The following is a 124,999-nucleotide window of genomic DNA, read 5'->3' on the forward strand; positions in this document are numbered from 1 at the left end:
GGAAAGAGCCCTAGAAGTTAGTTGGGAGCCCCAGCTGCTGGTTATTAGGGCAGCCACAATGAGTTAGTTGGCCCACACCTGCCAGCGGTCAGCTGACCAGAAGGGGCAGGGTCTGGCTCATATATAAACCCCAGGACTGAGGACAGGAAGGCAGTTCCCCTCTAGCAGCCAGAGGGGAAGGAGCCTCCAGGGGGGGAAGTGCCAGTGATGCTGCAACTGCCTGGTATGCTGCACCTAGGGCTAAGGTGGCTCCAGGAGCTACACAGGTACCCTTGCCTGCTAGATACTTACTGCTAGGGATGAAATCTGATTTTCTTAAAGGGTCAGAGCACACCCTGATCTTTTGTATTATGTTATAGCCCAGGGGCTTATGTTTTGTTTGCTTTTGTGTACTACCAGTGGTTTGGATGAGGCTATTTGGGAAAGGAGAAGGTTTCATTGGGGCCCACTGCAGTGTGGGGACCCCGGTGCCAGAGAGGGCATGGCGTTTGGGGCTCATAGCCCCCAGCACCGCAGAGGGTTTGGCAGCAGGGCTGCGGAGAGCCCAGGTGCCAGTGAGACGCAGAGACAGGGCTACGGAGAGCCCAGAGAGAGGACAAGGGGGCCAATTACAGCAAGGCCTAGACAGGACAAGATTGATGCCATCTGCAAGGCTTGGGGTGTGGTAAAGGGGCGGTTGAAGCCATGCACATAGCCCATAAGGCTGGGGTGTCCTGTGACATCTATTCTGGAACGGGGCCCACAAGGGGTCTGGGAACCCACGAGGTTCAAGGAAATCTATCAGGACCATGTCCAATGGAACATGAAGGCAGCTTCCCTATATCATAAATCCACCAAGACATGGAGGGTGAGAATAGCGGGTGCCCGTCGGGCCGAACTGGCACGGTCAAGGGGCCTTAGGGGTAACACAGCTATCCTTAGGGACCCCATCCCATGACAGCCTCGTATTGTGTTGGGATGGATTTTGGAGCTCCATTTTTGGAGATCTAAGCAGGTATTGGATGCAGGCTCTGAGACGCCTCAGGAAAGTAGCCTTTGCGGAAGCATTCCTCTTTATGTATTCAGGCTTAAGTCGCCATTTTAGCCGAAACCCGAAATCAGACCTGATGATATAGTACAAGTATTTGGATCTTGGTTCAAGAATGAGTTTCTCCTGTTGTGTGGTAATGAATATCACAAACAAGGAGGAGAGATGACTCAAACATATGGAAAGTAGAGCCCTAAATACAGGCAACACTTTAAAATGGAAGATAAACGGGGGCAGACCTGACTGGAGGAAAACAAGTCAAAACTTTACTCCAGAAGATTTCATAGACATTAGGGCTGGAAGGGACCTTGGAAGATCATCAAGTCCAGCCCCCTGCCTGAGGGGCAGGAAGTCAGCTGGGGTCAGAGGATCCCAGCAAGATAAGCATCCAATTTTTTCTTGAAGGTGTTTAATGTAGATGCTAGAAATAGTCTTCAACTATATGCATTTTTTTTTCTTGAAACTCGCATTACATACATCCTTTCCGGTATAGAAATATACCAAAAAGAAAGAACATAAATTGCATATTCTGTGCTTCTTCCAAAAAAGGTATGGTTCTGACAGGGAAGTCAAAGAGAAAATAGTAGCTAGATTTTCGAAACTGTCGCGCCCCGAAGACCGGTGTACCCCTGACCCGCGAGCCTGGGTCCGCACGACCGGCTTGGCACGAAAGGGATCAGTGATCGGACAGGTGGGTGTTAACGGCGAGTAGGAGTCAGGTGACTTAAAGCATATTGGTTACACAGAAGGGTTTATTTTACTTACGCTACAGATGGCTGGAGCGTAGGAAGAGAGCTTGCTTTATTCAGTTACAGCATGTAGACTTTCTGTTACTTAGCAATTACAGTGTGAGTTACAGACTTGCTTGATACAAGTTCCAAGCGATGCAGATAAGCTGCTCTGGTCCGTAGACCTCCGAGCGCTCTTGACAAGAAAGACAAACGAGCCGGCAAAGACGAGTATGCCAAAAAAAACAGTCGGGGCGGGGAGATGTTTGTGAATGGCCTATTCATAAACTGCACCTCCTGGGTGTGTACGGAGTTCTCTGCTTTGGGAGGAAGTTCTTTCAAAGTTATACTCAGCAGAGTGGCCTATTACTACACCCCAGGCATGAATAATTAATGGACTGGCACTTGTGTTTTCTTTGTCTGCTCGGGTTTCATGCTGGCACAGGCATTTCTTTTTGCTTGGGTGGTACTGAGCCTGTTTCATCACAGGAGGGCGAGCACAGCACATTATTTTAATTGTACAATTTCATTAAAGTCGGCCAATTTGGAGTTTCATTTTTATCGGTACAATATCTTCTTTGATGTATTCAAGGTTAGTTTCTCTTGTGTAGGGAGCTTGAGTGATTTGGATGAGGCACACACAAGGGTGTGAGCATGTAACACTGTTATTACTGAAGGATAATGGTGCGAGACTTTAACTACTAGGCCTGCTGTACTGTCACGGCCTTTGATCATTTGCCATTGGCATCTGAGATCAAGGACTTTGATCCTTGACAGAAACAAAGGATTCTAGTCAGTATTAAATATCATTCATGGACAAAATGTTGAAATTTTTCATTTCTAAAACATGTTTAATCATAACAACAATGAAAATAAGGAAATAGAGTCAAAATATGATTATACTGCCTGTTATAAACTTTCACATTGATACAGAGAGAGGATCCACTGGATAAACATTTTGCATCAGGAGCTGCTTTTTTGGGAAGCTTCTGCACAGGAAATGGAGACCATTAGGTTTAAAATAATTCCTAACATTGAAATTTAAAACATGTTTTGGAGTTTAATTTTGAGTTAATTCTTCCAGTTTTCTCATTAACACTTCATAATATACCCCACATATTCATGACATAATGGTGAAATAAAATAATCCTGTAGCTTCCATCTATTTCTTGTTCAGGCATACATAACAAGGTAGGGACAAACGCATAATTTGGTTTAGGTCGCTGTGACCATGATGCTTTGAAACAGACTCTTTAAAACACTTTAAAAAAAACAAAACACCAACCACTATAACGTCCTGTCGCTTGGTGGCGCTGTTGACTAATACGAGGAAAGCAGCAGTATCTGACGTCCTGAGGAACAGTCAGGCCCTCAGTCTTTTCCTTCAGAGGGTCCCAGACCGAGAGTGAGGGACGGGTGATAACTACCAGTCCAATGGATGATCCAGGTCCCGATCCAATAACGCTTTTACAGGTAAGTATCCAATTATAATCCAATCCAATAGGTGACCCCTCTTGTTGCTACGTAGATTCACTGCTCATATGCCTCAGACACCCGGGTATGATCACCAGCCAAGTAAACTCACACACCGTTCAAACCTCAAGTACTCTCAAGCTTCCATATTGCATTCGCCGCCCAAGTCACGCCTCGGGATTCATTAAATACTCACCAAAATCACACCGTGTGTCAGTTATTCGTCTCACCAAACGTACTCGTGCACACTACACCCTACTATGGTGCTCTCAGCGCTCAGATGTAGCACACCGCACTCTAGCGGACCACACGAGCTACTGCACATGCGCCGCAGGTGAAAGTGGGTCACTGAAATCGTCAGGGTGGACAGATCAGCTCTTCCAGAACCTTCCCACCTCTAACCACTGTGCACATGCTCAGGAGGGATCTCATGCTATGGATCACGTCCAACACTCACTTGTAGGGAAAATGGAGCATTACGTAAAGGTAAGAGTTTTAACCAGGAGGCAGAAGGGGGTAACCCTGGCCTGAGTAAAAGTAGTCGAAAACTTACCTCAGGAAGCCGTCTTCTACTATATGCATTTTTTTTCCTTGAAACTCGCCTGGTATACGTTCTCCTTTGTATGAAAATATACCAATAAGTAATAACATAGCTTGGGTAATCTGTGCCTCCTCCAAAACTGGCACGGTTCTGGCAGGTATGTCAAAGAGAAAAAAGTAGCCATATTTTCTAACTAGAGGGTTCTAGTCAGTCTTAATAATTAACCATTTATGGAGAAAGCATTTAAATGATCAAACTCCCACACACCTAGGCAGAAAACATAACAAAAACCAACTTAAAGACATCTAAACAAACAGAATTTTTTTTTGTACCCGTTGTAAGTCCTCAAATCGGTGAAACTGGAGAAACCATCGGATATTTTCAATGGGTGCTTTCTCAAGGAAGTTTATGATCCAAAATGTATTTGAAGAATTCAAGCTCTTATATCTCGGGATATACCACGTTTATTTCATAAGCATCTCCTAGAAAGGTGTTAGTAACTATAAGAATTAAAATGATTTCCAAAATCTTTTTTTTAATCGGATCCCAGTTTCTCTCTTCCATTTTTTTTCATTCACTCTTCCTATATTTCACAGAATATAATAATGATGTCAAATTGAAATAGCAATAATCCCGCCTTTTGGGGTTTTTTTTATACATGTAAGTATAGAAATAGATTAAAACATATAATGTTGCTTTGGTAGCATCTGTGTGACTAGGATGCTTTCCAGCACACTGGTCTACTCACTCTTAAAACTCGAACAGTAAAGGAGCAGAACGTCCTGCCGCTTGGTGGCGCCGTTGACTAAGACGAGGACAGCGCGACCAGCCGCAGCCAAAGTCCCGGCTCTCCGGCAGGAAAACACTGTGTCTAGGAACCGGGAGCAGCAGCTGAAGCGGCTCTCTCGTCTCTTGCCCCTGAGAATATCACAGAAGATATCGGCACAACTCGCCCTCTGGCCTCTCAAGCGAAGCCTTAGCAGATCGGGCTGGTGGGATGAACCTGGGCTAGCGATATTTCTCGCGGATCGCCCCGAGCCGCCTCCGGCACAGACATGGCGGACACGGAGAGCAGAGCAAAGCGGAGCAGGCAAGCCGCGTCTGTCCTTGTGCTCCTGTGCGTGGGGGCGATCGGGTCGGACACGGTGCGGTACTCGGTGCCCGAGGAAATGGAGAGCGGGTCCTTCGTGGCGAATGTGGCAAAGGACGTGGGGCTGGAGCCGAGGAGCCTGTCTGCTCGCAGGGCCCGCCTGGTGTCGGACGCCGCGAGCCGGCATTTCCAGCTGAATGGCAAGACGGGGGACTTGCTCGTCAAAGAGAAACTGGACCGAGAGGAACTGTGCGGGCAGACGGAGCCCTGCCTTGTCCGCTTTGAGATAGTGCTGGAGAATCCCTTGCAGTCGTACCGGGCCGAGGTGCGGGTTACTGACATCAACGACCATTCCCCAGTGTTTTTAGAATATGAATTTACCTTACAAATCCTGGAAACAACGGCCCCGGGGGCGCGGTTTCCCTTGGAAAACGCCCAGGATTTCGATGTGGGGAACAATAGCCTCCAGAACTACAGCCTTAATACTAACAGTTATTTCTCTGTCTATACTGGTGATCGAAGGAACGGCATTAAGTACGCAGAACTGATCCTGGATAAAGCTTTAGACAGGGAAGAGCAGCCAGAAATGAACTTGTTACTCACGGCCCTGGACGGCGGCTCCCCGCCGAGGTCCGGCACTGCGCAAATCCGCGTCGTCGTCCTCGATGCCAACGACAACCCTCCCGTTTTCTCCCGAGCCACTTACAAAGCCCAGGTTCTGGAAAACAGCCCCAGACATTACCTGGTTGTCACTGTTTCAGCCACCGACTTGGACGTCGGAACCAACGGGGACATCTCTTACTCCTTCAGAGGGAAATCGATCGAAAATATCAACGTGTTTTGTATCAACGCCGAGTCAGGGGACATTCGATTGACTGAGGAACTGGATTTCGAAACGAGGAACACATACGACCTGGATGTTCGAGCCACAGACGGCGGTGGGCTGTTTTCATATACCAAAGTCGTGGTGGAGGTGGTGGATGTGAACGACAACGCGCCCGAGGTGACCCTGACCTCCCTCGTCAGCCCCATCCCCGAGGACGCGCCCCCCGAGACGGTGGTGGCCCTGCTCAGCGTCACGGACCGCGACTCGGGCGAGAACGGGAGGGCAGCCTGCTCCGTGGAGGACGCGCTGCCCTTCTCCCTGAAGGCGACGTTCCGGGACTCGTACGCGCTGGTCACGGAGCGGGCGCTGGACCGCGAGAGCGTGTCGGAGTACAACATCACGATCGTGGCGCGGGACCAGGGCGCCCCCAGCCTGTCCGCCGAGCAGAGGATCACGGTGAGAGTGTCGGACGTCAACGACAACGCGCCGGTGTTCAGCCAGGCGGCCTACACCATGCACGTGCGGGAGAACACGGCGCCCGGCACGGCGATCGGCTCAGTGCGCGCCGCCGACGCGGACGCGGAGCACAACGCCCGGGTGACCTACTCGCTCCTGCCCGCCGGCGGCGGCGCCCTGCCCGCGCTCGCCTACGTGGCGGTGAACTCGGCGGACGGCAGCGTGTACGCGCTGCGCTCGCTGGACTACGAGCAGACGAGGCAGCTGGAGGTGGGCGTGAGAGCGGCGGACAGCGGGGCCCCCGCGCTCAGCTCCGAGGCCGTGGTGCGCGTCGTGGTGGTGGACGAGAACGACAACGCGCCCTTCGTGCTGCACCCGCTGCAGAACAGCACGGCGGCCTGGAGCGAGCTGGTGCCGCGCTCGGCCGAGCCGGGCTACCTGGTGACCAAGGTGGTGGCGGTGGACGCGGACGCGGGGCAGAACGCCTGGCTGTCCTACCAGCTGCTGCGCGCCACCGAGCCGGGGCTCTTCGCCGTGGCGCCGCACAGCGGCGAAGTCAGGACCAGCCGGCCGCTCACGGAGCGCGACACGGTGAAGCACAGGCTTCTGGTGCTCGTCAGGGACAGCGGAGACTCGCCCCTGTCGTCCTCCGCAACCCTCAACATCCTGCTCGTGGACGGCTTTTCCGACGCCTACCTGCAGTCTGCCGATGCCGCCGCCGCCGCCGAAGGGGCCGAGAACGGCGCTTTAACCATGTACCTAACCGTCTCCCTGTGCCTCGTGTCCTTCCTCTTCCTGCTCTCCGTCGCGACGTTTGTCCTGGTCAAGGTGTGCCGGAGGAGAGGGGGCGGGGAGCAGTACAGCACTGCGCCCGGCACGGTGTATGGCGACGGCAACTTGCCGAGAGACTGGGTGGATGTGACGGGCACCGGCACCCTGTCCAGGAGTTACCGCTACGAAGTGTGCTTGAGCACGGGCTCGGGGAGCAGCGAATTCCGGTTTCTGAGGCCCCTCGTGCCCTGCCCTCCGCAGCAGGGGGGCGGCGCTGTGACAGGCCCCGGCAAGGACGGCGATCTTCTCACCGGAGGGGCCGATCAGGTAAGGGTTGAGTGGGCTCTTCCGCCCTTTATTTTCTATGAATAGGTCCTCAGTTGTTTCCACTGGCGAATCTTCATGTGTTTTCCTTTTTCCAAGTCTACTTCTTTTTTCCAAGTCTACTTTGTTTCCTTTATGGTGTAGTAGGTACTGATTCTTGCAACCAGGACTGTATCGATTACATTAACCATGTGCAACCAACAGATGAGCGTTAACATCTCATATAAGCAAATGAGAGATGATAGGAGCAATATCCAGAGTCAGTTATGACTTCCTGAGTTGTAGCATTCCTTCAAAATAGCAGTCAACTGAAAGTGTGTGCTTTGGGAGAAGAGTGTAATAGTAGAGGAGATTTTCTTCAAGGGGATATTTTAAGCACCGGATGTATTTTTACTATTAAATCCCATTTGTTCACACTTCTCAGTGGGGACGATTCTGCTTTTCCCTGTGCCTTTCTCTTTCTCTTGGATCACTGCTATTTTTGCATCCCCCGGGTTCATAACCATGTTTCCAGGGGGATTCCTCAGCACTTCCTTCCAAGGCCATTATTCTGCATTCCTTTATGCTCTGGGCGCTCATTCCAAGTCTGTTGCCTGGGTCCCCTACTTTGCCATCAGATCCTATCAGACCGAGCATCCTCTTTCTCTTTTCATCGCCCTGCTCTGGCGAGACAGTACCATCGTTTCACTGGACGTCAGGAGAGGGACATTGAAGCCGGTCGCGTCCATTTGATCCCCGCCTTGATTTTTTTTTATGAACTACTCTTTCCTGGAAAGATACCTCTACTTGGATTCTCTCTACTTCTGCTAGCTTTTGCTAACCAGGTAATGCAGTTGAACTCGCAGCGATTAATTAAAGGATACCGGAGAGGACAGCGGTACAGGGATGGAGAGATCCCGCGAGAAGAGAGCTGTTCGAATTTAGTTCCGCAGTTATCTATATTCTCCTTAAAAGATACTTTCTAAGTTGGAGACTTGGATTGCATGGCTTGGAATACAAAGTCCTCCTTACCAACAAAGCTCCCCCACATAGTTAACTGAATGTGTTAGATTCACTGCAGAGGGAAGGGATGTGATATTTCTATGAAAAAGGATTGTTGTTTTGTTGGTTGTCCCGGGGGCCGTGGTAACGCGGGACACTTGCAGCCCGGGATGAAAGTCGTGCAGCAGAAAGAGGAAGCCGCGCGGCTTGTTAGCCACCTCTTTGTTCAGCGGCGCCCGGGCGGTGACGTCAGCGTCAGACGCCGGCCGGCAGAGTTAAAAATGGCGGTCGCGGCTCCGGAGGAGGGGGTGGTAGTCCGCAGAACAGGCTGCAGCCCGCGCCAGCAGCAGAGCGGGCTCCGCGGGCAGGCCTCCGAGGATCCAGCAATCCGGAGAGGCTGGTGGCCGGAGGAGGCGCCGCAACCAAGATCTCGGCCGATCTCCAGAGGAGCAACGGGCCAACCAAGTGAGGGAAGGCAGGAGCAACCCCGGGAGCGCCGCGGAGTCCTGAAGTGAGTGTTGGGACGGCGGGCGTGGAGGACGCCGAGGAAAGGGGCGAAGAGCCGAGGACAGCCCGGCAGGAGGGTGATGGGGGCAGGATCGCCACCGGGACATTTGGACATTGACTGAGGGGTCTGAGCCGGTGGGGAATCAGCAGTTAGAGGGGGGTGCCCTCCCCACCCGTGAGGGTCCAGGGACAGCGAGTTGGTGTTGGGTCGGTGATAGGAGCAGTAAGGACTCCAGAGTCCCTGAGTTAGTGGAACGGAGACCAGGGCGTGCCCCATGGTGGGGGCTCGTGGGGAGACTTCGATAGAGGCGACAGCGAAGGTCCCTCACAGGGTAGGGTTAGGGCATAGGGCACTACCAGGGTTAGCAGCGTTCCCCGCTATTGGCCCTGAGACATAGAGCGGTGGCAGAGGCTGGCGGGGAAAACCACGGACAACGATAAGGCAGTGCCTTATCGTAAGTGGTGTGAGGCCGGGGTGTAGGGGTGGCGGAGCCCTGTGAGCAACCGTCGGGCGTAGCCCAGGCCACCCAGGGACCCGCGAACTAGCCCCGCCCACTGAGGAACATCAAGTCATGGCAGATGAGAATCGGGTTGGTGGTGCGGGAGGAAGAACTACCCCGGCGACGAACAGGCCCAGAAGGGGCAGAGACAACTGCAAGGAGATCTAAGCCACCCCAGGGCAGCTGGGGGAAGCCTGGCAGTTGTATTATTTGGATGTTGTAGAAATACCAATGCAACTTTCCAGGTAAGTATAGTAGACTAACATAACTGAAGATTTTAATATGCGGTCATCTAAAAGGTCAGCTGCAGGATGCAAATATGGAAGTAGTGAAAGCGGACCACGACATCTCTGAAGTAAGAGTACATATTTCTCACCAATCCCCGAAGCTGCCTCGCAGAACTCCGTGAGATGACCATGTTCGTTGTCAGAGGCAGAGAAAAAGGGTTTCTACCTACCAGGACACCTTGCTTTTGTCCTAAAACCAAACTTTAGCATTATCATGCCTTAGTGATGTGGGGTCCATTGCATAGACTGAAAACATCTTCCCATTATTCATTACCTGATGCTGTAGATTTCCGTCTCGCAGTATTACAAAGGGGACAATAACCTCGGAACAGCCAGTATCCTTCATGTTTTTATCTCGGGGGAAACGAAAACCTGGTTGTAATGATGCACAAGGCCACTATCTTAATGTTACAGCACAGTGCCAAATTGCCAAAGCCATAGTACCCGATGAGCTCATACTGAGTAGGATATATGTGCTGCAGTCCCTTGGACTAGAAGTAGATGAGGGCAGCATGGTTGCCAACCCAAGAATTTTTTTTATGATAATCTCAATCTTTTTACCAAAAACATTTTTTTACTGGTACTTATTCTTAGTGATATGTTTTACATAAGCTAGACTGAAAAACTGCCAAGTCATGCTCTGCTGCTGGGATCCAGGTAATAGGGCACTAAAAATCAACCATCGTAAGAAAAAAAAAAACCCACTGGTGTAAAAGGTTGTTTGCCACTAAAAGATGGTACACAAACTCTAACTAAAGCAGTATTCTTGTCTTTTTAATTTATTTTATTTTTCTGACTTACAGATTACAATTATTAGTTGTAAGGACTGAATGGGCCTGAATTTAAGAATAGAAGGATAACAACAGACTGGAAAGCTGGTTGGGAGCCAACAGGGTGAAGTTGAATGCTGAGAAATTCAAGGTGCTGCACTTTGGGAAGAATAATCAAAAATACAAATACAAAATGAATGACACCTTGCTGGAGGGCAGCACAATGGAAGGGGACCCGGGAATCTTGGTAGATTTCATTCTCTTTATGCATCTTCGGTATGATGCAGATGTACAAAAGGCAAATGCAGTTTTGGGATCCATCAATAAAAGAATTGGGTGCAAGACATGGGAAAGTTAGTGCCTCTGTACTCAACCCTGGTTAGGTGTCACCTTGCATGTTATATGAAGATTTGGGGTCCATATTGGAGAGAGGATATGGAGAAATTAGAGAGGGTCCAGAGGGCAGGCATCAAAGATGATAAAATACTTAGAGAACAAGTCATACAAGAACAGGCTGAAAGAGATAGGCATGTTCTGCTTGTGGGAAAGGCACTTCACAGAGAACAAATACTTGAAGGCTGGCCATAAACAAGAGGGGAAAAAAAACTTTTCTTTCTTGCTGCTGAGACTGGGATGGTGGACAAAAGTCTTCAAGTTGCAGCAGTCTATGTTTAAATTAGATATCAGGAAAAATTTCTTCACTGTTAGAATAGTGAGGTGCTGGAGTAGACGTCCCAGGCAAGTTGTAGTCTCTGTCACTGGGAGTGTTCAAGAAGAGGTTAGACAGCTACTGCTTGGGGGTGATCTAGGTGTAGCTATGATGATGCCCTACTCTAAGTATTTCTCATGCTTCTGAGCTCTGTTGATTCCTCCATGAGCTGTGGAGGAATCCTGCTCCTCACCACCACTTTTTCTGCTACAGATGTCTTGGGGTAGAAGCCTTGCTTAGAGACATTGGTTGTTGATTGAATGAAAAGCTGAGGATTTTGATCCTAATGTTCCCCTGTGGGGACTTAAAGCAAGGATCCTGGCTAAACAGTCTTGCCCCTATACACAGGATCAGACTGATTGCAAAGTTTGAGGTCAGGGAGACATTTACCCCTTGGTTAGATTGGTTTGGACTGTGGTGGATTTTTGCCTCTGTAGCCCAGGGAATGGCCTTCTATCTGTGATCAGTGTGTGTGTGTGTGATCAGTGTGTGTGTGTGTGTGTGTGTGTATTAATAACCTTTCACAGAAACAGCAGTTGGCTGCCATGGTCTCCCTGTTCTACACATGACAGGTTAGGGGGTTATGTCTTGTATTGTGTTAGCCTTGATCATATTTTTACTAAGAAGTGAGAAAATGGATTTATCTAGGAAGGTTTCCATAGGGATGATCTTGCCTTAGTTCACACGTCATCTAGTCCAACCTGCTAACATCCCTTCCAGCCCTACTTTTCTGTGATTTGTAATGGAGGTACACTGAACTTTTAACCTCATTGCTGGACTGTTTTCTGTATTCATATGTTTGTATACTGAAAGGAGAATATGTAAGAGGGAAGAATGACTATAGATTGAAAAGTTATTGCCCAACAAACATATAAGAGTTGGTAGGGAACAACAGTAAAGCAGCTCACTCAGAAATAAGGCTAAACTGCCTCTGGACCTTGATGAAATATTTATTTATTTTTAATCAAGTTTGAAAGTTCAAGAAGTGGAAGGAAAAAAAGGAAGGAAGGAAAGGACTTTGAATTTTTAACTACTTTATTAAGGAGTTCCAGGTACAAAAAGTTGGCCCCTCTGGAGTCCAGGTCCAATATACAAAGCATATACAAACCAATTACCATCAAATGAAGAGTACCATGTCACTACATTCATAACACAGCACACTGTGACAGACACTTTTGCTGTACTACACATCGTGCCTAACATGCTGTTATGTGGATGGGACATCTGGCCACACGGTTGTGCAGACCAAAGCCCTCTATAAACAAATGATTCCTACCCTGCTCTATCCAATCATACACGTGACAATACTTTCAATGTCCCACACACAGGAAAAAGCAGGAAGCAGCTTGGTGAGGCCCCAGGGCATGGCACAAGTTGGGAGTCCAGTCTGCCACAGAGCCTGCCTGGTTGCCCAGACTGGTCATGACATCAGAGTGCATATTGAAGATGGCTGTCCTCCACCTGGCACAGCACTCCCTCAATTCCCAGCATGCCTTAAATGTGAGCACCACCCACTGGAGCACATTGTACTCAAACTCCAGGGAGAAACACACCTGCACCAGGAGGCTTAAAAGCCGCAGGGCTTTGTCTGAGCCGGTCCTGGGAAGCTGGTTGCAGCGGGTCTTGAGGACAGCCATCTTGGCCTGACCCAGTAGAAAGTTGGTCAGGCAGGCAGCGCCCCGCCAGGTGCCCAGTACAGATAGGAGTACACTCAGGTGGTCTCCGAGAGGCTCCTGCCCAGTGCCCGCAGTGGTGGCTAAAGGGTGACAGAGAGCAACTGCAGGCAGGGACAGTCAAGGAAGGTGTGAAAGAGGTTCTCCTCAATGCCCCTGGAGCAAAAGGGGCCAGGCCGCTGAGGCAGCTGGGTCAAAGTGAGATGCAAACATGCCAGTGGCTAGGATGCCATGCAGCAACCGCCATTGCAGGTCACCAGTTTTCTTGGCAGTTGGTGGCTTTTACAATGTACGCAATGCCAGGTGGGCTGGTGGGGAATCTGGCGGCCCCAGGCACCGTCGCCACAGTGTATCGGGGCGGCCCGCCAGCACTTGGGCATGGCGGACATGAACCACGCAGGCATATAAACTTCTACGCAACAGAAAAGCAAAAGGGCAACCCGTGTAACTGTCAGGAGGCACAGAGAGCATCAGCAAAGTGCCAGGGCCACTGGCCAGATCATCAGCCACAGCTGGGGTGCCTGGTACAGCAGGAAAAGCCTCACTCGGGGCATTCTCAGTGTAGGGGACCTGGCCCGCCCGGAGATGGTCCTCCAGGGTGGCTGCTGCCTCCAATGGGAGGGCAGCCCAGATGTCACACAGGAGACGGCCCGCACTGCAAACAAAGTGCATGGCTAGCCGGGTGGTCAAGGCCTCGGGCGAGAGCCAGGTTGATCGAGTGAGGTCAAGGAGATGGCTCAGGCAGAGAACACACGCCTGAATGAGAACGGCCGTGAGACTGGCAGACGCCAGGCTGGGCACGGGATGCCTCAGTGCTGGGTTGTGCACCGGGGGTTCCCTCAGCAACTGTGGGAACTGCAAGTGACGGGCCTGGGACTGGAGGTGAAAAGTGGTTTGCCAGGCTCGCACCACACCACGGTAAAACCCCAAAAGCACCGCCCAGTTCAAAAGCGTAAGGTCCAACAGGAAGAGCTCCCGGTCGAAGCCAAGGGCCTCCACCCTCTGCAGAAACCGGCATGCCAGGTGTTGCCTAGGTAGGCGTTCCTTGCTGTACAGGAGTCTCTGAAGGGCCTGCAGGTGGAAGGCAACCACCCTGCTCGCAAGGTCAACCAAACTCTGGCCCCCCTCGGTTACAGGTAGATAAAGGACAGGTTGTGGGAGCCAGTGGCACCTATCCCAGAAAAAATCAACCAGGAGTTGCTGGAGTCTCTTGAGTAGGCCCTCTGCCGGATTGAGTACGGTGCACCGGTGCCACAAGTTCGCCGCCACTACATTGTTCATGATGAGGATGCGTCCACGGTAGGAGAGGCTGGGTAGGCGCCAGTGCCACCTTTGTAGGCAGGCCTCCACTCCTTCCTCGAGGCTGTCCCAGTTGCGCTCCATGAAGGTCAATGGCCCCAGGAACACACCCAGGATCTTAAGGCCCTCACAGCGCCAGGTGAGGCCCCCGGGCAAGTCCGGGTGAGTCATGGTGATCCACTCACCAGGCAACAGGGTATCGCTCTTGGCCCTGTTGATACGGGCCAAACAGGCACATTTGTAGGCTCGCTGGCAGGCTGTCAGGGCCTCCACGTCTTCCTGGGTGTTAAGGAAGATGGTCACATCATCTGCATATGCTGATAGCTGGATCGGCGGGACAACGGACAGGCCCACGGCTGGTGGCAAGGCCACACCGCTCAGGTGGTGCTGCAGTGCATGCAGCAGTGGCTCAATGGCCAGGGCATAGAGCATGCCCGACAGGGGGCAGCCCTGACGGATGCCTCTGTGTGCGGGGAACGGGGCACAGAGCACCCCGTTCACCTTGAGCAGGCTGGAAGTGTCTCAATACAAGACCCGGAGGGCGCTGGTGATAAGGGACCCAAAGCCAAAGGCATCCAGGGTCTGAAAGAGGTAGGCATGGTCCACCCAGTCAAAGGCTTTCTCCTGGTCCAGAGAGATAAGGCCAACGTCTAGTCCAAAGAATTCACTGGCTGTAAGTAGGTCGCGCAGCAGAAACAGGTTGTCTTGGATGGTTCTGCCCAGCACGCAGTAGCTCTGCTCAGGCCCAGTGACGGAGGCCATGACAGTGCGGAGGCGGGTGGCCAATGCTTTGGCCAGGATCTTGTAATCCGCGCATAGCAGGGAGACCGGCCGCCAGTTCTTAATGCAGCCAAGGTCTCCTTTCTTGGGCAGCAGCGTGAGCACTGCACGGTGGCAACTGATCATCAAGACCTTGTCGGCAAGACTCTCCTGGAAAACACGCAGGAAGCAGGGGCCGAGAAGAGGCCAGAAAGTCTTGTAGAACTCAGCAGGTAACCCTTCGAGGCCTGGGGTTTGCTGGAGGCGAGGCCAGCTGTGGCCGCTGTCAGCTTCTCCAGAGACAATTCCTTCTCAAGCTCACCGGCCTCCAGGGCACCAAGGTGTGGCAGGCCCACATGGAGTTCCCACGTGGCCTCAGGGCAGGACGGCTCAGCTGCAAACAGGTCACGGTAGAAAGCAACAGCATGCTTATGTTCTTCACCTGGGTCAGTGATGTCCTGGCCCTCAGAGGTCTTGAGGTTATCTAAGACTTTACTTGCTGCCCACTGTCACTCCAGGTTGAAAAAGAAGCAGGTTGGGGCATCTGTTTCGGCCAGTTCTTGGTAGCGGGCGTGGATCCTCGCTCCACGGGTCGCACTCTCCACCAAGTCACGCAGGCACTTCCTACGGAACCAGAGGCTCTCGCGCCGCACCGCATCACTGCCGGCTGCCAGGAGGGCAGCCTCAAGCTTTACCACATCCTCCTCCAGTTCTCTGATACGGCAGCGCCGTTCATTTGTGGCCAGCTGAGTGTACTGCTGGCAAAAGGCCTGGATCTGTACGTTGCCCACATCCCACCATAGCTTCCAGGACGAGTAATTCGGTCTTGTGGCCTCCCAGCCCCGCCAAAAGTTGGCAAAGCAGTCCCGGAAGTGAGAGTCTTGAAGCAGGCTGACGTTGAAGCACCAATAAGGCGCTCGTGCACAGGTTCTCCCTAGCAGGCTCAGTTCATAAAAAGCCAGGCCGTGGTCTGACAGGCCTGAGGGAATGATGCGGCCACTGTGTAGGAGTGGCAGGTGGTGCCTGGTGACATAAATGCGGTCGAGGCAGGCCATAGTGAGACCCCTGGCACTCATCCTTGCCCAGGTGTACTGGCGCGCGTCAGGGTGCATGGCTCGCCAGACGTTGACAAGGCCTGCAGTCTCCAAGACGGACTGCAGCTTGCAGGCTGAGGGCAGGTGAGGCTCGGGCCCCGTACGGTCAAGCAGGGTATCAGTGGTACAATTAAAGTCCCCACCTACAAGAAGCAGGTCGTCATCCTCGCTGACGTCGCGCAAAATGCCGGCCAAGGTCTCAAAGAAAGTGACCCTCTCCTGGCCATCAGAAGGTGCATAGATGTTGATGAGCAGCAGATGGTGTTGTGCTAGGGTGACGCAGACCATCAACAGGCGGCCGGGGACAACCTCTCGTGCCACTGCTGCGTCATGCTGTTGTTGTGACGATAGGAGAGTCGCAACCCCGGCGCTAAGGTTGGTGCCGTGACTCAACACCTAGCCTTGCCAGGCAGCGTGCCAAGCCAACTGGTTGTGCCTGTCGGAGTGCGTCTCCTGGAGGAAGGCGACAGCCAGCCGCTTCTGGCGCAAGAGCTCCAGGACGGCCTCTCGCTTCACTAGATCTCAACAGACATTGATGTTGAAAGTGCCAATAGTTGTGGCTGCCATGGGTGTGAGTATGGGAGAGGAAGAGCGAGGTAAGGCCTAGATAAAAAAGCAAGCCCCCAAGAGCCGAGCAAAGGCAGAGACAGGTCGAAAAGAAAAGGCCTATCGTGCAGGGACCCTGCCAGGCCCCACTCATCTCTTACCCACTGGGCGAGCTTCTCCAGACGATAGGCCATCTGCCTAGTGCCCAGATCTTGCTGCATGTGCTTGGCCGCAGCCCTGGCAGCTTTGATGAACACTTTAGGGTCTGCGCACCATTGGGTGATGTGCACCGCTATGTTCTTTTGTCCTTTCGTTTGCTTTAGAAAGGTCAAGAGCCCCCCATAGTCAGGACCGACCCGGGGGGGTCTGCCAACATGGGCTGCACATTTCCCACAGAGGAGCGGCGAGGCCGCATGCTGGCTGGAAGTGCTGCATCCACACCCTCAATATCCAAGCCCATCAACCTCCTCTGATCGTCTAGGTCGAGGTCTGGCTCTTGAAGAGCAAGCCCCACCTTCTTGGAGGGGGAGAGGTCATCCTGCTCTCGAGGTTGCTTGCGACACTCAGAAAGCTGGATTTTCATCTCACAAGCCTCCTCATCTAATTCAGTGGCCTGAGACGTGACCAAGAGGTCAGCAGACTCCTCTGCTGCTCCCTGGGTCAGACCTCCAGAAGCGACACATTGTGCATACGTCTTCTTGCCCACCATCTCCGAGAACTGGGAGATGGGCGAGGCATTAATGACCCCTGGCTCCGCCTCCCCCACCTCCAAACTGCCCTCATCCCCGGTCAGCAGGGTCGCTGACATGACAGCCGGAGCAGGGCTGGGCTCCCCGGCAGGGGCCTCCCCAGCACCAGCTGAGGAAGGCCTCAGTGGGGATGGGGAGTCCTGAGGGGTCCCTTTCACTTTCTTCTTCTTGTTGCTGCTGTTCTTCTTCTGCTTTGTGGCAGATGACCCACCCTTTACAGAGGATGGGCCAGACTGTGTCTGGCCTGTCTCCCCAGAGCCAGCCACCTCAGCCAAAGCCGTGGTGGAGGACAACTGGCAGGAGGCCTGAGCCCCGTCATCCGATGGGGCCTCAGTGCCACAATCGCTGGCCACCCCAGCCTCAATTGGGGAGGTCAGGGCAGGCAGGGCAGAAGCGGAAGCATCCGCCTCTCCCCCGTGGCATCTCTGCACTGGTGGGGGTGGGCACCTAGGTGGGATGAGTGGGGGGGAGGGTTGGGGCCTGGCCCCAGCCCCTCCCCCAGACGACACTCCCGCCAGAGACTTCAGCCCTCTCAGATGGAACATGGGCAGGAGGAGGTCGGGAAAGGCTCCCAGCCTCACAGGGTGGGGCCTGTGTCCTGGAAATGGATGAGCCGGCCGTCGGTGTCACTGTAGTTGCCGACGTTTTGGCCGATCCCCACCCGTGGGCACTGAGCTGCTAGGTGGGAAGAGCTCCCACACTGAAAACACGTGGTCTCCCCACAAGAAAAATTAATCCCATACCTCCGCCCGTTGGACAAGAGGCTCAAGGACTGAGGCAGAGACCGTGAGCCCTCCCTAAAGAGCATGAAAACCTGCCTTTGAAAAGACAGGACATGCCTCAGTTTGGGATTTTTACTCCCTATGGTCAACCGGCCAATGGGACTCGTAAGCACCCCGTAGGGCTCGAGTACCCTGGCCAGGTCTCGATCGGTCACGTGCGGGGGCACATTAGAAATCACCACCCTCATCGCTAGGGTGTCTAGGGGGGTGACAAAATAATGTGCGCCCGCAATGTCCAGGCCCTCTACGCACACCGTATGGACTAGGGTGGGGTCGCTCAGGTAGATCATCAGGACCGTGTTGACACGACCTGCGTAACGGATGGTCTGCTGTCCCAAGAGACTAGCCAGAGCATCCACACACACCTCCGCCCCAACAAAGGGAGGGGTGTGCACCCTCAACCCATAGGTAATGGGGAGGTTCTGGGAGGCATCCTCATGCCAGCTCCTGGGTGTAGGAGCAGCCATTCCTGATAGGACAGGGTTAATTCCCAACTCTAGCTAAGCAAAGCAACAACAAAAAAAGTTTATAGTAATTAAAAAAGATAAGTGTCCGGGAAAGCGGCCACAAAACTCTAGATGGGAGGGGGGAAGGGGGTGGAGGAAAAAAGCGGCTGGGGTTTGAAAAAGCGAAAAACAAAAGTGAGGGGGGAAAAGGGGTAATTTAGAGCACCTCGCGGAAGGCAAGCTAATGGAAGGTGACTCCCCGCTACAAGCAAGCAGAAAAGAAAAGAAAAGAGAGAAAGAGACAGTAAGAAAGAAGGCTGCGAAGACAGAGACCGGAAGTACGGGAGGATGGGACAAAGAGGAGAGAAGCGGGGGGGGAAGCTGCAAAACAGCAAGGAAAGAAAGAGAAAGCGAGATAAACAGAGGCTAGAGACCTTTAGTCAGGTGGGAGTGAGAAAAGGAAAGAGATAGGAAGCCGGAGAGTCTTACGCTCGGGATCGCCAAAGCGGAAGAAAGGAAGCATAGTAATGGTAAGGAATGGCAACTAGAAAAGAAAATTTGTTTTCCTGGAGATGGTACTGGTTCTGGATCCATTCTGGGGAAACTACCTGAAACTTCCACCTCCTTTGGAAGGAAGAGGGCTGTCTGGGATAATATGGGCACACCTTATTAAAAGGGCACATCATCATAAAAACAACTTAAATGCTTTTGTTCCTGCTGTGGAAATGAAACAGCATTTCCGTTTCAGAAGGTCTGTAGATTCACCGTGGTTACAGATAAAAGGGAAGAATGGCAAGTAACTTATGCTGCAACCTGGTTGCTTGGGCAGAGTTCTGCCCCAAAGGCTTGGTCCAAGAATGGTAGAATCACCCGCTTCATGACCAGGAAAAGAGAAGGCAGGAGCCTGCCATTTCAAGCTTTGTTTTTGGCAGTCGGTGTATCTACATCTTATCCTGCAAGATCGAGTAGATTCTGTAGCTTTAGTATCACCGACTAGTATTGTGTTGGGATGGATTTTGGAGCTCTATTTCTGGAGATCTAAGAGGGTATTGCATTCAGGCTCTGAAACTCCTCAGGAAACTGCAGCCTTGGGGGAAGCGTCCTTATGTACTCAGGATTACGTTGTCATTTTTGCTGAAGCCTAAAATCAGACCCGATCATGTGATACACGTACTTGGATTTTGGTTAAAGAATGAGTTTCTCCAGGTGTGCGGTAATGGGTGTCACAAACAGGGAGGAGATTGTTCAAGTGTAGGGGAAATGGAGCATTACATATAGGTAACACTTTTAACCAGAAAACAAAAGCGGATAGCTGTGACCCGAGGAAAACAAGTCGACAATTTACTCCAGGAAATAGTTTTCTACTATATGCACTTTTTCCTTGAAACTCACATGTTCCCTTTTGTATGGAAATATACCAAGTAATAACATTACTGGAAAATATGTGCCTCCTTATGCTATGGCTATTAAAGCACAAAAATTAGCTATATTTTAGAAACAGAGGACTTCTGTCAGTATTAAATATCATTTATGTGTTACATGTTGAGCTTATTAATCACAACACACCTAGGCACTAAAGATACCAAAAACCAATTTAAGAAACGGACAAATAGAAATAGTTATAGTACCGGTTATGGACCTTCACATCAATGAAGCCAGAGAAGCCATCAAAGAAGGATTTTCCAGACCTGCTATTGTATGGAAATTTATGATCCCAAATGTATTTTAAGAATTCAAGTTTTGATATCTTGCGGCATATGAAGTTGCTTTCATACGCACCTTCAGGAAAGGACATATGAACAAACTCAAAAAAAAAAATAGGCACCGGATTGAATCCCTCCATTTCTTTTATATTCACTCTCAAAATATAGGTTTTACAAGATATATTCATAATGTAAAAATAAAAAATAAGCAATTCTGCCATCTTGGTTTTATTTATAACGCATATAAGAATTGAAATGGATTGAAACACACTTACTTTGCTTTAGGTAGCTGCTCTGTGACTATAATGCTTTTCAAGACACTATTTTCGTTTTTTAAAAATAAAGCATTAATAAACATAACGTCCTGCCGCTTGGTGGCGCCGTTGACTAAGACGAGGACAGCGCGACCAGCCGCAGCCGAAGTCCCGGCTCTCCGGCAGGAAAACACTGTGTCTAGGAACCGGGAGCAGCAGCTGAAGCGGCTCTCTCGTCTCTTGCCCCTGAGAATATCACAGAAGATATCGGCACAACTCGCCCTCTGGCCTCTCAAGCGAAGCCTTAGCAGATCGGGCTGGTGGGATGAACCTGGGCTAGCGATATTTCTCGCGGATCGCCCCGAGCCGCCTCCGGCACAGACATGGCGGACACGGAGAGCAGAGCAAAGCGGAGCAGGCAAGCCGCGTCTGTCCTTGTGCTCCTGTGCGTGGGGGCGATCGGGTCGGACACGGTGCGGTACTCGGTGCCCGAGGAAATGGAGAGCGGGTCCTTCGTGGCGAATGTGGCAAAGGACGTGGGGCTGGAGCCGAGGAGCCTGTCTGCTCGCAGGGCCCGCCTGGTGTCGGACGCCGCGAGCCGGCATTTCCAGCTGAATGGCAAGACGGGGGACTTGCTCGTCAAAGAGAAACTGGACCGAGAGGAACTGTGCGGGCAGACGGAGCCCTGCCTTGTCCGCTTTGAGATAGTGCTGGAGAATCCCTTGCAGTCGTACCGGGCCGAGGTGCGGGTTACTGACATCAACGACCATTCCCCGGTCTTTTACGCGAGCAAGAATTCTTCTTCAAAATTCCTAGAAACGACCTCTGCTGGGTCGCGATTTCCCCTGGACAGGGCTCAGGATTTGGATGTGGGAAACAACAGCCTTCAAAGCTACAGCCTTGGCTCCAACGGGCATTTCCATGTACATACGGAGGAACAGAGCGACGGCACGAGACATGCCGAGCTAGTGCTGGACCAAGCCCTGGACCGAGAGCAACAGCCGGAGCTTAGTTTGCTCCTCACGGCCCTGGACGGCGGCTCCCCGCCGAGGTCCGGCACTGCGCAAATCCGCGTCGTCGTCCTCGATATCAACGACAACCCTCCCGTTTTCTCCCGAGCCACTTACAAAGCCCAGGTTCTGGAAAACAGCCCCAGACATTACCTGGTTGTCACTGTTTCAGCCACCGACTTGGACGAGGGAACCAACGGAGAAATCTCCTTCAGCTTCAGACAACACAGCCATGGAAAGCAGTAAAACGTTCCATATCGACGCCATGTCGGGGGAAATTCGGCTTCTCGAAGAACTGGATTTCGAAACGAGAGCGACCTACGAGCTGTACATCCAGGCGACGGACGGCGGGGGGCTGTCGGCGCACTGCAGAGTCGTGGTGGAGGTGGTGGATGTGAACGACAACGCGCCCGAGGTGACCCTGACCTCCCTCGTCAGCCCCATCCCCGAGGACGCGCCCCCCGAGACGGTGGTGGCCCTGCTCAGCGTCACGGACCGCGACTCGGGCGAGAACGGGAGGGCAGCCTGCTCCGTGGAGGACGCGCTGCCCTTCTCCCTGAAGGCGACGTTCCGGGACTCGTACGCGCTGGTCACGGAGCGGGCGCTGGACCGCGAGAGCGTGTCGGAGTACAACATCACGATCGTGGCGCGGGACCAGGGCGCCCCCAGCCTGTCCGCCGAGCAGAGGATCACGGTGAGAGTGTCGGACGTCAACGACAACGCGCCGGTGTTCAGCCAGGCGGCCTACACCATGCACGTGCGGGAGAACACGGCGCCCGGCACGGCGATCGGCTCAGTGCGCGCCGCCGACGCGGACGCGGAGCACAACGCCCGGGTGACCTACTCGCTCCTGCCCGCCGGCGGCGGCGCCCTGCCCGCGCTCGCCTACGTGGCGGTGAACTCGGCGGACGGCGGCGTGTACGCGCTGCGCTCGCTGGACTACGAGCAGACGAGGCAGCTGGAGGTGGGCGTGAGAGCGGCGGACAGCGGGGCCCCCGCGCTCAGCTCCGAGGCCGTGGTGCGCGTCGTGGTGGTGGACGAGAACGACAACGCGCCCTTCGTGCTGCACCCGCTGCAGAACAGCACGGCGGCCTGGAGCGAGCTGGTGCCGCGCTCGGCCGAGCCGGGCTACCTGGTGACCAAGGTGGTGGCGGTGGACGCGGACGCGGGGCAGAACGCCTGGCTGTCCTACCAGCTGCTGCGCGCCACCGAGCCGGGGCTCTTCGCCGTGGCGCCGCACAGCGGCGAAGTCAGGACCAGCCGGCCGCTCACGGAGCGCGACACGGTGAAGCACAGGCTTCTGGTGCTCGTCAGGGACAGCGGAGACTCGCCCCTGTCGTCCTCCGCAACCCTCAACATCCTGCTCGTGGACGGCTTTTCCGACGCCTACCTGCAGTCCGCCGATGCCGCCGCCGCCGCCGAAGGGGCCGAGAACGGCGCTTTAACCATGTACCTAACCGTCTCCCTGTGCCTCGTGTCCTTCCTCTTCCTGCTCTCCGTCGCGACGTTTGTCCTGGTCAAGGTGTGCCGGAGGAGAGGGGGCGGGGAGCAGTACAGCACTGCGCCCGGCACGGTGTATGGCGACGGCAACTTGCCGAGAGACTGGGTGGATGTGACGGGCACCGGCACCCTGTCCAGGAGTTACCGCTACGAAGTGTGCTTGAGCACGGGCTCGGGGAGCAGCGAATTCCGGTTTCTGAGGCCCCTCGTGCCCTGCCCTCCGCAGCAGGGGGGCGGCGCTGTGACAGGCCCCGGCAAGGACGGCGATCTTCTCACCGGCTCTCATCCGCCCACCGACTTGGGAGGGGCCGATCAGGTAAGGGTTGAGTGGGCTCTTCCGCCGTTCATTCTGGATGTCCAGGTCGTCTGTTTCGACTGGCGAATGTTGTTCATGTGTTTTCAGTTATCCACTTTCGTTGCTTTATGGTGAACTCAGTTGGATTCTTGCAAACTGGACAATAACAGAATACGTTTTTCAAGGGGACATTTTAAGAACCTAATGTATTTATTATTAGGAAATCCTTTTTTTCTAGGCATTTGCTATACACTTCCTCCAGTGTCTTTCCAAAGCCATTGTTCTGCATTCCTTTATGTTCCATGTGCTCATTTGAAGTCTGTTGCCCAGGGCCCTTACAATGCTATAGCCTACCAGATCACAGAATTATAAAACCATAGAAAAGGGAGCTCAGTAGTTGATCTAGTCCAATCCTGTGATCAAAGCAGGACCATCCCCAACTAGATCATCCCAACCAAGGCTTTGTCTAGCCAGGTCTTAAAAATCTCCAAAGATGGAGGTTCCACATTAGGTGTTCCAGTGTTTTACTACTCTCCTACTGAGAAAGTTCTACCTGATATCTAACCTAAAGTCCTCTTGCTGCAACTTGAGACTCCTTGTTCTGTCATCTGCCATGACTGAGAACAGTGTGGGTACATCGTCTCAGGAGCCACTCTTCAAGTAGTTGACAGTGGCTAATAAATCCTGTGTCAGTCTTCTCTTCTGTAGACTAATTAAGCCCAGTTACCTCAGCCTCTCCTCATAAATCATGTGCCCCAGGCCCCTAACCATTTCTGTTGCCCTCTGCTGCATTCTATCCAACTGTTTCATCCTTTGTGTAATTGGGGCCCCAATACTGAACACTGTACTCCAGCTATGGCCTCACCAGTTGCTCAATAGAGGGAAATAATCACTTTCCCTGATCTGCTGGCAACACACCTACCAATGCAGCCCAGTATGCTGTTACCCTTCTTGGCAACATGGGCACACCTTTGGCTCATATTCAGCTTATTGTCCACTGTAACTCCAAGGTCTTTTTCAACAATAGCAGAGTAGAATTTTTTCAACGGGATGTTTTAAGAACCTAATATATTTATTATTAAGATTTTTTTTGTTTACAGTTTTCAGCATGGGGAAGGTTTTCCTTGTGCCTTTCTCTTTCTCGTCATTCACTGCTATGTTTGCATCCATCCAGTGCATAACAATGTTTTCTGGGCAATTTCTATGCACTTTCTCCAGTATCTTTCCAAGGCCATTATTCTGCATTTCTTTATGTTCCATGTGCTCATTCGGTCTGCTGCCCAGGGCCCCTACAAGGCTATAGCCTACCAGATCACAGAATTATAGAATCATAGGAAAGGGATGGTAGGGACTAGAGTTCAGCTATTCCAACCTCCTGCTCAAATCAGGACCATCCTCAACTAGGTCATCGCAGCCAGGACTTTGTCTAGCTGGGTTTTAAAAACCTCTAATGATGGAGATTCCACAACCTCTCCAGGTAACTTGTTCCAGTGTTTTATAGTTCTCCTACTGAGATTTTTTTTTTTTGCTAATATCTATGCTGAACTTCCCTTGCTGCTAGTTGAAGCCATTGCTCTTTGTGTTTTCATCTGTCACCACTGAAAACAGCCTTGCTCCATCTGTTTTGGAACCACCCATTCAGCTAGTTATAGGTTGCTATTAAATCCCCAATGATCGGTGTTGCTTTCTGTAGACTAGATAAACTGAGTTCCTCCAGCTTCTCCTGAAAATTCTTGTGTCCCAGACCCCTCATCATCTTTGTTGCTCTCCCCTGGACTCCTTCTGACTTGTCCACATCCTTTCTGTAGTGGGGCCCCAAAACTGGACAAAGTACTCCAGATGCAGCCTCACCAGTGCTGAATACAGGGGAACAATTACTTCCCTCGATCTGCTGGCAGCACTCCTATCAATGCAGCCCAGGATGTTATTAGTCATCCTGGCAACAAAGGCACACTGTTTGCTCATATTCAGCTTATTCTCCACTGTAACCCCCAGGTCCTTTTCTGCAGAGATGCTACCTAGCCAGTTGGTCCCCCTCCCATACTGGTGCATGGGCATATTTTGTTCTAAGTCCAGAACTTTGTACTTATCCTTATTGAACCTCATGAGATCTCTTTTGGTCCAATCCTCCATTTTTTCTAGGTCAGGGGTTCTTAATCCCCAGGCCACAGCCTGGTGCTGAGCTGCTGTGGGTCAGCTGCCAGTCCTCAGCATGGTCAGCCACCAAACCAGAAGTGGCCACGGACTGGCAAACCATGGCCCCCAGAACCAAGCAAAGAGGCCGTGGCTCCTTCTGCAGGGCCCGTGGCAGTACGGGGTTTGGCCCACCCCCCTGCCTGGGGGGTTGGGGTATCCTTACCTACCTTCTGGCCTCAGTCGCCTGTGACTGCTGGGCTGTGTTTTGCCAGGGCGTGGCCTCTTCTGGGATATGGTTTGCTGGGCTGCAGCCTAAAAGCTTTGGGAACACCTAGTCTAGGTCTCTCTGAATCCTAACCCTACCCTCCAGCATAACTAATACTCCCTGCAGCTCAGTGCCATTTGCACACTTGGTGAGGGTGCACTCCATGTCTTCTTCCAGGTCATTGATGAAGATATTGAACAAAACTGTCCCAAGGACTAACCCCACAGGCACTACACTTGATACAGGCTGCATGGGTGACTGGTGCCACCTTAGTCAGGGGGCCATGTGCCCCCACAGCAACCAGTCAGAAACCGGGGGGGGGGGGGCCTCTGTGGCCAATCTTGCTGACCGGGGGGGGGAGGGGGTGTCCCCTGCAGCCAATCATGAGGTGGCCAATTGTTGCGGCCAATTGCTGCGGCCACTTCTAGGAGTGGCTGCAGCCACTTCTGGGAGCGCCAGGGTGCTCCACTCCCCAGCTGGCATTTGCAGGGGGGTACCAGCACTCCCACCTGCCCCCTCCTGCCCATCGCCCAAGTGGCGAGTGCAGCCGGTCAGACATTGAAACATTAACTACTACCCTCTCAGCCTGATGGTCCATCCAGTTTTCTATGCACCTTACAGCCCACTCATCCAACTTGTACTTTCTTAGCTTGGCTATGATGTTATGGGAGACCATATCAAAAGCCTTGGTAAAATCAAGGTATGTACATCCACTTGCTTCCCCATATTGACAGAGCCAGTCATCTCATAAAAGAAGACAAAGCTTTCTGTCATGCGTGGATGAGCTCTATCTGACACAGGAAGTCTACAGGCCGATGAGTGGTAAAACACTGCTCGACCTGGTACTGGCAACCAGGGATGACCTAATCAGCAACCTAATGATCGAAGAAAAGCTGGGTGACAGGAACCATGAGTTGATTACCTTCACCATCCGCCAAAAAGCTGGCAAGTCAGTCAGCAATACAGAAGTTGTAGACTTCAGGAAAGCTGACTTCAACAGGCTATGGAGGCTTGTCATTGAGGCCCTGAAGGGCCACAACCCAAGGGGGAGGGGAGTTCTGGATGAGTGTTTGCTCCTCAAAGGAGCAATCCTGGATGCACAAGCAAAGTCTATCCCATCTCAGAGGAAAGGCAGCAAAAGGACACAGCAGCCCCCTTTGCTCTCCAGGGAACTAGCAGACCTCCTGCATCTTAAAAGGATGACCTGCAGAGAATGGAGCACTGGATCCATCACCAAGAAGGAATACTCTGCACTGGTCCAGACCTGCAGGGAGCAAATCAGGAAAGCCAAGGCTGTGACAGAACTCAAACTGCCTACAAATATCAAGGACAATAAAATGTCCTTTTTCAGACATGTGGGGAGCCAGAGGCAAAGCAAGGGCAACACTGGACCCCTTTTAAACCAGATGGGACAACTGACAACCGACTCCCAGGAAAAAGCAAACTTTCTAAATGTGTACTTTGTGTCAGTTTTTCACCAGTCCCATGGGATGCCCATGCCCACTATGAGACAGGGAGGCCCCGGGTGAGGGAGATTCCATCAATGCTGACCTTGTGAAGGAACACCTTGAGAGGCTGGATACCTTCAAGTGGATACCTTCAAGTCAGCCAGCCCTGACAGTTTACATCCCAGGGTACTCAAGGAGCTGGCGATCATCATAGTTCAGCCCCTGGCACGGATCTTCGAGAACTCCTGGCACTCTGGTGAAGAGCTTGAAGATTGGAAGAAGGCCAATGTGGTGCCTATCTTCAAGAAAGGGAGAAAAGTGGATCTGGCGAACTATAGGCCCGTCAGCCTGACCTCTCTCCCGGGGAAAGTCTTAGAAAAGATTATCAAAGAGGCTGTTCTTAAGAGACTGGCTGAAAGCAACATCCTGAGAAATAGCCAACACGGGTTTGTTGCAAGTAGGTCTTACTTGACCAGTCTCATTTCCTTTTATGACCAGGCGACCTGGACAAGGGAGAAGAGCTTGATGTCATATATCTTGACTTCAGAAAAGCCTTTGATCTGGTATCCCATGATCACCTCTTGGCAAAGCTGACTAACTGCGGCCTTGGCCCCACCACGGCCTGGCTGGGGAATTGGCTCCGTGGTAGGACCCAGAGGGTGATGATTAATGGAAGTCAATCATTGTGGTGCCCTGTGACCAGTGGGGTCCCTCAAAACTCTGTCCTAGGGCCTGTACTATTTAACATTTTCATTAATGATGTAGACATTGGTGTCAGAAGCAGACTGGCCATATTTGCCGGCGACACCAAACTCTGGAGTAAAGTATCCACACCCGAGGACAGGAGGGTGATCCAGACAGACCTTGATAGGCTCAGGAAATGGGTGGATGAGAACCTGATGGTGTTAAACACTGAAAAATGCAAGGTTCTCCACCTTGGAAGGAAAAACCTGCAGCGTGCTTATAGGCTTGCCAGTGCTACTCTGGCTAGCACTACAGATGAAAGTGACCTGGGAGTTGTGATTGACCACAAGATGAACATGAGCCTTCAATGAGATGCTGCTGCTAGTAAAGTGAGCAAAATGCTGGCTTGCATCCATAGATACTTCTCAAGAAAATCCTGGGACGTCATTCTTCCATTGTACTTGGCCTTTGTGGGGCTGCAGCTGGAATACTGTGTCTGGTTTTGGGCTCCACAATTCATAAAAGATGTGGAGAAGCTTGAGAGGGTGCAGAGGAGAACCACGTACATTATCAGAGGTCAGGAAAACAGACCTTATGACCAGAGGCTGAGAGCCATGGGACTCTTCAGCCTGGAAAAGCACAGGCTCAGGGGTGATCTGATGGCCACCTATAAGTTTATCAGGGGTGTTCACCAGGATCTGGGAGAAAGTCTGTTCACCAGAGTGCCCCAAGGGATGACAAGGTCAAATGGTCACAAACTCCTCCATGACCAGTTCAGGCTGGACATAAGGAAGAACTTCTTTACTGTCCGAGCCCCCAAGGTTTGGAATAGACTGCTGCCAGAGGTGGTTCAAGCACGCACTTTGAACACCTTCAAGAGACAATTGGATCTTTATCTTGCTGGGATCCTATGACTTCCTGCCCCTGGGGCAGGGGGCTGGACTCGATGGTCTTCCGAGGTCCCTTCCAGCCCTAATGTCTATGAATCTATGAATCTATGAAAAGCCATTCCACATTCAAAATAAATCTTCAGAATGGTGAAATTCAAATTGCAGCACCCTTAGATTTTAAATTTGCTGAGAAATACAAGATTGCCATGAGAACCACAAGTGGCAGAGGGGTTGTCATCACTCTCTAAAGACATTGTGGAACATTGTAGTCCAGTTCTGGGCGCCACACTTCAAGAGGGACGTGGACAATATGGAAAGAGTTCAGAGGAGGGCCACTCGTATGATCAGGGGTCAGCAGGGCAGGCCTTATGAGGAGAGGCTACGGGACCTGAACCTGTTTAGCCTCCACAAGAGAAGGTTAAGGGGGGACCTTGTGGCCTGCTACAAACTGGTCAGGGGGGATCAGCAGGTATTGGGGGAGTCCCTGTTCCCCCGTGCGCTGCCAGGAGTGACCAGGAATAACGGTCACAAACTGGCGGAGGGTAAGTTTAGATTAGATATTAGGAGGCGCTACTTCACAGTCAGGGCGGCTAGGGCCTGGAACCAGCTTCCAGGGGAAGTGGTGCAGGCTCCTAGCCTGGGGATTTTTAAAAGGAAGTTAGATGAGCACCTTGCCGGGGTCATCTGACCCCGGTGCTCTTTCCTGCTAAGGCAGGGGGTCGGACTAGATGATCTACCTAGGTCCCTTCCGACTCTAGCTACTATGAAACTATGAAACTATGAAACTTATGTATGTGAATGACAATCCCCCTGAGGTGTTTGTGAACTCATTGACCAGTTCAATAACAGAGAACTCATTGCCTGAGATTGTGGTCATACTAATCAGCATGAAAGATTGTGACTCTGGCAACAACAGAAAGACATCCTGCTTCATTCAAGAAGAGCCTTTTGCTCTGAAATTGGCTTATAAGAATTATTAAGAACTGATAACACAAAAAGGTCTGGACAGAGAGAGAGATATGCAATATTACTACAACCACCCTTGCTACAGACTGAGGATCCCCTTCCCTCACTACCACTGAAACCATCAGAGTGTAAATAGAAGATGTCAATGAAAATGCCCCTAGTTTTAACCAGACATCATACACCAGGTATGTGCATGAAAACAATAACTCAGTTGTATTAACAGGTGCTGTAATGGCTGCAGATCAGGGTTTAGGAAAGAATGCCAGAGTGACATATTATCCATTGCCTACCCAAAAAGCTGTGTGGTCCTTATATTCCTACATATCTATTAATTCCAAAAATGGGAATAATTATGTTCTACAGCCATTGGATTATGAGCTGCTCACACATATCAAATTTGTAGTAAAAGGTTCAGATTCTTGTTCTCCTTCATTTAGCACAAACACCACAATCTATGTTTCCATCATTACAAAAAGGACAATTCTACAGTTATTTTATTTTCCTTGCACAACAGATCCTCTCCCAGAAATAACCCAGACTGCAACACTGGTGAGGTGTATTACTTGGTCAGTAAGATGGTGGCTGTAGATGAAAGTTCTGGTAAAAATGCTTGGCTGTCCTATCAGCTGCTTATGGCAACTGACCCCTGCCTATTCACCATGGGTGTCCATAAGGAGAAATAAGAGTCACTAGGTCAATAACAGTGGGACTCCAATCAAGCAGAAACTTAATTCCAGAAAGTTAACTCCACCAAGCAGGAAGAATAGGAAATGTGGCAAGCAACACATTTGGCTTAGCAGAGAACTCCTAGGTGAGCTTACACACAAAAGAAAGCTCACAAGAAGTAGAAGCTCGGACTAACAACTTGGGTGGAGTATAAAAATATTGCTCAGGCATTCAGGGATGAAGTCAGGAAGGCCAAAGTGCAACTGGAATTGCAGCTAGCAAGGGACATGAAGAGTGACAAGAAGGGTTTCTACAAGTATGTTGGCAATAAGAGGAAGGTCATGAAATCAGTGGGTCCCTCACTGAATGGGCAGAGGCAACCTAGTGAGAGACACTGAGGAAAAAACTGAAGTACACAATACCTTTTTTAATTCCGTCTTCACAGGCAAGATCAGCTCCCAGACTACTGCACTGAGATACACAGTTTGGGGAGTAGGTCAGCAGCCCTCAGCTGTGAAATAACAGGTTAGGGACTATTTAGAAAATCTGGATGTGTACAAGCCCATGGGGCCAGATGAAAAATATCTGAAGGTGCTGAGAGAGTTGGCTGATGTGATTGCAGAGCCACTGGTCATTATCTTTAAAAACTCATGGCCCTGGAGAGGTCCTGGACAATTGGAAAAGGGCAAATATAGTGTTCATCCTTAAGAAAGGGAAGAAAGAGGATCCAGGGAAGCACAAACAACCTCAGTCTCACCTCAGTCCCTGGAAAAATCATGGATCAGGTCATCAAGGATTCCATTTCTAAGCACTTAGAGAAGAAGAAGGTGATTAGGAACAGTCAGCATGGATTTACTGAGGGTAAGTCATGCTGAACCAACTTGATTGCCTTCTATGATGAGATAACTGGCTTTGTAGATAGGGGAAAGCCGTGGACATTATATACCTTTACTTCGACAGTGCTTTTGATACTGTCTCCCACAGCATTCTTGCAAGCAAGCTGAGGGTTGGATGAATGTACTGTAAAGTGGATGGAAGATTTATTGGCTTTAGTTTCATTAATTTTTGTGGGTTTTTTATTCATAGTCATAGTTTGTAATATACTATAACAAATCAAGTTAAAAAGAATGTGGTGTCACAAGCTAGTATGTTTATGGTGACTGTAATTCTCAGAACAACTTGATTGATACAGCTGGTAGGGGAAATGTGTTACACTCCTACCTTTATGAAATCCGTGTAACAGTGAATAAAGGTAGGAGTGAACTGAAGAATTCAGGGTAACAGTGAATTCAGGTTGGTGAAACCAATCATCCCTAGTCTCCCAAGCAAGCATTGCAGTGTGAACAGGAGCACTGACAGAGAAGCAGAATTTTACAATAGCTTTAAGCCCATTTTGGAGATGGAATCAGGAAAATAGGTGAATGTTTAGATCATATTTAAATGTGGGGGGTTTTTCTAAACGTTTGTTACTTGAATGTATGAATCAGTTTGGTGCTTTTCATGTGATAGGAATTGGGCTTGAAGTTGAATAAACTACAAGCCTGATAGAAAAACAAACAAATGAAGTCCTTGAAGGTGAACATACCTTTTGTGTAAATGAACAGCCCTTTGTGTATATCTCTTTTACTCAGCTGATGGACTACTAGAAAATATACCCATATAAGCTATTTCCTCTTGTATTTAGGAAATGCAGGGGTTAATTACAAAACAAAGTGTATGGAAGTGCTAATTCAGATTTTAAAAATAACATTTATCTCATCCCTTTAAATTTCTGAATGTCTTTGTAGAATTAAAGCATCTCTGAAGTTAATTTTATTTGTAAACATAGCTTAAGTTTTCTGGTTAAATTAAATTTATTAAAATATATTTGTTCTTGGATCCATCTTCCTTGAATATCTGGAAAGCGGCAGCAGAACCCTGACCACCCTCCTTCCTCTGCTTTACCTGCGGCAGGGGGCACCTATGGGTGCTATGACTTCTCTGACAGGGTTCATCGTGTAGTTTTAGTAATAAGTTAGATAAGAACTTGTATGGGATGGTTTGGAAAAGGGATGATCCTGCCTCAAGCCAGGGATAGAACTAGATGACCCCTGGAGATCTTTTCCACCCCTACTTTTCTATGATTCTATGATTGTATACAGTGTTGCAATTTTACACATTAAAATGGAGATGATAAAAAGGTAAAACACATTTTTCAGAATGTTACCAAATTCTGAAGGAAAGTGTTTAATAAAAAGTGTTTCAAATGATTATAGAAAGTTTTATGAATGTTTGTCTAAAAATCCTGAGTGCATTTTTTGGGTGACATCACCAATATACTTTAAGAAATATAATTTTAATCTACCCAAAGTAGCACTGTAGGGGGGATTCTATCACAAATGTGTTTGTATAAACAGTACAATGGATACCTTTTACACTAGGTTATGAAGATACTGCAGCTGCTTGCCTTTGCTATTAGCAATTTATTCAAAGTAACTGAATTATGTATGTGTGGGTTACTTACCAGTTTGCAAGAAAATAACTTTACTGGAGGGGAAATCCATCAGAGCCATTACCTCAGGTGCATTGTCTCAGCTCATTAATATAAAGTCTATAATAGTCTTTGAGCAACACAGTAACTAGAATAAAAGTATACACTGGAAACATGTTGGGATGACATTCATTTGCTGAAGAGACTAAGTGGAAGAACAATTATGAGGCTTATCTGTTACCTGTAGAATGTCATCTTGAGCAATAAAATAAATCGTCATGCCAACCATTTCATTTAGCCCTGATCTTGTTTTCTAGAAACCGTTTCCATGACTCTACCCACGCTTAGACAAATGACCATAGGTATTCGCTAAAAGTGAAGCAATACTATCGCACAGGGATGAATGGGAATATTCGCTGTTCGGAAATTCTGTTGAAGTGGGATAGTGGTTAAAGGGCAGATCCTCCTCTCCATCTGTTTCTTTTGTGGTTAATCAAGAACAGAGGTGACAGCAACGGCTTGTGGAGGCTGAAGCCCACCTTAGAAAATGAGATCCACTCTTAGGGCCCTGGAGTTTTGGTTGAATTCAAAACTCAGCCGGCAAATTCAGAACTGATGATCCGATTTTCAATGTCCCTGCGTTTCAAAGACTGCCCGTGGACTCCTTTCCATAACATTCAATTTAATTTGTTTTGACTTTTTTCATATGCCGACCTCACTAGATGGAATAAAAATATGAAACCTCACAGGTTCCATAATTTTTTCTGCTATCCTCTCAGGGTAACAAAGTAAGTTAACTTACATTTTGAAAAAGTGTGGTGCGGGAGAAAAAAGAAGCTGCTAGAAAGTAATATAAAGGGCTAAATCTTGGAGTCTTTACACACAACGCAAGTTTTCATTCTCTGGCTCTGCTTATTGCGGAGCTCTGTTCTCAGTCCAAATACCTCGAGCTTGACTGCCTTTGAATCCTTTGAATACCATATCTGTAGAAAATGTGTCTGTACAGAGGGATCCTTAAAATAGAAATACAATTATATTTTGGTAGTTCTACATACATTCTTTGAAAGGTAAAACAATATCAACTGATTATAATGAACGATCTGCAATAGGCAAGAGTTTTTCATGCCCTTATTTTAGACACAGGGTGGGAAGGTGGTGGGATGTCTAGGAATATGAAGTCTATTATACCTGGGAACTTGCGAGAGGCCCTTGGTGTAGATGAGAGAAGGCGTACGTCAAAGGAAAGGCTGCTGGTAGATCAAGAGGACTCCCTGAATAGTTTGCCCTGCTGCCTCCTACCTACTGAATGGCTAAAAGGAGAGAGATCGTATCTAAGTCTTTTTTCAACATTTTAAATTATATGCCTATGTTTTTATCCCCCTACCTTACTGTAAGAATTTATTCTCATCTTACTGTAACAGTTGTGCATTGCTTAAATGGTATAATTGATTTACTGATATTTGGACAAATGCTAAAAGTACAAAACATAAGCATTTATTCCATTTTAATTGGTCCTTTTTCAGGGAAACGACCACTACCTTCAAAGGATGCTGTCTGAGGCTGGATCTGAACACGAAGGAAGAAAAAACTGAGGAAGAACCCCTCGATTTGAGTCTATTATTATATTTGATTAATCTTGTGACTTTACTGTAAAGCTGGCACTTCGAGAATACATACTTCTCCACATTTGTGTGGAAATGTTCACTTTTTTCCCTTTATAGTTTTATCTCTTCTTGCAATATAAATATTATTTTATGTTACTTTTTATGTCTCTGCATGTTTTGTTTGTATGTTACAAAATGCCCAAAGGCATACCTCCTCCTTCTTGGCTATGTAATATTTTTGTATACAATCTTCACACTTTTTCAATCCCTCGAAGGCTGGTGGGAAATGTCATGCTCTACTACCACTTACATAATTTTATAGCAGAAACATACAAAGAGACCACAACATTTTGTCGTACTAGTAAGACATTAATATAAATAGAAGAAGGAAATTAATATCATTATCAATCCTTTAGGGTATTGTGACTTGTATATAATATAATTGTTATATTAAAATTTGGGTTTATGTTTGCATTGCGTTCATTTTATTCCCTGTACTTGAACTGGATTTTTATCGTGAGATAGGTTACAAAGTTTACTATGTTCCTATAGTAGTATGGGGTTCACAGATAAGAGCTACATGTGTAATTATAAATGTTCCAATTTGTGCTTATGAACTCCCATTAATACATATATTACCATCTATCACTAATAGATATTTGCTATAATACTATTAAAGCACTGTCAATATGCTAAAATGCATGTATTATTTCATATAAAAATAAAGGCAATGGGAATGCGAATACAAAAGACCCTCTGAAAATGGAATATTTCACTATTCCTTATTTACACTCTGAGTGTCGCTGTTTGCTAACTATGGGTAGACCCTTAAAAGATCGAGCAAAACCGTGAAACTGCAAACAAAGCGGAGCAGCAAGACAACAGGATCAGGATAGAAAGGGGACGTTACTGATTGAGGCGAGTCCTTGATATATTTCCTGTAGGCTTTGGTCTGAAGCAGAGGCAGAAACAGCCTAGGTTCCTAATCACGACACACGGAGGTGAAAGAACCGGGAAATTGTTGTGTATCTACTCAGCAATGGCTGAAACACAAAGCCAACAGGATTACAAGAGGCTCGCCGCGCTGTGCTGCGTGGTGCTGGGCGTGTGCGGGGCCGCTGCGGCCGGGCAGATTCGCTACTCGATCCCCGAGGAAACGCAGAAAGGCTCTTTCGTGGGCAACATCGCGCAGGACCTGGGGCTGGAGCCCAAGGCGTTGTCGGAGCGCGGTGCCCGCGTGGTTTCCAGAGGTAGGACGCAGTATTTTGCTTTGGATTTGAAAAACGGCCATTTATGCATGAATGAACGGGTGGACAGAGAGGAGACCTGTGGTCATATTGCAAAATGCGTATTAAATGTTGAGATTCTTGTAGAAAACCCGGTGAAACTTTATAGAAGTGAAGTGGAAATACAGGACATAAATGATAACGCACCCACATTTCCAGAAAATGAAAGTGTGTTAGAAATCATGGAGTATACAGCACCGGGTACCCGCTTCCCGTTGGAAAAAGCTCACGACTCAGACGTGGGACTGAATTCTTTACAAAAATACGTGTGTAGCGAAAGCGGCTATTTTATCTTGAATGTGAAAACTGGAGATGATGGCGTAAAATACCCGGAATTAATATTGCAAAAATATTTGGATCGGGAACAGCTAGCAGTTCATAATTTGATTCTCACAGCTACTGATGGTGGGAATCCTATCAAATCTGGATCAACAGTAATCCGAATTCAAGTGTTAGACGGAAATGACAACGTCCCAGAATTTACTCAATCTGTGTATAAAGTGAATGTGCAGGAAAACGTGCCTGTGGGCTCCGTGGTACTTCGGGTAAAAGCCACCGACAAGGACGAAGGGACAAATGCGCAGATCAAGTACTCCTTCCTCAAGATTTTGGAGAAATTTAACAAAAAATTTAAGGTGGACCCTGAAACTGGAGATATTACAGTAATGGAGAAGCTGGACTTTGAAGAAATGGCTTTTTATGAACTCGACATACAAGCGAGGGACGAAGGTGGACTGTCGGCCCACAGCAAAGTTCTGATCGAGGTCGTTGACATCAACAACCATGTACCCGAGATCACGGTCAATTCTGTTTTCACTCCAGTTGCCGAAGATTCCCAGATAGGTGCAGTCATTGCTATTTTTAACGTGCACGACAGCGATTCCGGGGACAATGGTGAGATCATGTGCTCCATCCCACATAACCTCCCGTTCAAATTGCAGCGGTCATTTGACGATTATTACACGTTGGTGACGGCCAGAGAGCTGGACCGGGAGGAGGCGGCGCACTACAACGTGACGGTGACGGCCCGGGACGGCGGGGCGCCGCCGCTGTGGGCCGCCACGACGCTGGCGGTGCAGGTGTCGGACGTGAACGACAACGCGCCGGCCTTCAGCCAGGCGTCGTACAGCGTGTGGGTGAGCGAGAACAACGCCCGCGGCGCCTCGGTGTTCTGCGCGCGCGCGGCCGACGCGGACTGGGGCGACAACGCGCGGGTGACGTACTGGCTGGCGGAGGGCGAGCTGCAGGGCGCGCCGCTGTCGTCGTGGCTGTCGGTGCAGGCGGAGAGCGGCGCGGTGCATGCGCTGCGCGCCCTGGACTACGAGCAGGTGCGCGAGATCCGCTTCGCCGTGGAGGCGCGGGACGGCGGGTCGCCGCCGCTGCGCAGCAGCGCCTCGGTCACGCTGCTGGTGCTGGACCAGAACGACAACCGGCCCGAGATCCTGTACCCGGCGGCGCCCCGCGACGGCTCGACGGGCGTGGAGCTGGCGCCGCGCGCGGCCGAGCCGGGCTACCTGGTGACCAAGGTGGTGGCGGTGGACGCGGACGCGGGGCAGAACGCCTGGCTGTCGTACGAGCTGCTCCGCGCCAGCGAGCCGGGGCTCTTCGCGCTGGGCGCGCACACGGGCGAGCTCCGCACGGCGCGCGCCCTGGGCGACAGGGACGCGCTGCAGCACCGCCTGGTGGTGGGCGTGCGCGACAACGGGCAGCCGCCGCTGTCGGCCAGCGTCACGCTCACGGTGGCCGTGGCCGACAGCATCCCCGAGCTGCTGGCCGAGCTGGGCAGCCTGGCGGCGCCGGCGGCCGAGGCGCAGGCCAGCCTCACCTTGTACCTGGTGGTGGCCGTGGCCGCCGTGTCGTGCCTCTTCCTCGCCTTCCTCATCGCGCTGCTGGGCCTGCGCCTGCGCCGCTGGCGGCGGGCGCAGCTGCTGGGCTCGGCCGGCGGCGCCCTGGCCGGGGTGCCCGTCTCGCACTTCGCGGGCATCGACGGCGTCCGCGCTTTCCTGCACTCCTACTCCCAGGACGTGTGTCTCACGGCGGGCTCCAGGAAGAGTCAGCTGAGGTTTTCCACGGCAAGTTGTCCCAGCACTCTCACGGGCCAGCAAGAATCGAATAAATCCGGACCTTTGTTAATTGCGGAAGTGTCAAATGTCTCTCCTGGAGATCGGAGCTTCAGACAGGTAAGTTTGTCATCTGGAAATTTTATTTCCCTGTAATATGTTGCTGAATGCCTATATTCAACTTTACTCCTCCAAGAGCCAGCTGAGGTTTTCCGCTGCAAGTTGTTTCAATACCCTCATGAGGTAGCACCCTGCTGAGAAATCGTTGCCACTTCTCATTATAGAAAAGTCCAATACTGAGAAGGAAGAACCAGTGGCTCTTCATGGGAGTTTCCGAAACCCAGATTTTCATATTGATTTAATAACTGTTTGTCTCTGCATTTTATTCCCCATTTCCCAGTATTGCTATGTGGTGTTACTGTCCCAGAAAATGCAATGTGCTAAGTTTAACTTAATTAAGTGCAGAGTTCAGAAAAAAACAATTTCCGACAGCTCCTTTCCCAGTTAAAGGTTATCCCCCGCTTCTCCCCGCCTTTTTGAAAATGTAGTAATACTTTTTTAAAATTAGTTCAAGGACAGCTTGCCTTCAGTCAGTACTTCTATGGACGCATCAGTATGTCCACGTGTAATTGAATTACTGCTTAAAATACATGCTCATAATAGTGTAAAACTGCCAATTTGAAGGTTACATCTTGTTGATACATTTGAATTTTGAAGCACAACTCAAAGAATATATAGCTCACAGTACACATAAATCTGAACATGCTGAAGTCGTGGGCAGCTGCTTTCTCTCACGGTCAAGAATAATCGGGTGAAGCGACTATTATGCCACTGCCGCCTGCATGTTGATCCCCGACTAGGGACTCCCGGCTATCACTTTGTCTGTCCCCATCACCACTGTCAGTCACTGCTGGACTTTGTAGAAGTGATGGGTATTGGTATTGTATTGGTTACTGTAGTGGATGTTGCAGGAATGGGAGAAGTTTGCACCTGACTTGTTTTACATGAAGAGGCTGTTGCACGTCTGCAATCAAGTGGATCTCAGAGAAGGAGAACCCTGTGTCCAGTGACATGAGGATCCAAGACAACTGGGGTTACTCTTCCACTATGGCCTTCACCCACCTTTGCAGCCATTAAGAAGTATGGCCTCTGCATCTGCCTACTCCACCACAGTTCTTTCGGTTGTGTTGGACTCCTCTTCATCTGATACCTCACCTTTGACCTTACCACCATGGGTAACTCTATCAGGAGTACAAGACTTCTGACGGTGTTGGTCTTAGGGTATACACAAGCCTCTTCACCCCATCAACGTGGCAGACCATGGAGAGGACATACTAAAGTATCTTCTGAAAACAAGAGTGTGATTCAAATCATAGCATTCACAACCTGCTTAGCTAGGCAGAGTTCTTTTAGAGCAGGGATTTTTAGTCTTTTTAGATTCAAGACACCCCTTGGAAAATAACATCTATTGTTTTTCACTCATTTTTACTACCTAAAAATCATAGAGCAATGTTACTGTTGCAAAGGACTCAGAAAGAGCATAGCAGGTCAGAATGTTTTTGACACTATGGATTCGGATTTGAAATTTGTGGCTTTGCCTTGTGAATCATGTTTGTACACCTAATAATGCTAACATTGTGTGGCACCCCGTGGCACCTTTGAAAGGATCTGTGTGCACCCCATGGTTCTTTGACATCCTGGCCCAAAGCGCAAAAAATCATGGTCATAAGCAGTTCACTCTTTCAGCATCCACTCTGATAGAGACAGGGTACTGGGCAAGATGGACCTATGGTCTAACTCTAAAACACTAAATAACAATTTTTGTGTGTTTATGTTCACTGTTTTAGAGCAAAGGCAGGTGTGTACCTTACAATCAATTCCCCTACCCCCAAAATACGTATTCTTGTGCATCATTAATCTTGAATTCTGGTGACTTACAAGCATTTTCCCTAATCAGAACAACAAAGGAATTAGAACATTTTATGACTTTGGCTATACTTTTGCCTCTGGGTTTAACTTTCTACTGTTTAAAAAAAATAAAGCTTCATACAGGAGCATTGTTGAGGGTTACAATAATTAGCACTTGAAAAAAAAGGATCCTAGGTGTATTTCTGAGCCTGGAGTAAATTTCTAAACAGGTGGCCTGTTCTTCAAACCTATTTAAAATGTAACAGCTCTTCTTTATTTATGTCATTTAAGTCATTTATGCAAGCTGTTAAATTACCTAAATTATATTTTAAAAATCCATATCTGGCACTATTTAAAAAAAATCTTGCCCAAGACATACTAAACAACGTCGGATGATAGCTTTACTCATAGATTCTTCTCAGATTTGAATCCTTAATATATAGTTGATAAGCAATTTCTAATTAAATTAAACTATAAAGAGTTTAATTAGCTCTCTTAAACTGCACCTAGCTAACAAGCATAGCAATAACCAGTGACTGGTACAAGAGACACCTGAATTTCAAAGGAGAAAAGCACGTGAATTGTATGAGGGCAGCCACTGAGACAAGTGACTTTTAAGGTTATACTCTACAAAGAAAATGATTTTTTTAATTTTCATAAATTTAACATAAAAAATCTTTTGTCGGTATTTTCAAACATAAGCTGTTATTAATTGTGTTCTCTCATAAAATAAGCTCTCCCTCCACTATGTCATTTCAAGTCCCACTTTGTAAATAGACTGGCCTATAAATGTAATGTAATTAGTTCCTATTTTACTTTGTGTCTGCTTCTAGAATTAATATCTTATTTGAATTTACAAGTTTGGTTGGTAAGACAATTGTATTAACCAACTACATAGATTTCTGTAGGTCATTTAATTTTGAGCAGAAATCATCAACTGATGGTGTCCCTCTTGAAACTAGGCAAGATTCAGGTCTCAGAACAACCTCATTCAAAATAATCTGTGATCCATTGATAAGGTTCGCAGATGGCATGAGATCTAATAACCTGGCAAAAAAGTAGAGAATGGGCTACTAGTATAGACAGATCTGTATTCCTTGGCAGGATGAAAGTAATAAAGCACACATTTTAGCCATTTCTAAGGTCTTCAGGGGTAGGAACAATATAATAGACAGAACATGCATCCGTACGCTTAATCTTTGAAACATCTACAATTTAGGTACCTTGCCACGGAAAGTGATCCAGTTTGACAGGATTAATGTGTCTAACAGCTCTATGGGTGCAGACAGAAGCGCGTCCCCACCCCACCCCTTCCCCGCTGTAACTAGGAACACTCTACAGGAAGCTTTCTAAGTTACAAAGATCTCTGGACCAAACGTAAGTTCACTGTTCGTTCCAGGAAGGAAGGGAATCTAGCTGCTGGCTGCCAGTTTGTGGCTGTTTTCCCCTAGCAACATCCCCTTCTCTCTCCTATCCTATTCCTGTTTTCAGTATGGGAGAGGGGAAAGCAGAGGGAGCAGAGGGAGCTCCCACCTGGCACTGGAGGGTGGGATGGATGAACTGGAGTCCAGGGCTCCAAAGGGAGTGGGGGGCGCTTCAATACACCTGCCCCACATTCCAATGGGGGCTGAAAAAACCCAGGCCAAACTCCATCCACTCCCTTTCCCCCATCCCATTCCAAAAACAGTGACAGGCTGGGAATCAGCACAGACAAAAGTTGTAGAAGACACTGTGTTTTGAAATGTTTTCACCTGAACCCTCATGCAATGGATGTGCAGATTTTCACCTGCTTGGTCATTTTTAAGCTGTTTTCAGCTGTGCAGTTGTGTTTGCTCGTAGCTATAGACCTCTTTCTCTGGCCAGATTGGGGGAAAATTGTCGCTTCTGTCTGCGCTTATGTGGAATGGGGAGCAGCTGAAGTCTCCAGAGGTTGATTTAGTTAGAGGTGCTCAACCCCCTTTCCCACCTTGGGGCTGGGCTGAAGTCAGGCTGTCCCTGCCTTCATTCTCTTGGCCAGATGGTGGCCACTGCACCAAGCCCTGGCACTGTATTGGAACCACCATACAGCCGAATTGGAGCAGGTACTCCCCTCCAGCCTGTTACAGTTAAGAATGGGGTTTGAACCTAGTTAAAACTGACACAGCACCTCCTTCCATGAATGGCAGAAAGACTTACATAACTACATCACTAAACCAGCTTTAAAAGAAAATGACAGAAAATACTCCCTTCCAAAATGCAAATAAATGAGCTATCACTAAAGTCTAATATATTTTACCTGCAATAGTGTCTTTCACCAATACAGGTAAGAAACTATTTCAATCTTTACAGCCTTCATCAGACCTGCTACCAAGGGTGATGATTAGCCAGGCTCAGGTAACAATGTCGCAGTGATCTCTTCGCCCCCCCCCACCCCACCCCTCTTCCGCACTTTGCCAGCAACTCTGTTTTTTTAATATACTTCTATACTTTAGTTGCGTGTATTCAAAGCATTCTTGCTTGATAGCCTGATGATTAAAATCTGAACAAAAGCAGGTAGGAAGATATCATCATACTACAATTGTTAGATGCTTGAGTCCTGTTTTGGGTTATCTGGTTGTAAGACTTGCTTGTACAAGCTCTTGATCAGTCCAGAGGTTACAATTTAATTAACTGGGATGTGGCTTGAATGACTGAATGGCACACTTCTTGACATTTATCAGAAGACACTGTTTTAGAGAGTTGTATTAACAGTGGGGCAGAACCCAAACTATTCTGCATGGTTGATGGTCTATGGTAAAACCCCAAACAGCCATTGAATGCTCGGTCTGGGAAATAGGACGTAATCAGGGAAGGGTGTGTCAGTAAGGCAGATGCAATCATATAGGGAAGTGCAATTATTTATGGGTGACTTAGCATAGTAAAACACTGGGTGTTTGCCACTAGCACAGAAGATTAAATCAGCTGGGATAGCTTAATTTTACATGGCCCCAGTCAGAATCTTGCATTCTTGTGCCAAATGCACTGTTATTGCAATTTGGTCATTTAAATGTCATGTATGTGTAGATCCAGTTTAGCTTCAGCGACAGCAAAGCCCACCGAGCAAAAAGGTTGAGCACCGCTGATCTAGAGAGCCTGTGGGAACTAGAGGTAGCCAATAGTAAATTGGAAGTCTAGGAAGATTTCTGAACGTACATAAGCTTAACTCAGGCTACACATTAGGCGCCTGGGTTCAGTTGCCATTCAGATGGCCCTGTCCCACTTCTAATGGTAGGCAGGTGGCACCTAATTGATAAGTGGTTGTGCCCAATAACCAAGTGCCTAGAGTAGCAGCTGAGGAAGCGGGACACTTGACTCTAGGTTCTTCTCAGACTCAGGAGTTTCAAGAGTATAATCTGCACTTCTCAAAAAAGTCTCTTCCTCTGGGGGGTGGGGGGTGGAGGGGAGTGGCTGTGGGCTCCTTCTATCAGTCTTGGGGAAGGCGGGCTTCTGTGCAGCCAAAGTCAAATGTAATAGGGAAAGGAAGAGAAGAAGCAATAGAAAAGAAACACTGTAGCCTAGTGTTTAGAGTAGGGGTGTCCCGAACTCTGGCCCTTGCTGCCAAGATTTCCTTTATTTTACATTAGATCATCAAGAATTTAAATACGGAAACAGCCCTAAGTGAGCAGTATGAATGACTTCTGAGCATGCTCAGTTCAAGTGTACCATGGGAACTTTTCAGTCCAAACTTGAGGTACTGCCTAAACCTACCTGCATAGTGTGTTTTGTTCCTTGCAGAGAAGGACCAATATGGATTTATCTTTTGAACCAAGGTGAGTAAATTCTGTCTCAAAGTCCCATGTTAATAACTGTGGAACCAGTCTGTATCTGGCCATTAGGAATTTTAGCAGTTAACCAATTGAGCTCAGTGCATTCCTTCGGCTTGAAACTCTAAATATGTTTCTATCACGTATTTAACAGGACCATGTTAATTATGCGTAATAAGGCGGTACTCATCTGTACATAGCACCATGAGAAGGACAATGCCACATAGTTTTGTTTTGGCATGCACGCACTAAGAGGGGTATTGCAAAACCAGAACTCCTGAAGAAAACTGCTACCAGGCTGGTTCCAAATCTGCAAAACATAATAGACTAAAGGATATCAATCAATCCAGCTAATGAAAGAGAAGGCAAGAGAGAGAGCAAATATTGTTAATGCTATCATAAAATCTACTGTCTGCAAACAGTAGCTATATCAGTCCAAACTGGAAACCAACCCGCATTTTACTACAATGAGAGCAATTAGAAGAGTTTACCCTGAAAAACTGGTAGATACTCTATGGTTTGCCATCTTTAAAAAGAAAATGGATGTTTATATTTCCTGTGGTTCATCAAGAGATAATTGGGCACTGTGCCGGGCCAGTAGGGGGCGCTCCTGCGTTGAGCCGCCCACCCCCCTGCACCCGACCACCTTCCAGACTCTGAATGCCTCCCTAGGGGCACCTTATGCTTGGCCGACCCCTCTCCCGGAGCACACTCGCTAGTCTGGGGATAACGTTGCCGCCACCACCCTGAGAAGGGACTGTCTCGGCCCTGTGTCCTCAGGGAAACACAGGCCTAATAGTCCGATGGGTACTTGACCCAGTACAGGCACTTGGGGCACTTCCCCAAGTCAGGGGGCAAAAAGTACAGTCTCCCTTAGTCAGCAGACCTAAGGGGTCTCTTAGGCATAATTTAGACCCACCCCTCAATAAGTCTCCCACACCAGTCAAAAAAGAGAACTTTATTGATTACAAAGGGTAGGGGAAACTAGGGTACAGGATTGAGCAATATCCTAGAAATCCTAATGAGCAAACAGTGTGGCTGAGGTAGCCTTTTGATTACGCACCTGTGTTACTGCCAGCTAGATATCTAACCAGATCTCAAGTAGCTTACTCACAAGCATCTTCCAGAGTTCTCCAGTTTCCCCTCTGGAGTCTTGGGGTGAGAGAGAGAGCTAGGTCCAGATGGTAAGGCTTCTCTGTCTCCCCTGCTTTGCTGCTGCTTCACCTCATGGCTGAAGAGAGAGAGCCTCCTCCCTGCCCCAACCTATATACCCCCTGTGACCTCATTCACCTGGGCCAGTGGAGGTCAGCCCCAGTTGGCTATCAGCCAACCAATTTGAAATACATCACCTGTTACCGGGCAGATTCCAGCTCCCCAGGTAGATGCCCCTCACCCAGGTAACAGATGCCAGTCACGTAGGCAGAGGGAGCAGGTTTCCCCCCTCCCTCAGGACTGCAGCCAGCTCAGGTTACCTAAAGAGACAGGCTGAGGTGTGAATCCTCTGTGCTGGCCCATCTAATCACATAGTCACAGGGCAGAGATTTTGGGGAGAAACCAAGGTGGCTTTCTGCCACAGGCACTATGCAGGAATTAATAGGTGATAGTCCTGTACAGGAGATCAACCTGGGTGACATTCTTGGTTCAAAGTCTATGGATCTGTGATAATACATAACTAAGGAGAATTTATGTATTGGAATGTGCGATCACAGCAAACCTGGATGAATAACAGAGTTAGAGTATGAGGGCATGTTTCTTCATTATATGTGCTATCAAATACTTTTGGCTCTTCGAGAAAGATAAAGAAAATACAAGGGTAACAGAGCTGCTCTGTGCCCTGGCCAGTGCGGCACAGGGTGGGGAGGTGCAGAGGGGGAGTTAGAGGCTGCAAGCAACTGGCAGCAGTTGCAGTGCCTCCTATTTTTGTGTCCCCCAGATAAAGAAAGGTGCTGGTGCCCTAGCCCTGCCCCTTAGTTACACTACTGCTGGGAAGCGTATATTTTTAAAAGCCTTGAGGGTAGTTTGTTAGAGAAGTGGACGGATCTGAACAGGATGTGGTTCAACAAGGACAAGTGCAGGGTGCTGCACCTGGGGAGAGGGAACTAGCACTATGGTTATAGGTTAGGGGCTGACCCTCTTGGCAGCACAGAGGCAGAGAGGGATATTGGAGTCAGGATTGACTCCAGGATGAATATGAGTCGCCAATGCCAAGAAGCAATAGGCAGAGCCAACTACACCCTGTCATGCATCAACAGGGGCATCACTAACAGGTCCAGACAGGTCTTGGTCCCTCTCTATGTGGCGCTGGTCAGGCCACAGCTGGAGTACTGTGTCCAGTTCTGGGCCCCGCACTTCAAGAGGGACGTGGAGAACCTGGAGAGGGTCCAGAGGAGGCCACTCGTATGGTTGGGGGCCTCCGTGGCCAGCCCTATGAGAAGAGACTGAGGGACCTGAATCTCTTCAGTCTCCGCAAGAGGAGACTGAGGGGGGATCTTGAGGCTGCCTACAACCTTATCGGGGGCCAGCAGCAGGGACTCTGGGAAAGTCTGTTCACCAGGGCCCCCCTTGGAGTCACCAGGAACAATGGCCACAAGCTGAGGGAGGATAGGTTTAGGTTAGATATTAGGAAGAACTACTTCACGGTAAGGGTGGCCAGAGGCTGGAATAGGCTCCCCAGAGAGGTGGTGCTCTCACCTTCCCTGGAAATCTTCAAGAGGAGACTGGATGGGCACCTGGCTGGGTCTTATGACCCCTGCTACCCCCAGTACTCCTTCCTGCCCATGGCAGGGGGTCGGACTAGATGATCTGTCTACCAATATTTAATTAGTCACTAGACAGATAAAATATAATAGAAAATGACTCAGGAAGGTCGGTGATCCTGGCAGTTACAGCTCATACATCCTAATGCGAGTGTAAATTCAGAAGTGACATATTATATCCATTCTGTAAAATCTCAAATAGAGTCAGAGATTCCCTGTTTTAACTTGACATTCTGGTCCAGAGAACAGAGCAAGAACCGGCAGTGTACTGTACGCTGATCCAATGAGCTGCACGTGGCAGAAAAAAGCTGAAGAAAAAGAGATGGGTGCAAGCCAGGGCAGGATATAGAGACAGTAACAAAAGTTATGGGGTTCTGCCTATGCCAATTTGCCTAAATCCATTAAAAAAAATCTTTAGCAGCTTGGGGAGCATGCAGAAATACTATATTTCTCAGTTACACCTGCAGCTGCTAACCACCGCCATTTGGCAGAAGGAATTTAGCCGTGGCTATGGGGAAAAGCAAACCGGTACTTATAATTCACTCTCGGTGGTGCTTGCATTCACCTTACTTCCTGGGATGATGCTGTCAGAGAGAAGAACATTCACTTGAATTGCCTTGTTTTGTTTTTTTACTTTGAATGTATTTTTTTTGTAAGATGTGGCAAGAACAAAACGATTCCAGGTTAGTAAGAAAGTCTGTTCCCAGTGTTAGATTAAGATTTATTAGGGCCTTGGGCAAACAGAACATTGGAGGCGCCCCCGGCCCCCCCCCCATTATAAACTTGAAAGTATCATGCCGCTTCTCCTCCATGGCTAGGCCCCAGGTCCCTGGAGCTGGACTCCAAGCGGGGGCGCTTCTCCTCCTGGGGCTGCCACTGCCAAGGGGGTGGGGGTGGGCCTCCATGCTCCATGGGGGAGGTTGAATGGAGCCGGCTGGGCTGGGGGTGGGGTGGCACATGCCTGCATTGCCTCCCCGCTCCCCCTCCCCTTGCCATAACGGGAGCAGAGCAAGGGCGGATGCAGGCTGCCTGCTGTGGGCTCAGGGCTCTCTGCCCTAGTGCCTTTGCCCCAGGAGCCCTTTACCAGCTGCACATCCCCTGCCTGCCTGGCAGCGGGGGGCACAACTCGCCACCCTCACTGCTGCTGGGTGGGCAGGAGGTGCAGGGCTGGCACAGGACTCCCGAGGGCAAGGCAGCAGAATGGGGAGTCCTGACCCCACAGCGAGCAGCCCCCACCTGCCCTGCACATAAATACGGGGGCCATATGTCTCCCGCGCCTCCCACGGCTGCACACGGGCAGGGGGAGGGGGTGCATGCAGCAACGGGAAGCTGTCCCATCTTCCCCCACAGCCCCTGGATGAGCCACCCATGGCTCCATTTCACTCCCAGCACTGAATCTCATGCACCGCCTTGGCTGGGCGGTGCCCCCAGCCCCTGCCCCATTCCCTCCCTAGGCATGGGGGCCTCCATCTGCTCCCTCCTGTCGCACACATACACACAGCCCTTCGCCTCTGTAGACTTACATGGAGGGAGCTGCTCTCCATTCTGCCGGGCTGTTTTCCTGGCTATGTGCATGCATGTGGCACCCTGTCTCTCCCAGCAGTGCCAAGCAAGATGCCTCACAGGCTGGAATGCTGCCCGCCAGCAAGGGGAAACCCTCGGTTTGCTGAGAAAACCCAGACACCCAGGGCCCCCTGCCAGCCTGTGCATTAATCCACCTCTGTCTGTTCTGGAGTTAATGCTTTTTCATCTTGTTATTACTTCTACAAGATTGGAGACAGACAGAAAAACAATTCTCAAAACAATGTTACAAAACATTTCAATTTTTTTTTTAAGTTGAGATGAATTTCCTGTTTCTTCTAAAGCAGTTTAAGGATGCTATCTGGAGAACTTACATGCCAACGAATGTTTATAAAATTCTCATAAATCTTTAGATTTGTGAGGGTGAAAAGAATCTCACTGAAATAGAGGGGAGGTTACATTTGCTTGTGTCTTGTTTACTGGCTTTGTGATACCTCCCAGAATGCAAAAGGATAAAGATTCCCATGAGCCTCCGGGTCTGTTGCGCTGCAAAAAGAATAAAGGCATCAGACCTAGCACTCACCATTCAGGATCCAAAAATGGAAACTGTACAGAAGTATTTCTATCTTACAGCAATGTATTTGAACGAAGGCTTTATTAGAACAATTATTAAGATAGCCTTTTGAGTTAAAGTAGTACATTAAACTATCTACAAAGGATCATGGGCAATCTATTTAGAAATACTGGATGCTTTATTTTAGGATTTTCTGAAGGAGGTAGTTTTACATAATAACTGCTTGAGAAACAGCTTCTGGGAAGATTCAGTTTTTGATGCTTAAAGGAATGCAAAAAGCATATTTTTCTGATACATAAGATTGAGTATTGCAAAATATATATCCTTTTTAAGTAAACGTTAGCAAAAGGTGCAAGAACTATAGATACAATCCCTGCTGATCACCATCAGAAATGTAGATATTCCTCCTTGTCCATCAACAAACACTCACATACCTTCCTTTGAAGGATCCATTAGCAGAGAAGCTGGTTCAGTCATGGTGTCCATTTTACATTGTGTATCTAATACCTATAAAGTATCAATTCTCAGCTGTTTTAGGCTTGAGATACCCCTCATTGGATTCGAGGCACCCTACAGAAAATGTCAGTTCTTAGTTTTCACTTATTCTTGACTACAGAAAAATAATTGAGAAGATTTTCTATTGCAAAGAACTCAGAAGGACATTTCAGAATGTTTTTAACACTGGAGTCCTACTTGAAATGTATAGGTTTGTCTAGTGAATTGTTTCCACACCAAACAGTGTTAATATTCTGCGACACCCTTTCAAGAGTGCCACAGACTATCTCAGAGGACTGCAGTACTCTGGCTGAGAATCCTTGCTATAAAGGGACATATTGTGACAGTTCTCATATACTAAGCTTTAATTAATAGCCTCAGTAGACAACAGGAGGCACTAATTGTCCTAACCTCATACTATACTGAACACCAATTACATCTCAACCCAGCGAAAACATAAGTGTATATCTTCCACTTGAAAAACGATGAGGCCAACCGCCAGCTCAATATATATTACATGGTCTGGGACCCCACTATCCCACTGTCCAAACGCAGTTTACCTTGGAGTCACTCTCCACCAAACCCTCTCTATACACAGAACACATCGTGAAGGCAAAAACAAAGGTGAGAACTCGTAACAATATGCTGTATAAACTCACCAACTTGAAATGAGGAGCTAGGCCCTCAACCATCTGAACCACTGATCTGGCTCTCAGCTTCTCCTCTACCAAATATGTATGTCCTCTATGGGAGGGATTTGTGCATGCTAAAAGCCTGGACCCCATCCTGAAGGATAGCTCCTGATGCATCACAGGATGTCGGGAGCCTACCACCCTACATAGTGCGTACTTACTGGTTGGCAGCATTCTGCCTGACATCAGAAGATCAGAAGAGCAGCAGCATAAAATAATTGAGACAAACTGAAGGTGTGAGACACCCACTATATAATCATCCCACAGCACACAAATGTCTGAAATCACATAGGAACTTCCCCACCAGCACCAAATCTCTCGATGCTACATCCAAAGAGAGGAGGTACAAATGTGGAACAAAAGTCTAAAGAAAATACCCAACAATGAAAAAAATGGACATTCCAGTGGCTAAGTCTTTATCACAAGGGGCTTAGGAACCATGGCAAGGTTGGTGAAGTCTCAACCACTTGCACACTTGTATAGCTATATGCTATAGCATTGGTTCAGCCATTTGTGACCGTGGCACAGACCCTCAGACTATGCAACATCTCCTGCAATGCTCACAGCTTAAAAGCACATGTACAATGAAAGAACTCATCAAGTACAGTAAACAAGCACAGGCATGTAGAGCAAAATGGTCAAATGTGGTGTTGAGACTTGAGAAGTAAACAACTCACAGACAACCCTTTAAACATAAAACCCTCCGCAACGTTAGAATTTGCAAAAGTAAGTATTCAGCTGATATCAGAGTTTGAAATTGCTCATATTAGCTAATGAGTGTCACCAAAGGTAAAAAATTCTGATGTACTGAACGGCTATAGAAGGAAGAAAGAGATAATAAAAAGACATCGATGAGTTTTCCAGCCTCTGTATCTGACTCTGGGAGTCTTTGATGCTGTGATATTTCTCAGAATTTCTCAAGAGTAGTGGGGAGTCTTCTTGGTGTCATCACTCTATTAAGGTCTAGTATTGATATACACTTGTACCCACACACACATCAGTGAGAAATGAAACCACGTTGCTCTGCATATACTTTAAGATTAAAAGTTTGATCCGACTACTTAAGAGCTTATCTACAGTGACAAATTCTAATTAAAAGCTGTGCCTACAAAACTCCCAATCTGGAGACATTTAGCCCAGAATAACAGTGTTCATAGAGCTTGACTGTGTGATCATCTAGATAGAGCTGAAGGTTGTAAGAGAGAGAGTGACTCTGAAGAACTAAAGGGTTGGGTAGGAGGGGGCGGAGGACGGAGGCGTGGAGTCTAGCGTCGGTTAAAAGTATTGAACTAACAGTAGTAGGAGGTCATCAACAACAAATGAAATAGTTACAGAGAATCCAACAAGCACGCACATATTATATGTGTTTTCTAAAATTCGGTATTGATTCTACATGAAATTAAAAAATCTGTACTTTCCGGAGAAAGAACATATAGAATAGAGTTTGTTTTTCATGTTTGCTGTAATTCTGTATTTTCCATTGTAATTGTTGGCATTGCAATGCGGTTTTTTAATGTTTGGCAAGGCCTGGCACTCAACTTAGAGGGCTTTTTTGATTGGACGTTTAGATATGAAAGAATAACTTTCAAATGCAGGATCCGATCGATTCTAAAGTGTCAGGAAACATTCTGAGCATCAATGGGCAGAACGGTATTAATGATGTAAAAGCTGGGAAAATCTAGAAGGAGAAATGGAAGACAAGCAGAGCCGCTGACATTTGATTCAGCAGCACTAGCTCTTCAGGGTATTCATAGACGTCAGATGAAAGAGAAGGTTTCATGTATTTCACCATTATAAGTGACTACCATTTTAGTTCTTTTCGTCTTCTTGGTGCAATTTAAAGATGCCAAGATTCTGAAAAAGAAATAAAACAGAAACAAAAAAGAGGAAAGAAGGAAAATAACGGTGAGGGAAAGATAGAATGGGAAGGTATCAGATGGAAGACGGAGCAGATGTCCTGCCTCAGGGACGTAGGTATCGCAGAGCCCCTGAGTAAAGAACATGAGGAATAAAGGCGGGATAAAGTTGGGACTCGGGAAAAGGAAGAAATGGAGGCAAAGTGAAGAATGGGGAAGACACAGAAACCTGGATATGGAGCTTGGAAGGATGCGAGGGATGGAAAGTGGAGATCGGAGGGGGAATTGGACTGGATGAAGGGAGCCCCCCATTTGTGTAATGTGTCGTGCCTACAAGCAGCCACAAAATGTACGACCCTCTAGTTGTACCTCCATAAATATGAGATTTTCGAAAACCTTATGTAGTGTTTAAATAAGACTTTGCACATTCATTCCCAAAACGTAATATGTCCAGCCACATTGCACGCTCCCAAACAGGTGTTCAGCTGTGCTAATCTTTACGGATAAGGGGTTATTTAAATAGCAAAATCCAAATTATCCAACATGTAATGTGCGTTTCTGTAATTATTCCCTGAGACTCTAAGTGTCGCTCTTCACCAGTCAGGGAGAAAAGTACTCGAGCAATCCAGCCACCCCTGCCCTGCTGTTATGTAATGTGCAGAGGGGAAGGGATAACAGCAAACATCAGTGGCTGGGGACCAAGGACACCGAAGCCTGTAGTTATCTACTGCATTTAATGAAATGAATGAAGGTCTAAAGGCACTCTTTCTTCAGTAGTTATAGGGTTTTATTTCTAAATAAAAAAGCTATGCGTGACAATGATCGGAGTGCTCGCCTTGGAGCACAGTGTTATCCTTTTTCAAGTTTCTAAAGGAGCGTTGTGAAGGTAAAAATACATTCATGTTTCCGTTTGCCAGATGAATGGCTTGTTCCCGAGTTACAACCCGTCTTTACGGTGTTGTCTTTTATTAAAACAGCTGTTTGTCTCTTAAGTCTGGCACACAAAATCAGTCAGGAGTAGTAGGTTCATTTAAAACATGGTACATAAAAACGTAATATATTCAAAGTATATAATTGAAAATATAAAAAACAACCTTTCCCTCTCAGAAAGAAGGGCTATAGAAGTTCTAAGATCCAGCCACCAATTAGCTTTAAAACCAGCAGATAAAAGATGAGCTATAGTTATCTTTAACCGTGAAGACTATATAAAAGAAAGAAGCCAACTCTCTGACTACCTACTATGAAAACAACTACAGAAAGTTCCAACTCCCCTTTTCTCCTCAAATCTCAAAATCACCATCACATCATTTCCATCAGAGCTACAAGAAAAATGTTAGACCCTGATCCCTCCACTCCCCAGTCTAGGGACTTTTTATCTGCTCCCTAAAATCCATAAAGAAGGAAACCCGGCAGACCGATCACGTCAAACCAGGGAACCCTGATGGATTCGATGAAACCTGATATTTCTTCCATCTTAAAACCGCTCGTCACCCAAAGACTGAGTTTCATCCAAGACACAACAGACTTCCTGCGAAACCTCAAAAACATAGACCACCTTCTCAGCCGTACCCTCCTATCTAGTAGCCACCATGTCACTAGCTTATACGCCAACATCCCACACCAGGATAGCATCCAAACCTGCCTCACATAGCTATAAGAACAAGATTACAATTTAAGAATAAAGACCTCAGGATATCACTGTACTCATATACTTCATCTTCACACACAACAACTTCAGTTTCAACAACCAACACTTCCTTCAGACCCGGGGCACTGCTATGAGCACCAAAATGGCCCCACAATATGCCAGGCAGAGAGTTGTGCACCTAGAAGAAGACTTCCTCAAGAATTATACCATCAAACCCTTACTATACTTGAGATACATAGATGACATCTTCGTCGCTGGGACCAAACCCTGGAGTCTGTGATCGATTTCCACCAAAAAATCAACAAATCATCACCCCTCCATTAGATTATCTTTTGAATACTCTAACACTAGCATTTCCCTTTTACACACTATGATCAATGTCCACAGCGGTAAAATTCAAACCGCCATATATAAGAAACCCACGGACCAACATACATGTCTACACAGAACCAGCAATCACCCTAAACACACCGAGAAAGCTGTAGTTTACAGCCAAGCTCTCTGATACCACCAAACTTGCTCTCAGGAGAATACTGATGATCGCCACAAAACCTTCCGTAGGGGAGCCTACCAACTTCACTTCATAAATCTACTAGATACAAAAAATCGTGGACTCAGTATAGACATTGGCTTTATGACACACTACAACCTGCCTGACATTTGATTCACTAGGTACCTGCCACACGTGACTTGTTACACGTTTCTTTTCCTCCCCTCCTCTCCCCTCCTTTTCTGCCCTTTGTCGTCCTAATTTCCAGCCATTTCCATTTTCACGGACTGCCTCTTTTCTACCTTGAATTACCACCACCCTAGAGTCTCCCTTACTCACCTTTGGCTTTTTTTCCCCCTGCTCCCCCACCCCCCTGCTTTACCCTTTGTTTTCCTAATTTCTACCTATTTACATTCTCAAGGGCATCCTGTCACACTTTTTAGCTTTTCTCGTTCCTTGGAGTCTCCGAACAGCAGAGCCTTCCTATGCCTGAAGAACGGTGACTGCAACGGGAAGCTTGCTAGGACCTTTCCCCCAACTACATAGTTGGTCTAATAATACTACATCTACTGAAAGAACCTTGCCTAATATATTCAAAGATTTTATTTGCAAAATTCAACTCAACACATGGTCCTTGGCATAATAAGTGTTCAGTTTTTTAAATAAGTATTTTAACTGGTGATTTCTTACGTTGTGTTATGTTTCTTACCCCTCCCATTAAGAAACATATGGCAATTATAATCAGACTGACTAGTCTTGCAAGCTACGAAGTTGATGTATTATAAAGAGAGAAAAAACAAAACACCAGACTCGAAGCAATTCGAGTTCTTGTCAGCTAAGTCTTTTTTTTTTTTTTAATTAGTGTTTGCTGGTAAACTATTTATTTGGTTTGTAGCGGTTCTCACTGCTTCGGCGGTTTGAGCAGCCTTACTCCTCGGTACAGATGCACACTCTAACAAATCCTAGAAACACAAGCCTGAAGGTTAGAGCATGTATTTGCCTGTATTTGAAGGCAAATTGAGAGGAGTACACCTGGTAAGTACTTTGGCAGTGTTTGCTGCGCCGCCCTAAATAAAGATAAGCAGGGCATTAAATGGGATTTGCATTCTGTGTTAAGTAAGGTTTACTGCTACATTAATGTGATTAATGTTATTTTAAACACGAGACATGCTAAATCTTAAAACAACACCTACACGGTCCGAAAGTAACGAACAAAAGAAAAAGCAGATAAGGAAAATTCACAACTTTCTGGGCTAATTTTTTTTTCTCGCGGCCCTATCTGGGTCTTAGCAGGTGTTCAGTATGGGGAAGTTGTGCAGTCATAGTCAGCACATTACTTTCCAACTATTAAACACGTTTCTGACAATTCTGGAAAATCATATAGTTAAGAGAGTATTAATGGTGAAGGACAATTGAGTTGATTTTTTTTAATTTCCACGTGTACACAGGAATATTAACTGAAGTGTATTGTATATATTACTAACGTCAAAGGTACATCGTATCCTTGCATTTGAATTCTTGGTATTTTGTAATACTCCTTGAAGAAGGAGCTTTTGCCATGAGTGTCATAATGAATGCTGTTTCCCATTTGTAACACCTACGTTAAGTTTTTTACATTTTATTCTGTATTGATATTTCTGTGGTGAACTGATCGACTTATAATCAATCTCAAAAGGAAACAAAATATCCTGTATACCTATATATGCGAATTTATTAATTCACATACATTGTAAGAGTTTCAGTTTCGGTACGGGAGTTGGGAGGAAGGTGGCGGCCAATGCCAGGGTCAGAAGGGAAGAGTGCTTACCTCTCTGTTAAACAGTGCCTGCCTCGAGGTGGTGGGAACGAGAAACTGAATGAGAGAGCTAACAGCGTCTGCCACGAGGAGAGAGGGAGACACCGGGGAGGGCTAGGAAGGATATTAGCACTTGGTGCAGGGCAGGGAGGTGACTTGCAAACCATGTTGCTTGCAGTTAATCCCCGTGCTGTGGGCCAGATCAAGTAAATAAGGGACCGGATCCAGCCCCCGGGGCAGATGTTGAGCACCGCTGATATACTCTAATCACGCACACACTATTTATCATATGTAAATGCCTTTGCACGATTTCTCTAGAACATTTTTGGAGAATAGTGTCGGCATATCAATGAAGAATGTTTTTGTATTTAATCATTCAAGAAGATGTGTAAGCTCAGCACTTCCAGCTCCTCAAATCAGTGATGAGAACCAAGTGCCTATATTCTCAACCCTCCAGCACAACTAAAAGAGACCTTGGCTGACATTTCGGATTGTACTGAAATAGAAAGCACGGTGGGGGGCAAGTGCTTCTGAACAGGCTTCAGACATTCTTTACCCATCACCACGAACAAAGAGAAGGCCCTCTCTTGGATTTTATCGGCGACTTTGCAATAGCATGGCCTGGTAATATTCTTGGACTGAAAATATGCAGAACTGTTACTGCTATGAAGTCGGAGGAACTTGCTTCTGTGAGCGTCTTCTAGTGAGTAAACTGACTGCCAGATAGAAAAGCTTAAATCAAAGCCTTGGTCGCTGCTGTAGAGCTCTTTGGTCCTTAGTGTCGGAGACCTTAACAGTGAAAATCCACTTCCGAAGTAGAGACAGCTTTCTCCTTTTGGTTAAGAATCTAGTCTTAATTTCAGGCACTTCCCTACTACTTTCGTTGAGTTCCTGTTCTTCATGACTTCGTAATTTTAATAGAGAGAGAGAGTCTTCTTCCGGATATTTGGCATTCAAGAGGGGAAAATACACAGCAAATGCCAAAGTCTGTGGAGAGTAGCCAAGGGGCAGGAGAAACACACGTCCCACTGGAACTTTCTTTCACTTTCTGATTGATTAAGTCTACTGTTTAAAAAGCCCCGAAAGGACGAGGAAGAGAGGAAGAGTCTAAAGGAAGAGAGATTGCAACCACAGCAGAGAGAAATCCAGAGGCGAAATAATCAGAGTATTATAAAACAAGCTTCTGAAGTTGTAATTTTATTTCGAGATAAATTCACTTTAAAGACAATTTCCATTAGATTTAATAATGGAAGGTAAATGCTCAGTTCATCTGGATGGATCTAGTCAGGCCTCTTATTACCTCTGAGCAGTATCCCACTCTGTTCGTTTACCTTCCATATCAAACATTTTCTTTTTGCCAGTCCATTCAGAGCAGCTGAAAAAATAGGTTTCTGCTTACAAAAACTCATGCTTCTCTGAACTAGTTATTCTCTGGTGCCACTCTCACCTGCCCTACCTTCTGCCCTGCAGCTATAAGACATAAAGAAGTAGTTATTTGGGAAGAAAATTTTCTTCTACTTCCTTTCCACTCCGAGTTTTCCTTAAGAAATTTGGATCGAAAAAATACCTTAAGGAATAATAACTTACAGTACAGTAAAACGGAGGGAAAAGCTTTACGGAGAGAAAATTAAGAATTTAATTTGTCCGTGTGTGAATGTATATTTTTGAAGCCAATAGGTAAATCAGGTGACTTTTTTCAGTGGGATTAACAGTGCTAATCCAAGATATATCGATAATGATTATATTGCATAATGAAAAAAACTGACACCGAACTCAGAGTTCATCTCAATATCTACAAAATACATTAGAAGTGTTTTTCTTTTCTTCACTGAAGTAACCACCATCCGTTAGGTAATGTTCGCAGGCGCCATACGCATACCGCCCGTGCTTTAAGGTTGCACGCTTCCATCGAGTACTAGGGCTGGAAGAAACCTCAACATGTTATCTCTTCCACTCCAACCAAGAATGGAGACTGAGACCCCAAATTATTAATATCACCCTTCAAATAACTAAGCGAAACTGTCCAAATGAAGCTACATTGCTACACACACTAATTTAGGAAATGATAGTATATGTGACGGCTAAAAACTGGATAAATCCGAACCCACACAAAACAGGTTCCGATTTATCTGAGCAGTTGCAGTTATTGGTTAAGACTCTGAGCGCCGCTGTTCACCAATCAGGGAGAGAAAAAATGCAATACGAGATCCAGCCTACAGATACGCCTGGCAGTCGCACAGCAGAAAGCAGCTGAAATCCTCTCTGCAATCCGCTTAGTTTTGGACAATAACAAAATAAAAACGGGACAGCAGTGGCAAGAAAAAACGAAACCCAACGAGATTCTCAGCTGGAAATGGCAAAGGCGCAAAGACTGTGGGATTTCTCAGGGCCAGCCGCGCTGTGCTGCGTGGTGCTGGGCGTGTGCGGGGCCGCTGCGGCCGCGCAGATTCGCTACTCGATCCCCGAGGAAACGCAGAAAGGCTCTTTCGTGGGCAACATCGCGCAGGACCTGGGGCTGGAGCCCAAGGCGCTGCCGGAGCGCGGCGTGCGCGTGATTTCCACAGGTAGGACGCAGTATTTCGCTTTGAATGTAAAGAGCGGCCATTTAATCACGGCGGAGCGGCTAGACAGGGAGCAGCTGTGCGGCCGGGCAGAGCAGTGTGTCATCAATTTTGAGCTTCTTGTTGAAGATGAGGTAAAGCTTTTTGCAGTGGAAGTGGAACTCACAGATGTGAATGACCATGCCCCGAGCTTCCAGCAGGAGAAGTTAGAGATCAGGGTAAGTGAGACAGCTGCCGTGGGAACACGATATAGTTTGGAAGAGGCGCAGGATCCGGATGTGGGAATTAACTCTATCCGGGACTACGAGCTGAGCAGCAACGAGCAGTTCTCTCTGGATGTGCAAGAGGGAGCTGCTGGGGACAAATACCCCGTGCTAGTGCTGGACAAGCCCCTGGACCGGGAAGAGCAGGCTGCTCACGACCTCGTCCTCACCGCCACTGACGGCGGAGATCCGGTCCGCTCGGGCGCGGCGCGGATCCACGTGGTGGTGCTCGATGCCAATGACAACGCGCCCGTGTTCAGCCAGCCGCTCTACCGCGTGAGCGTGCGGGAGAACGTGCCCGTGGGCTCCGTGCTGCTCACAGTAAACGCCACGGACGCGGACGAGGGGCTCAACGCTGCAGTCGCCTACTCGTTGCGGAAGACGAAGGACAAAGCGTCTGGGCCCTTCCAGGTGGACTCTCGAACGGGAGATATCGTGACGGTGGGGGCTCTGGACTACGAGGAAAAGGCCGCCTATGATTTGGAGGTGCAGGCAAGGGACAATGGTGATCTCTGGGCCCGGGCAAAAGTACTGGTGACTGTCCTCGACGTGAATGATAACGCGCCCCAGATCACAGTCACCTCTCTCTCTACGTCAGTCAGTGAGGACAGTCCCCCGGGGACCCTGATTGCACTCCTAAACATTAGAGACAAAGATTCCGGCGGACACGGGGAGATCACGTGCTCCATCCTGAACCAGCTCCCCTTTCGACTCCAGAAATCAATGGATACGTATTACAAACTGGTGACGAACACAGTCCTGGACCGGGAACAGGTCCCGGATTACAACATCACTGTCACTGCCAAAGATAGAGGGACGCCACCTCTCTCCACCACGACGTTTGTGTCCATAAATATCTTAGATATAAACGACAACGCGCCGGCCTTCAGCCAGGCGTCGTACAGCGTGTGGGTGAGCGAGAACAACGCCCGCGGCGCCTCGGTGTTCTGCGCGCGCGCGGCCGACGCGGACTGGGGCGACAACGCGCGGGTGACGTACTGGCTGGCGGAGGGCGAGCTGCAGGGCGCGCCGCTGTCGTCGTGGCTGTCGGTGCAGGCGGAGAGCGGCGCGGTGCATGCGCTGCGCGCCCTGGACTACGAGCAGGTGCGCGAGATCCGCTTCGCCGTGGAGGCGCGGGACGGCGGGTCGCCGCCGCTGCGCAGCAGCGCCTCGGTCACGCTGCTGGTGCTGGACCAGAACGACAACCGGCCCGAGATCCTGTACCCGGCGGCGCCCCGCGACGGCTCGACGGGCGTGGAGCTGGCGCCGCGCGCGGCCGAGCCGGGCTACCTGGTGACCAAGGTGGTGGCGGTGGACGCGGACGCGGGGCAGAACGCCTGGCTGTCGTACGAGCTGCTCCGCGCCAGCGAGCCGGGGCTCTTCGCGCTGGGCGCGCACACGGGCGAGCTCCGCACGGCGCGCGCCCTGGGCGACAGGGACGCGCTGCAGCACCGCCTGGTGGTGGGCGTGCGCGACAACGGGCAGCCGCCGCTGTCGGCCAGCGTCACGCTCACGGTGGCCGTGGCCGACAGCATCCCCGAGCTGCTGGCCGAGCTGGGCAGCCTGGCGGCGCCGGCGGCCGAGGCGCAGGCCAGCCTCACCTTGTACCTGGTGGTGGCCGTGGCCGCCGTGTCGTGCCTCTTCCTCGCCTTCCTCATCGCGCTGCTGGGCCTGCGCCTGCGCCGCTGGCGGCGGGCGCAGCTGCTGGGCTCGGCCGGCGGCGCCCTGGCCGGGGTGCCCGTCTCGCACTTCGCGGGCATCGACGGCGTCCGCGCTTTCCTGCACTCCTACTCCCAGGACGTGTGTCTCACGGCGGGCTCCAGGAAGAGCCAGCTGAGGTTTTCCACGGCAAGTTGTCCCAGCACTCTCACGGGCCAGGAACTTTCTGAGAAATCGGTGTCACTTTTAATTAAGGATAACTCCAATAATGAGAAGGAAGGACCAGTGACTCTTCAGGTGAGTTTTCGAAATCCAGATATTCATACTGATTTGATAACTGTGTATGTCAGTGTTTTATTTCCAGTATTCCTTGTGTGGTGTTACTGTGTTTCAGAAAATGAAATATGCTAATTATGTTTAGCACAGTTGAGAAACATTTTTTAGGACATTTCTTTCCCCGGCTAAAAGAGCTTTTCTTTTTTTTTTCCTTGCTGAAAACATCCTTTTTTAAAAGTAGTTGACGAAAAGCTTACATGCAGTCTGTACATCAATACAGTACTAGTATTTTCGCCTGTATTTGAATTACTGTTTATAGTATATGTTCATAACGATGCACAACCGTCAATCTGAAGGTTACATTTTTCAATATATTTTAATTTTAAAGCACAGGAGTTAATATCCCACAGTAGACATAAAATCTGCTGAAGTATGTCCTTAAGACTTTGTAAGACAGTGTTTTTAGAGCAGTGATTCTCAGCCTTTTTAGGCCCGAGGTACCACTCATTTTTTACTACAGAGAAATCATAAAGCAACTTTTATGCTGCAAAGAACTGAGAAAGATCAGAGCAGGCAGAATCTTGGAAGAGGTCTTCTGGCATGGTATTGGGTCCCAAAACCTAAAGCAGAGAACTTTTGGCTAGGGCTTCAATAGGAAGGCAGGGTAAGAAATATAGCATTTTATATATATAAGAAAGAATAGCCTTTGGTTGGTACTACAGTAGAAAGGTACTAGAATAGAAAGTAGTGTATACTATTGTACAGTATACAATAAATACTCTCTCTCTCTCTATCTATATACATATATATGAGAGAGACAGCATAAAGCAGAGTGTAAAGTGGAGTGAGTGATTAGAATATAATAGGAAAGAAGAAGGAGGAGGGAATGAAGAAGGAGAAGGAGGAATGCTGTGAGACGCATACAAGCAAAGAATCCATAGAAACAAAGGGGGTCACAAAAACGAATGCAGTTAGTGAGATAAGAATCTGTAGTCCCTATTTAATCCATACTTAACTACAGATTGTAAATGATTTCTTGTTCCACGGATCCCTGTTAAAACTGGTTTTAATTTTTTTTCTGCCCAACAGCAACAACCCTGAGGTCAGGGACGGAATGTCCAGGGGTATTAAAGCATTTTGGGAGAGACTTTGTGTCTTTCTGAGCTGAAGTCAAATTGCTGTTCATCCATTCTTACATATGGATATTGCCCTGTCTATCCAATGTAGAGACAGGCTTTGTAAGCAGGTGATGGCATATACAACATTAGTAGAGTTGCATCTGAATGAACATTGGATATCATACTCCACTATTAGGTCCAGTGATGATGTGGTTGGTCTGTACTGCTATCAGGATACAGCAGCCATATCAGTCCACTGCAAGGCCTCCTTCTTCAGTGAGGGTGGGTTTGCTATTGTTTGAAAGACCCCATTAGAAGTTAGGGAGTTTTCTGCAAGTCAGTTTGTCCCAAAGACTACATTGAGAGAGTCATCCTTTTCCAGGAGAGGTTGGAGATCATTAATGATGAGTTTTAGGTGTTCAAGTTGTGGGCTGTAGGGTTTCTGTGTTGGGGTTCAAGTCCAAGTATGGCGTGAGTCTGCTTTATTGTTATGAGTTGTTGTTATGAGTGGCCACTGTTTTGGGACTGTATTGTATTGTAATTTTAGGAATCTCTGCTGTAAAGTGTTAAGTCTGGTCAGCGAGGTGAGCAGCTCCAGTTGTAATGTACAACTTTACTGTAAACAATGGATCTAGTGGTGCATTTAGGGGGAAAGCTGTTGGTATGAAGGTCATTTTGACAGTCAGTCGTTTTCCTGTACAATGTTGTGGTGATGTGGACAGTGCAAACCTTTACTGTAGTGTCTCAGAAATGTATCTGCTGCATGGAATATTCCACTTAGTCTGGTGGAGGGATGGAAGTTGTTAAAATCTTAGCGACATTTCTCTAGATTCCTTCCCATATGTGCATATTATGAAGATGTCATCAATGTACCTGAAGTATACCTGGGAATAAAAAGGCATCTGGTCTGTCATCATAAATATGTTGGCACACTGGGGCCCATGCATGTGCCATCCATGGTAGCAAATATGGCATTTGCTGGAAGCTGGTCAATAGAGCCCAGATTTTTTAAGAAATCCGTGGTCTCTTTCAAATAACTGGTAACTCCAGTGTCTTATGCAAATAGGGGAGAGCCAGTGTAGCCAGAAGCTCCATCCATGATGTTGCCAATGCCAGGGACAATGCAGCTTCCTAAGTTGCCAGACTTATTAGGTAATACATAAAAGTTGCCTGGCCTAGGTTCCCAGGAGGAGGAAGCAGTAATCCTCTCCTGTGTTTCCAAAGCTAAGGTCCTTAGAAGCTTGGTTATTTACTTCCTTCCGATATTGTGTCATGTGGTTCTTTGTCTGGACTTGGTATAACTCTGTGTTGTAAATTTGTCTCTTGGCTTCCTGTATGTATGCTGCATTGTCCATGACAACAGTGGTAGCCCCCATAGCCTGTTGCATGATAATGTCTGGGCTGTTTTTAAGGCCAAGCATGGTCTCTCCATTCTGAAAGACCACACTTGCTTTTTGTCAATCTTGGAGTGGGCAGGAAGGCCGAAAGAGTCTAAACACACATCCAGATTGGGGCTGCAGCTCTCAGGTAGAGTCTAGGAGCTGTCCTTGTTGTGCTGTGTATGGATCCAGACTGAAGCAGGTTTATCATTATATGGTTCTTCATCATGGAAATATTCCCTCAGTCTTAGGCAGCAGAAGAAAGTCTTGTAAGATCCATACAGCTGCACCATATTGGGTTGTGCAGTACTTTTTCACTACAGTTTGAGTCACAATGAAGACAACTTTTTCTCCCTGAAAACTGTTTGCTTGATCCAAGATAACGTGGGATTTTATTCTCTAAAGGTCCCTTCCTGCTTACTTCACCCATTTTTCCTGAAAGTTCCATAAAGATGAAACAGAAGAAGAAAATGTTGAGTTCAGGCGTGAATCTTAAATCTTAATACATGATTCTGGTAAAAAGAACAAGAAACTTGTTGTATACATTTAGTAATGCTGCAGTGACATTTTCTCAGTGTCTTTTATACTCTTGTTTTGAACCAGAGTTATTTAATATTGTATCCCAATTTATGTTATTGTTGATGTTAATATCCTTTACTAAAAATCATTGGATAGTTTTAAATGGAATTATGCTTTGGTCAAATATTAGAGCATATATTCAGTTCACATTTAAATACATACATTTTTCAAGTAGGCATATTAAATTTATTTTGCAACCACTGATGCCCTGTGTACAAATGTTAATTAACCATATTTTCTTAAGCATCTGTGTATTTCCAACATCTATTGCTTTCCTGAGCACCTGTCACCTCTTCTTCAGCAAAGACTGAGTTTTTCTTGAAGGTATCGCTTATTAGCATAAAACATCTAGAATCAAATAATCAGAGAAAATAAGGGTTGGAAGGGACCTTAAGAAGCCATCTAGTCCAAGCCCACTCCTTAAAGCAGGACCACCCCCCACTATCTCTTTCCAGCCAAGGCTTTCTCTAGCCAGGCTTTAAAAACCTCCAAGGATGGAGATTCCACCACCTCTCCGGGTGTAACCTGTTCCAGTGCTTCCCTACCCTCATAGTGAGAAAGTTGTTGCTAATATCTAACTTAAAATTCCCTTGCTGCAACTTGAGCCCCTTGCTGTTTTTTCTCGCATCTGCCATCATTGGAAACAGTATGCCTCCTTCTTTGTAACCTGCCCTTCAGGTACTTGAAGGCTGCTATTAAATACTGCCTCAGCAACAAGAGGAAGATCAGGGAAAAGTCTGGGTCACTTACTGAATGGTGGGGGGGACAACCTAGTGACAGAGGATGCGGAAAAGGCTAAAGTACTTAATGCGTGTTTTACCTCAGTCTTCACAGCCAACATCGGCTACCAGGCTACTGTACTTGGCATCACAGTTTGAGGAGGAGGTGGGTAGCTGACAGTGGCAAAAGAACAGGTTTGGCAAAAGAACAGACAAATATTTGTTGCTTTCTTCCTAATATTGAAAAGGAACAGACTTGGATTACTAGGTAGAGGGAGTAAATGGCAGAGAAGCTTACCTAGTGTCTAAATGATCCCTTATGAATCTGGTTAAGACCAGAACATGCAGACTGACACTGGCTTTATAAAGTTGTAATGGAATATGTATTTTAATATATTAAGGAACATGGTTTAGTTTCTAGAGTTTTGCATGTTCCTTTATTAATTCAATACGCCTGCAGTTGTCTCTCTCTGAGACTGCGAGTGCCGCTGTTGGCCAGTGAGGAGAGACGCTGTGGATCCGGATCTATTTTCGTGTCCTGCAGCGCAATTGCTCAGACAGTATCTGCGGATCAAAAAGAAAACCCGGAGAAGCGCTGGCCAAGTTCGCTGTTCCGAATAACTCTCTCTTGGGATTCAGTGGGAGTGTGAAAGTGGTTTTATTTTCTCTTGTTATCAAGGATATTTTATGTATACAGGGATTTCTAAGAAAGAAACAAAAACAGACTATGTAAGAATGAAAGCGACGCAAAGTAAACACCGGGGGCCGGCAAGAACAGCCAGAAGGCAAGTACTGCTCTGCCCTTTCTTCCTGTCCCTGCTCTGCGGGGCGGTCTCGGCGCGGATTCGCTACTCGACCCCCGAGGAAATGCCCAAAGGGTCCCTCGTGGGCAATTTCGCCACGGATCTGGGGCCGAGTGTGCGAGAACTGCCCCATCGCAGGCTCCGGGTTGTCTCTGCCGCCAGAAGACAATACTTCTCGGTGAAGGGCGAAAACGGGAACCTGCATGTGAGTGACCGGATAGACCGGGAGGAAATGTGCGGGAAGGCCCCGCTCTGCGCTCTCGCTTTCGAAGCCGTGGTGGAAAATCCCCTGAACGTTTTCCACATCACCGTCGACATCCAGGACATCAACGACAACGCGCCGCGCTTCCTACGAGACAGCAACACACTGGAGATCAATGAATTGACGCTCCCAGGAGCCCGCTTCTCGCTGGGAAATGCCCTGGACCCGGACGTGGGCTCGAACTCCCTGCAGAGTTACCAGCTCAGCTCCAACGCCAACTTCGTGCTGGAGGTCAGGGAGAGCCAGGACGGCAGCAAGTACGCGGAGCTGGTGCTGCAGCAGGCGCTGGATCGGGAAAGGCAGCCCGGGCTGCACTTGGTGGTCACGGCGGCGGACGGGGGGCAGCCCGCCAGAACCGGCACGGCTCGGGTCTGGGTCATGGTCACCGACGCCAACGACAACGCGCCCGTTTTCTCCCGGGACGTCTACAAGGCGCGCGTGCGGGAGGGCGCCCCCGCGGGCTCCCTCGTGCTCCAGCTCAACGCCTCGGACAGCGACGAGGGCGCCAATGCGCACGTCACCTACGCGTTCAGCAACACCCTGGAAACGGCGGGCCAGAAATTCAGCCTGGAGGCGGAAACGGGGAGGATCACGGTGAGGGAGCCGCTGGACTTCGAGGAGACAGCAGCCTACACTTTGGAAGTGGAGGCAAAGGACGGCGGCGGCCTGGTGAGCCACTGCAAAGTGGAGATCGAGGTTGTGGACGAGAACGACAACGCGCCCGAGGTGAGCTTCACCTCCGTGTCCAGCCCCGTGCCCGAGGACTCCCAGCCCGGCACCGTGATCGCGCTGATCCATGTCAGCGATCCGGATTCCGGACCAAACGGAGAGGTGGCCTGCCGCCTCCCGGGGAATTTGCCCTTCAAGCTGGTGTCGTCGTCCAAGAACTACTACAAGCTGGTGACCGCCGGCGCCCTGGACAGAGAGCGCAGCCCCGACTACAACGTCACGGTGACGGCCACGGACAAGGGCGCGCCGCCGCTCGCCACGACGCAGACCGTCCGGCTGCAGGTCTCGGACGTCAACGACAACGCGCCGCTCTTCGAGGAAGCGTCGTACAGCGCCTACGTGGCGGAGAACAACCCGGCGGGGGCGTCGCTTCTCCGCGTGCGAGCCTCGGACCCCGACCTGGGCCGCAACGGCCGAGTCACCTACTCGCTGGTGAGCCCCGGCGGCGGCGGGGACAGGAGCGCGGCGGGGGCGCCGGCCTGGGCCCACGTGTCGGTGCAGGCGCAGAGCGGGGCCGTGGTGGCGCAGCGCTCCTTCGACTACGAGCAGCTGCGCGAGCTGCAGGTGGAGGTGGAGGCGCGAGACGGCGGGGCGCCGGCGCTGAGCAGCAGGGTGACGGTGCGCCTCTTCGTCCTGGACCGCAACGACAACGCGCCCGAGATCCTGTACCCCGCGCCGGGCGCCCTGGAGGTGGTGTCGCGCTCGGGCGCGGCGGGCTGCCTGGTGAGCAAGGTGGTGGCGGTGGACGCGGACTCGGGCCACAACGCCTGGCTGTCGTACGAGCTGGTGGCGGCGGCCGAGCCGGCGCTCTTCACGGTGGGGCTGCGCAGCGGCGAGGTGCGGACGGCGCGCGCCCCGGCGGACGGCGACGGCGCCCGGCACCGCCTGCTCGCCGTGGTGAAGGACAACGGGCAGCCGCCGCTGTCGGCCACGGCCACGCTGCAGGTGGTGCTGGCCGAGAGCGCGCGCGAGGCGCTGCCCGAGCTGGCCGAGGCCGAGGCGGCCGGGGCCGAGGCCGAGGCGGCCGCCCTGCAGTTCTACTTGGTGCTGGCGCTGGCTCTCGTGTCCTTCCTGCTCCTCCTGGCCGTCGCCCTGGCCGTCCTGGACAGGCTGCGGGAGGTAACGATTAACGCCTTTGGTACTGTTTTTCAGCTCCAGAATGGAAGGCAGGTCCCAAACAGAAACCCAAGTACAGAGAGGGGTCTGTACCTTACAGCTACAACCTGGATTGGGACTCAACTTTTTCAACAGGGAGTAAGGATTCTGAAAATAACTGAAAGGCAACGTATAGCTAGGATTTTCTGTTCCTGTAAGACTTGTGAAAATCTAATGTCCAGCTGTAATTCAGCTCCGGGAGACTCACAGCTTGCAATCCATTTAGGTCAGGAGGAAAGAATGTGCAGCTTGCAGTAGTTATTGGCCTCACTTTTACAGGTCAGGGTTAGATATTTTAACATTGAACATTGATGTTAGAGAAAACTCTTGCTTTACAATGTTTATATGCAGAGTTTTTAACTGCCATCATGTCTGGTGTGGCAGTCACTCAGGTTAAAGGATTATCCTTCCCCATGTGACACATAAGGGTTGTAAATGTGTGCTGGTGGCTAAGAAGGCCAGTCCTAGAGCTGAAGACTCTCTGGCAAATGCTACAGGTGATGGTTAAAAGGAGAGTTGGAGCACAGCTTTCTCTGTCGTTTTTTCTTTCCTTCCATTTCTTTTTCTGCCTCCAGGGCAAGATGGTTTTCCTCAAAGATATACCTTCTCCCAAACGACATTGCCATGTAGCCCTTTCCCAGGCTAGTTTTTTCCCAATCTGTGGTGTCAATACCACACTTGTAAATGTTAACCTTGAGAGTGTCTTTAAAGCATTTCCCCTGGTTCCCACATATCCTTTGTCCTTCCTTCACTCTCACCTTGGAGGTGGGAGTATAATTGTTTTGTGTATAGATGTGTATCTGCTATGCCCACACAGTGCCATGTCCACTGCAGTTGGTGCTGAATAATCAATGCTTCCATATTGGTTGTGTTAAGGCCTGGGCAGACAATTATTTGGGTGCCTGGGCTACACAGCCAATTCTGAGGAGCTACAGCAGCCGGTCACCACCCCTCCACAACAGTCCCGAGCCCATGCACCCTGCAGCCCCTCTCCACCATCGCCAATAGCACACAGCCACAGCCCCAACTCACTTTGCACCTGTTCTGGACTCTACCTTGTGGGAGCAGACCAGCAGAAACCCTTGCACACAGTCTCAACCCAACCCATCCCACACCACACCAGCTCCTGACTGCCTGCCCACAGTGAGCCAGGCAGAAGCTGCTGCTCAGGGGCAGGGGGGAAGAAGCCCCTCCCACTCACCACTACTCTCCTTCTTGCTGAAGTTGCCCAGAGCCCATGCCTGGGCTGGCCTGTGGCTCCTTCCTGCCTAGCACCACTGCTACTGCTGCTTCTCAGCATGTGCAGGTGACTTCAGAGCAGTTGCAGGGTGGGCCATGATCAGGGATGTGTGTGGGGTTCCAGCTGGTCTGGAGCTGGTCTGCTCTGACAGACCAAGTCCAGAGCACACTTGGGGTGGGCTGGGGTTGAAGCTGTGCATGTGACTCCCAACCAGTATCATAGGGCTAGGGCCAGCAACAGCTGCAGCTAGAAGGCAGCCCAACCATGGAGCTGACCCAGCCCCACTGCATGCCCAGTAGGGCTGTGTGAAGCTTCAGGTGGTGATTCAATTTGAAGGAGATTCAGCCCAATTCAGTGGCCAAATCTCTGAATCTTAGTCGAATCAGGGGACCAATTAAAAGTTCTTTGGAAAAGATTCAGAGAGCTTTGATGATTTGGACAGCCCCAGTGGCTGCAGCAGAGAGCTGCAGCCAGACTCAGAGCTGGTAAGTACTAGGGGCCAGGGAAGAGGGCCTGGGGGAGGGCACCGCAGGAGGACCCCTGTCAGCCCCCTGCCCCTTGCTCCCCCAGTGGGCTGGACTGGCCTGGGCAGGGCACCCATGGGGGGAGGCGTTGAGGGGCTCATGCAAAGCCCCCCACGCAGTGTGGGGTAGTGGGAGGTAGTGGGGATCACCCCCTGCCCAGCAGCACCCACTGAGTTGGGGCTTATTTTTCCAAAGACCTGGGAACTGGGATGGGGCAGCCATTGCTGGGCTGTGGGGGATAGGCCTGGCTGATTCAGAGATTCAGCATCATCTGAATCTCTGAATTAGATTCAGCCAAATTGATTCAGGACAGTGATTTGAATCACTGAATTGAGTCACTGTCCCCCGAATTGGCTGAATCTGAATGGAATACTAGCTGCTTCACACAGGCCTAATGCCCATGGGGCAGTAGGATGCACCACAAGCCCCACTGCAGGCTGAACAAAGTCCCTCTGTGGGCCAGATCCAGTCCATGGGCTGCATTTTGCCAACCTGTGTGTTAGTGTCAGTGAGGATGCTGGCATTTATGCAATGATCCTCCCATTTTATGCCAAGAATCTTCCACAAGTAGCACTGGTGATGGTGTTCCAGGCTTTTCAGGTGGTCCTTGTAGGTCTCCCAAGCTTCGCAGCTGTAGAGAAGAGTTGCCTTCTAGAGTAGGAGCTTTGTTCAATTCCTGGTGTTGTGATCATTGAACATATGATGATTCAATCTTCTGAAGGCAGAGTTAGCACATTGGATCTTCTACTGCATCTCCTCATCAATGTTGGCCTTCTTTGAGAGATGGGTGCCAAGGTATGTAACATTCTCCAGATCCTTTCCATCAATGAGGATCATTGCTGGAGGAGTTAATTGACCAGAGTAGGCAGATTTTATAGATTTCATAGACATTAGGGCTGGAAGGGACCCTTATAAGATCATTGGGTCCAGTCCCCTGCCCAAAGGGCAGGCAGTCAGCAGGGGCCAAATGATCCCAGCAAGATAAGCATCCTAGTGTTTCTTAAGGAATCCAGAGTAGGTTCCTGCACCACCTCTGGGAGGGAGTCTATTCCAAGCCCTGGGGAGAATAAAGATTTTTTTCCCTATGTCCAGCCTAAAACAGTCTTCCAAGAGTTTGTGACCATTGGACCTAGTCTTCCTCTGTTCACCAGGGCATCCCATGAGTTCTCCCAGTTCCTGCTGCCACACCCCTTTATATATTTATAGGCTACCACTAACTCCCCCCGATCTTACACTTTTCCAGGCTGAAGAGTCCCATGGCTCTCAGCTTGCCCTCATAAGACCTGCTCTCTTGCCCTTTGATCATGTGCATGGCTCTACTCTGGATTCTCTTGAGCATCACCACATCCTTTCTGAATTGCAGAGCCCAGAACTGGACAGGGTACTCCAGCTTCTCAGCAAGCCCAAGTAAAGTGGGAGGATGACTTTCCATGTCTTGTTTGAGATACATCAGAAGATGCAACCCAGAGTTTTGTTCACTTTGCCAGCTGTGGCATCACATTGGTGGCTCGTGTTCATCTTGTGGTCCACTATGACCCTCAAGTCTCTTTCAGACATGGTGCTAGTTAGCGTAGCACTGCTGAGCCTATAAGTGTGGTGTGGGTTCTTTCTCTTCAGGTGGAGCACCTTGCATTTCTCAGCATTGAATGCCATCAGGTTTTGTTCCACACACCTTCTAAGTCTGTTGAGGTCAGCCTGGATTGCCAGCCTATCTTCTAGGGTGGCCGCACTTCCCCATAGCTTGGTGTCATCAGCAAACTTAGCCAGTCCGCTTAAAACACCTGAGTCCAGATAATTTATAAACACATTGAAGAGTACAGCTCTGAGAACAGAGCCCTGGGGGGACGCCACTGGTGACCACGTGCCAAATTGATTCTGTTCCATCAACTATCACTCTTTGGGTCTGTCCATGGAGCCAGTTCCCCAACCATCAGACTGTGAAATTATCTAAGCCGCAATTCCCCAATTTTTTCCATGAGGTCATCATGGGACACCAGGTTAAAGGCTTTCTTGATTTCCAAAAATATGATATCCACCCCTTCTCCTTTGTCCAGGTGATGCGTCACCTGGTCATAGAAGGAAATCAGGTTGGTCAGACAAGATCTACCCACCACAAAGCCATGTTGGCTCTCTCTCAAAAATTACCTTCTGTTAGGATGTTGATAATGGTTTCCTTGATGATTTTTTCCAAGATCTTTTAAGGGACTGAGGTCAAGCTAATTGTCCTGTAGTTCTCTGGATCTTCCCTTCTCCCTTTTTTGAAGATAGGCACCATATTGGCCCTCTTCCAATCATCAGGCATGTCGCCTGAGAGCCACAGCTTTCTGAATATCCTTGCCATTGGCTGTGCTATAATGTCACCTAGGTCCTTTAGCACTCTTAGGTGCAATTCCATCAGGGCTGGCTGATTTGTGGATGTCCAGCATCTTAAGGTGTTCCCTCACAAGATCAGTGGCAGTGATGGGCGCAGTTTCATCCTTCCCCTGGTGATCCTGCCTCTTGTCAGCGAGGGGGCTGAGAAGGTGCTGGGCGAGAGCAACGCCGACGGCGGCGGAAACTGGCCTGACTTCCAGGTCCGGGCGGGAAGCCCGGCACTTAAGTTTCCCCCTTCCAGGAACCCGGAGGCATCCGGGTCGGGGCCTACCCGGACGGATAAAAGGAACCCGGCGGATCCGGAGGTGAGCAGGAAGAGAGCCGGCAGTGGGGAATTTATTCTGGAGCGGGCGCGAGCCGTCTGGCGACGTGGCCGGAGCTTCTGGGGTGGAGGTAAGCCCCCGCACAGCAGGAGGGCCCGACCGACCAGTGTCGGAGGGACGAGCGGCGTAGCACTGCGGGAGGCAGCGGCACCCGGCAGGAGCCGGGTACCGTAAGTACTGCAAAAGAGGGGCAATCACAAGCGGGGAAAACCACCACGCCTGTGGGTCGCGGGTAGGCTACAGGGCGGAAGGGAGCCCCGGGGCTGAAGGCAGAAGGTCCCAACCCGACTCAGGAAGGGGTCAACACAGGGGTCACGAGACCCCGGCCCCGGGCCTCTCTGCCCAAGAACGTTGTGTTGGACGTTGTATTTGTTTTTGTGTTTCTTTCACCTTTATGAACATGGTTGGGGCTAGCGCCCTGGAGGGTGGTCCGCCCCTGGGAGGCGGCCACTAACTGGAGTACCGGGTGAGGGTGTAGGGGAGGAAGGAGCCCTCAGGACCCCCCCTGGACTTAGTGGAGAGGGAGTCCTGCTTCCAGACTGCATGCGCCACAATATGGTGAACCCCAATTTTCCATCAGAGTTGTGGTAGGCGAGACTGGCAGAGGTGCAGTGAGGATGGCTCATTCCTCTCCCACTGGGGGTCCCCTATGAAGCGGGCAGTCAATGCAGAGCAGCCCCTTCACAGTCAGGCAGGGTGATCCCACTGGGCTGATGGAAGACCAGTGCAAAGTAAGTGTTAAGGAGACTGGCTTTTTCCTGGGTGTTGGTTATCAGCTGCTCCACTTGGATTAGTAAGGGTCCAATGTTACCCTTGTTCTTTTTCTGACTTTCTATGTATTTGAAGGACTTTTTATAGTCCTTGATTTGAGTGGCCAGTTTGAGCTCTGTTTCAGCCTTGGCTTTCCTAGTTTGCTCCCTGCAGGTGTGGTCTAGTGCTAAGTACTCCTCCTTAGTGGTGTTTCCCATCTTCCATCCTTTATAAACTTTTTTTTTTTTAGGTGCAGGAGGTCCTTGAGTTCCCTATTGAGCCAAGGAGGTCATCCAGCCCTTTTGTTACTTTTTCTGTGGGTTGGAATGGACTTTGCTTGTGCTTCAATGGTTGCATCCTTGAGGAATGATCACTCGCCATGGACATTCCTCCCTGCCAGATTGTGGTTTCTCAGGGCCTGAACAACTAGCCTCCTAAGCTTGTGGAAGTCGGCTTTCCTAAAGTTGATGACTTCCATATTGCTGAATGACTTGCCAGCTTTGCGGTGAATAGAGAAAGTGATCAACTTGTGGTCACTCAGCTTCACTTTTCTCAGGTCACTGACTAGAACATCCCCTTTGGCCAATACCAGGTCCAGCATCGCCTTGCCCCTTGTCGGTCTGTAGACTTCTTGAGACAAATAAAGCTTGTCAATGTTTGAGAAAGCACTGTAATAACTGAATTTGTCTAAGTGCTCTTCCCATGAGATGTCAGGGTAGTTAAAGTCACCCATGACAACCATGCACTGAGAGCATGCAGCCTCAGCCAGTTCCCTGGCTCTTGCTCTTGATTAGGAAGTCTGTCATAGACTCCTACTGTTATATCCCCATCACCACGATTCACTCAGCTACTTGAATAATGTCACAGCTGCTGCACTGCTGTTACCTCTCAGCTCCATGTTCTTGGGAAACCCTGACACAGGACACAGACTGTCTGACTCACAAAGAATCCCCCTCCCCTCCTCTACCTAAACAGAAACTGATTAAGTTGCAGTGAGAGATACACCTAAAACCCTCCAGATAAGGGTGACAAGAGTGAAACAACTGCCCTAGGTCTCATTTGCATCTGAGATGGAACCAGATGACCTTTCACTTCCATGACAGATGGAGAACAGAAAGCCTGAAGCAGAGACTGCAGTGAATTCTGGGATCCGAGGAGCAGGGGAGCACTCCATGATGGGGAATATGTGCTCCAAATGCTAATCAACCCACACACCCAGCTCAGCATTTATCAGACCAGTTCTAATCTGGATTTACAAAGGACTTTTCCTTCCCCTCGACCTCTAAGCAGAAGTAAGTTTACTAGGCATCTCAGGGTGTACATTCCCTGGTCCCACTATGGAAGGCCTATTTAAACTCAATTGGCTAAAACTCAGTTGCTGGGTTAGGGAATGCTGAGGCAACAGACCGAGTTAGAAGGGAGTATGGACAACTTCTGAACAATGGTACAGGGTTCATCACAGCGTCCAGCCCATTGGAGCCCTGACCACAAGTGTTGTCATACTCTTCCTGGGACAACTGGTGGAAGTCCTCTCCACAAAAGGCTATGAACACTCCAGTAATTGCCTTAAGTCTGTTAAAAGACTGTAGTAAGATCTGGAAAAGTCATGCTAAGCTGAGGCTTGTTCACAAGTAAAAATTCAAAACCCTGATGCTGTAAGCTATCTATTGTTTCTGAAGAAACCAGGAGATATCCCATCAGTATATCTGCTATCCAGAGGAATGTCAAACTGGCTCCTAAGTACGTGTTTCCTGAGTATCAGTCAGTTTCCTGAGATGTTCCGACCAAGTAACCCCTTGTCAATAGGAAAGACGATTTGATTTGCACTATTGAGAATGCTTGAAAGAAGCTGAACTGAGGGTATAAAAATCTGTAAAAGAAGCAGCAGTGTGTGTGCTGACACCACCCGCTTTCTTCTGGAGAGGCTGAAGGAGGCAGACCGTCTCCCTTCAAGAATTGCACTGAGAACCTTAACCTGTCAGCTTTGCAACCCGAGTGCCTTGGACTGCTGAGATCCCAGCTCTCTCTCTCTCTCTTCTCTTCTCTCTCTAAGCACAGATTTCTGAACCTGAACTGTATTAGTTAAGCTTGAGCTAAGTTTCCCCAAATACTTAGTGAAACCAGGGTAATACTGTAACTGTTTGTGTTTGTTTTCCTTTGCATGTCTATTACTACTAGTATCATTATATATTTCATATACTTAGCAATAAATAACTTTTTAGTCAAACTGGTGGTAACTGGGTATATTTTCCCTTCTCTACTTCTCCTTTCCCACTTGCTCTGGAGCAACCCCCCTCTTACCTAAGCTAAAGATCCCTGTGAAGCCCCAAAATACTGTGGGGTCTGCTCATCAAGCGGCTAAAAGATCGGGATGTGCTGAGTTTGAAACACATAAAGGGATTAGCTTGTACAGGCTGATTGACCCAGTTTGGCTCAGACATGCCCTGATGAATTGAATGCTGGCCCATAAGGGTGTCATCTGGACATCCTTCTGGATTCAGAGGTATTCTGTTGAACTGTGTGCTTGTGTCTGACTGTAGTTATTGTTGCTCTGATGAACTGAGTCTTGGCATATGAGGGTGTCAGCCCGTCCATGCTGATCAACATGGCCAGGTCAGGTGTGTCATGTTAATCTGTGTGTGTTTGACTGATATGGGGACTGGAGGAACCCAGCCCCACTGAACTGAGTCCTGGAAGATAGCTCCACTGGGGGTGAGGACTTGCAGAAGGGAGAGAGACAGCTCCATATAAAAACACAAGTAACAAAGCAGCTCATTAATAGAATTACCAAGACCCTAGAAACGTATTCCTAATAAATGAGAACACCCCAAAGTAACGGGTAAATCTGGTAACACTGCAGAGCTGGAATTAATGCAGGATGCTTCCAAACCAGACATAAAATCAGTTTCCCCCCGTAATATATGCAACCTAATTTTTTTTGCGGGGGGCGGGCAGTGTGATATTTGGAGAAAAGGTGTGTGTTGTATGTGAGAAAATATTGTAATTTAAAAAGACTTCCAAATCTTTTCACTCAGCCTTTGTGATCAGTCACATTTAAGGTTAGTTTTCAAGTATACTGTATGCACAATCACTCCACCAAACCTCAGGATTCAGCACAGTGAAAAATGATTTTTCACTTATGAGACTGCTTTGTGGTTTGGTTATTGTACAAATGGAGAAGGTATGATGTTTTATGATGGCTTTTCCACCTCACTAACAGTGCCAGGATTTCCTGCATAGCCCCGATTTCTTCCCTGCCATCTTTAGCATGCCACATAATAGCTATCTTCTCCCACAAGTAAGCAGCACCTTATTCGTTCTAACTAATCCCAAAGACTTTTAAAAGTGGCCGGTGCTGCAGCACAAACATGTGTACAAATACCCTCATTGTGAGGGACTAAGAAAATTCACATTAGCCTGTCTTAATGGACATTAACTAGAGAGCACAGTTTTTAAGTGACACATAAGGCCCATTAGCCTATTGTAATGTGCATTAACTCTAAATAGCATGCTTTTTTTTTAAGCAAAGCTGTAATGCACATTAAAATAAATGAAGCACCTTTGTTTTTCCAATGTTAAGGGTCATCCTAGGCACTGATTTGCTTGAGAGAAGCACTGAAGGGCCATTTGTACATCCTCCTCCATATGTGCAATGACAGCACAATCATTGGGGTACTGAAGTTCCACAGTTAAGGTCCATGTAACTGTCAAAGAAAAATCTTTGATTTTCAGCTGCCGATGGCAAAAAGGTCAAAAGGTTAACATAACATATTTCATCATCATAGTTCTGTATTCAGCCCTCCCCCAGCTTAAATGTAAAATACATGCGCAGTCATTCTTGCATGAAACCTGAGCAGAAGTAAGGAACATGCAAAGTCTCCTCACAGTCATAATTGGCAGTCCTGTAATTATTCAAGCCTGGTGTGTTGTGATTGGCCACCTGAAAACCTTTAATTTTGGAAAGATTTCTGCCTTCTGAGGAGACCTCCACGCACACCCAGGAGACATAGCCAGCAGCCTGGCCAGTCACTGACCCTTCCCCACCTGCGGCAAAAAAAAAAAATTCCAGGTGTTGTATCCGAATTTTTGTCGACTCGTCCATTCTCCAAGAGCTCACGAACGTCTTTAAACCACAGTTACCTGTACGCTTTGCTGAAAATCTGCACCAAGGAGTTTATGATCTGTGCAACAAGAAAGCATCTGTAAGCTGAACTTCTCCTTTCTCACTCTGTAACCACGACTTCCTTCCTATGCCGCAACTCTTCTGTGGTGTAAGTAACAATAAATCTTTAAGCAAAACGCATTTAAACTCCCTGACTCCTCTTGCTTTTCCACCTGTATGACCACTGTATTGTACCCGCGTCCAGCCGGTCGTGCCGACCCAGGCTTGCAGGTCAAGGGTGCACTTGTCCTCGGACGCGACAGTAACTTTGGTTTTGGCAAAGAGGAGGGAGAAATTGAAATGTTTCCCATCCATCCTGTACTTGATGCTGATGCTATGTGGCAGGCAGTTACAGATGAGCATCTGGATAACCACAACAAAGATGGAAGAAAAAAAATTGGTATGATCACACAACCCCCTTGCTGCCAATTCCAATGGCAAAGGGCTCCATAGCAGAGCCAGTGCATAAGATGGGAGGCAGTGATTTGGTCATGAAAGGATCTGCTCTTAGGATGGTGATGATAAATTTATCTGGGGAGCCAAACTTCCATAACATCTCCTATAGAGCCTCACAGTTAACAGAGTCAAAACAAAAAAGGCCATATAAAGTTCCCAGTATTGTTCTTGGCATTTTTCCTAGATCTTCTGGGCCACAAAAATCATGTCCATGGTTCCTTTCAATGGTCTGACACCACACTGAGACTCAGGAAGCATTTCCTTGGCAAGGGGGAGCAGTTGGTTCTGCAGAATTTGACCAAGGATCTTCCCAGCGATGGAGAGGAGGGCAATACCTTGATAGTTTCCACAGAGAGACTTATATCCATTTTTAGAAATGGTGACAATATTGGCATTACTTAGGTCAGTGGGAGTTTCCTCAGTGTCCCATATTTTGAAAAACAGTGTGTGGAGCTTGTTGGTCATATTTTCCCCACCAACTTCGAAGAACTCAGCTGGTATGCCATTAGGGTCAGATGCTTTGTTGTTCTTCATCCAGTCTTACCAACTGGCAGACTTCTTTAGAGGTTGGTGGACTGGCAAGTGTTTCCCTTACTGGATGCTATGGGATGTATTCCATGGTTTCATCAGTCACCCTCTATTCTTGGTTCAGGAGCTTTTGGTAGTGCTCACTCCAGCAGTTTTTGATGGATTCGTATTTGAGGAGTGTGCTGCCGTCTTCAGTTCTAGGTTGGTGAGTCCAAAAAAACTTGGTCTGTACACAACCTCAACTGGTCTGAAGAAGCTCTGCATGTCATGATTGTCAACAAACTGATGGATTTCTTTTGCATTGTCTTCCCAACATTTGTTTTTGGTTTCTTGTATCTTCATCTCAGCTTCAGCTTTAAACTGTCAAAAAGTTCCCTGTTCCTGACTGGACATAGGATGGTTTTGCCAGTCATAGAAAGCTTTCCTCTGTTTCCGTCAAACTAGTCCTGATGATGCCAGGTGATAAAGCTAACTGATTCCATGCAAGCCTCATGGATTGTTTTCTTCATGTCTGTCTTCCTCAACACAAGTGTTATCATTTTCAGTACTAAGATTGGCAAGTTTCTTTCTGAGATATGTTTGGAGGGCTTTTAGGTGTCTAGGAGTCTAAAGGCATTTGATGTTCTACTGTTTTGGCCTGATTTGGGTTGCTTTCAATGTTTCAGCACAACCCTGATGGAGGTGATGGATTTAACTAAGTGATGATCAGGTCAACAGTCATCTGTTCCTCTCATAACATGCATGATATAAACTGCTTCTGGTTCACATGTTCTTACAATGGTATAGTTGAGGAGATTCCAATGTTTCGAGTGGGTTGTCAGGTTGTTTTGTACCTGTCACGTCTGAAGCTAAGGTTAGCTCTGTACATTTGCTGAATAAGAGGATGCCCTTGGAATTGGCTTTGCTCATTACTGTCCTTCCCAATGGTTTGTCATCTACATGTTAAAGCCCCAGCCATCTTCCACACTAAAATCTCCAGGGAGGATGATCTTATCCTCTTTCTGGATGATAGGATTTCACCAAGGTCAACATAAAACTGTTCTTTCTGTTCTTCCTTGGCATTAAGTGTTGGGGCATATGCACTGATGATGGTAGCAAACAAATTGTTGATCAGTTGGAGGCAGAGAGTCATGCGGTGCTCAGTAATGCCAACAGGGAATTTGATCAGTCAGCTAACAGTCTGGTTCTTAATGGCAAAACCAACACTGTGTACTCGCCTGTTTATTTGCAGATTTCCCTTTCCAGAAGAACATATAGCTACCCACCTCCTCCCTCACTGACTTCAGACTGCACCTCTGGTCTCACTGAGAGCAGTGATATCGATGTATCATGAGAGTTTTCAGGCAACAATAGCTGTTCTATGTTCAAGTCTGTCACTGCTCGGGTCATCTAGTAAGGGTCCTACATTCCAGGATCCAAAGGACATTTTTGTGTTTCAACCCCTCTCGCTCCCTCCCTCTGGAAGTGGTTATCCAGTCAGGTAAGATAAGGTGGGACAGCCTATGTTTGATGCACCTTTGCTAGCCCCCTCCTCATGCAGGGTGAACAGGGGCATCCTAAAAAGGACTGCTCAGTTAGGATCATAGCTGCAAAATCACCCTCCTGTCCCATTCCAAAGGTGAAGCAAGGAACATGCGACTTCCACCTGCATGTGGATCTGTGGTTAAGGACTCCTGGTGATGACCTTGTCTGTCCCCTGCACCACTCATCCATTGCTGCAAGACTTTTTAGTTGTTATGGGTATTGGTGATTGGTTATTGTGGTAGATGTTGGATCCAGTGAGAGAAGCCTGAGGGTGATTTATTTTACATGGGGAGGTTGTTGGGCTTCAGCAACTGCATGGATCTTGGCAGAGAAGAAACCTGTGTCCAGAGGCAAAGAGATCCAAGATGACTGGAGTTAAATTGTGCTTCCACTGCAGCATTCATGTGCTTCTGCAGCGATTGAGAAGTATACCTTCTTCATTCACCTGCTCCACTCTTGAGGTCTTTATGTCATGCTGTCTTGGACTTCTCTTCTTTTCATACCTCACCCTTGACCTTATTGTCATGGGTGACCCCAGCAAGTTGGTGTTGTTCTTAGAGTCATCTCCACCCCATTAAGGTGGCAGTCCATGGAGAGGGCTTCTTATCCATTTTTATTATATTTTTAAAAGGCATAAAAATCCAATGGCAGGACTGACTTCCTTCTTAGTGGTTGGGGTCTCAGGCATCTGCTCAAATGGTGAGTGGGCTGCTTGCCTCCACGTTGTGTTACTTGAGTCCCCCCCCCATAACCAGCCAGCAAGGCAGAAAACCCAACCTGTGCAATGCCAGTTTCTCTGCCCCATCACTGTTCTGAATTCCTCCCACCCTGCGCGATGCATGCATCTCCCCGCCGCGGGAAGTTCCCAAGTCCCCCGAATCCTGCAGCTACAGACTTCCTCAGCCCCACGGACTGTGCCGCCCCGCCCCGCCCCATCCTTCCCTCTTTCTGTCCCAAGCGGCTAGGGGAGGCAGCGGGAGCTGGAGAAGGAAGACTCCGGCGGTAATAGCATGAGTGCGTGGAAGGAGCGGTGCCCAGACTGGGATCCTGGGTGCGAAAGTTAACCCCATGAGGCCTCAGTGCAGCCAAATGGGTATTCCTGTTGCATAGGAAAATAATACGGCAGGTTGAGAAGCTTTCGTATTAGTTTGGAAAATGATGCACCTACGGCAAATTGTGCCTAAAGTGTTTTCAAAATACAGATAGCATATGTAATTTCAGTGCCTCACACATCATTATACACCTTTCCAGTCTATGATACGTTACTTTCCTTTGGTTTGAAATGCGCATTGATAAGAGCATAATGATAAGACAGTAATGTCTTTCACTGATGGCGTGGGAGAGAAAGGCGATGAAAAAGAAGCATAAGGTATGTGTTTCCATCCCCACAGTAGCTAGGCCATTCTTAGAAGCAGATTAGCCTGCAGTCCATCCTACAGTTGTCTCTCCCTCTTCCCTGTTCACATTTCTTTTGCTTTTCTTCCATCTGTTTTTCAGTCTCGGAGAAATAAATAAAACATAACGACTAAAACAAAGTAGTTAGAGACCTGGACTGGGTCCACCAGAAGAATAAATATAAATCATACCTCCACCTCCTTATCTGCTAAGCACTAGGAACACTAGGAAATACTATTTCTTTCCTTACTGTCTCCTTTTCCGTGCAACCATATGATTTCACAGACATTTCACGTTTAGTTTTGAACAACAAATTAGATTTTATAAGTAGACTTAAATAATTACAATACACAGTATCTTTAGAAAATGGAAATATTAAAACCGGAAAAAGAAAATAGAGGACATGAAGAAGAGAAGCGAAATACCTATGTAAGCCTCTGCAGTTCTTGTTTGAGACTCTGAGCGCCGCTGTCCACCAATGGAGGCAGCGAAAGGCGCCGAGAGATCCAGGCAGCCCAGCGCCGCAGTCACAGAGCTCAGAGCTCAGGAGCGGGCGCCCGGTCCCTCGGGCGGACTCCAAGGGGAGCTCCGCGCGAGAAACACTCCGAGAAACCGGCGACTTTCAAGGGCCAGGGACTGCTGGGGCTAAGGACTGAGAACTGAGTGGTTGGGTGACCAGAAGACAAATTTCGATCAGTAACCGGACTCGAAATGGCGAAAGCACAAGGGCTGCGGCGCGCCGCAGGGCCAGCCGCCCTGTGCTGCGTGGTGCTGGGCGTGTGCGGGGCCGCTGCGGCCGCGCAGATTCGCTACTCGATCCCCGAGGAAACGCAGAAAGGCTCTTTCGTGGGCAACATCGCGCAGGACCTGGGGCTGGAGCCCAAGGCGCTGCCGGAGCGCGGCGTGCGCGTGATTTCCACAGGTAGGACGCAGTATTTCGCTTTGAATGTAAAGAGCGGCCATTTAATCACGGCGGAGCGGCTAGACAGGGAGCAGCTGTGCGGCCGGGCAGAGCAGTGTGTCATCAATTGTGAGATTATCGCAGAGGACAGAATGGAAGTTTTCATAACTGAAGTGGAACTCACAGATGTGAATGACCATGCCCCGAGCTTCCAGCAGGAGAAGTTAGAGATCAGGATAAGTGAGACAGCTGCCGTGGGAACACGATATAGTTTGGAAGAGGCGCAGGATCCGGATGTGGGAATTAACTCTATCCGGGACTACGAGCTGAGCAGCAACGAGCAGTTCTCTCTGGATGTGCAAGAGGGAGCTGCTGGGGACAAATACCCCGTGCTAGTGCTGGACAAGCCCCTGGACCGGGAAGAGCAGGCTGCTCACGACCTCGTCCTCACCGCCACTGACGGCGGAGATCCGGTCCGCTCGGGCGCGGCGCGGATCCACGTGGTGGTGCTCGATGCCAATGACAACGCGCCCGTGTTCAGCCAGCCGCTCTACCGCGTGAGCGTGCGGGAGAACGTGCCCGTGGGCTCCGTGCTGCTCACAGTAAACGCCACGGACGCGGACGAGGGGCTCAACGCTGCAGTCGCCTACTCGTTGCGGAAGACGAAGGACAAAGCGTCTGGGCCCTTCCAGGTGGACTCTCGAACGGGAGATATCGTGACGGTGGGGGCTCTGGACTACGAGGAAAAGGCCGCCTATGATTTGGAGGTGCAGGCAAGGGACAATGGTGATCTCTGGGCCCGGGCAAAAGTACTGGTGACTGTCCTCGACGTGAATGATAACGCGCCCCAGATCACAGTCACCTCTGCCGTTAGCTCCATCAGTGAAGACAGCCCGCCGGGGACTGTACTTGCTCTTTTACGAGCGAAAGACAAGGATTCCGGAGAGCACGGGCAGGTCTCGTGCTCCATCCCGGACCACGTCCCCTTCCGGCTGCAGAAATCCGCGGACAACTACTACAGCCTGGTGACGGCCAGAGAGCTGGACCGGGAGGAGGCGGCGCACTACAACGTGACGGTGACGGCCCGGGACGGCGGGGCGCCGCCGCTGTGGGCCGCCACGACGCTGGCGGTGCAGGTGTCGGACGTGAACGACAACGCGCCGGCCTTCAGCCAGGCGTCGTACAGCGTGTGGGTGAGCGAGAACAACGCCCGCGGCGCCTCGGTGTTCTGCGCGCGCGCGGCCGACGCGGACTGGGGCGACAACGCGCGGGTGACGTACTGGCTGGCGGAGGGCGAGCTGCAGGGCGCGCCGCTGTCGTCGTGGCTGTCGGTGCAGGCGGAGAGCGGCGCGGTGCATGCGCTGCGCGCCCTGGACTACGAGCAGGTGCGCGAGATCCGCTTCGCCGTGGAGGCGCGGGACGGCGGGTCGCCGCCGCTGCGCAGCAGCGCCTCGGTCACGCTGCTGGTGCTGGACCAGAACGACAACCGGCCCGAGATCCTGTACCCGGCGGCGCCCCGCGACGGCTCGACGGGCGTGGAGCTGGCGCCGCGCGCGGCCGAGCCGGGCTACCTGGTGACCAAGGTGGTGGCGGTGGACGCGGACGCGGGGCAGAACGCCTGGCTGTCGTACGAGCTGCTCCGCGCCAGCGAGCCGGGGCTCTTCGCGCTGGGCGCGCACACGGGCGAGCTCCGCACGGCGCGCGCCCTGGGCGACAGGGACGCGCTGCAGCACCGCCTGGTGGTGGGCGTGCGCGACAACGGGCAGCCGCCGCTGTCGGCCAGCGTCACGCTCACGGTGGCCGTGGCCGACAGCATCCCCGAGCTGCTGGCCGAGCTGGGCAGCCTGGCGGCGCCGGCGGCCGAGGCGCAGGCCAGCCTCACCTTGTACCTGGTGGTGGCCGTGGCCGCCGTGTCGTGCCTCTTCCTCGCCTTCCTCATCGCGCTGCTGGGCCTGCGCCTGCGCCGCTGGCGGCGGGCGCAGCTGCTGGGCTCGGCCGGCGGCGCCCTGGCCGGGGTGCCCGTCTCGCACTTCGCGGGCATCGACGGCGTCCGCGCTTTCCTGCACTCCTACTCCCAGGACGTGTGTCTCACGGCGGGCTCCAGGAAGAGCCAGTGGAGCTTCGGCCCGCCCAGCTCTGCCGGCACCCTGCCCCGGCCGCCGGCCGCCCAGGCCAAGGAGCCTCCCGCGGTGGCTGAGCATGCGGAGGCGAGTGAGGCGGACCAGGCCGCGCTGCAGGTGAGCCCAGGTTTTTCTATTCTGTTGCCCTTGTTTACATTCCGGAGTCTCTGTCTTTCAGATCATTGCTAGTGTCTAAATTTATATTTAATGGATGGAATGGGAAGAAGAAAGTCTTTTATCCTTCGATATCACGGCATGTTATATCTTGACTTCAGCATGGCCAGTCTGGCAGTGTAGAGTGCATGCATTTGTGCATAGGAACAAGAAGGATTTTTTGCTTTTAAATCCTTTAAAAAAAATTATCCCATGAATATACTGCCATTGGAAGGAACGGGTTGACTTTTTGTCGGCAAAACCTCTCATAGGTATGCATGGGTTGACGAGGTGTCACAAAAAACTTCCATAGGAGTTGTCGGAATGGGAGTTGGAACTCCAATGGGAATTTAAATATTTGTTCTGTGAAAATAATTTTGGTCGATTGTTATTGGAAACTACTCTATTTATTGATCCACATAAATGTGTTATGTAAGGCGCTTAATATATTATGTTTTTTCGAAGTCAGTTTTACTGATGGTATTGCAGCCCTTCCTTAGCCCAGACAGTGATCTTTCCTTTTTAATGTTTTAATTTAAAAGATAATCTTCATGTCCATTAAATAATATCACTCGTTTCTGCTCTAATTAATTTAGGTTTCCAAAACAGTATCTTTCCTACTTTCTGAGTGGTTTGAGAGGGGTTTTTTTACTCATTATATAGCTCTTAGGTATGTCAGTGTCATTAAGCAAATCTTGTATGGATGAGCTTCGTTGAATTAAGCCATAAAATTTACTTTATTTTATTTGAAAAAAGGGTATGATGTTTATCTTTAATGATTATCAACCTATAATTCTCTGATCCTAGAGGACAGGCCCTTAGTGGATGGCAGCTATAATCTGTTGGCTCTTTTGCTTTTAACTGGAAGTGAGAAAAAAGGAGCAGTAGTGCTGGTGGGAGAAAAGAAAATTGTGTGGTGTTGCTTCTAAAGACATCTCATCTGAGTAATCGTATTTGAGTTTATTTACTACCCATTGTTTTTGGAAAATATACACGTTTTTATTTCCTTTTGAGATTTGTGTGTTAACATGGAATTTTCATTATTTCTTTCAATATGGCATACACAGAAACAAGTACTTAGAAAGTGCAGTCTTCATATTAAAATAGGAACAACAATTACAGAATAATGTACTTTTAAATGCGCACGTTCCAGCTTCCAGAGAAAGAACTGGGGGATCACACAAAATTTATTCTGTGCCATAGACATAAGTAATATGTTTTATTGTTCTATACTGCAGATATCACAATTACAAAACTCGGGCACTAACAGAAAGTCTACATCATCTTTTAAAGAAGTAATAGTATGTGTCTGTATTTTACTTATGTTCTGTTAAGCTTTGTCAGAGTTAAAGGATTGGGTGAACTTTATAAAACAAACTATATTATTTTAATAGGTATTATTAAAGAAAGTATTTTAATAGTTCTTTTTAGAAAAAAAATTCTTAATGAAATACAATAACATGGTTACTAACCAGTAGATAAAATATTGTTGAGTTGATATTGAGCTGTAAGCAGAGGATATATATTCTCTGTTTTCAGTAGTAGTAATAGACTATGGCGATTATGTCTACCAGGGTCAGTAAGAAAATGATGTTTCCTGTTTTTTTCCTCGAACAAATATTATTGAAAAAAGATTAAACTTGAATGAAAAATATGTATTCAGTCATTGATGAGATGCTATTTTTCAGCATAGTCTCCTCCATAATTGGCCATTTTCTGGTGGTGAATAAGGGCATGTATCTCAATATTGTAAAAGTCTTTGTTCCACAGCCACTGTGACAACCTCAGTCATTTCAGTATCATCCTGAAAAGGCTGCCCCCTTCGCTTACTTGACAGTAACGTGGATCTAGAGATCAGTAAATCGATACTTCCTGGTGTTAGATTAGAGTACTGAGGAACAATGGCCAAAGGCTCCTTAGTGGAATGAAAGCTGTTGATGAGGATGAAGGCCAAATGGACAAGTCACCTATTCTTTCGTTAAGAGCAAGACTTCTACCGATTCAATGCCGGTCCCAATCCCCGATCAAGGAGGAAGGTTAGAGTCAGGAAGGGCTTCCGGCTGTAAGAACGTCTGCCACGTCATCATGGCGCGGAATCGTTAACATTACTAATAATGTCCCCAAAATATTCCATTTACACTCTGGAAATTGAGACGTTACAAACACGATATTTCTAGGATTTTGAAGAGAAACAAGAGCTCCGCATGGGGACTGAAAGTGAAGGAGGGAGGAGCCTGACCAATAGAATTTCTGGACCAGTGTGACAATAACCTTATCTGTGTCCAACATGTCCCCGAAGATTTCCAGCCCTGGACAGTGATGGCTCTGATGAAAATATGAGCCCGAGATGACAAAGGAGAGGGAGAAGTCGCCTGTCGCCTTCAAGACAACGTGTTCCCAGCGCCCGGCGCGGGGTACAGGATCTCGGGCGCGTTGTCGTTGCGGTCCAGGACGAAGAGGCGCACCGTCACCCTGCTGCTCAGCGCCGGCGCCCCGCCGTCTCGCGCCTCCACCTCCACCTGCAGCTCGCGCAGCTGCTCGTAGTCGAAGGAGCGCTGCGCCACCACGGCCCCGCTCTGCGCCTGCACCGACACGTGGGCCCAGGCCGGCGCCCCCGCCGCGCTCCTGTCCCCGCCGCCGCCGGGGCTCACCAGCGAGTAGGTGACTCGGCCGTTGCGGCCCAGGTCGGGGTCCGAGGCTCGCACGCGGAGAAGCGACGCCCCCGCCGGGTTGTTCTCCGCCACGTAGGCGCTGTACGACGCTTCCTCGAAGAGCGGCGCGTTGTCGTTGACGTCCGAGACCTGCAGCCGGACGGTCTGCGTCGTGGCGAGCGGCGGCGCGCCCTTGTCCGTGGCCGTCACCGTGACGTTGTAGTCGGGGCTGCGCGCTCTCGCTGTGGTGAAGGACGAGAAGAGACTACAGTGCCTGTGTTGGCCACGGCCACACTGCAAGTGATGGGAACCGCGAGCTCCAGGGAAGCGCTTCCCCAGCTGGCGGAGGCGGCTATGGCCTCTTGCTCGGTGGCTACTATGCACTTCTACATGGTGCTGTCTCTGGCTCTTGTCTCCTTCCTGATCCTAATGACAAGTATCCTATTTTTTCCCCATGACATTCTGAAGATCAAAGAATTCCCGTGTTCTCCTATATGGGCGCTGTGATAGTTATTCTAAAGTGAATCCCGATTCTGAGCAGACTACCAGGAGGGGTCATTGTCATAGTCGTATGCATTTGTTTGCCTCCAGGCTCCGAGCTAATTTCACCTTCATGCAAAAAAATAGTAAAGAGAAGATAGCTCATAATATCCTGTTGAGTGACAAAAATCCAGGCTGGTTAGAAGTACCTCTGTTGCAGGCAGTTCCAAACCTGAGAATGGAAGTGAGCTCCGGGGAGTGAGCATTTTCAATAACTTACATTCTTTGCCTGTACTTTGATTTTAGTCAGGTAAGTAGAAATTGTCGTGTAGTATTTAGTAAGTCAGAGTAGTGGGGATCTTAGTGTTTTCAGTCTGTTTTCTATGTTTGTGAGGTATTTTTTATTTTCAGGGGTACTACATCTTTTCGTCAACGTGTTGTTTGCTGCCATTGATCAGAGGCAAAATATTTGAGTCTAAAATGAAAGTCTCTTCTGTTCTGCAATGGTTCGTAAAGTCTCCTCAGAGTAGTGTCAGGCCACCATCCATCCAGTACTGCTAATCTAACTTCTGTCACATCTGTGGTGCTGTGTCTTTTCCACTCTCCAGGAGTAGGCCTGAATACAGACTGTTGGAGTGTGGTTTCCTCTCTGTTGTGACTGAAGGCAGTAAGCTATAGCTTTGATTAGTTACTTTCTAACTTGGTTGCAGTCTATGGCATCTTGAAAATATACTCACATCTTGCTGATTTTTTTCAGGTATTTAAGATACCAGTCAGAGCTATACCCAAAGTCCCATCTTTTCAACTGGACTACACACTATATGTTACCTTCCTAAATCAGCAAAGGGCATCATCATTTCAAATTAGGTGTTATCATTTGTGTTCAACCAGCTGTGATCTCTTGAAAAAGTCAGGAAGACCTTAAAACTCATAACTTATACATTCACAATATTTGTTACAAGATTGATAAAGGGATAACACTGTTGAACCCAAATTTCCATCTATCTAGAAGTCACAGAAACTGAAGTAGAAATTATGGGGTTCTGGGTGAGTAAATCCAAGGGTACATTCGGACTCCTTCAGGGACCGTTTTTTCGTTGCCCAGCCTACCGCTTTGTTAAGTCACTCCTATTTCTGCATCAACTTGTAAGCAGAAAGGCACTGTAAATCGGTGTTAAATCGCTGGAAAGGTGTCCAAATGGGAAATGCCATTCCCCTTTTGCGATGTGATATAGTAATGAAACATATAAATATGTGAGAAATTGGGTGTCATTCCTCTCATAGCCAAATATATCTCACAGCAATTCTGTTCTTAGGCGTTGAAAAAACTGTAATTAATTATTGATAATGATATGGAAATACTGAGTTTCAATTTAAAATATCCCTTCACGAGCAGTAATAAAATAACAGCTATACTATGTATTCTCCGATCTCCTCTGAAAGAAACTCAGATACCGCTTTCCTTTTTCTGAACATGTAATTCATATAGATATATACATCTATGATAGTTTCGTACGTCTATACACCTCTATGACCTAGCGAAAGATACACCCAGTAGCTTTTACTCTGTTTTATTCTGCTGAAGAAAATGCGATTTCACACTCTCATCAGGGAAATAAATACAACGTCTGACCGTTATTACCGTAAAGATTAATAGTTAAAATTGCGCCCTCATTACATTGAAACGATTCAATGGACAACTACTTTCAGTTAATCTAACGGTATAAACTTTATTCAGAGTTGTTAGAAAGATAAACTGATACATTTAAAGTCAGTTGCTTTTTAAAGTATTTTGTGCAGTTATTGGTTGAGACTCTGAGCGCCGCTGTTCAATCAGGAAGAGAAATGTGCGGAGAGATCCAGGCAGCGTCACACAGCTCGGTTCCCTGGAGCAGGCGCACGCGCAGTCCGCAGGACTCCAAGGGGAGCTCCGCTTCAGAAACACCGGGATAAACCGGCTTCATACAAGCTCCAGGGACAAGGATAAGAACTGAAGACGGAATCAGATTTCTACCTTTAACCGTACAGGAAATGGCAAAGGCAAAAGCCCTGTGGGTCTACGCAGGGCGAGCCGCGCTGTGCTGCGTGGTGCTGGGCGTGTGCGGGGCCGCTGCGGCCGCGCAGATTCGCTACTCGATCCCCGAGGAAACGCAGAAAGGCTCTTTCGTGGGCAACATCGCGCAGGACCTGGGGCTGGAGCCCAAGGCGCTGCCGGAGCGCGGCGTGCGGGTGATTTCCAGAGGTAGGACGCAGTATTTCGCTTTGAATGTAAAGAGCGGCCATTTAATCACGGCGGAGCGGCTAGACAGGGAGCAGCTGTGCGGCCGTGCCGAGAAGTGTCTGCTGAGCTGCGAGGTTATAGCGGACGATGTAATGAAAGTTTTTCGAATAGAAGTTGAGATCCTGGATATCAATGACCATGCTCCCAACTTCCAGGCTCAAGCGATGGAACTAAAAATTAGTGAGCTTACAGCTGTTGGCACGCGGATCTCCCTGCCTGAGGCTCACGATCCAGATGTGGGGGTTAACTCTGTCCAGAGCTACCGGCTGAGCACCAACGAGCACTTCTCCCTGGACGTGCAATCTGGCCCCGAGGGTGTTAAATATCCGGAACTGGTTCTGGAAACGGCTCTAGACCGGGAGATGCGCGCTGTCCACCAACTAAGTCTCACAGCGTCTGACAGGGGAGACCCGGCCAAGTCTGCCACTGCTCAAATCCGTGTTCTGGTGGTGGACGCCAATGACAATGCGCCGCGTTTTGCCCAGCCGGTCTATAAAGCCAGTGTTTTGGAAAACGTGCCCAGAGGATCCACGGTCGTTGTAATAAGCGCCATTGATCCGGACGAGGGAAGCAATTCCGAGGTGAGCTACGCCTTTACAAGAATTTCAGCGCAGGGTGCTCAAGTGTTCAGTCTGCATCCTGGGACCGGGGAGATAACACTCGTAGGAGACCTGGACTATGAGGAAACTGCAGCGTATGAAATGGAAGTTGAGGCGAAGGACATTGACGACCTCTCGGCCAGGGCCAAAGTTCTGGTCACTGTCCTGGATGTGAATGATAATGTGCCCAAAATTGAAATCACTTCGCTGTTCAGCCCAGTCCCGGAAGACTCCGCACCCGGAACAGCGATCGCTCTGCTACACGTGCGGGATGGAGACACCGACCTAAACGGGCAGGTCTCGTGCTCCATCCCGGACCACGTCCCCTTCCGGCTGCAGAAATCCGCGGACAACTACTACAGCCTGGTGACGGCCAGAGAGCTGGACCGGGAGGAGGCGGCGCACTACAACGTGACGGTGACGGCCCGGGACGGCGGGGCGCCGCCGCTGTGGGCCGCCACGACGCTGGCGGTGCAGGTGTCGGACGTGAACGACAACGCGCCGGCCTTCAGCCAGGCGTCGTACAGCGTGTGGGTGAGCGAGAACAACGCCCGCGGCGCCTCGGTGTTCTGCGCGCGCGCGGCCGACGCGGACTGGGGCGACAACGCGCGGGTGACGTACTGGCTGGCGGAGGGCGAGCTGCAGGGCGCGCCGCTGTCGTCGTGGCTGTCGGTGCAGGCGGAGAGCGGCGCGGTGCATGCGCTGCGCGCCCTGGACTACGAGCAGGTGCGCGAGATCCGCTTCGCCGTGGAGGCGCGGGACGGCGGGTCGCCGCCGCTGCGCAGCAGCGCCTCGGTCACGCTGCTGGTGCTGGACCAGAACGACAACCGGCCCGAGATCCTGTACCCGGCGGCGCCCCGCGACGGCTCGACGGGCGTGGAGCTGGCGCCGCGCGCGGCCGAGCCGGGCTACCTGGTGACCAAGGTGGTGGCGGTGGACGCGGACGCGGGGCAGAACGCCTGGCTGTCGTACGAGCTGCTCCGCGCCAGCGAGCCGGGGCTCTTCGCGCTGGGCGCGCACACGGGCGAGCTCCGCACGGCGCGCGCCCTGGGCGACAGGGACGCGCTGCAGCACCGCCTGGTGGTGGGCGTGCGCGACAACGGGCAGCCGCCGCTGTCGGCCAGCGTCACGCTCACGGTGGCCGTGGCCGACAGCATCCCCGAGCTGCTGGCCGAGCTGGGCAGCCTGGCGGCGCCGGCGGCCGAGGCGCAGGCCAGCCTCACCTTGTACCTGGTGGTGGCCGTGGCCGCCGTGTCGTGCCTCTTCCTCGCCTTCCTCATCGCGCTGCTGGGCCTGCGCCTGCGCCGCTGGCGGCGGGCGCAGCTGCTGGGCTCGGCCGGCGGCGCCCTGGCCGGGGTGCCCGTCTCGCACTTCGCGGGCATCGACGGCGTCCGCGCTTTCCTGCACTCCTACTCCCAGGACGTGTGTCTCACGGCGGGCTCCAGGAAGAGCCAGTGGAGCTTCGGCCCGCCCAGCTCTGCCGGCACCCTGCCCCGGCCGCCGGCCGCCCAGGCCAAGGAGCCTCCCGCGGTGGCTGAGCATGCGGAGGCGAGTGAGGCGGACCAGGCCGCGCTGCAGGTGAGCCGACAATTTTGGATATCTTTACTTTGACTTAAAGTGCGTTACGTTATTTGGTAGTGATCTGTCTCACTGACAGAAAACTATAATATAAATCTGATGCTCCCCTTTTGAAGGTAGGTTGGTGTCCTCCTTTGAGTTCTATTGCAGTAGGAATAGGACAAGTTTCTAAACCAATGCGTATGTTTTTACAGAGATGTGTGAATGGGAGGTTGATTTGTGACTGATTTCTGATGACACACATCTGTTTAGTAGAAATCGCATGGATATATTTCTCTTTATCATTTTAGATTCAGTCGTTACTTTTAATGACACATGTTCTAACTAGTGTCTGTTAAATATTCTGTCTGATAATTTGTCTCCTGCCTGCTAAGTTACAAACACAGGAGTATTTCTCAGAATGTGGAGTATTGGGGAAGAAACTGCTTATATGCATACCAGTTTTAAACTTTTCCTTATGCAGAGAGTTCTATATTATTTTCTCATATTTTTCTAGGTCCCACTTATCACATCTTGTTTTTTTATTCTTTTATAACTTTAAGAATTATTCAGAAAATATGTTATAAGGACGTATGTATACTCTGTAATGAACTTGATTATCTTTAAAATTGTTCTCTGTATTGATATTATTGTCTTCCTAGTTGGATATTGCAGATGAAGATTTAATGAAGTTCTATTCTCATTTTCATAATTATATTGTTACTTTTTTATTTGCATTTTGAAAATTTAATAAATTCAAATGCACTATTTGTATAGAAAGCCATAAAGAGTCTTAAACTGATATCCATCTCCGGGGTTTCCTACATGGAATGCGGGCTCCAAAGAGGTTGGAGCTAGACTACAGTCAGTGGTGGCAGATGACAGAACAAGGAGCGACAGTCTCGGGTTGCAGCAGTGGAAGTTTAGGTTAGATATTAGGAAGAATCTTCTCAGTAGGAGGGTTGTAAAACACCAGATAGGTTATCCTGAGAGGATGTGGACTCTCTATCCTTGGAGGTTTTAAGGACCTAGCTAGACAAAGCCTTGGCTGGGATGATCTAGTTACGGATGATCCTGCTTTGATCAATGGTTTGGACTACATGGCCTCCTGAGGTCTCCTCCAACCCTAATTGTCTATGATTTCCTGATTCTATGAAGGAAGATTCAATGCATGGTTATACATGAAACAGAAAAGGACTGAACTGTATGTGTATTTACAAATGGGTCTTTCAGTGGTTGGAATATATAAATGACCTAAGTACTTTTCCATTTGAAACCACAGAATATTATTTGACTTTTTTGTAGAGTTTGGCACTCTCTATCGGTTCCAGAGGACCCAAAACTGCATGCCTTCTTTAGAATTGACCCATCAGCCGCACACACGCACATCTCTCTCTTGGAGATCTGCATTGGAGAAGAGCAGGTGGACATTAGGCCTGTGCGAGTCGGCAGCAATCTAATCCGGCGGGTTCGGATGGCCCCAATACGATCCGAGCTCCGGACCCGGTTTCAGCCTCGATCCCGCCGAATCTTCGGAGCCGCCTCGGAGATCCGACCGTAGGGTATAATGGAGAATCAGTGAAATATCTATAACTTTGGGTTTTTTAGTCCAATTTGGATGAAACTTGCAGGGATGGTAGCCTCTGCTGAAAGCATGCAATCTACCAGGTTTCAAGAAGATCAGTATGGGGAATTGGGGAGAACTGTACCCCATATTCTTGAAAGCCAAACTCAAGTCACAGCTGTGTGTTACACCACAGGTGTGTGAAAACTGCAGGGCTGGTAGCTCTTACTGAGGCCACAAAGCCTGCCAAGTTTCAAGGAGATTGGTGCAGGGGTTTGGGGGAAACTGCCCCTCAAGCTGCGGACAAGGAAAACTCATGCCATGGTTGACACTGGTGTGTTCAGGCACAGCGGGGTGACAGCTGCAGGGCTGGTGGCCCCTGCTGTGACACCTGCCAGCTGTCGAGGAGATCGGTGCAGGGGGAGTCTGGGGCCCTGCACCCCTAGCTGGTGACAGACAAAACTCCTGCCAAGTTTGTGTCTGTCTTGGGGCAGTTGATTGTCTGTACTGATTCTTTCCTCTCCTTAGCCTGGTTTGGTGGGTGCTAAATGATGCTTGTTAAGTCGTTATGTAGTAGCTGGGTCCTGTGTATTGAGCTGGTCCCTGAGTGAATCATGACTGATTGATTGGTAACTGGTAACACGGCAGCTCTCCTCCCTGCCCCAAGACAGAGAGAGTCAGTCCCACAAGCACACCTGGCAGGAGTTTTGCTTGTCCGCAGCTTGAGGGGCAGTTCCCCCCAAACCCCTGCACCTATCATCTTGAAACTTCGCAGGCTTTGTGGCCTCTGTAAAAGCTACCAGCCCTGCAGTTTTTACCGTCCTATGTTATAACAGCTAGAGGTGACATGAGTTTTGCTTTCAAGAATTTGGGATGCTGTTCCCCCTCAAATCTCTGTACCGATCGTCTTGAAACTTGGCAGATTTCATGCTCTCTGCAGCGTCTACCGTCCCTGAAAATTCCATCCAAGTTGGACAAAAACTAACAAAGTTATGGATATGTTATTTTTTCCCCATTATACCCTACTGCCGGGTCTCGGAAGCAGCTCCGAGGCGCGTGGGGAAGCCGGAGGAGGCCGCGCGTCCACCCGGACCTGCCTTCCGCCCCCGGACGTGCTGCTTCCGCCCCGGAGCCTCCGAAGCTTCCCCGGATCCGAAGCTCTGTCCGAAGCCTGCACAGCCCTACTGGACGTTGGCAGGAACCATGCTTGCCAGCGGGATTATGAAGCAGAGCTCTGAAACAAGTTTCATAATGAATCAAAGAGGATTAAAAGTATGTGAGAAGTTTCTGAATGAGATAGGCTAACGAGAGGGCTCTCTAGTTAATGTGTGGTGTATGCAGTTATGTTGGTGGTCCCCACGTTGCAGTACAGAGTGAAGGATGTTTATTTTCCCCATACTTCTGGGCTTGTCGCTTCACTTAGGACTGGGAAGGAATTTTTCCCCTGCTGTTACTACAGCTGTCAGAGTGTTTTATCACCTTCCTGAAACGCACCGGGTTGTGGCTGCAGCCAAGGGTGTGGCTTTGACTGATGTGTGTTAATGTTCCTGTTGGAACTTGAAAGAGAGACTAAGTGTCTTGCTTCTCTGCTCAGGGTCAGACTAATCACTAAATTTGGAATAAAAAAGAAATTTTACCCCACAGTCAGATCAGCATGGACTGTACGTTATTTGGGACTGGCTATTTTGCCTTATCTTGTGGGGGATGGGAAGCATGGCCCTTTTCCTTGGATCTTTCAAGTGTGTGTTAACAACTACTACATTGCTGATTCTTTGATCTTTGGAGTGGCAGGACGTGTGGACAGTAGTGCCTCGGTCCTCCTGCTTTACCTGTTGCAAGTTAGGACATTCATGATGTTTTGAGGCATTGTGTCGAGTAGTTGTGGGAGAGATTTGGTTATCCAGTTTTAAAGATAGGTTCAGAAAATGCATGCATAGGATGGGTTAGATAAAAATAATCCTGCCTTGAGCATGTCACTGGACAAATGACATGGGGTATTAGTTTTCTATGTTTAAAAAATTCCAAATTCTGTGTTAAAAATCCCAAATTATCTGATCAAAACCAGAAAATCCATGTTTTTCCATAAGTAAATGAAACACCACTATGTATGTGTGTATGTATGTCTCAGTTGAGCACAATGTTTTACTGATATGTCTACAATTTTAAAGAAATTTGGAAGCTTACCAATGTTTCACTCATTATAATGTATTTAATTCTAAATGCCTGTATATTTTGGTATTTAATTTTGGTTTTCTTACCATGGAAAATCAGAGCTCCCCCTGCCTCCTTCACTGACAAAGACATGGGTCCACCTGCAGCTGTCCCCACTTCCATTTTGTGGTGCTGAACAGCTGTGACATGCTGGTGCCCTCTCCCTGCCCATGCCATTACCCCTCACTCCCAAGCCATAGTCCCCCTCCCCACCCTGCTGGTTCCCCTCACTCCTGATCCACAGCCCCCACCCCACACCCCCAGCCCTGCCAGTGAGCCATACTCCTGATCCACAGACCCCCATCAGTGGTGGATTAAGATTTACTGGGGCCCTAGGCAAACAGAAAATTAGAGACCCCCACACTTTATTTTAAACATGAATGTATGGACTTCAGTGGGGGAGGGGGCCCTTCCTCTCCTGGTGCTGACAGTGCCGAGGGGGGACTGCGCTTGGCTGGTCCCGGGGACTAGGCAGTTCTGGCCAGTCTGGGGGTGGGGTTTGTCAAAGAAAAATCTTTGATTTCAGATGCCGATGGCAAAAAGGTCAAAAGGTTAACGTCATCATAGTTTCCTATTCAGCCCTCCCCCAGCTTAAATGTAAAATACATGCGCAGTCAATCTTGCATGAAACCTGAGCAAAAGTAAAATCAGGCAAAGTCTGCTCACAGTCATAATTGGCAGTCCTGTAATTATGCAAGCCTGGTGTGTTGTGATTGGCCACCTGAAAACCTTTAATTTTGGAAAGATTTCTGCCTTCTGCGGAGACCTCCACACACACCCAGGAGACATAATCAGTGGCCTGGCCAGTCGCTGACCCCTCCCCACCTGCGGCGAAAAAAAAAATTTCAGGTGTTGTATTCAAATTTTTGTCGACTCGTCCGTTCTCCAAGAGCTCACGAACGTCTTTAAACCGAAGTTACCTGTACGCTTTACTGAAAACCTGCACCAAGCATTTTATGATCTGTGCAAAGAAGAAGCATCTGTAAGCTGAACTGAACTTCTCCTTTCTCACTGTGTAACCATGACTTCCTTCCTAGCCGCAACTCTTCTGTGGTGTAAGTAACAATAAATCTTTAAGCAAAACGCATTTAAACTCCCTGACTCCTCTCGCTTTTCCACCTGTACGACCACCCTATCGTACTCATGTCCAGCCCGTCGTGCCGACCCAGGCTCGCAGGTCAAGGGTGCACCGGTCCTTGGACGCGACAGGGTTGAACATGCCCGCCTCTCCTCCCTGTTCCCGGACCCTGCTCTACCCCACCACGACTGGAGCACAGCTGAGCCAGCTGAGGACAGACGTAGGCTGTCTGCTGTGGGCTCAGGGCTCTCTGCTCTGCTGCCTTTGCTCTGGAGGCCCCATGCCAGCCACGCACCCCTGCACACCCAGCAGCAGGAGGCACAACTCGTCACCCCCACTCCAGATGGGTGGGCATGGAGCACATAGCTGGAGTGGGGTTCCCAAGGGAAAGCAGCGGAGCAGAGAGCCCTGAGCTCACAGCGAGCAGCCTGCATCTGCCCCATGTACAAAAATGGGGGGCATATGCCCCTCATGCCTTCCCTGGTGGTGAATGTTGTGCCAGGGAGCCAGTTCCCCTGCACTCCCTGGATAAGCTACCCATGGCTCCATTCTTCTCCCTGCACCAGCCCCAGATCCCATGCACTGCCCTGCTGAGCAACACCCCAGACCCAGACCCAGACCCTGCCCCTGCTCCACTCCCTCCCTCACCATGGGGACCTCAGTCTGCCACTCCTGCATGCCCCTTCCTCACTTACCTACAGGGAGCTGCTCTCCACACTGCCTGGCTGAATTCCTGGCCATGTGCAGGCGTGTGGCTGTGCACATGCACACAGTGCCCCTTGTGTCCAGCTCCCAGCAGCCTGAAGCAGGACCCTTGCAGGCTAGAATGCTGTCCCCCTTCAAAGGGAAACCCACCATTTCCTGAAGAAATCCAGGCACCCAGGGGGGCCCTGGTTAGCAAGAGCCTCTGGGCCAGGGCCTCACAGGTCCATATGTTAATCAGCCTATGCCTATCCTTGCCAGAGGGAGGCCCCAGTGGCCAGTGCTACGGGAGCCAGTAGTTGCATCCTGCCTTCTCTCAGGTGCAGCGGGCCAGAAGCTCCCAAGCCGTGACTGCTATGTGGAGGATGTGGCACCTGCTGCGGCTGGAGCAGCCCCTCCCCCCCAACCCCCAGCAGGTGGCATGGCTGAAGTGGAGCCAAATGGAGCCATGGAGGGTGTGGGGGGAGAGTGTAGGCTGTCCACTGTGCAGCTTTGGGCTCCCCGCAATTCTGCCTCCCTCTGGATGCCTCTGTGGCCCAGCAGATGCAGTGGGGTGTGGCAGGGCATCAAGAATCAGTGCCTTTGCCACCACCACCAGGATCCCTGGGCCAACCATGCCACCATGACCAGCCCCTGCCCCCTTGCCACCCAGCAGCAGAAAGCTTGAAGGCAACAGTGGCAGCACAAAGTTGTGTCTGTCTGCTGCTGCCTGGTGGGCAGGGGCACCTCGCCTTGGTGGCATGGGGCTCCTCGCGGTGGTGGCAGAAGTGGCAGCACCCAGCCTTGCCATTTCACTCTGTCCTACCACTCTGGATCCTTCCTCCTGGGCCGCAGAAGCCCCCCATGACGGGGGTATCTGGTAGCAGGCAGCAGGTATCCTTCCCCTGTCTTGTGCACAAAACTGGAGGGTTATGTGCCCCCCACGTGCCCCTCAACATGTTACCTCTGATGCCTGACCCCTCTCCAGGAGTGTACACAGCTGCAAAGAGCCACTCCCCCACCAGCCCCTTGGACAAGTCACCCACGGCTCCATCCTGCTCCTTCAGCCAGGCCCCTCAACCACTCATTTGCACCCCCTCCTTGCACAATGTCTTAGTTGGGCAGCACCCCCAATCCCAGTCCCAACTGCCAAGTGCCAACCTTGCCCCACTCCCTCCTTCATCAAGGCTGCCACCACCTTGGTCTGTCCTCCCACCCACCCCTCTCATTACCCACCCCTCCCCACCAATCACCTCTGCACCTCCCTCCATAGACTTACCTGCAAGCATCTGAGGGAATTGGTCTCCACTGCTATCTGGCGGCATTGCTGGCCACATGGATGTGTGCATATGCACACATGCATATGATGCCCCCTGCATCCTGCTCCTCCCAGCCCCAAGCAGCCCCCTGTAGCCTAGAACTCTGCAAGGTAAACCTGAAGGTTCCCATATCTTTCTTCTTTGAAGGAGACAATTTGTGTTTTTCCACAGAAAACCCAGATACCTACAGATAACCAACCACCTGAGGTGCCTTGCAGCCCTACTTGTCTACAGTTTTATGATGATATTATTTTATTAAAAAGAAAATAATAAGTACTAAATTAATTGTTGAGATGAAAGTATACTTCTTAACTTCTTAACTTTACAAAAAAAAATCTGCTCTTGGAGACACACTTAATTACAGTGTGTATACATTTTTTAAATGTTTTTATATGCAGAAACTGGATCTTTCTTTCTTTCTTGGTAAGATGTATACTTTCACATAACCAGGTAGTCTACTACTAAATTTCATATTTTGACCTAAAAGTTCAGAAATTAAATGGAATGGAGAGCTTTCTATGAATGTTAATTCCAAGCAATCCATCAAATTTATATAAAGTGTGAAAACATTGTTTAGTTTCAAACAAAAAAAATATAATTTATTGATGCTACAAAGTGAATAAATATGTAAATAAAATACAAAGTGTCTAACTTTTACATCTATTACATATTGCAAAAACAGAAATTTTTTAAAATATATATATAAATGACTTGGCCTAGATTCCTAACTTAAGTTTTTTAATTTTGGTACATTTTTTGTCCTAAGTATTGCCTAGCATATGTCTTACGGTTAGACTTCAACAGGTTAATAACTCTAGGAATTACCTCACATTTGGAAGGCCCAGTAATTTCTCTGAGAAACTTTAATATCAATTTATCTTTAAAAAGAGTCCTCTTAGGAACCTCTTAGGCCTGGATTTCAACTATAAGACTTAATATGTTTTCTGTAACTTGAATAACCTTGAAGTATTATATTCTTGATGTGTTAGAATATCATCATCCGACTTTGCACTCACATAGTTCCTCTTAACCAAGAAGCTCCAAGTGCATGGCAGATGGTGGTGTAATAGACCCTATCAGATTTTGACTTAGAATCCCTCCTTCCCCCCACCCCGCTTAAGATTTGCTTTGGTTTGGTTTTGGTCTTTTCCTGCCTTTGCAGGGTGGGTGTGGTTCGTTTTCTATGATCACGCAGATATATTTAACTTAGCAAATTCCCTCCAATTGAAGGACCCTAAGGCACTGATAGTGGCCTTGGTCTCTCCAGCTCTTTGTCTGTGGCATATTTCAGTTTTTGAGGTCTTTGGTCTTTTGCCTGAAAAGTCCTGAGTTTCTAAAAGACTGTCTCTGGAAGAGGGTTGGGTACGTTTTTCAGCTTGCAATATTTGTGTTAGAAGTAGAGTGGATATTCTTGTGGACACTTCTCGGTACAAGGTCTGGTTGGTTACCTACAATTGGGGGCACTAGAATCAGCAATCCAGGTAATTTGTCAGTATTGTATAGTATTAAGTATTTAAGTTTACTAATAATACTCGGAGGTAAGAAAGGCATATTATTCACATTTGACAGAGCGACTGAGGTTATGGGCACTCTAAAGGTAGTATTGCGACTGCTCTTAACTACCCGAGAAGCTGTAAGGTGGCCAGTGGCAGGAATTCCAGTGACAGGAATTTGGCAGCTGCTGGAGTTACCTTCTATCTTCCTAGAGGTAGAAGTTCTGCAGGTAGAAGGTTTCTTCCAAGAGGCTTACATCCATTTGTGAATTATGCTGGAAAAGCATCTCTGCTACAGGGTATGGACTCTTCACTTCTCTAGCCCGCACAGCTCTGCAAGCAGAACTTTATGCTGAAGACAAGGGGTGGGGCACAAAGATTAAAACATAGTTTTCTAAACATGGATAACTAAATTTAGACACAGACATTTATATTTAGGGGTCTCATTGTTGTAGCTGCTGAGCAGCACAAATCCTAAACAAATCAAGGGGCTGTGAATGTTTCTGAAACTCTCACCTGTCTATTTCTAACTGAATATTTAGGTTCTAGCTTGAAAATTTTGGTCTAAGTGGTTTGGGGTTTTTTTGATGTTAGAGGTAAAGGAGTGAGATCTCTAGCATTCACGAGTGAATTTATGACCCACTTGAAGCCAGTGGGAGTTCTGGGTATCAATCCAAATGATAAAGAATTGCCACAGTTCACCCATTTGGTGAGAGCTGGTTATTGTTTGGGAGATGTTTTCCAACCATACCAGCCACAGATTAATTAAATCAGTAGTGCCTGATAAATATCCTGTAGTACATTACCATCACCACTACCACTACAGTTGATGTTATCAGTCCCAAACTAGCATCTACTAATCCATAAGAATCTGTGGTAGCAAGCTTCCAGATGGCGCTAGCACCTCCCTTCTGGACCCTCTTTTCTGGGCCCTTTTGGAGCTGAAGGACCAGGGCAAGCGTCTTATGCAACCCAAGCAACATGGCCTTCCTCACATGGCTACTGAATGTCCTTAATCTACACAGTGATGGGGGGGCTCCTCCGAAGTCTTCAATCATCAGACAAACATGTAGAAACTAATAAAGATGTTTTGTCCACTGTCTGCACTACTGCATCTCCACATGCATCTTGTGGCTGTACAGGAGAGGGCCTTTCACAAGATAATTGTCCTCTGCCAGATTTCATTCTCTGCATCAAGGATCCTGAATGGATCTCCATGTCCCAAAACGAGTTACATGGGTTGGAGTAAAGCCAACTCCCCTCTCACAGTCGGAGGCATGCCTTGCCAGTGGGTAGAAGAAAGGCTGCAGACTGAAATCTGGCATGTTTCAAGCGGACAATAGTTTTCCTGAATGGGTTCCTAAAATACCGTTAGTTCGTTCAAGAGCGCAGAAAGAAGCAGCCAGCGCTCCACATCACAGGTATAGTGTGCCTCATACAGCAGGAGGAAGTGCCCATAATACATTTTAGTGCCAAACAAAAAACACTTAAGTGCCGTTTCAACTGTTCTCACGGGATCTAAACGAGCTATAGTCTAACTGAAGAAAAGGTGAGTTGAATACTTTTTAGTTCCAAAAATGAGAATGGCACTTACAGTTTCAATTGATTCTGTAACTATTTTCGGTGGCTGGCGGAGTATCCACACATCTGTTTGATACCTACCTCTCGACAAGTAGGAGGCGAAGAAAACAGCACTTTGCCCTCTTCAGACTCCAGTGATTTTTTTTTTCTCTCGTTGCGATCATTGCGCCTGCAGTTTTCCAGCTGAGACTCTGAGTGCCGCTGTTGGCCAATACGGAGCCGCGCTGCGGCCGGGGATCCACAGGAGCCTCTGTGCTGCGATCGCTCAGTCGCACCGCGCAGATCTCGGAGGATACGGAGCAGAGCCGCTGTGTCTCTCTCGGATTGCAGGTATAAAACCCTGCGGCGGCTGGATCCGACTTCCAATGCAGATAGGGATTCTTGCAGCCTGAGGAAATGTGGAAGTGCGATTCGTGTCGGAGCAGACAGGGCGGGGAAACTCCAAGGTGGAGAGGGACTGAGATGGCAAGCGGGCTCAGACAGAGCGGCCGGGCGCCCAAGCGGCAAGTACTGCTCTGTCCCTTCTTGCTGTCCCTGCTCTGCGGGGCGGTCTCGGCGCGGATTCGCTACTCGATCCCCGAGGAAATGCCCAAAGGGTCCCTCGTGGGCAATCTCGCCACGGATCTGGGGCTGAGTGTGCGAGAACTGCCCCATCGCAGGCTTCGGGTTGTCTCTGCTGCCAAAAGACAATACTTCTCGGTGAAGGGCGAAAACGGGAACCTGTATGTGAGTGACCGGATAGACCGGGAGGAAATCTGCGGGGAAGCAGCGCTTTGCTTCCTAAACTTGGAAGTCGTGGTTGAAAATCCTTTGAACATACTGCATGTGAATGTTGCAGTTCAAGACGTTAATGATCATTCACCGTGTTTTAATAAAAATAGTATCGATTTAGAAATAATTGAATCCACATTGCCCGGTGCTCGTTTTCCACTAGAACCAGCGAGAGATTCAGATGTGGGGAGCAACTCACTGCAGAGCTACCATCTGACTAAGAACCCATACTTTCTGCTGTGGGTGATGGAAAGTCCGAACGGTAAAAAACAAGCCGAACTATTACTGGAGAAATCTTTGGACAGGGAAAACCGCACTTCCCTTTTCTTGATCCTCACTGCGATGGATGGGGGAGACCCAGTCAAAACCGGGACTGCGCAGATTAGGATTAATGTCACTGATGCCAATGACAATCCCCCGGTATTCACTGAAGGGGTCTACAAGGTCAAACTGAAAGAAAATCTGCCAAAAGGCTCCTTCGTCCTGCAGGTGAGAGCAACAGATAAGGATGAAAGTTCAAATGCAGAAATCATCTACTCCTTCAGCAATATTCTGGACACTGAAAGACAAATATTTAATCTGGATACAAAAACGGGAAAAATTACTACTCAAGGCATTATCGATTTTGAAGAAAAACGTACTTATACAGTAGGTATTGAAGCCCGGGATGGCGGCGGTCTCTTTGCCCACTGCAAGGTTCACATTGAAATTCTGGACGAGAACGATAATGCCCCAGAAGTCACATTCACATCTATACTCACCCCTATTCCCGAAGATGCAAAGCCGGGGACTGTGATCGCGTTGATTAAAGTTCGTGATCCAGACGCCGCGGCTAACGGAGAATACACCTGCCGCCTCCCGGGGAATTTGCCCTTCAAGCTGGTGTCGTCGTCCAAGAACTACTACAAGCTGGTGACCGCCGGCGCCCTGGACAGAGAGCGCAGCCCCGACTACAACGTCACGGTGACGGCCACGGACAAGGGCGCGCCGCCGCTCGCCACGACGCAGACCGTCCGGCTGCAGGTCTCGGACGTCAACGACAACGCGCCGCTCTTCGAGGAAGCGTCGTACAGCGCCTACGTGGCGGAGAACAACCCGGCGGGGGCGTCGCTTCTCCGCGTGCGAGCCTCGGACCCCGACCTGGGCCGCAACGGCCGAGTCACCTACTCGCTGGTGAGCCCCGGCGGCGGCGGGGACAGGAGCGCGGCGGGGGCGCCGGCCTGGGCCCACGTGTCGGTGCAGGCGCAGAGCGGGGCCGTGGTGGCGCAGCGCTCCTTCGACTACGAGCAGCTGCGCGAGCTGCAGGTGGAGGTGGAGGCGCGAGACGGCGGGGCGCCGGCGCTGAGCAGCAGGGTGACGGTGCGCCTCTTCGTCCTGGACCGCAACGACAACGCGCCCGAGATCCTGTACCCCGCGCCGGGCGCCCTGGAGGTGGTGTCGCGCTCGGGCGCGGCGGGCTGCCTGGTGAGCAAGGTGGTGGCGGTGGACGCGGACTCGGGCCACAACGCCTGGCTGTCGTACGAGCTGGTGGCGGCGGCCGAGCCGGCGCTCTTCACGGTGGGGCTGCGCAGCGGCGAGGTGCGGACGGCGCGCGCCCCGGCGGACGGCGACGGCGCCCGGCACCGCCTGCTCGCCGTGGTGAAGGACAACGGGCAGCCGCCGCTGTCGGCCACGGCCACGCTGCAGGTGGTGCTGGCCGAGAGCGCGCGCGAGGCGCTGCCCGAGCTGGCCGAGGCCGAGGCGGCCGGGGCCGAGGCCGAGGCGGCCGCCCTGCAGTTCTACTTGGTGCTGGCGCTGGCTCTCGTGTCCTTCCTGCTCCTCCTGGCCGTCGCCCTGGCCGTCCTGGACAGGCTGCGGGGGCCAAGGCCTCCCCGCCTACTCGCGTGCCTGGCCCCGGCCCCAGCTTCCGAGCGCGGCCCCTGGTTCCCCCCGACCTACGAGGACGGCACGTTGCCCTACTCCTACCAGCTGTGTTTGTCCTCGGAGTCGAAGGGAGGCGAATGTTCTGTCCTGCAGCCTCGTGCCCCTGCAGCAGACGACATGCTGTGCAGGGAGAGATCTGGGACGTTACTTACGAGCAATGGATGTAGTGACTTGAAATCTGAATTAGAGACCGCCAATGCGGTGAGTTCTATTCTACTTGCTTATATCGGGTTATCCTTGTTGAAAGAAAATACTCGCCCAGCTTCCTTATTATGTGGTATGGGAGCCCGTTAGGATACTGTCGTTTTGTAGGGGTTATTCTGGATTATATCTGTGCAGGCACCACCTCATGAAGTTGCGCCAATTTATTCTGATCGCGTTATCGGGGCGGGATCGAGCGGGTAGACTTTCAGGTCACAGGAGAAGCGGTAAGGTGCCGAACTCAAGGGACAGATTCGTAAGACAAAAATCTAAGTATGTTGAGGTTCCTCCGTTCCCTTGCAACTAAACCGTCCTTCACCTGAAAGAATCTCTGTTCTGGATTGTTTAAAATAGATGCCTTCATAACAGCACGTGTTCTAGATTCTAGAATAGTTTGCTATCCCAGTGAGTTGCACTCCTAACAAAATGGCACGCATTTCTTAAAATGCCTGTCCAGTAGAGTGCTCCTTGGCAGTTGTTCCTGGAGTATAATACCATGGTCGTATGGGCAGTGATGGAGAGATTTAGAAAGATGCTGCTGCTGTTTTTCAGTGCCACAGCTTTGCATGTTAAGAAACTGTTAAATTCGTAAGGTAATCTTTATAAAATAGAGTGATTCTATTTGGAGGGCGATGGTCTGCCGATGGCGAAATCGTGACTAATTTATTCAGGTCATCCAATGCAGGTCATAAAACATTTCTAACGTCTGGTGTCGACCAATTTTTAAACCTCGAATTCAGCCCTTAACCTGTTTAAGACCCGGAGATCAGCTTATTGGTTCGAGAATGGTGCCAATAAAACCAAGAGTGCGCGTTCGATCCCCAAGATCGGACGGAAGACCTTTCCTCCCTCAGGCAGGGCCTTAGAGGAGATGACTCCGTGGGGTCTTTTCCAGCCGTACTTTTCTATGATTTCCGCAGCTTATGCTCTTCCCGGGTAGTCTTATATCAGTGTCAGTTCCCACGGAAAACTTCGTTAAAAAATTGCACACTTGCTGTAGACAGGGTTGGTCCTCCGTTGGGTAAGGCTTGGAGCCTACTTTTATATGATTCCGCGATTCCATACCGATTGTACAGGGATTCTAGTTCTGCAAATCGCAAGCTGGTGGTCTTTTCAGTGGTCACTGCCGCATGATTCATAATGATGCTTGACCAAAGGAATCAAAACCGAACTTCCCACCCTAGAGAGAGCGAGGGAGGGAGAAGTGGGGAAGAAATAACCCTCTGGCCTGTTCTGGCTTTGTTCGGCTGCGGTTTTCTTTCTTGCGAATGACCGCGCTCTCAATCCGCCCAGGGTTTGGAAAGCCGGAGAGGGTCCCGAGGAGATTGTTCAGTGGGATGAGGGCAAGGGGAAGTTTTCCAAGGGCACTAATGAGGTCAAAACATGCGAGTGAACTTTATTTGTAGATGACTTAATCTGATGACGCTGAAATATTTCAGTTGTCGCGGCCACAACATAGTTATGGATACAAATAAAAGCCGGCACAGACGTTTCCATATTTTGATAGTTGTGCGGTTTGACCATAGCATATGACGTTTTGTTTCCGTTCCCAAGGAGCTAAAAGCTACTCAGAATAGGAGGCATAAGAAAATGATTGGAACACACACCAGAAAATGACCCACGCTGTAAGAAAAAAACTGTAAGTAAAAAAAAAAAAAAATTTTCAGAAAGGAGAATACGGAAAGAGGATCTCACATACTCCGCCAGACATGAAGGGGAAAAGCACGGTGCAAGGTAAGGTGAAGGAATTTCCCGGGAGAAAGAAGCACATGTAGAATTGAAAGCACATTAACAAGCGGCTGCAATAATTGGTTGCGACTGTGAGCGCCGCTGTTCACCAATCAGGGAGAGAAACGCGCCGAGAGATCCAGCCAGCCCGGCGCCGCCCCGCACGGCTCGGAGCACCGAGAGCTCAGACAGCCCCTGGCTCAGGACTGACTGTGTGTGCAGGCTATTCGCGGAAACCGGCCGATGGGTTAACAGCTGTTTGTTGTCAGAGACGATCGGGCCGAGAACACCTCCAAGCAGCAGCGCTCGGCGGCGGCGGGGCAGTGGATCCTCCGTACCGCCATGGCCAGTTGCGGGGCACAAGGGCTGCGGCGCGGCGCAGGGCCAGCCGTGCTGTGCTGCGTGGTGCTGGGCGTGTGCGGGGCCGCTGCGGCCGCGCAGATTCGCTACTCGATCCCCGAGGAAACGCAGAAAGGCTCTTTCGTGGGCAACATCGCGCAGGACCTGGGGCTGGAGCCCAAGGCGCTGCCGGAGCGCGGCGTGCGGGTGATTTCCACAGGTAGGACGCAGTATTTCGCTTTGAATGTAAAGAGCGGCCATTTAATCACGGCGGAGCGGCTAGACAGGGAGCAGCTGTGCGGCCGTGCCGAGAAGTGTCTGCTGAGCTGCGAGGTTTTAGTGGAGCATGGCATGAAGATGTATGGAGTGGAAGTTGAAATCACAGATATAAACGACAACGCTCCCATCTTCCCAGCAGGGGAAATGGAAATAAAAGTCAGTGAAACGACAGCCCCAGGATCCCGGTTCCCCTTGCGCAATGCGCAGGATCCTGATTTGGGTACTAATTCTCTCCAGAGCTACAAACTGAGCGGTAACGAACATTTCTCCTTGGAAGTGCAAACTGCATCTGGGGGTTTTAAACGTCCCGAGTTAGTGCTGGAGAAGCCCCTGGACCGGGAAGAGCAGGCTGCCCACGACCTCGTCCTCACCGCCACTGACGGCGGAGATCCGGTCCGCTCGGGCACGGCGCGGATCCACGTGGTGGTGCTCGATGCCAATGACAACGCGCCCGTGTTCAGCCAGCCGCTCTACCGCGTGAGCGTGCGGGAGAACGTGCCCGTGGGCACCACGGTGGCTACAGTGAAAGCCACGGATCTGGACGAAGGCGTTAACGGAGACGTGATATACTCCTTGCATATCACAGACCAGGCTTCCCAAATATTCCAGCTGGACTCTAGGACAGGAGATATAACGGTCTTCAGGAACCTGGACTACGAGCAATCCACGTTATATGAAATGGAGGTGCAAGCACATGACGGCGGAGGCCTTTTCGACAGGTCGAAGGTCGTGATCTCCGTCAGCGACGTGAACGACAACGTCCCCGAGATCAGGATCACCTCCCTGCTCCGCTCCGTCCCCGAGGACTCCCCGCCGGGGACCGTGATCGCCCTCTTGATCGTGCAGGACCAGGACGCCGGAGAGAACGGCGCGGTGTCGTGCTCCATCCCGGACCACGTCCCCTTCCGGCTGCAGAAATCCGCGGACAAATATTACACGTTGGTGACGGCCAGAGAGCTGGACCGGGAGGAGGCGGCGCACTACAACGTGACGGTGACGGCCCGGGACGGCGGGGCGCCGCCGCTGTGGGCCGCCACGACGCTGGCGGTGCAGGTGTCGGACGTGAACGACAACGCGCCGGCCTTCAGCCAGGCGTCGTACAGCGTGTGGGTGAGCGAGAACAACGCCCGCGGCGCCTCGGTGTTCTGCGCGCGCGCGGCCGACGCGGACTGGGGCGACAACGCGCGGGTGACGTACTGGCTGGCGGAGGGCGAGCTGCAGGGCGCGCCGCTGTCGTCGTGGCTGTCGGTGCAGGCGGAGAGCGGCGCGGTGCATGCGCTGCGCGCCCTGGACTACGAGCAGGTGCGCGAGATCCGCTTCGCCGTGGAGGCGCGGGACGGCGGGTCGCCGCCGCTGCGCAGCAGCGCCTCGGTCACGCTGCTGGTGCTGGACCAGAACGACAACCGGCCCGAGATCCTGTACCCGGCGGCGCCCCGCGACGGCTCGACGGGCGTGGAGCTGGCGCCGCGCGCGGCCGAGCCGGGCTACCTGGTGACCAAGGTGGTGGCGGTGGACGCGGACGCGGGGCAGAACGCCTGGCTGTCGTACGAGCTGCTCCGCGCCAGCGAGCCGGGGCTCTTCGCGCTGGGCGCGCACACGGGCGAGCTCCGCACGGCGCGCGCCCTGGGCGACAGGGACGCGCTGCAGCACCGCCTGGTGGTGGGCGTGCGCGACAACGGGCAGCCGCCGCTGTCGGCCAGCGTCACGCTCACGGTGGCCGTGGCCGACAGCATCCCCGAGCTGCTGGCCGAGCTGGGCAGCCTGGCGGCGCCGGCGGCCGAGGCGCAGGCCAGCCTCACCTTGTACCTGGTGGTGGCCGTGGCCGCCGTGTCGTGCCTCTTCCTCGCCTTCCTCATCGCGCTGCTGGGCCTGCGCCTGCGCCGCTGGCGGCGGGCGCAGCTGCTGGGCTCGGCCGGCGGCGCCCTGGCCGGGGTGCCCGTCTCGCACTTCGCGGGCATCGACGGCGTCCGCGCTTTCCTGCACTCCTACTCCCAGGACGTGTGTCTCACGGCGGGCTCCAGGAAGAGCCAGTGGAGCTTCGGCCCGCCCAGCTCTGCCGGCACCCTGCCCCGGCCGCCGGCCGCCCAGGCCAAGGAGCCTCCCGCGGTGGCTGAGCATGCGGAGGCGAGTGAGGCGGACCAGGCCGCGCTGCAGGTGAGCCCAGGTTTTTGTGCTCTATGTTCATTACCTGCGAGTAAATGATGTTACTTTTAGTTCTTTAATGTATAACCCAGTATGTCAACTTTGGGTTTTCTGTTTCGGATTTTTTCCTTGGGTAATGGATGATACATTTATATTTAGTAGTTTCGGGGGTTTTTTTTAATTCTTGGTAACCAACTGAGGTATGATATCCAGCTTAGCATTAGGTTTGTACTTAATTTGTCCCCGGAGTGTGATTTTTTTTTTTTTTTTTTTTTAACCAGTAATAGCCAAAATACAAAAAACTTAAATTAACTGTATGTGGGAATTACTTTAATGATGGAGAAAAGACTTTGCAATTCTATTTTGTATTTCTGGAAATATTTTTTTTCTACATTTCAGCCATCCTTGATTATTTAATGTTAATTAGTTACATGCAGAAATGTAGTTTAGTGTATTGTACTTGACACTAATATTTGGGATGATAGTTTGATATTTTCATTTGTTTTTACACATGTAAATTCAAGTATTAAGTGCTACCATTGCATATTGTTAAAGGTATGTTTTGAGGTAGATGGCCTCCTATATAATTTGTATTTTTTCTCATTGTCTTTGTATCAGAAGTAAGATATCCCTTGCAGGGACACATGAGCAGTGATATGAGGTTTGGAGATAACTTTGCTATGTGGAAGAGAGGAACCTGTTCACATCAGGTTACATTTGGGAAGTGCATATAAGAGACAATAGCCAAGTTTTTAATTCCAGTTACATTCAGAAAATTGAGTTTTAGCTAGTTGTCAAGAATGATTCCTAAACTATGGGTGATCACCAGATAGACTTGGGAGAAAGAGAATTTAAAGTAGGTACTACAGACTAGCTGGGGTTATAATTCCACAGATCAAGTCTTTTTTTAATACCCAAGTCACCCAACTAATTGGGAGCATGGGGGATGGGAAAAAACTTTACTTCCTGTTAGGCATTTTACATTTTCCTTAGCTTGTTTTTGCATTTCTCTGTTGATCTTTTTTTTTTTGAGGGTCATGTAATGCTTAAACTGAAAATTATGATGCACATTGGAAGTTTCTGTGCCATTTCACTGCAAAGGGTGCATACCAAAACACACACACAAATGTTGAAAAATTCTAGAATTATGGCACTGCATGTGAAGAGAGAGAAATATTCTTCTCCTTATTTATCTGTAACACATTTGATCATTTTGTTACATGTGCTTGTGCTCATTTATTGTATTTTGTGAGACCTTTCATTGTACATGTGCCTTCAAGCAGTGAGCATCGCAGCAGGTGTTGCATAATCTGAGGCTTTGTGCCACAGTCACAGGGAGCTGAACCAGTGGTATTAGCCCCACTTCTTCATTAGTTCCTTGGAGAGTCCAGCTCCAGTCCATGGGAAGTTGAGACATCCCCACTTTTGCTATGGTTCATCAGCCTCTGGTTGCTATCAGGTATTTTCTTTAGCCTCTCATTCCACATCTCTGTAGTTGTGTCTCCTTGGGTGTCACATTGAGAGGTTGGGTGCTGATGAGGAAGCTCCTGGATGGCTTCAGATTGTTTTTTTTTTGTTGGCTATGTGTTGGTTGTATAGTGGGTGTCTCACATCTTCAGTTTGTCTCAGTTGTTCTATCTTGCTGACCGCTACTCTACTCATGACAGGTAGAGTGATACCAGACAGCAGGCATGGGCAACTGGTGCCTCCTGAGTCTGGGGGGACACCCGCAGAAGCCACCAGCAGCATCAGTGTTGGGGCCAGAGCTGGGTAGCATCCACAGATGCCATTGGTGGCGTCAATGGCATCAGTTGCAAGGGCAGAACTGGCGAGCTCCCACAGATGCTGCTGACAGAGTAGGCACTGTGAGCAGACCTGGCCAGCTCCCACAGACACCGCTGGAGGCATTGGCAGCAGGGCTGGAGCTGGCGAGAATCAGAAGACGTTGTTGGTGATGTTGGCAATGGGAGTGGCGAGCTCCCACAGATGCCACCGGCAGGGTCAGTGGTGAGGGTAGAGCTATTGGGCTTTGAAAATCCTGCTGGTGGCATCAGCCATGGAGCCAGAGCTGGCAAGCATCCACAGACACTGCTGGCAGCGTTTATGGCAGGGCAGCCCTGTAAGGGGAGGAACACTCCCCCGTTACCTCCTCTATGCATCACCCATGACAGCAGGTACGCACTGTTTTGGGTGACAGAGTTCAGACATCCTGTAATGCACCAGTGGTGATCATTCAGAATGTACTTGAGGCACTTAACATGTATGGATCTCTCCCATACATGGCATGCAGACTTGCCAAAGGAGCAGCTGGGAACCATAGTAGATATTCAGATGATTGAGGAGCTGTCTTCCCATTTAGAGTTGGTGAGGTTATATAAAATGTTGTTAGGAGTGATCGCCTTTGCTTTTGTCTTCATGATGCATTCTTTGTATGACAGGGTTCAATCAAGGCTGACTCCAAGGTAGACTGGATTTGGACAGAGGGATGGTGGTGTCCCAGACCATGTAGTGTTTGTTGAGGGGGCAGTTGGCCTCTTGGTTTTTCAGATGGAAGGCACATACTTGTATTTTCACTGGGTTGCTGAATAATTCGATTTCAATGTAGTATGAGGTTTCACCTATTAGAGCTTCACTCAGGAGTTTTTCAAGGTGGTCAAAGCAGGGTTTGGGGCTGTTATGCACAGGTCAACTGCAAATATGTAACATTTTGTTTCTAAATCAATCGGTTGGTAATTTGTATGGATGTAATATAACTGCCATGTAAGTATGCTTCCTGGAGGCCATTAATCTATCACCTCTATCTGCTTTGCTTCTCATCCAGGTTCACAAAAAAGTCTGGTTTTGATCAGTATTCATATCAGCTCTGTAAGGTGCAACTCTTTTGTCATTTCCAGGGCCTCATGGAAGAGCTGTCATTGGTTACAGTGGTGGCGATGGGAGCACAATGGCAGAAAGCAGGGTAGCTCCCTCAAATGACTGGCACCATCAGTGGCAGGGGGGTGGGTGGTGAGAGCTGAACAGGGGTCAGTGACCACCCGCAGATGCTGCTAGCAGCTCCTTTCTGTGGGGGGTGCACTGCCACACTCAGGGGGTGCACCCACATGCACCCGCCACGTGTCACCCCTGTATTCATCTATCACCCCTATCTGCTTTGCTTCTCATCTGGTTTGACAAAAAAAGTCTGTTTTTGATCTGTGTTCATATCAGCTCTGTAAGGTGTAACTCTTTTGTCATTTCCTCCAGGGACCTCAGAAGATCATTGAGACTTCATTTCCAGTTTGAGTTTTATTTGTTTGGTTTTAATTGTTTAGCTTCTTCCATTGAGAAGCATCTGATAAGCAAATTGGTTATCAGTGACATTATGATGTTAATCTATCTTTTATGGGTTGTCCTTTGGTTTACGTATTGTTGCACATGACTCTTTACTATTATGCGACATATGAGTTGACTCAATAAGGCCTGCCAGGATTTCCTTCGTTCTTCTGTGATGGCTAACATGAGCTCCTTACGTGTAGTGATGGTGATTGTAGAAAAAGGTTCTAGTTCGTAATGTGGCCCACAGTCTTGGTAAACATCAGTGGTCTGTGGAGTGAGGCCTGGGATGTAATCCATGTGGTAGCCCTGCAGGATGTCCTTCTTTAGAGATTTCTGTACAGCTTTTCCGAAATGAGAAACAAATGGGGATTCAGAAGGCAACTCCAATTCAATTTATATCTACCTTACATCAACAATATTTACTGGAAATTGTTTTATTACCTAGCATGCTGTGAAGGTATTAAAAATCTGAAGTTTGGGCAGCTAGGTGGCAAGTAGCGCCCTTGTCCGTCTTCCTGTCTCTCTCCTGGGGGTGGTCACAGCTCAGACTCGCTATTTAATGCCTCAGGAAATGGCCAAAAGGTCCCTTGTCGACTATCTGACCAAGGAACTGGGGCTAAGAGTGAGAGAACTGCCTGATCACAGGCTCTGGGATGTCTCTTGTGCCAGAGGACGATTCTTCACAGTAAAGAAAGAAAACAGGAACCTGTAAGAGAGTAACCAGATAAACTGGGAGAAAACATGGAGGAGGATGCCGCTCTGTGCCCTTGCTTTTGAAACCCTGGTGGAAAATCCACTGAACATGTTTCACATCAACATGAAGTTCTAAGTTATTAATGAAAATGTACCACACTTCATTGATCTCTGGGGTGTTGCCATCTTGTACGAATTGACACTGCCAGAAACCTGCTTCTCACTGAGAAATGCCCAAGACCCAGAAGTGTGCTCAAATTCCCTGCAGAGTTACCAGCTCAGCCAGAATGAAAACTTCATCCTGATGTCAGGGAGAGTCAGAACAGGTACAAGTACACAGAGCTGGTACTGCAGAAGATGCTGGATCAAAAAAGCCAGCGCGATTCTTTTTGGTCCTCATGGCCATGGGCAGGGGGCAGTCTGCCAGAACCAGGATGGCTTAGGTCTGGACCTGTGTCACTGACACCAACAAAAACCCATGCCCATCTTCACCTGGGATATCTATGACCTTCTGAGGTCCCTTCTGACCCTAATTTTCTATAATTCTAAGTTGCACAGGCCAGGAAGACAATTGCAAAAGGATCTGTTGTGTGCAGAAGGTGCCCCTGTCGGCTCCCTCATGCTTCAGGTGAACACCTCAGACATCAGTGAAGGTGCCAATGCACCCTGTCACCTATGGGTTCAGCAGCACACTGGAAACCACAGGCCAGAGATTAATTCTGAAGGTAGAAACAGGAAAAATCATGGTGAGAGCACCCTTGGACTTTCAGGATATAGCAGACTACATCTTGGCAATGGAGGCAAAGGAAAGTGGTGGCCTGGTGACTCACTACCATGTAGAGATTGAGGTTGTGGACAAGAATAACAATGCACCTGAGGTCACTCTCCCCTCCATGTTCATCCCCGCTGGTGAGGACTCCCAGCCCAGGAACATGATTACACTGATCCATGTCAATGATCCAGATGACAGGAAAACAGAGAGGTGGTCTGCCATATTCTGGACAACCTTCCCTTTAAGCTGGCATAGTCCTTCAAGAACTACTAGTTGGTACTGGTGCTGGCTCTTGTCTCCTTCCTGCACCTTCTGACTGTCACCCTGGGAGCAGGGGAAGGAAGCAGGGGGAGCTTGTTTTAGGAGTTCTCCAGCTAGTGCTGGAGGGTGTGGTGGGTGAATTGGAGGTCCCCACCTCAGGGGTACTCCAATAAACCTGCTCCACTGTCCAGTAGAGGCTGAAAAAAACCCAGACCAAACTCCCTGCACTCCCTTTCCATCCTCCCAATTAGGAGGCAGGGCAGACAGACATTACAAAAGATACTATGTTTTGCAATGTCTTAATCTGACCCCTCATGCAATGAGGGTTCAGATTTGCACCTGATTGGCCATTTTTAAAGTTGTCTACACCTGTGTACCAGTACCAAGCAGAACAGTGGGGCAGCTGTGCCTCCTGACTCTTGCCCTAGTCATAGCTATAAACTACTTTCTGTGGCCAGATTGGGTGAAAATTGTCACTTCTCTCTGTGCCCTTTGTGATTAACCATTCTGGTGGCAATCACAATGCAAATAACTGACAGAACTCTGGTTAGTTTTCAGACTTGCAAGGTTCTATGCATTGTGTTTCCTGCAAGTTCTTTGTCTCATTCCAAGCACTGCATTATTCCTCTCCTTTCAAAACTTCTCCTTTGAATGTTTGCAGCATCCAGGAAAATGTACTTATCCTCTAGATATAAAGATGTGGAAAGATCACTTTAATGTGTGTGTCTTCTTTGCTTCTTTTCAGTAATCTCCTTTGGACAGATTACAGGTTATATCAGTGGTCTCCAAAGTGGGGTGCGCGAAGAAAATATTAGAACTTGTATTTTTATTTATTTTTTATCTAAAAAAAAAAAAGAAAGAAATTAAGTGTAACTATCTTATAGTTTTTAGCAAAGACTTTATATTATTTTCCCTTTTCTGTATAACTGCCGCGCGGCACTCTCACATTTATGTAACCTTGAAGTCGACTGTTAATCAAAATGAACGCTTTGTACTTTTCTCCACTGGCATTAAGCTACACATGTGCATTCTGTAAATTTCATTTCTTATCTAGAAGTGTCATTTCTGCAGAAATGAAACTTATGTAGAAAATCTGCCTAGCAATAATTATGTAAAAGAAAATTATCTTATCTGTATACTATAGTTAGTGTCATAGAGGCAGTCCAACAAACATCTATAAAAGAGGCAAAAAAGCAGGAAGCAGCAGAGACGACAACTGGAAAACTCTGTGGGCCTGATCACCCCGCAGACCGGTTCTCAGCCTCCCTGTCTGGGCGTATCCCAGCGAAAGCAAAGGCCTCAGAAATCCAACAACTGACAACGATTCACCGTGTTACAGTATTGCTTTGTATTTCCCATTCATGAGCTGTTGACCAGTTCTGGGACTTAAGGAGTCGGCAGCCGCACCTAGCTTTGGATTAGTTCCACTGTTGGAACGCAAGGGCTGGCTCTGGAACCTCGTGAACCAACGGACACCCTATAGAATATCCCATTCATGAGCTGTTGACCAGTTCTGGGACTACGGAGCCGGCAGCTGCTGGCTCTGGAACCCCGTGAACCAACAGACCCCTTTAGTATCCGGCATACTGTAACTGAAGAAACATCGGAGACTCCACTTCTCGACTGCCTCTCATGGTAGCTTAGACAGCATACCTACGCTCGCTATACTTGTATTTACTGCAACTTCGTTCCAACCGGCCTCCCCTCTTACTTGTAAGAGGGTGAAGCCAGGTGAGTGAATAAATCTTTTAATTTTACTCTATATCTACTCTGTAATAACTTTTATGACTAACATTCCATATCAATGAGCCGTTGACCAGTTCTGGGACTTAAGGAGTCGGCAGCCGCACCTAGCTTTGGACTCGTTCCACTGTTGGAACGCAAGGGCTGGCTCTGGAACCTCGTGAACCAACGGACACCCGATAGATTAAGAGACACTAACTACTTACTCTAAGTCGTCTACTTGTGCCAACTCGGCGAACCTCGAGGGCGGCTAAGAGCTACCTCAATCCTGCCCCACAAGCCGTGCGCTCGCACAACTCCGCAAAGCCCGCGGCTCCCCTAAGCGGTGCCGGAGCCGCTAGCCCGGCATTTCGCCACATTAAGCTTGACTAATATTTAATATACAGATTGACACTGGGACCCGCACTCAGTCTGTAAGTCTGATGGTCATGTGTCACTTACGGTACGTGAGGTATCCTGAGGGAAGAAGCGTTCGTTAGCTTTCAGCGTATTGCAAGATATTGAAGTTTACTTGTGCCCGGTTAAGTGCATTTACAGATTATATTATCTAGTTTTAACTAAACTAACCCTCCCAAAATGGACAAGTGACTTAAAAAGATTCCTGCAAAGAAACCTCAGATTGACGATAATACTAATAATGCGAGCACAAGCGAACAACAAGAAAATGGCAGAGCTGACACTTCTCCTACTCCTAGTACAGCTCTTCATCAGCCACGTTATGAGGTAAAAACAATGACAATGATTTAATTTCTATTTTGTGAATGTTTTATAACGTACATAATATATTAGTACAGTAGTACAGGTATACAATTTATAAATAAATAAATATACATATATTGGGGGTGCATGATCAAAAAAGTTTGGAGACCACTGGATTGTATAAAGTTCTTGGAGATTGTGGATATCTATTGCAGGCACAAATATAAAAGAAAGCTCTTATTCTTTGCCTTTTTCTTGTGACCTTTCTAGTTTGACTGTTGGTGAAATGTAACATCAATGTTATTGGAATAAATATTTGATTAATTTAGTACTCACCAGTAGCAGAACCATGATATATTTATGCAGCTTATCCCTTTTTAATTATGATAAAACCTTGACCAACACAGGCATATTTTCTGGATGCGTCACAACATTAATATAGAAATGAATTAACATAAGTTTGGCAGACTTAAAAATATTGTAGATTAATTTTTCTTTCTTTCATTGAGCTATTCCCCCAGAGCTGCCATGACTTCAGGAGTCATAGGCTTCAACATTCTTAATTCAAACCTCTAAAGATTCTGTGTACAAATGTTACTTTTTTTGAAAAGCCCTTTCTACATTTTCCAAGCTTAGGAATAAGTGCAGGGTCTCAGTGAGAAAATGAGATTTTTTTGCAGTACCTGTTGGTTTTTACAATCTTCTAACATCTAGAATCAGCTTAGATCATTAACTATTGGGACCAATTTAAATATTGTAAGCTAGGGAAAAGAGTATATTTCACACAGGAGAAAATACATATTTCATCACAAGATGTTTCAGAAAGTTGTATTTTGAGGTTGCTCAGGAGTTCGCAATATTACAAGGTGTCCAGAAACAGACGAAATGGTGAGCAAAGTGTAAGTGAGGTGACTACAGGTGCATACTACATTGAATAATCCTGATAATAATTATGTGTCCCTGTGAGTTATCAATTTAATATCACTGCAGCATACCTGGTATGCATGTGTGTCTATGTGCTCGCTCAGTTTTTGTACAGATACATATCAGTATCCAAATACTCCTTTTTCACATTTTAAATCTAGTAATGATATATAACTTCTACTTCAATAAAAATGTTCGAAGAGGCCACCTATTTTCAAGTCAAGTCAGTCCTGAGGCTGCAACAAGTGTTGGGGAACCTTAGATGTACAATAACTTTCCTCCATTCTTCCCAGTCCTTTGCAATCCTTGTCCAATCCATCACTTTTAATCCCATCCAGTCTTTGATGTTGGTGGTTCAGCTTGTCCTAGGTTTTCCTCTTCTTCATCTATCCACAGCACCCTGCAGAATAATGTTGACCAGGGTGCGGGACATTCTTGTTACATGTCCAAACCACTGTATCTTTCTTCTTTCGATTTAGGGTAAGGGTTCATATTTACCAACTTCTTGTCTGATTTGATCTTTCACAGATTCATTTGTTCTGTGTGTAGTGTAGCGTATGCATAGAAGCCCTTTAAACCACCACATTTCAAAGGTTGCAATTAATTTTTCCAGTACCCTAGTGACTGTTTTAGTCTCACAGCCATAAACCATAGTTAAAATGACAACAGCACATAATAGGTGGAGTTTCATTTTTATTGTGATGATGCTGCTACTCCATGTTTTGTTGCCAATGGTAATATTTAGTCTTGATTTTACTCCTATTTCAGGTAGCATCTTCTGTGATGGTTGCACCAACATATTTACAGTGTATTACTTTTTCTAGTTTATCATTATCAATTTTTACTGATTTATCATCATTGCTACTGGCTGTTGTTATAATTATTTTCCTCTTATCCACATTAATTTCTATCCCATTTCTCTTTGTAGCCTTATGTATAGCCTCTCTGTTATTTCCAGAATAACTCTTCTGCAGTTCCAGCTATTAGATTAGTGTCATCAGTAAAACAAAGATTGTTAATTTCTTGTCCTCCAACTGGCAGGTCAGGTTCTTTGAGTAGATGTGATTTCTTTTATTAGACCAACTGAGTAACTGGAAAAAAAATTCTTGGCAAGCTTCCGGGTGCAGTCACCCTTCTTCAGGCATGAGGACTCTCTGCTGTTCTGAGACTCCAAGAAATGAAAGAAGCTAAAACTGTGGGAGGATGTCAGTGAAAATATAAATAGAATTAGAAAGACAAAAGGTAAGGCAAAGAGGTGAAGCAGAGTGGGCAGGGGGAGGGGAAAGACAGCAGGGGAAAAAAGGCTGAAGGGAAACAGTGCAGTGATAGAGTACAAAGTAGAAAAGAGGTTGTCGGGAAGGTACCTGGTGAATCAGATGTCAGGCAGGTTGTAATAGGTCATAAAACCAACGTCCATATTGAGTGCATGATATTTTGTATCCAGGAGATTTGTGAAGTGAAGTTCATAGGCTCATCTACAAAAGGTGTTTTGTAAGTTCCCTTTGAGGATTAGAACTGAGAGAGTGGAGAGGGAGTGATTTTCCTCTGAGAAGCGTACCCACAAGTACTTGGGTATTCTTGTCTTTGATAGATTTTTGGTGTGCATTCATTCTGGTGTGCAGTTGTTGTTTGGTTTCTCCAGCATATTTTCCCTCAGGGCATTTGGTGCACTGGATGAGATATAGAACATTTCTGGAGGTGCAGCTGTAAGATCCAGGAATGGCAACGGTTCTGTTGTGGGGTGTAGTTATAGTGGGTGGTGGTGGAGATATGTTGTCAGGTTTTGCATTTCTTGTCCTGGCGTGGTCTGGATCCATTTGTCAGTGTGGTTTGGGTCCTAGGGAGTTTGCTTCTGGTGATGAGGTTAGCAAGTTTCAGTGCTTGTTTGAAGGCTAGAATGGGTGGTTCTGGAAAGGTCTTTTTAAGAATCGGGTTTTCATCTAGTATGGGTTGTAGTTGTTTGAGGATTTTCTCTGTAGGTACCAGGGAAGTGTGATAGGTCATAACTAATGAAGTGTGATTTGTGGGGATTTTCTTTTTATACTGCAGTAAATCTCCACATGGTATCCGGGTGTCTCTTTCAAAAGTGCAGTCTGTTAGGCCTGTGTGAGTTGGCAGCAATTCAATCGGCCTTCAGATCTGGCCACTTCTTATGGCCCCAGTACAATCCGGCACTCTTGACCGGGTTTCAGCTTCGATCCCGCTGAAGCGGCTCCAAAGCTTCGGAGCCGCCTCGGAGATTCCGCCGTAAGGTACAACGGGGAATCAATGAAATAGCTATAACGTTGTTGTTTCTTGTCTAACTTGGATGAAACTTGCAGGGATGGTAGCCTCTGCTGAGGGCATGAAATCTGCCAAGTTTCAAGAATATCGATGCAGGGGTGGGGTTTGGGGAGAACTGTAACCCCAAATTCTTGAAAGCCAAACTCATGTCACGGCTGTGTGTCACACTGCAGGGGGGTCAAAACTGCAGGGCTGGTAGCTCTTACTGAGGCCACAAAGCCTGCCAAGTTTCAAGAAGATCAGTGCAGGGGTTTGGGGGAAACTGCCCCTCAAGCTGTGGACAAGGAAAACTCATGCCATGGGTGACACTGGTGTGTTCAGGCACAGCGGGGTGACAGCTGCAGGGCTGGTGGCCCCTGCTGTGACGCCTGCCAGCTGTCGAGGAGATCAGTGCAGGGGAAGTCTGGGGCCCTGCACCCCTAGCTGCTGACAGACAAAACTCCTGCCAAGACTGTGTCTGTCTTGGGGCAGTTGATTGTATTGATTCTTTCCTCTCCTTAGCCTGGTTTGGTGGGTGCTAATTGATGCTTGTTAAGTTGTTATGTAGTAGCTGGGTCCTGTGTATTGAGCTGGTCCCTGAGCCAATCATGATTGATTGGTATCTGGCAACACAGCAGCTTAGCAGCCAGGCCTGCAGTAGTGTCTCCCCTCCTGGCCCCAAGACAGACACTGTCACTCCCACAGCACCCATGGCAGAAGTTCTGCTTGTCAGCAGGTTGAGGGGCAGTACCCTCCAACCCCTGCACCAATTTTCTTGAAACTTCGCAGGCTTTGTGGCCTCAGTAAGAGCTACCAGGCCTGCAGTTTTCACACACATGTGGTGTAACACCTAGAGGTGACATGAGTTTTGCTTTCAAAAATTTGGGGTACAGTTGCTCCAAAATTCCTGCACCAATCTTCATGAAACCTGGCAGACTTTGAGGCCGCAGTAAGAACTACCACCCCTGCAGTTTTCACCACGCTATGTTGTAACGTCTAGATGTGACATGAGTTTTGCTTTCAAGAATTTGGGGTGCTGTTCCCCCTCAAACCCCTCTATTTGAATCTTCTTGAATCTTGGCAGGCTTCATCCTCTCTGCACATCTACCACCCCTGAAACGTTTATCCAAATCGGACAAAAAAACAACAAAGTTATAGATATGTTATTGTTTCCCCATTATACCCTAGGGCCGGGTCTCGGAGGCGGCTCCGAGGCGCGTGGGGAAGCCGGAGGAGGCGGCGCGTCCACCCGGACCTGCGTTCCGCCCCCGGACATGCTGCTTCACTCTGTCCCAATCCTGCACAGCCCTGCAATTGGTCTCTCTGGAGCAGTGTCCTTGTTGGCCCTTTTGAGATTAGTGATGTGGTGGTCATGAGTATTCTCTTCGCTGCAAATTCAGTAGTATTGGAGAGCTTGGCTGTATATTACAGTGAAGCTTCTCCTCCAACTGACAGGGTATGGGTGAAGTTCTCTGAGGCATCTCACATGATTTGTTCCAGATATAAATTCAATAAGCATGATGAGAGAACACAGCCTTGGTGTACTCCACAGCCTTGGTGATGTAAACCACTCCACAGTGTTTTTGTCAAGCAGGACTCCGTTATTTGTACTGTTGTAGAGTTCTTTTATCAGACCTACCAATATGGGTCTGGTGTGCTTATTCCTTGTCAGCCAAAGTGCTTTTCACTGCACCTTTTCAAAAAGCTTTTCTAAAGTCTATGAAATTATGATGCAGTTGTTTACGGTGGTCATGCTACTTTTCACAAATGATTTTGAGTTTGAAGATGTGAATGTAGGTTAGGGGGAGATGTCCTGGCCAGCAGATGGCTGAAAGGGACCTCAGGGTTATGGTTGATCAGAAGATGAACATGAGCCGCCAGTGCGACCCTGGAGACAACAGAGCATACTGGGATGTATTAGCCAAAGCTTCACAAGCAGAGCTAAGGAAGTGGTACTTGCTCTCTACTCAGCTCTGGTGAGGCCCCAGCTGGAGTACAATGTCCAGTTCTGGGCGCTGCACTTCAAAAAAAGATATGGAAAATCTTGAAAGGGTCTAGAGAAGGGCTACAAGAAAGATTAAGGACTTGGAGGACAAACCTTATGTTGCAAAACTAAGGGATCTTGGACTATTCAGCCTGGGGAAGAAAAGACTAAGGAGTGTGGGGAGAGGGCTTGCTGGCCATCTGTAAGTATGTAAGGGGTGAATATCGGGAACTGGGAGAAAAGCTGTTCAGTAGGGCACCCTAGGGGATGACAAGGAACAATGGCCATAAACTCTTAAGGTGGGTTTCAAGTTAGGTGTAAGGAAGAACTTCTTTAGGATAAGGGTGACCAGAATGGTGGAGGCCTCTTCGACAGGTCGAAGATCGTGATCTCTTGTCACCGACCGGAACGACAAAGAGCTGGTGTGCGAGATCCGCCTCCCGGTGACTCCGACCACCTTACTCGCTTTCCTGCTGTTAGTTCTCTGAACTGCTATGACTATTAGTGCCCAGAAGTGCTTCGATTTTTCTATTTTAATCTTAGAGTCGAAGAAGTCTCATTTGTGTAATTATATTTGAATTTATTTACTACTATTCCTGTACTGGAAAGTTATACATGTTTTTATTTTTTTATTTTTTTTAGATTTATGTGATAAGGACTATTGAGTGGTTGAAATAGGAGATTAAGAAACTTTGTGGAATTGTTATTATTGTTTTCAATTTTGAATACACAGTAAAACAAATTTAGAAAGTGCAGTCTTCATATTGTAATAGAAAGAGCAGTAACAGAATGACCTTCTTTTAAATGTGCATTTTCCAGCTCCCAGAGAAGGAACTTTTTCAGCAAAATTAATTCTGTTCCATAGATATATGAAATACGTTTTATTCTTATGTACTGCAGATACCACAATTTCAAAATATGGACACTAAGACAAAGTCTATATTATCCTTAAGAAGGAATTGTATTTGTCTGTCTTGTGTTCTTTTAGTCTTTGTCACAAATAAAGGACTGGTTGAACTTTATAAAATAAATTATAATATTTGAATAAGTATCATTAAGGAAAATATTTTCATAGATATTTTTAGGAAAAAAAATAAAAGTTCTGAAACCAAATATGGTAACATGGTTACTAACCTGTAGATTAAATATTTTGAGTTGGTATTTTTCTGTGAGCAGAAGACTGCTGAGAAAAGCTGGACGCATAAAAGTCCATGGGGCCAGATAGGATGCACCCGAGGGTCATGAGGGAATTGGCTAATGTGACTGCAGAGCCATTGACCATCATCTTTGAAAACTGGTGGTGATCAGGAGAGGTTCTGGATGATAGGAAAAGGGCAAACATAGTGTCCATATTTAAGAAAGGGATGAAAGAAGATCCAGAGGACGACATACTAGTCAGTTAGCCTCAACTCAGTCCCTGGAAAAATCCTAGAGCAGATCCTCAAGGAATCCATTTCTAGGCATTTGGAGGACAAATGATGATTAGGAACAGTCAGTGTGGATTCTCCAGGGGCAAGTCATGCCTGACCAACCTGATTGCCTTCTATAACGAAGTAACTGGCTCTGCAGATGCGGGAAGACCGGTGGATGGACCTCCATTTTAGCCAGGCTTTTGATACGGTCTCCCACAGCATTCTCTTAGGCAAGCTAACGAAATATGGATTGGATGGATGGACTGTAAGGTGGATAGAAAACTGTCTGGAGCATGGGGCTCAGAGCATAGTAATAATCAATGACTCAGTGCCTAGTTGGCAGCCAGTATCAAGTGGAGTGTGCCAGGGGTCAGTCCTGAGGCTGGTTTTGTTCACTATCTTCGTCAGTGACCTGGAAGATGGCTTAGAGTGCACCCTCGGCAAGTTTGCAGATAACACCAAGCTTTGGGGAGTAGTAGATATGCTAGGATTCAGAGTGACCTGAACAAATTGGAGGATTGAGCCAGAAGGAATCTCATGAGTTCAATAAGGACAAGTGTGAAGTCCTGCACTTAGGATGAAACAATCCCATGCACCAGTACAGGCTGGAGCTGACTGGCTGGGCACCAGCTCTGCAGAAAAGGACCTGGGGGTTACAGTAGACAACAAGCTGAATATGATCCAACAGTCTGCCTTTGTTCCAAAGACAGCTAACAGCATACTGAGCTGCATTGGTAGGTGTGTTGCCAGTAGATCAAGGGGAATGATTATTCGTTTCTATTCAACAACTGGGTGTTCACTTGTCGGCCCCTCGCTACAGAAAGGATAGGGGCAAATTGGAGAGTCCAGTGGAGGGCAGTGAAAGTGGTGAGGGGGCGGGGGACTTATGAGGAAAGACTGAAGAAACTTGGCTTATTTAGTCTAGAGAAGAGGAGACAGTGAGGGGACTTAATAGCTTTTTTTACTACCCGAGGAAAAATAATTTAACTGGAGTATATTGTCAGTGGTGGTAGATGACAAACAAGGAGCAATGGTCTCAAATTGCAGCAAAGGAAATTTAGATTAGATATTAGGAAGAATTTTATCACTAGGAGGGTAGTAAAATACTGAAACAGGTTACTCAGGTGGTGAAAGCTCCATCCTTGGAGGTTTACAAAATCCCGGTAGACAAATCTGTGGCTGGGATGATCAAGTTGTGGGTGGTCCTGCTTTGAGCAGGGGGTTGGACTAGATCACCTGATGAGGTCCCTTCCGACCCTAACTTTCTATTCGTCTATGATATGTACGATCTGTCCTTAGTGGCAATAGCCTGTCAAGATTATATCTGCAAGGGTTAGTCGCAAAATGGTGACTCCTATTTTTTTCTCGGGCAACAATTATTGAAAAAAGATTAAATTTGAATGGACAAGTTGTATATGGTCAGTGAGGAGAGAGCTGTTTTTCACCATGGTCTTCTCCATTAGTGGCCATTTTCTGCTGATGAAGAAGCAACACTTCAGATATGCCTCTGTAGGGCTTCTTGCATGCAGTGTTTCATTTTCTTCCAGATCTTGCCATCTACATCAGAATTTACTGTCTCCCCCTAGGTAAAAAGGAAACAAAAGAACACTCTCCATGTCCATGGTTAACTGGAAGAAAAAGATTAGGAGATATTACTTTCCGACTGGGTTCCAGGTGATTTTTCTTATTTGAACAGCCTAATCATCCTCTCAGAAAGATTCCAATTTATTCCCTGTGTAGCCTGCTGTTGAGAATCTGACCTGAATTATTGAATACATGTGGAGAAAAAACGACCTTGTCATATTTTGTTTACTATTATTTTCTGTTTGTTGGACTGCTCTCCTTATCCCTCACTTTAAGCAGTACTTCTCACCTAGTATTTGGAAGAGTTTAGAAACCCTTGAAAGGGTAACAAAGACAGTGAAGGTGATTGAAAGATTTCTTTCCACTGACTTCAGTGGCTTTTCAGTTGCATATGATGAAACACTTCTAGGTTGTACTGGGATAATGTTTTTTCTGAGGTGGTTTGCACAGTGATGAACCTGACTGGGGCAAAGAGTTGAATTAAATGAACTACAGATGACTCTTCTAGCCCCATCCCTATTTTTTTTTATTCTTTGATTCTAAGTCTTAAATAAGTGTGGCAGTATAGAAAAAAATACTATACCCACTTCAAAAATGGGACAGGTCAGACAAGACATAGGTGCATAAGCGAGCTTTTTTAAAAACTTGGCTTGTGCAAATTTAGCACATGGAGTTTATTTACTTAAGTACAGGCAGTCCTTCACTTACAATGTTTCGAGTTACAACGTTTCACACTTACAACGTTTATAAATTGACAGCCTGTTTCAGTTTTATGATGTCAGTTTCGACTTTACAACGCTTGATCCGATGGGAGGCCATGCCAGCGAACACGTTCGCTGCCTCGCTCATCTCTCCGGAGATCATCTGTCCAAACCTTCTTGGACACTTTCTTTAAGAAAGCAGACAAGACTCCATAAAAATGATGGAGATACTTACAACGCTATATTCTACTTGCTTATATCCCGTTATCCTTGTTGAAAGAAAATACTCGCCCAGCTTCCTTATTATGTGGTATGGGAGCCCGTTAGGATACTGTCGTTTTGTAGGGGTTATTCTGGATTATATCTGTGCAGGCACCACCTCATGAAGTTGCGCCAATTTATTCTGATCGCGTTATCGGGGCGGGATCGAGCGGGTAGACTTTCAGGTCACAGGAGAAGCGGTAAGGTGCCGAACTCAAGGGACAGATTCGTAAGACAAAAATCTAAGTATGTTGAGGTTCCTCCGTTCCCTTGCAACTAAACCGTCCTTCACCTGAAAGAATCTCTGTTCTGGATTGTTTAAAATAGATGCCTTCATAACAGCACGTGTTCTAGATTCTAGAATAGTTTGCTATCCCAGTGAGTTGCACTCCTAACAAAATGGCACGCATTTCTTAAAATGCCTGTCCAGTAGAGTGCTCCTTGGCAGTTGTTCCTGGAGTATAAT

General features: G+C 48.6%; 5 protein-coding genes and 2 pseudogenes across 6 annotated transcripts; all 7 read left to right on the forward strand.

Annotated features, from left to right (window-relative positions):
• Positions 1-4,824: 4,824 nt before the first annotated feature.
• LOC149856461 (protocadherin beta-3-like) lies at positions 4,825-8,732 on the forward strand. Its single transcript, XM_090064064.1, has 2 exons — positions 4,825-7,239; positions 8,382-8,732. The coding sequence occupies exons 1-2, from the start codon at positions 4,825-4,827 to the stop codon at positions 8,730-8,732; spliced, it is 2,766 nt and encodes a 921-aa protein (XP_089920190.1).
• Positions 8,733-20,455: 11,723 nt separating this feature from the next.
• LOC149856462 (protocadherin beta-16-like) lies at positions 20,456-34,979 on the forward strand (annotated as a pseudogene). Its single transcript, XR_016444483.1, has 2 exons — positions 20,456-23,121; positions 34,149-34,979. The product of XR_016444483.1 is annotated as a protocadherin beta-16-like (transcript).
• Positions 34,980-35,268: 289 nt separating this feature from the next.
• LOC149856463 (protocadherin gamma-A4-like) lies at positions 35,269-38,498 on the forward strand. Its single transcript, XM_090064065.1, has 2 exons — positions 35,269-37,695; positions 38,436-38,498. Exons 1-2 carry the CDS (start codon positions 35,269-35,271, stop codon positions 38,496-38,498), a joined length of 2,490 nt encoding a protein of 829 aa, XP_089920191.1.
• An 18,947-nt stretch (positions 38,499-57,445) lies between these two features.
• Positions 57,446-60,952, forward strand: LOC149856464 (protocadherin gamma-A4-like). Its single transcript, XM_090064067.1, has 2 exons — positions 57,446-59,872; positions 60,941-60,952. Exons 1-2 carry the CDS (start codon positions 57,446-57,448, stop codon positions 60,950-60,952), a joined length of 2,439 nt encoding a protein of 812 aa, XP_089920193.1.
• A 3,295-nt stretch (positions 60,953-64,247) lies between these two features.
• Positions 64,248-66,717, forward strand: LOC149856465 (protocadherin gamma-B5-like). Its single transcript, XM_090064068.1, is given in 2 exon segments — positions 64,248-66,580; positions 66,583-66,717. Coding segments are annotated over 2 exon segments (2,382 nt in total). The 5' UTR covers positions 64,248-64,333.
• Positions 66,718-80,412: 13,695 nt separating this feature from the next.
• Positions 80,413-83,095, forward strand: LOC149856466 (protocadherin gamma-A5 pseudogene; annotated as a pseudogene).
• Positions 83,096-88,068: 4,973 nt separating this feature from the next.
• Positions 88,069-118,580, forward strand: LOC149856467 (uncharacterized). The gene is made up of 5 exons (XM_090064069.1): positions 88,069-90,633; positions 100,927-103,434; positions 104,989-105,047; positions 105,432-107,944; positions 118,522-118,580. The coding sequence occupies exons 1-5, from the start codon at positions 88,207-88,209 to the stop codon at positions 118,578-118,580; spliced, it is 7,566 nt and encodes a 2,521-aa protein (XP_089920195.1). The 5' UTR covers positions 88,069-88,206.
• Positions 118,581-124,999: the final 6,419 nt, after the last annotated feature.

Source organism: Crocodylus siamensis, chromosome 10 (assembly GCF_052110815.1).
Source record: "Crocodylus siamensis isolate JL-2025a chromosome 10, ASM5211081v1, whole genome shotgun sequence".
NCBI lineage: Eukaryota > Metazoa > Chordata > Crocodylia > Crocodylidae > Crocodylus > Crocodylus siamensis.

Coding starts and splice junctions, on each gene's coding strand:
- LOC149856461 (XM_090064064.1), top strand. CDS start 4,825: ATGGCGGACACGGAGAGCAGAGCAAAGCGGAGCAGGCAAGCCGCGTCT. Junction 7,240..8,381: donor TCACCGGAGGGGCCGATCAG/GTAAGGGTTGAG, acceptor GGACACTTGCAG/CCCGGGATGAAAGTCGTGCA.
- LOC149856463 (XM_090064065.1), top strand. CDS start 35,269: ATGGCTGAAACACAAAGCCAACAGGATTACAAGAGGCTCGCCGCGCTG. Junction 37,696..38,435: donor GAGATCGGAGCTTCAGACAG/GTAAGTTTGTCA, acceptor ATCCCCGACTAG/GGACTCCCGGCTATCACTTT.
- LOC149856464 (XM_090064067.1), top strand. CDS start 57,446: ATGGCAAAGGCGCAAAGACTGTGGGATTTCTCAGGGCCAGCCGCGCTG.
- LOC149856467 (XM_090064069.1), top strand. CDS start 88,207: ATGGCAAAGGCAAAAGCCCTGTGGGTCTACGCAGGGCGAGCCGCGCTG. Junction 105,048..105,431: donor ATTGGAACACACACCAGAAA/ATGACCCACGCT, acceptor GTTTGTTGTCAG/AGACGATCGGGCCGAGAACA. Junction 107,945..118,521: donor CGCGCTGCAGGTGAGCCCAG/GTTTTTGTGCTC, acceptor ACCGGGTTTCAG/CTTCGATCCCGCTGAAGCGG.